At 37.0% G+C, this 144,179-nt stretch overlaps 2 protein-coding genes and 1 non-coding gene across 3 annotated transcripts; all 3 read left to right on the top strand.

Annotated features, from left to right (window-relative positions):
* Nucleotides 1-34,943: 34,943 nt before the first annotated feature.
* LOC134743369 (centrosomal protein 20-like) lies at nucleotides 34,944-38,040 on the top strand. The gene is made up of 3 exons (XM_063676761.1): nucleotides 34,944-35,115; nucleotides 36,643-36,796; nucleotides 37,823-38,040. The coding sequence occupies exons 1-3, from the start codon at nucleotides 35,020-35,022 to the stop codon at nucleotides 38,002-38,004; spliced, it is 432 nt and encodes a 143-aa protein (XP_063532831.1). The 5' UTR covers nucleotides 34,944-35,019; the 3' UTR covers nucleotides 38,005-38,040.
* A 14,167-nt stretch (nucleotides 38,041-52,207) lies between these two features.
* LOC134743757 (acid sphingomyelinase-like phosphodiesterase 3b) lies at nucleotides 52,208-135,282 on the top strand. Its single transcript, XM_063677401.1, has 10 exons — nucleotides 52,208-52,635; nucleotides 84,521-84,638; nucleotides 120,528-120,596; nucleotides 121,070-121,229; nucleotides 121,803-122,002; nucleotides 123,694-123,851; nucleotides 129,287-129,461; nucleotides 132,858-132,970; nucleotides 133,895-134,079; nucleotides 134,922-135,282. Exons 2-10 carry the CDS (start codon nucleotides 84,569-84,571, stop codon nucleotides 135,139-135,141), a joined length of 1,350 nt encoding a protein of 449 aa, XP_063533471.1. The 5' UTR covers nucleotides 52,208-52,635; nucleotides 84,521-84,568; the 3' UTR covers nucleotides 135,142-135,282.
* Nucleotides 57,738-57,809, top strand: Trnat-ggu (transfer RNA threonine (anticodon GGU)). Its single transcript has one exon. It is a non-coding gene; the product is annotated as a tRNA-Thr (tRNA).
* Nucleotides 135,283-144,179: the final 8,897 nt, after the last annotated feature.

Raw genomic sequence — 144,179 nt, 5'->3', positions numbered from 1 at the left:
TTCCCTACCTAGCCTTATTTATGGTCATAGTCATCATTATACCCGCCTAAAATTGTTATTAGGTAGGTACCGATAATTATTATGAACCAGCTGACCTTGTTCTATACATATAAAATCCACTCGACAAAGGCACTGCACAATGTAACCATCCTGTAAGAAGTTGTGTTTTTAAGTTAAGCTTGCCTGGCAGAAATAAGTGACTAAATAATTAAATGCGTCCATAAAAAGACCCACCTGCCTGCTGTGTTCCCTTACGGCTACGTAGCGTTAAGCATTACTGTAATTACAATTTGTTGTAAATTTTCTGCTCCAAATATAAACAACGTATTATTGTCGCAAACACACTGGAATTATTCGCAAATTGCTAAAAGCTTTTATTACTTGATGCTTCACGCGTTAATGTTTTGTCATTTACTTCGCGTTTGAATTGGAATATTTTCATATTTTATTTGAGAACTTCTCGTGTTGAGATGAGGACTGCGAAAACGTTTTAGGATGATATAACTTCGGAATTTAGATAAAACTGTCCACTGGCGCTGTTTTAAATTGTTTTGTTTACAAAAGTTTGTCCCGGGAAAAGATAGTTTTTCTTTAAAAAATCATCCCTTAAGGGTGTGGAAGGGGAAAAAGGGGGTGGAAGTTTGTATGGGGAATCAATGGTTATTGATTCTCTGAACCGATTTAGATGACATTTGGTATAGTCTACATCTTTCATATAAGACACACCATAAAACGTTAATTAGAGCGCTAGAATTCACAAAACCCCTTATTTCCTTATATTTCGTATTCTGTGAAACATTTACACTGCTGCAATGAAACGATTGTTCTCCTCACCCACTGCAGTAACGGACGGTGCTAAATAAATAACAAGCACAAAAGAACCGCTCAAAGCGAGTTCTTAGCCAGCCATTACGAATTCGCTGCGTCCAGTGAACGAGCGACATTAAAAGCATACCTTTCCATATCGTGTAAACCTCTTGCAAATGTATTCAGGACACTCATTCGCAACTCGTCAAAATAATATCTCGGGATACCTGCAGCGTGGTAATTGGAATTAATACCTTACTCCACCGCATTAAGGTCTTCCTTGCTGTTATCCGCGAAACATTTCAATTTAAGTATTATTCACTTAATTTGCATTGCAGTGGTCGTTGTAGTGGGGTACTAGACTGACTGGTGTGTCCTCTGGATTTGGAATAATCAAGTATTTTGCATCAAGCCTCCCGCTTGCATTTAGATGGCTACGTAAAATGTTTTCTCGGCTTAGTGGTATTATTTTTAAAGCCATGGCATTGGCAACTCAGATGCGAATACATTAGTAGTTAAATATTGTTTAAGCTGTGGTAAAACTTTTGCGAAAAATGCTTTCGAAATGTATAGGCATGCCCAATGAAACAGATCATCGGAGATTTCGTTTGTTTTTTGTTCTGTTTAATTGGTGTTGTACCTATTGTTCCATTAAATTATGGGTTTGCGGTTGGGTTTGTGACACAATTAGGACTCTGTTGCCAGATATTTAAGAGCGTTTGCAGCTATTTTGATGAAAATTGCGTTCTGATGTAAATTTACTGGACTGTGCTAATATTATGTAACACTAATTGCAAATCCCGCCAAAGATCATTTACAAACAACGCCAAACGCATTTTTCGGTCAGACTGGACACCTCGTATAAATTGTATGTAGGGGAGGTAGGGGAGCATTGGGCAGTCGGGAGGCTCGGGCACCACCTTGTAAATCGGTACGTATAGAAGATACTTAAAATTGTGTACTGGTATTCAAGACTAGTTACTTGCATGAAAGTTCAGGATAATCTCATTCGTGATATTGTTTAGTCGTCAGTGTCATATGGTGTCGACGGTTTTGTGAGTGCAAAATGAAGTATTATGTTGTGATTTCGAAGGAAATAACAACATGATCTGTAAAAAAAAGGAAGTTTCTGTATTTATATCTAGTTAACTGCTTCCGAAAGTTAGGTTAACGTATAAATTAAGGTAATTAATTTGACTGTAAAAAAACATATTTGAATTTATTAGTGAAGTGAGCGTGTAGGGAGCATTCAGCACTATTTTATAGAGAGGTTTGGGCATGCCCAATGCTCCCGCCCGTTCTGTTTGTTTTGGCAATCGGTGAAAATCGGCAATTGTCTGGCTATTACTTTGTTGGCCAAATTGAAGAAGTTCGTTACTATTAAACATGGCTACTATTAAATTCATGCGTATGAGTAAGATATTTAGATAGATTAGAATAGATTTAGTCGCTGAAATTGTACACCTTTTGATACGTTATAGAAATAACCAGTACTGGTTTCTGTTAGCACGTCTTCTCATCTTGCCGTTTTACAAATCAATTGTTTGAAATCATACTCACTAAATTAGTAATCATTTTTTTTCTGATGGACGTTTAGAGAAACGCGCGTAAAGTACTGATTTTGTCGGTCTTATTTGTAAATTTCGTAAAGTTTGGACGGCTAAAAATAGTAATTTTTTATTACACATATCGTGTACTCGACCTTTTACAGACTACATTTTCATTATTATGACTTTGAAGTAGTGTAAATGAAAGTTAGGCGAAATCAATTTTCTCCAGAAATTAATTCAAAACAAGTGACAATTTCTCTGAGAATCGACTTAATTTAACGTAATTTTGATAAAACAATCTACAACATGTGCTGAAACTGTTCTTATACATCATTTTGTATAATTAACCACTATAATTTTTTGATGAATTTTTAAAAACTGCCCCTTCTCTTCATATATTACCGGTGACGCACGCTCACGACCTCATTATTAAAAGGCAAGATGAGAATAAGTGCTAATAGAAACCAATTCTTGTTATTTAGATATTACGTAATAAAACGTGTATAATTTCAACGACTAAATCTATCAATTTTACATTTTTGCTCCAAAATCGTTAACGGGCTCTTAATAAATTTACGTTTCCCGAGCTTAAAGATAGATCAAGGTATCCAATTGACAGAAATTTAAACCAAATTGACAAACCCAAAGATATGGAGCAAACGGGGAAGATCTTAGTATACTTTAGATACGCCTATCTGGGTGACATCGAATCTTAGATCCATTTTCATCATCATTAACTTAAGAGTTATTCTCTTGTCGGTGGAGTATCTTCCAGCTTTCCCTATCCCGCGCCAGCTCTTTGACTTTTTGATACGACACGATTTTATTACTTAAAAAATATTACTTAGTGTCGAGTACTAAATCTTTAGTATCTGTTCTTTTCCGTACTTATAGTTTAAAACAGTTAATTGCTGGTCGATTTTATTGCAAGTTTTATAGTTATAGTACATTACTTAATATTTAAGTAATTTAATACAAAAACGCATTTAACACAGTGCCCAAGCCTCCCATTGGTGAGCCCAGACCACCCGACCACAGGGCGGTTTGGGCACTTTTGACATGGATTAAAAAATCTCTTGCAATTTTAGGACAGCTTATAGATACGTATAAGTGTTCTTAGTAGTAATTGAAGCCAAATAGATGTGCTACTAATATATTCAATAAAAAGTGGATTATGTTAAAATGTTACGTTTTTATCACGACTTTAGTAAAAAAGTGTCCATTCCTCCCCTACCTCCCCTAAACGCCAAAAATCCTGTCACCGTCAGAGTAATATTATTCAGTTTACCAATTTGCGAAATTATGTAAAACAAGGTATCCGTCGAATAACGAAGCGAAGGGCGGTCGTTTCCGGTCACCGCATCGGGCACGGACAAAGGGACTTCACCTCTATTAAGTTACTACCTTAATCTTCTTACTCAGGTAAAAACCTTACAGTAATAAGGCTAGAAGAGCCTTAGTGCGGTATAGAGACTTCATCCCGTTTTCTATTGGATCCTGAAAATTTTCTTTTTGGATTGGAGGTCCGATTAGGGATTAGGATCGAGCTCGCAGGAGTTATTGATTATTTAATGGCGGATAAGAATATCAAAAAAGACAAAAACGTGGATCTGTCCAATCCCCACTAAGCCCAATATGCTAATGTGGTAGATTTGGTAGAAAATGCTCAGGGATATTGTTGTTCAATTAATAATCATAGCTCCCTTTCACGTATTATTATGTATAATAAATAGGTAGGTACGAACAAACCTATAATGGACGGTACCCACCGGATAACATACTTACAAAATGTATCATCATAGCATCATTTGATTACATTTACATACATAACCTAGTTGTTGTAAGCCATCACGGAACAATATATGGTGTTCTGGACTTTTGGGAGGCGTACGCGGAGCGAAAGCCAACACGTAGTGTCCCTTTTGACATTATTAGTACGGTATTATGATCTATAAAATGCCACAATTTTTCAAAAACTGCTGCCTAAACCCATTATGCCTTATTTTCTTTTATGCTTCATTCAGTGTGTAATTGCTGCGATAAAATAGCTCTGCTTTTAATTTGAGCACTGAAACAAAGCTGCCAAAATAACACGCTTTACTTTTATCCATCATAAAATTACAGTCGTGTTTGCTGATGGCGCGAATGTTCATAAAGTCATTGTTACCGTACAATCGTGCTCGGTCCAATAGGGTAACCAGATACCAAAAAATTCTGACAAAACACCAAATTTTGAAACAAATTCCTAACATGTCATACCTGGGGGGCTACCCAAAATGACAAACGCTAATATCTCTCTACGATTCTTCCGTATTAGTGCGATAGTAAGAGAGGTGTTTCGTACGCTACGATGTCATTTTGGCTAGGCCCCCTGAGGGCCCTGAGGCACGTTGCTCGAATTTAAATCGTCCGTCCTTCTAACCTGTTTAGATAATTTGATATCCGCTCTGTGCCCTGCTGAAAAGTCTCTTGAGTGCGGGTGGTAAAATGGTTTCAGACTTTTCAGAGTTAATATTTGAGTTACTTTTGATCGATTTAGTATACCATAAAGGTTACATTCGGATGACGACTGTAACAATGCTATGGGCGCTACTCCGGCAGCGTTGTTACGCTGCGTCTTATGTAAGCGAACAACTCGCCTTTTGACAAAATTTCATAACCGATTATTGGAAACTCGAATAACCGGTTACGGATATTTTCGGTTATTTATTTATCAATTCAATTCAATTCAATTTAAGTAATTTATTTACATACAAAATAAAATAACTAATCTCAAATTTTATGAATTGATCTTCTAATGACTGAAGATCCTGCCTTTTTTAGCTGTGACGCCTCGCCTGTGACTATATTTTTTTCATTCGTGTACTTTAGTAACGAAAATATACCATTATGATATATTTTAATTGAATATTGTATCACGCCCAAGGTCATATTTTCACTTTGACTGTATTTTGTGTTTTTTTTTTTTTCAAAAACGATAACATACATCCCTAAATACTGTAACCTTTATTTTCGTATTTTTTTTAATTACTTGAATGTAAATTTGGCATTTTTTGTAGCAAATAACCGTAACCGATTATAACCGATTATCGGTTATTTTTCGGGCATAACCGTAACCGAAACAACTGGTTATGAAGTTTGGTCGGCTATTGCATTCCCTGGTTGCAGTAATGGAAATGAACATTGCCATTGACAATTTCCTTGATGAATTCACTATGATTTGTTATCAGTATTACAAAGCCAATCACAGCGTACTCGCAATAGTCCTAAGTGCCATAGTCCTATATGCCAATTTCTACCATGCTGAACATTTCAAAGAATAAATCGAAACGACAAAAATTATATTTAACTACTAACTTGCTCAAATTTTTTTATGAGAATCGGTTGAGAATTGCGACCTGTTAGAGGAGAACATCTGGACATACGAAAGGAGTTTGCCCGAGTCAAAGCGGATACCTTCGCTAACACTCCGGTCAATTAAGTCGCGAAATATTTGACTGACACTTTTTTTTAATTCGAACGAAATTTCTCGAAAAGTTTTGACAATTCCGAACAACTGACAGGCCGATATCGTCCGGCGGACTGATAGTCACGGGTCACGGTGCGGGTCGACTGTTGCTTAATATACGTCTCTCGTTATAATACGCAGAATACCTTATGAATATTATAATGTAAATATCGTCATATATATTGCCAACCGGTTTATAGTGGTACAAAGCTGATTAAAATTCGAAAGCAATTTTGATTATTTGACCAGTGCAGTGAGCAAAAGTTTACAAGTATATATCAAGTTTCGACTAATTTAGCTAACTAACTATAGGCGCATGGTTTCCTGGCATGAAAAATCTTGGATTCTGGAATCCCTAGGCGCAAATAACGAGTAATTATCATAATTGTCGTGAAGGTATAATTTACGAATATGTTCAAAATGAAGGTGATTTAACTTTAATTTTTTTGGGACACGCGATCAATTATCACTAGTGTTTATTTTAAAACTGAGGAACAAAATTGTAAAGGAGCTAAACGTTTAGACAATTTCATTTTCTATTTACGTTTTATCGTATTATCAAAAGTGTGTTTAGTTTTTCAGATATGTTCAGTTATGCTCAATATTTTTAGGGTTCCGTACCTCAAAAGGAAAAAAACGGAACCCTTATAGGATCACTCGTGCGTCTGTCTGTCTGGCTGTCTCTCTGTGTGTCCGTCTGTCACAGCCTATTTTCCCCGAAACTACTGGATCAATTAAGTGACCCAAAGACGGACATGTAACGTAAACAAATGAATTTTAAACATGGGGGCCACTTTTAGGGGGTAAATGAGAAAATTAAAAAATAAAGTTTTTTAAACTATATCGTGTTACATATCAAATGAAAGAGCTTATATTGTAATTGTGAAATAAATATTTGAGAAATTATTTAAGAAAATAGCCAAAAAATTACCATCCCCCCCTTTATCTCCGAAACTACTGGGCCAAAAATTATGTAAAAATTACACAAAATAGCTCTTTACCTATTGATCACAGGAAAACCTAACCTATTAGAAATGTGCAGTTAAGCGTTTTTGATCCGACCCCTACGGATTTTTTAAACACGTTTCACATAAAAAATAGGTACTTTATTAAAAATTGTGTAACGTACGGAACCCTTGGAACGCGAGTCCGACTTGCACTTTTTTTGATTCATATATATCAAGTACCTATACTTAGTATACTTTTTCCATAAAATAAATAATTTAATATGATAAATTTTTGCTCAATCGAAAACTAGGAAGTGCGTCAAATGGTGTAGCCGTGTCATTACACACACCAACAAATCTCAATCTCAAAACATCTCAAAACAAAGTAACCATACGTATAGTTATATGTATACGTGCCGTACTGTATATCTGTATTATGTGTGTATAATCCACGTCACTACTCAGTTACTATCTACCATACTCAATCAACACAATGGATACTAGTTTATAACCAAAGTCAGTGTTCGAAGCGAACATGCTACATGTAGATATGCAAACTGTCGGTCGTAAAATATGCATGTTCTATGACATTGCAGTTTCGTATGACAGACAAACAGCAAATTCCACTTGTTTTCTTAATTGCTAGTGACTTGACGACCTAATGACCACTTGTGCAACTACGCGATCTCATTTATAAAATCACTACGAAGGTTTTTTTATTATTGCGGTGATATACGTGAATACGTAAAACTTTTTTTTTTTTTTTAATTTATTTTCAAAAAAGTATAACACATATTAAACTTATACAAGTTTCGCCAAACTTGCGTTTAACGGCGAAATGGATGATATCATGAGTTGTCAAAAATGAAGTGGAATCGCGGTCCGGCCCTAGAGTTTTACTGGTGACAACACCTACTTTTTACCGTGTGTTTGACGTTTATGACTTAGCTAACTCTTTTTCAACGACAGACATCAAAATAGAAAGCGTGTTAGATAAGGTGTACCACGTTCGTTAAAGTTCTTATACTTTTTGTTCCCAGCAATAACAAATACGGTTTGTATTAGCTAGTATTTATATGTAAAGGTTTTTTCAATTACATCTAAAAAATTAGCTACTATTAAACTTTTGTAAATCATTTACCTTAATTTTTCTAACGTTTAGGATAAGGTAAATTAATTTTGGTATTTATTTTCGTTTGGAGAGTGAAATGTACCTATGGTAAAAAATTAGTCGTTGCGTTGTTTAATCCTGTAATTGAGATTATTTTTCCTATATAATCGGCTCTAATAATTTCCGCAATCAAACTAAATCCAATTTAGACAGATTCGACTGGGTTCCGGGCGTTTAGAAGACTTTCTTAATTTCTTTACACGGACCCATTTGACTTGCTGTAACGACTTAATAATCTGTATTTATTTATTATTAAGTATGATTCCGCTGTTAATGTACGTCCCTAATACTGACTCCGTCCCGCTGTTGATGGACATACGTCCGTAATACTGACTCCGTATGTACGTAACACTTGTAGGTAGGTATGCAATGAAAATATAGGTTCACGAAAATTTTGAGTACGCAACTCATTGCGCTTGGTGGCGACAATCTGCTTGTCAGATTTTCTCCTGGAGATCCTTACCGTTGCTCTGCGCAGCCTACTTACCGTATGATTTAAGACCTGTGCTTAATATCTACTATGGAATGTACTCCTAAAATGTATGGATTTACAAACATGCCGTACTTCGTTTCCCGGCCAAAGCTCTGTGGAACGACATGTTCGTGTTCGTGCCATTGCGCTTTTAGCGATACGCTATCTGTGCGATCTTCACCTGTAACTACCTGCGGGCGGAAATAATAGCTTTACACCCGCAACGCGACTGCACAAAACGTGTTGTAAAAAACGCACTTACTGGTTATTAAGTTCCTACTAGGTATATTGAGACTTTAAACCCGCGAGTAGCAAGAAATGTTATGAACGAGCTAGGATTTGAAGGAATCATATTTTGCAAGTTTCTTCCTAAATTGATTGAGTGCAGGTTTCTTTCTACATTTACGTTGCCATGCTGTCTTTCTACCAGTAAGGTACCGTAATGGCGGTGAAGCTCGTCTATAAGGTAAGACCGTCTACAAGCTCTTTCAAGAATTACGGAAGATCGGTAGAGCAGACGGTGCGCAGCTATTCCTTTCTGACTATGAGTCTGAACGACGTACGAGCGTCGTAAGAGCGTTAGCATCATTCATATTCTATGACTCGTAGCAAACTGTACGCTGACCGCTTCATGCAAAAGTAATTTTAACTTTTTTTTAAATCGGTTAAAATTGCCATTTTCTTTATGGTATGATATGGTATGGTATTTCTACACCTAATAAAACAAAGTCCCCCGCCCCGTCCGTCTATATGTATGTTCGCGATAAACTCAAAGACTTCTGAACGGATTTTCATGCGGTTTTCACCTATTAATAGAGTGATTCTTGAGGAAGGTTTAGGTGTATAATTTGTTAAGGGTAACCCGAGCAAAGTCGGAGCGAGTCGCTATTTAAAACCGACCAAGTGCGAGTCGGACTCGCGCACGAAGGGTTCCGTAACATTACGCAAAAAACGGCAAAAAAATCACGTTTGTTGTATGGGAGCCCCACTTAAATATTTATTTAATTGTATAACACTCGTCTTTAAAGTCTTCCGTGACCACAGCTAGTGCAACCTAGTTAAAACGTATCTATACATATAATAAAGCGGAAGAGGGTCGAAAGTCTGTACATGGAAGATATTCGAAAAAAAATTGTCTGGGGATACTTAGAATCGATAACAGAACACATTCCAACAGTTTTTAGAATTTTTGTCTGTTTATCTGTTTGTCTGTTTATCTGTTTATCTGTTTGTCTGTTTATTTGACCGCGCTACAAATGAAAACGGCTGAACGGATTTTGATGCAAACTTTACTAATCTGTCGAAAAAATCCACGGCCAGGTTATAGGCTATAAAAATTTGAGAAATTTTACCCGTAAGGGGGTTAAAAAGGGGATGAAAGTTTGTATGGAGTTCAAGATTTATTTTAAGCTAGCAATTTGAAACTTCGTAAGAAGATATATTATTGAAATACAAGAAAACTAATTTCAGCGTTTTTGAAAATTCATCCCCTAAGGAGGTGAAATAGAGGTTGAAAGTTTGTATGGAGTTCAATTTTTTTTAGTGCATTACTTGAAACTTTGTATAATGGGCATATTATTATAATACAGGAAAAGTAATTTTAGCGTTTTCAAGAATTCGTCCCCTAACAGGGTTAAAAGGGGGTTGAAAGTTTGAATCCATTACAAATGCTTTGAAACTTCTTAGAAAGGTATGATAGACGATTACAAAAAAACAAATTTTGAGGTTTTTGGAAATTTAACCCCTCAGGAGGTTGAAAAGGGGATGAAAGTTTGTCTTGGGGTGCAAATTTTATTTTAAGCCAGGAACTTAAAACTTTGCAAAACGTTAATTATATTAAAAAGCAAGAAAAAAATTTTCAGCGTTTTTAAAAATTCATCCCCTATGGTGGTGAAAAAGGGGTTAAAAACTTTATCTTGATAACTATATCATTTTAGCTACTAGGCCAAGTTAGGTATCGTTTTTGTATAAATCGGGTATGCCGAATTCATTTATGATATCAAAATGACACCATTCCCGAGTGAAAACACAAAAAATATGAAAAAAAAAATTTTTATTTCTCTTTACGCTTAAACCGCTAAACCGATTTAGATAAAATTTGGTATAGAGATAGTTTGAGTCCCGTGGAAGAACATAGGGTAGTTTTTATCCAAAAAATGGAGACTGCGTTTGCATGGAGAAGCGGCCGTGCCCTTTCTTCTTAATAATGGTCACGAAGGTGGGTACTTTAAAAAAAAAACATTTTTCAGTAAATGTCAAACGATTTGGGACTTATACGCGTTACCATGCCTTCCCGAAAAAAATCTAATCTTTCGCGAAAGTCTCGCAATGCATTGCGGCCACAAGGGGCACGGGCTCAGGAGTCTGAGAAAAACCACGGTGAGAGACTCAGTGGCGCTCTAGCCAGGCAGGTCGCTTCGCTTTTGGCTGAAACGGCAAGCCAGCGCGAGTCTCGATTGTGATCCCAAATACATCGTACGCAATACATATGTAGGCGCAGATCCTGACGGAGTGTAGCGCCGGAGAAGCCGTGTTCATCCTGCGTATCCCCCTCATTCCGAGCAACTTCCCGTTCCGCTTCAAGCGCCTACAGGTCTGCTTCGCTATGACCATCAACAAGTCGTAGGGGCAGACGCTACGCAGTTGAATTTCCCACTCCGAAAACAAAAACAAAGGGGCAGACGCTGCCCGCCGCCGGCGTCATGCTTAGACTGATTTGACTGGAGGACCGATTTGGATGACATGATTTTGATGGGAACACCCAAATATTCCGAAATACGTTTTTCCGATTTTTATAACCACGACTTTCATAATCCCGATTTATAAGTCTGAAATATTTCCGAAAACTTTAAATCCGATTGTCAATTGACAGAAAGCTTAAAGTTCCGATTTTACACTTTTCCGAAAATATTTTTTTTCCGAATTCCTAAATTCCGAAAAATCATTGTCCGATCGGAAATAAAATAATTCGATATTCAGAAATTCGGTTTTTTACAAGATCGGAAAATGAAGTCCGTGATATTCGAATGAAGACTCACGTTTTAGTAATTATTACGGGTACCTGTTGTGCCGCATCATGTTAAATTCGGCATAAAATATTTTTGGCATAAAAATTCGGCATAAATAAATAGACAGAACTGCGAACCCGAACTGTTGCTAGAAGTGGGTTAGGTTAGGTTAGAACTGCGACCCCCAAGAAAACGAACTGTTGCCAGAAGTGGGTTAGGTTAGGTTAGAATTGCGACCCCCAAGAAAACGAACTGTTGCCAGAAAAGTGGGTTAGGTTAGGTTAGAACTGCGACCCCCAAGAAAACGAACTGTTGCCAAAAAAGTGGAAATTTAAAAATTGGGATATTTAAAATAGGAATCACGTTAATTCGGAATAAGAGCAATACCGAATTCGTGATTTTGAAAATCGTAAATGTTAAATTCGGTGTTTGCCACCATCGGAATTGTTATAGTCGGAATTATGTAGTTCGGAATTTACAAAATTCGGCTTTTTGGGTTTTCGGAAATATAAATCTTCGTGATTTTCATAATTCGTAATTATGACAGTCGGAATTTTGATTTGGGTCGAGCATTTAAAAATCGGAATGATAAAATTCGACATTCTAAAATTCGGAATAAAATTTTTCGGAAATATGTAGTGTACCCGATTTGGATAGGTACAGTCAAGGACTTAAAAATACAAAAATGGTACTGTATCGTTCGATATACACCTACTACTCTATGCCGTTTAAATCACGTCAAAAAATTGAATAAGGGCAAAAAAAACATTTTGGAGTGTAATTTTATTTAGTGGTAGCAAAGAGGATATAATATTATAGAGCGGTACTGACATAGTAAATTTTGTAACCACAGTAAATTCACTGCCATCTATCGACACACTTTAAAACTAAAAATGAAGATTTATAAAAATACGATAAAATGTATTTAAATATGGATAAATGATTTTTTTTATTTGCATTAATTATTTTTATTATTTTGACCCATGTTATTTTACTGGTATGCGTTAAAATTGTTAAATAATAACAAACGAAACCGTTAACGCCCTCTATACGAGAGTAGGCAAAAGGTAGTAGCGACATCCGATCGAGAATCAAATTTTCGTGATTTTCGAGGCACGTTTTTTCCTTAGACTGTATCCATCTATTACGGAGTTATATCAATCTTTGGTGGTAGGTACATAATTGTAAAATATTTTATCTGGACTACACCTCTAGCGTGTCCATCTGTCAACTTTACTTTAAGTTCCGTTTCCAGGGGACAGGGAGATAAATTAGGGGTGAATTAGCCGCTTACTGACACAGACCGAATTCCACGCAGGCGAAGCCGCGGGCACAGCTAGTAGCGAATAAAAATAAAACAATAAAAATATATAAGTGGAAAAAGTGTTTATGTACCTAATATCTTTTCTGATTTACTTTTAAGTGGTATATTCGCTGTTTGTGTCGGTGTTCAATTAATAAAATCAAAATTAAAAAAAAAAACAGGCCGAGTGCGAGTCGGACTCGCCCACCGAGGTTTTCGTACTTTTTAGTATTTGTTGTTATAGCGGCAACAGAAATACATTATCCGTAAAAAATTTAACTGTCTCGCTATCACGGTTTATGAGATACAGCCTGGTGACAGACGGACAGACAGACGGACGGACAGCGGAGTCTTAGTAATAGGGTCCCGTTTTGCACCCTTGTTTCACAATGTCCAAGTAAACTATTTGATAGCTAATTAACAAATAACTTTACTGCCAGATAAAACTACCTTCAGTTGTAAAGGTATTTATCTACCAGTTAAGCTTATTTGAAGATTGTGAAACGCCAAAGATGACTTTATTCGTCAGATAAGTGGCAAGTAGCTTATTTAGTACTTTACTTGGAGATTGTGAAACAGGCCCTTAGTATAAGTAAGGAGGGTAAGTTCCGATTATAAAATGAATGTCTGAACTCCTAGTGGGAGTTGTGTTAGGGTTAGGATGCATTGGCAATAAGGGCAATACTGGGTTATTCCACAATTTCGGGTGAGGCTGCATGCGTGCTGGCTGGATCTCTGCCGTGGGATTTGGACGCGAGAGCCCTGGCGTCAGTTTTATTCTGGCGTGAGGAGGCGCGGGTCCGAGATTTCTGGCCAGCACCGCGAGAGATCGAGGCCAAACGCGAAGAACTCTCTCGCGAGGCGACTTATGAGTGGGTGGACCGGCTGGAGCGATCGAGTGCGGGCATTCGGACAATTGAGGCGATTCGTCCAATCATTTTCGAGTGGCTAGAACGACCACACGGCGCTCTCACCTACCGGCTCGTGCAGATTCTCTCGGGGCACGGCTGCTTCGGGAGATATCTGCACAAAATTGCCGGCAGAGAGCCAACTGAGGAGTGCCATGAATGCGGCGCGGCAGTCGACACCGCACAACATACCCTAGAGGAGTGCCCAGTGTGGGGGCCAGAGCGGGCTGATCTGATAGCCATAGTGGGGCCGGACCTGTCGCTGCCGGCCGTGGTCAAGTCCATGGTCGACAGTGACAGCTCATGGCAAGGTGTAAAGACCTTCTGCGAAGACGTCATAGAGCAGAAGGAAATGGCGGAACGCGCCAGGGAGATCGACCCAATGGCCGATCCTCGGCGCCGCAAGCGTGCTCGACGCAGACGGGTCGCACACGACCGCCGCCTGCCTCCGTAGGTTGACCTCAGGACGACAGGCACGGGGACGCCTGCCATCCTTCACTCACGTGGTCCCTGAGAGGGCGACCGTACTGGATACGGTCCATAGGAAAACGAGGCCACCAAGGGCCTTCGGAGGCGATGGTCCGCAAACACGGACTGGTGCTGGTGGTGCTGTAGAAGTAAAGCGCGAGCGTTCCTATAGCCCACCGTTACAGCACAATGGCGGCAGACGGGGGGGGTTGTTTAGTGGGTAAACTTGGGGTTCCATTAGCCCAAAACAAGGAGTCCCACATAACCACTCGGGTTCGTCCCCACGCCCGAGTGGTATGCGTAATTGCATTTTTTCCCTCCTGAAAAAAAAAGGATTAGGATGCATGCTAAATTTAACATTTTATTATCTTATCTATGTCACTGTATTGTTACTGCCCTGTACGGCTACCACCAGTTTGAAACTGACATAAACGCTATCGAGCACGACTCAACTTACTCTCTATGCATCTCGCTCGTACTCGCATATTAGTGCGAGCAAGATCTATTGAAATAAATTACGTAGACGTTAGCGTATATGTCAGTTTTGACACTGTCAATGACTCATGGTACGAGCACTGTATCTATTTTTTTCCCCAATAAAGAACATAAATGTCCGAGTCTGTAGCTACCTCATTTCGTATTCCGGCTATCGCCATTAATAAAAGAGCGTTAGCATCATTCATATTCTATTACTCGTAACAAACTGCACGCTGACCGCTTCATGCAAAAGTAATTTTAACTTATTGAATTTTTGATTTTTATATCGCAATTTTACGTAAAAATATTCGAGGCAAAAAATTGGTAGCTTGTTTTAATGACCATCATATGTTGCGAGTGCTTCATCCTCTGGACAAGACCTAGGAATGAAAATTTTACCTATGGAAAATACATTTGAAATCAACCAAATAGACCTTTTTTTTTTGTAAACACCGGATCGAAATAAAAAACTTTTTTTATTGAACCAACTATTGTCCCCATTCAGCATTCCTTAATCAGTTTTATTTTGGAAATAGGCATCGTTTGGCTATAGTTTCAAACTCCAAGCTTTGGGGGCAATTTTTTCAAGGCTATCCTGCTACAATTTTTGATCGTAGTTAATTATTGTATAACATAAGTTATCAAACAATGCTCTGAAATATCGTACGACGCGTATTGTTAAAGTTTGCAAAGGACATTTATGTTTGTAAGTACCTACAAGATACTTACAAACATAAGATATACTCACACCATCAAACACAATCACTGCAATACAATCACTGCATATCTTTACCCTATTAATCAAATAATCAAACGTCTACAGTCCAATCAGGACCTCCAATCAAATAACTCGTATTGCGACCCAAGGAAAAACGAAGGGTTTCGGACAGCTCGCAACATAAATAACTATACATTTTGTTACCTTATTCCATTGGAATAAAGTCGAAAAGTGTCTACATAATTTAGAAGTTAGTCATAGAGATATACTGTTCTTTACTCCAGTTTTAGGTGTAGTTGATTAAAATACGATCCATTTGTCTCAGTCGGGGCCAGCTAATAAGGCGGCGGTCCGCTAATGTACCGCAATCGGAGGCGATAAATAAGAAAATTGGCGACCCGGGCTAAAGAGCCGATTAATTAGACATGTGCTGGTGACACCGAGAGTTATATGAGTTCAGCTCTGCTACGGAAATATACCTTTTTACCTTTAGAAAATAATAGCAATGAAATTGGAACCCCTGAGCAGAATTCATACCTACAAAAAAAAAGATCCAAGTTGATATATGAACTTGGATCTTTTTTTAAATCTCATTTGGACATCACAGTGAATCATATGATACCTACTGGACAAGAACTCCTCCAAGGATCTCCATGTGCGCTGCTAACACCCAAAGAAACTGGTTTATTTTCACACAAAGGCACAATCGAGTAGTACAGCCTCTACGTAATAACATGACATATGGCATGAGCTCTCATCAGGGAAATTGGTATAGGTACCGCTGCGCTCCAAAGCTCAATTCGTTGGAGCGTGAATTTATGTGTCAGTTCAATAACATAGCTTAATAAGGCACTCACGCATCCTATCTAATACTCGTACTGCACAAAACTAATTATAGGGGTGTTTACATTTAGTCGAAATCAGGTAGTTTCAATGTACCTATACCAAAAGTAAATTCGTACTAGCTTGAGGATTCTCTGTAGCAGGCTAAGGAATTTGCGTTTGTCTCATAACTAGTCAAGCACACGAATCCATCATCTATCTATACCTACATATCAAGGGTCGGCAACGCTAGGCTAGAAGGTGGCTAGAAGGCTAATATGCTGGCTGTTTTCCATCAGACTTGTTAACTTGCCAACATCGTGGTACTTAACAAAAAACTACTCGCATCACTATTTCTGTTCTAATCTAATCTTTTGGCAAATACTTTTAGGTTGTTATATTATAATATTCTGTGTTATAGATAGGTATCGCACCATAATACGCATAGGTTACGGTAAAAAAATCGAATACGTGGATTTATTTATTACTCAATAGTTTATTGTGTGTGATTCCGTAAAGTGCAAACTGCATGATCAAAATTACAGCAACATAGATGTCACAAGAACAAAGAGCCAGTAACACAAATTGGCTGAGTAACAACAATAAAACAAACTCAATGCTCAACGTTAATGCACTACTCTTATTCCCATTGCGTCAAACGTTTTCCTAAACAATAAACAACAAACAATAAACTTATTCTTATTCTTATTCCTCAATTTACCAATACCTATGTTTGACCATAAGGTCCATAGGCGCATAAGCGCCGATTAGGATTATATTTTGTCGTTTTGCTTTACGCTGCTGCTGCTTATGGTCAAGGTTGAGGTTAGACGTAGTTTTTTGCCGGCAGCAGCGGTAGAATGATACAAAGTGTATTTAAACTTGCCGCGGCATGATTTGTGGAGTCATTTTCGGCAACATAGTGGCAGTATCAAGGGCATAGACATAACCCAAGTTTAACTGCGTATAAAGATCCACAACAAGTATCGGAAATCACACTAAACTGGTTTGCCTGAGACTAACGCACGCCTGCGCTGGCCAAGTATGAGAATAGCAAGCTCTAAGTATATTCGGTGTTGTGACAGCCACTAGACTTCAAAACTTGCTCGTATCGGAATTGTAGTAGAAGGAGACCGTCTGAAATATAGCCACAATATCCGGAAAGCATACCATTGAGTTAGTTCGATAGTAATGAAAAGAGAACGATAAAGTTTGACTCGTGCTACTTAGAGCCGTCCTCGCGCCAACTTACGTAAATGTAACCTGACTAAATAAACCATACCTATGTAACAGTTTCATAGGTACTACTTAACTGGATTTATCTTATGTATTTGGGAGTCACTTCATGAAACCAACTACTTTTACTATTCCTACATTCTTGGAACTTTGTGTCACTATCTAAAGCGAGGTTTAGACTAGCAAGGACTAACATGCAAACATTGACGTATCTGATCATGATCAAACTTTTGAATGCAGTTTACCGGTTAACTCCAAATTTCAACTGAATCAGATACCGGGAAGTGGTTCAAATTTTAGTTACAAGATTTGAAGCGCTATATATAGAAAGGTATATACGCAGTTAAGCTAAATAAAAGTGTGTAGAAATGCCACTCAGGTCAAAAGTCTTTTACCCCAGATAAAACATGCAAAACACGGCCATATGTTTTGCATATGCTGTCATAAAACAGTTCCTTATGAACTGCTGGAGTCATCTTTCCAGCCGTCCGCTCTAAGTAGACATAGACAACGGCGGATATTGAAACGTCCACACGCTCCGACGGCAGACAACTCCATTCAGGCCTCAACACACTAGACGCCGGTCGAGCAAACTGGGTTACACGATTGGTTAGTTCCAGTTAGAATAGTGTTATTTTATAAAATTACGTATCTAATATATGGTGGACTGGTAGAGAATGCCTTTTGGCATTAAGTCCGAAATTTGTACATTTTTCTTTGTCTGTGCAATAGTTAAAATAAATAAATAAAATATATGCTGTTAAAGTATTGTGATCACTCACCGAGCGTGCCTTTTTTTGATCGGTTTAAACAAACCATTAAAAACGTTCTTCAATTAAGCAGTTGTTTCGAAACTTTGAAGTTTAAAAACAAAACGGAAAATAAAGACTAGCCGTGTGCGTCATCCAAAACAGCCACGACCACTATGACAAGAGTGTACGACTGAGAAGAGAGAGTTACGAAACTTCATACTGGTTAGCCAAAGAACGAATCATCGTCCACTTCCGCGCTTGTGAAACTAATGGGAATATAGGGCCAGTAAGCCAGTAACCGTTTACGGGCAGCTTTCATCCTTGCAAATTGATTCGACGGGCCACGACGCTACGCATGTGACACAAGCTAGCTCGACGGACGACAAGTAGAAGAGTAGAATAGTTTGTACCAGTCAAACCAAGAAAAGCCTACAGAGATTTTGACAGCACACGCAGTGCATGTGTTATTTTAAACGTCAAACTTCTATGAAATTATGACGTATAAATAACACTGGCACTGCGTGTGCTGTCAAAATCTCTGCAGGCTTTTCTTGGTCTAACTACTCGAAGAGAAAAAAGAAAATCATCTTGTCAGTTTTTTAGACGATTTTGGTAAACGTCAACCGATAGTGTTTCACTATAACTGTAAGTAATAACTGGGTCACACTGGGGTAAATAAGGATGGCCAGATGAATGGGGATAAAAACCGAGCCAATTTTTGTGGGTAGTTTTTAAGAAATTATTCAGTAAATTGCATTCCCGGTGTTCATAATTTGATCTGGATTTGTTATGAATATAACAATAGTTGCAACGTTTCTCAGACAGGGATAGATGAAGACGCATTAAGGATGACTCACGTTACAACGGCCCGGGTCTGGGCCGGCCTGGGCCGGGGCGTCCGACACTTCGTTTTCTATAGAAAGCATCACGTAATCACCAGTCACCTAAATGAAGTGTCGGACGCCCCGGACCAGACCCGGGTCGTTCTAGTTCTAACGTTCGAGAACTGTTTTCACAACTTTGGATGACCCATATTCCTACGACCACTCGGTCAAGTGAGTCCGAGTCACCGCTTTCATAGTTACACAAACCGAGATAAATACGTTGTTCTATACGTTGAACATAAACTAGACTTTAGTGATAGGTATGCGCAACTACACCCTGTTCATCGTTAATACTAAGGGCTGATACAGACGGACTGCAAAAAAACTGCAACGTCGGCGTGCAGTTCGCATACAAGTTGCACTCCATCTGTACCGGCCCAATTAAATAGTAATCTTAATATGTATGTTATCTAATGGGGTTGGCAACTGTCAAAGGTTTGCAGAGATGGCGCCATCATAGCTTGCCCCTTTTTCTATGAGATTTGGCTTAAAGAGCTTGTATCCAGGGCAATTTGACACTATTCTAAGGATTGATAGGGCAAGCTATGCTGGCGCCATCTGCTAATTATTTCGACCGGCCAACCCCATTTTATTTCCATCCTGGTTTTACCGAAATATAAAATAATGAAATCAAATCCCTACAGAAGTGAATAATCAAATATAACTCAGATAAGTTTTTGGATCCTACAGTTTTTACAGAATTTCTTGACATTCGTATTTGATTAACAAAGAAAGCAAAAAACGGCTCTCTTATTTGTGGGTATGCGATTTTTTTTGTAAATATTAAAACATTTAAATAAATCTCGATTCCCAGATATTTAGGTAATTATTTTAACAAATGAAACTTAAGATTATTATAAATTTTGAAGCGATAAAATCAAGTGATCCATTCTTGTGCTCCGTGAATCTCCACAGTGGGCTATGAACATCCCATTGTAGAGGCCGTATTTTCGCTTCTATTACCTGTAGTAATCAGTTAAACGGGACACAATGGCTCTTTCATCCCATTCAATAGAACAGATTTTACAAGATAAATGTTCTCTTCGCAACGCGTCATTGTCAGTGATCACCTCAAGTGGCCATTTCAAAAATGGTGGAAAGGTATTAAGCTAATTCTGAACGTTCGAGACGGAAATTGAGCTTGCTGATTGAATGGCAATGTTCGGATAGATTCGACTGTAATATCAGGTTTTTAGATTGGTTTTACGTATGTGTGGGGTACGCTTATGTATGTATGTGTAGCCGTTTCACTTACAGTAATATTACTAGTAGGTATGAAAGCCGATATTTAGTACGAAATACGATTGGGTTATTATTGTTTGCGGGTCGTAGTCCGTATTTATTACTGTAAACTCTGCTGACTAGCTCGGGGGTGCTGATCCTGAAATTGGTTAGAGGTCATCCATTAAATACGTCACACGTTTAGAAGGAGGGAGGGGGTCCAGAAAATGTGACATGTTGTGACACGGGGGAGGGGGGAGTCACAAAATTTGTGACGTCACTTTAACTTGAAGCCGAACATTGTTTTGATTTTTTTTTGTACTTGCGGTACAACTAAATAGGCTAGTTATTGAAACGATATAAGTATCGTTTTTCTTCGTAAAATTCTATTCCTAATTGGTGTCGTATCATAAAATTTATAATATAACTATTATTACCAGGACAAGGAGGGGGGATCAAAAATCACTAAATCGTGGGATCGTAAATTCGTGGGATGTAATTAAATGGATGACCCCTTTGTAAACACACATATATTTCATAGATTTCATAGTAGCAACATATAAGACACTGTCAAATATATTGTACATATATAAATTAATCTTTAGATTTAAGATAATTGCCTTGCCCTAGCAGGGCCCATGTGAAACAAACTATTATATATGTAACACCTGTGTACCATGGATGCAATAAATAAATATGAAATATGAGGGTGTTTGTTGTCAGGCGATTTGTCACCTAACAACTACACCAATAGTAGTGGACCGAGTGGACGGAATTGACTGGTAAGTTGACACACACACGCGTAAGTATTGAACAAGAGAGAATAGAAAAGAGATATACAAAAGAGAATGGCTTTTACTGCGGCCTTAATCAAACTCAAAGGATAGATTTAAAAGAAATGTCTATATTTTTTATCACTAAATGAGCTAGAGCTTAAATTTTTTATCGGATTAACAGAAAGAGATCTGCACACTTAGGGTCCTTTGCACCATTCACTAACCCGGGGTTAACCGGTTAAACCTGAAGTTACATGGTAAAAATTATTAGATACTGGGTTAACAGTTCAACCGGTTAACCCCGGGTTAGTGGGATGGTGCAAGTGGCGCTTAAAGGATTAGAGTCGATCTTAAGACCTCACGCCTTTTTACTCCATTGCTACTTAATCGGATTAAAAAAAATGTTTAGAAAGTCCATAATATTGACATAGCTCTAAATGAACCTCTCTGAACTCGACGTGGCTCGCTGCAGTGGCTGTTAATTACGCTAGTTGCGTCTGCTAATGTGTTTAATGGATTAGCCATACCTACTTACTACGAGTCCCGGGGGCTGCGGGGCTGGCGTGCTAGGGCAGATCTGTCATTTACCTGTCGTTGCTACGTAGGTATAGTTATAAAATATTGACAAAATTTTCATTTTAAGGGTTCCGTACCCAAAGGGTAAAAACGGGACAATATTACTAAGACTCCGCTGTCCATCTGTCCGTCCGTCTGTCTCTGTCACCAGGCTGTATCTCATGAACCGTGATAACTAGACAGTTGAAATTTTCAAAGATGATGTATTTCTGTTGCCGCTATAACAACAAATACTAAAAAGTACGGAACCCTCGGTGCGCGAGTCCGACTCGCACTTGGCCGGTTTTTAATAGCTACCACCACCATCATTTGCTTTTGGAGAGTCAACTACATACTGCTTAAATATTACGGTATTGAGCAGAGCTAGGTATACACTACAGGCTAGGTAGGTTTAGGTCTGGTCTCTATCGTAAGATCAGTTTACGAGTAAGAGCATTTCTTAAACAAGTCACTATTTTTAAAATGTGAATTTTTCTGTGATTTTTATGTTATTTCTACTCAGAATCACGAGCTCTTTCCAACAGAGAAAAAAGTCCCATAAAGTTTTAGCGGTTCAACATAAATAGGTAATTAAATAATAGACACAGACAGACAAGGGTTGTCTTTTTTTTTCATAATTAAGACAGGTGGGACTTTTGTATTTTTAAACGATGAAATAAATATTACCATGCGTCAAAAGTTACGCAAAAGGGAGGGTTGTAATGTTTTTCGTGTGAATTCAGTACTTACTGTTTTCTAGGTGCATGAATATGTGCACCTTGTACCGAGACTGTATGTTGAGATATTTGGATGTTAGTTAATCAATTTACATGAACGGTTGAAGTAAGTTAGAAGACATTTGGCATATACCTACAGATAAGCAGCTTTGCAGCTTATAAAATAATCTGGATCAAAGTATTGTATACATAGGTACTCTTTATTCTGGAAGCATCTCTTAAGGAAGTAAAATGGGGTTAATATCAGGGTCCGGGTTGTATCATAATTCTAATAGATATCATTAGTATGAATATCCAAGCACTTATCCTTAGCGGACAGGTGATCGATGCCCAGGGAGTTATTCCAAGCCGGAATGAGTAGATTAATCTCGGGTAAATCAGTGTACCCATACCCTCCGACTATGAACTATGCCTATGGAATCCGAGGTCACCTTACACTAGTTGCGACTTGACTTCTCTATGAAATACACGGCGGCCAGACTGTTCTCTATTCAGTCGCAGTCGCACAGATTACCTCACAGACTCCGTTATGTAAGTACCTACCATTCATATGAACCAGACATCCGTAGGCACCCGACAGTGGACACGGTTCCGTGGTTACAACTGACGACACGACAGTCGAAGTCAGCAACTTGTGTCTGAAGGTATCTAATAGAAATCCATGCTTCAGTTAAATATGAAATCTAAATGTTTATCCAATTTCACTGGCATTGGCATCTAGTAAGGCTAGTGTGATTCATACATTATATCTTACTATTCAGTCGCCACACAAACTACCTCGCAGACATAATGCAGTAGTTAAGAAGACATGCAGTCATTACAGATAGCACCTTTTATTCGTAACATAGGTATTATTTCTACTCCGTAAGACGGACCACTTACTTTATTGCATCGTATACAATTTTGTAGTGCAATAACGTAATAGTACAATACAATAGTACAACATTTTACAGTACATATGGCCCTTTAAATTTTCGACATAGTTACGTAATGTGCTATCTATCGCAATAGTGCGGTAAAGTAGCACCATATGTACTGTAAAACGCGTTTTCTGTTGACATTTGTAACCTACATGGGTGTTGTAATGTACCGTATTTACCTCAGTATATCATACGATGTAATGTATTTCCAACGATTCGCCAACACCAACATCACGCGGCACGACCGGCTATGCTCGTGGTATAATATCGACTGACCGTAACTGTCAGTGACGTCGCCATGACGTAAGCGCTCGAAGCGTCAATACACTACATCCCTTCCTTTGTTTATTTTTCGAGAACTAAGTAAATCATAACAATACGTAATTACATACCCAACGTTCTATGAATGCGCTGGTACCATTGCCTTGGGTGGACATCTCCAAGACTCCGAGATCTATGACTTACCCCACTTGGGACTTTTGTAATCTTCAACTTCTCTACTGTATTGTCGATAACTCCTGTAAGTCTGATACCTGAATCCCTTTTCCTTTCCCCCTTTTTCCGTATAGTCTAGTGCTTATACTTAATCCCCTTGTTTTTATAATCGTCAAAACCGTTCCTAAAATGTTCGTGATATGAATAGTGGACTACATCATCGGGTAATGCCTAACAAAACAATCCGTAGCCAACTCAGTCTGTGATAATTAACTTATTTAGGTACTGAGTTTATTATCTGTATTAATTATGAAATGATTTAATGAAGCTCCAACTGCTCCAAGAGTTAGTAGTTTCCCTCTAGAAACCTCTCATCTAAGTCACTGCATGAGCTAATGAGCTTATCATTTGGGAGTGGTCTGTGTGGAAATACTATGATGCAAGGCCTTTAATTTTTCTTCGCCTAGTTGTCCAAAACAGTTCTACCAAATAAAACTGTGGCCCCAATTATTTATATTTGATTAGCTAGACAATAAGAGCTGAACAATCATTACAGTATTAATGACATTCTTCAATTTTGGTGACAATGACGGTTCATTTTTTTTTCTATAACCCATGACGATTGAATGCTGACATGATGATCATGTTTTAGTTTATCTCTGGTCCGTTTGTTATTTATTTACATTTCCTATTGTTAAATTTAATTTTTCTACACCTTGTGTAGCTTTCTACGACCCGAAAGTGACTTAACGAATCCTATTTGAGTACTCAATAATGGCTCACTATCTTTTCAACTTTCAATACTGTACAAGTGTACTTACAGGTTACGATGCCACTTAAGCTATAAGCTACACTGCCAACCTAAACCAAGTTGTGCTTATATACAATGCATTATTATTAATACAATATACAGAACTCCAACCAACTTTGACAAGGTAGGGTTGTGGACTAAACAGTATAATTACAAAATTCAAAAGTTCATTTTTTCAAGTGGGCCTCAAGACTTGGAAGTTTTTTATAAGAAAGGCAAGCAGGCAAGGTCACTCTTATACTTCTGTGTAAGTAAGTGGCCTTACAGGAGTCCATTTACGTTTCTAGTTTTTATATGCATTTAATTATGTTGAAATTCTCCTTTTCTAACTGCATGTTTTAACTTCTGACACAATTAACAGTCTTACAGAAGCGAATGCCACTTCTAGTTTTTACATGCATTTAATTATGTTGAAATTCTCCTTTTCTAACTGCATGTTTTAACTTCTGACACAATTAACAGTCTTACAGAAGCGAATGACAAATCATCCGAATAAAAAGATCTAATTATGCTTACACTAATAATATGAGATATTATAACCACATTACAAGATACACAGTACCCACAGTGCAGTGTAATTACCTTGCTACTTTCATCTTTATAGTGAATACAGAACGGAGCTACGGAGCTGTATCTTTTCTTTCAGTGCTACGGATTAGCTATTTAAATTCCAAATTCCTTGTCTCAGAAAATCAAGAACCCATATGTGATTGTTTGTAGCACATCTCTTTCTTTTTTTTAATACATAGAATTAATAATTAATTGACAATCATCAGTATCACATAGATCAATCTAACATTGATTCTGGTGAAATTCATGTTTACCTTTTTTATTTTGAAACGTGATTGTTTAGTTACATACGCTTTGTGCACGTACATTTTCTGTTTACTTTATTATGTGCAACATTTATACAAATTCATGAAGATAAGCTTCCTATGCAATTTGTGCTGAGTCAGTGATACAGCATGTTATACATTAAATATTGAACCAACATGAGTTTTGTTTTTATTATCACTTTCAGAAGGTCAATGATAATTGCCAGCTTGTGCAATTTTCTGTGTATGTTCAAATAACATGTATACCTACATTTTAGACCAATAAAATCTTATTTTATAATATTTATTTATTGTAATCTTATATGTTATACACAAGATGCTTTATAAATCGGTTTTCAAATGTATGAGTCCCGTCCATTAACTACGAGTTATATACATAGTATCTATAGACCTGCAAATGTGTTTATGTGGATATATATATCTACAATACAACGCAACGTCCATCAATCTAGAGCAAATTCGTTAGATACTTGTGGTAATGTGAAACCAGGCAGTTGCTTATTCATTACCCATATTACATACCTATATATGATAATGACTGCACTGTTCGCTATGTTCTTTGTACATACATATAAATATATTGTACATGGTATCGTGTGGTATCGTTCAGCACTAAAATGGACTTCATGTTTTCTCTAGAATTCTTTATTTTCCCGCATGTAGTCTAGTATGCGTGTGCAGACGGTTAAAACTACGAACCACATACATACGTAAGCTAGCTGCATAGCTTAATTATTTAGTTTTTATTTTATTTATTAGTTGGATTTATTTTTATGGCTATCTACTTAAATTTAAACATATATTCACATTTTCAACCTTTGACATACCAACTCGTAGGTAGAATATGCCTATGGAAGATATCGGACGTAGGTTTAATAAAACATTCAATGTTTATTATTTCATAATTTCTTTTTTTTTATAGTAGCCGTGTGACATGTGACGTTTGGTCTGAAGTCACAATGTTATTTTAATATCACTGGTACTTATTTACAAGTATCCATTTATGTACCGTAGTTGTGTAATGAAACATTCACAATTTAGTTTTTTGCTATATATACACTGTATTCAAAAGTTGACCGAAGCGTCAGCGAAGGTCTCCGTTTTAACTTGAGCCAAATGCTTTCGTTTCTCCTCTACAGGTCACAATTTTCGACCGATTATCATGAAATTTTGTGACCAGATTAAATATATTTTTTCCGATCCAGGTTTTGGTAATTTTCCAAACTGCGTAGATTGGCATTAAATAACTAGTGCCAATAGCGTCCATGGCGCTTAAGACCCTTGTGAGTTCACTATGATAATGACAATGACTCAACGAACCAAGTGTTTCACACAGAGCCACTAGTAACTAATTATAGTGATTATTATGAATTTGCTAAATAATCACGACTTCAAGCAGACACCTTCATCCCTTCCTTTTCAAATGAATGCAGTGTCCATGTAAGGTTCTGCGAATTTCGTTTAAATCTTCGAAGCTTATTAGCTATGTAAAATAAACGTCGTGAATGACCAGTAGGTAAGTGTTTTCCTGCAACCGTTTTTTTATATAATTATTGGATGTCGCTGACTAGCAGCCAAGTTAAAGTATTTGCAATTGATATCCACTAGATTATGGAATAAGCTTACTTAACTCATTGTTTAATTAATTTATATCTTTATATCGGCAACACTCCTTTTTTATTACATATTACTGTATTAGGTAGCTGTTTGATTAGCTAACCTCATTTAACACTTTAAACTCTCGCGTTTTGTAAACATAATTAATGTCTATACCGGGTCTAACGCGATTAAATTTCATTATTTTACCTTTTTTCCGACGTTTCAACTAGGTTGCACTAGCTGTGGTTACGGAAGACTGACGTCCCAGCAAATGTCAATTGAGATTTGAGATATTGGTAAACAACACTAAACTACCCGACATTAGTTTATATAAATGTTCGGGGTAGACAAATAAATTTTACCTCACCTCATTTATTTAAAAATTTCATCAAAAGTATACTGACTAGATTGGAGACCATCCAGTTTTTTTTTTTATCAGTATAACTGGATGGATGGTCATGCCAGTACCTCAAAATCAAATCTATAAATAAGCCAGATACATTTTACTTTATTTGCGTTCGCTGATAATTTATTATATCTGCACAGTTCACTTATTATTGTTTTTTTTAATATATATATATATAAATAATTTCGTTTGGATTATAACTTTACCCCGCTCTTAAGGTCTTCAAGCGATTTCTCGCGTCATCTTAGAAACGCTTTATTGGGTGACCTATTACAGGGTATACCCATTTGTTTTAATACAACGTGTGGCCTTGCTGTCAATTGTATGACCATATCATACAACATCGATGTATTAAACAATAGGCCGTACTATAGTACGATGCCGATTTAATGAACCTGTCGATTGACATCAATTTTGCTATACACAGCATGACTATTTAGTCCTGGCTGTAAAACCTGGTGTTTTCAGTCTATATTTATATTTTTTAATGAGCAGACAAAAGATATGCCTATTTGCATTGACCGATTTAGTAATCAGATTTTAATATACACGTGACAATTTAATGTCTAGGTTCGGGAACCTGCTAGGGTACTAAGCACCTATTTTAATTTAATGAACAAATCAATTCATCTGTATTAACCGATTTTGTAATCAGATTTGTTCTTTCCGTGACAATTTAATGCCCAGGTACGGGAACCTGCTATCTCAATTTAATGGCCAGATCAGTTTATCTGTTCTAACTGATTTTGTTGTCAGATTTGTTATTTACGTGACAATACAATGTCCAGGTACGGTAACCCGCTATCTTAATTTAATGGCCAGATCAATCTATCTGTTTTAACTGATTTTGTTATCAGATTTGTTATTTACGTGACAATTTAATGTCAGGTCTGGTAACCCGCTATGTTAATTTCATGACCAGATCAAATTATCTGTCGTGACTGATTTTGTAATCAGATTAGTTATTAACGTGACAATTTAATGTCCAAGTTCGGTAACCCGCCATGTCAATTTCATGACCAGATCAAATTATCTGTCGTAACTGATTTTGTAATCAGATTGGTTATTAACGTGACAATTTAATGTCCAGGTTCGGTAACCCGCCATGTCAATTTCATGACCAGATCAAATTATCTGTCGTAACTGATTTTATCGTAACTGTCATTTGCGTGACAATTTAATGTCCAGATTCGGTAATCTGCTAGCTGCAGCTGTTTTATGTCTATCTAATTACCAGATAAATTTATCTGCTTTGATTTCATAAATCATGACAATTTAATGTCCAGATTCGGTAATCTGCTAGCTACAGCTGTTACATGTCAATCTAATGACCAGATAAATCTATCTGCTATGTTTTCATAAATCGGTTTCATTATATCATCCATAATGTTACGTGTGACAATTTAATGTCCAGATTCGGTAATATGCTGATTCAAAATAATCAAGTCACTTGGGCTCCTGATTGGGAATCACCTTACATATTCACATTACTCGTAGCAAAGTAAATATTTTCTTCCTCTCACTACAATAATGTTTAAATAAACCAACTATGTTTTACATTTGCATCACACAATTGCGTTCTGATGGAACTAAGTTGCAATAATAAAGCTCCAGTGTGAACATGTCAACCATGAATGTAGTGTCATTGTACCTACCTACCTACGTTTAAAAGTGGAAGTCAACATGCAATTATTTGCAGTGTTGATGCCTGGCAGGCTATAAGCTTTAAACAGTGCTGTTAACACTGGCTGCCTCCGAGATGATTTTTTTATTTGTAGGTAGATCTAATTGTTGTTAGTCGCACATTCAACTTTAAAGCCTACAATTATAATTGTAACGTTCAACGCTTCAAAGATCATATTGCTAGATGGCGTTACCGAATGGAAATATTGTTTTCTTTGTTTTTTAGAAGTGAGTGTGAAAGGTGTACCACCAGTGCGTACTCTCGCTTATCACTTGTTTGAAACAGTGGATTCGATTTTAAACCAATTTTTTGCACACTGACAAAACTTGATAATTAATCGAGATCGACTAACCTGTCTTCCCTTTCCTCTTTTTTTTTTTTGTTTTCCTCGTCGCCACATGTAATGTACCGTATTTACCTCAGTATATCATACGATGTAATGTATTTCCAACGATTCGCCAACACCAACATCACGCGGCACGACCGGCTATGCTCGTGGTATAATATCGACTGACCGTAACTGTCAGTGACGTCGCCATGACGTAAGCGCTCGAAGCGTCAATACACTACAGGTGTAAAGGTCGTAATTATTGACACAACTGAAATAAAAGGGGGCGCTTTTATTCCTTGTTAGTATAGAAGCCAATGTGTGGTGATAGTGAGTCGTTTTATTTAGTTCATCTAGCAGGAAAGTGGTCTGTGAGTCATCACTAAGTATAAGTGATTTATTATCTAGGCGATTATTCACCGCGTGTATTGGTGTAATCAGTCTTCGGAAAAAATATTATTCCAGCTATTGGTGGGTGAGGAATGATACTTTAAGTATTAAGTAAAGTGCGTCTTCGATTATTTGTTATACTTTTTATCGACGTCATTACGGAATTAACCTCGCATTTAAAGCTTTGTCACTATTAGTGCGTTGTAGACCATATCAATAATTAGTTTTACCTACATTTAAAAACTTACATTCATTCTAATCTCATTGCCCCCTCATGTTAGGTACCTACCCGTTTTTATTTTAATACATTATATCCGGATATTCACGTCTCATCGCGTCTTACACCCGTACTTTTTTTTGCTGTCTACAAAATTTTCAGGTTTTTACGAAAACCGTTTTGAGTTAATGATGTCGGTGACGAAAAGTAGACAAGTGACAGTTAATAATATTTTTGATAATATTTCTGCCCCACCACACCTTAACAGCCATTGGAGAATTCATACAATTGTTTACCGTATTCACAAAATACGGCAAAGAACTAACGGGAAAGAGGCAATTGAATGTGTGGTGGCGCAGATACTTGAGTACAGTGGCTGTTTGACCATATGACCACGAATTTATTGGAGTACATATTAGGTGATCCTCCCCATATGATCAACAATTTGAATAGAAACTAATCCTGATCGAATAATGATGAATTTATCGCTTAAGTGTTAAGGCGAAGATCCATAGGAGTTTACGAGATACTACGTCATAAATACGTAAAAGAACATAATTGAGACCTTTCAAACTAAGAAGAAAATGATGACATCAAATATCTACATCGGCCCGTCGGGTATAATATTGTTAGTATTGTATTTAATAAGGTATTTTGTATCTCAATATAAACGAAATTTTACACCTGTTCCGATCTCACCGCGCTCGTTTACAACGTTAAACTAGCGGGCATATTAAAATAATGAGCTTTGACTCTTTAGCACTTGGAATCTATCGCCTTAATGTAAGCCAGATTTCTCTGAACATTTGTCCATTTGTCCTACCTGCAGAAACGCAATCATCTTTCATACAAAGCACAGAATAGTTCTACTCCAAGCAACGTCTATACATTTTCAGAGCCAAAATTCAGATGTTAATGATATAATTCATATTCAATTTACTTTTAATCTTGTCTTGCCGCTTCCTTCATCCCTCATCCCTTAAAGCTTTGCCAGTTGTATACCAACAGAGATCGGGGTCCGCTAAATACCCCAATCTCTAGATTTGGCGCGTTTACGAAAGCGATTGCCATTATGACCTTTAACGAAGAGGAAGATACTAACGACATTTTCTTTCATCGAATAAATACTAATAAATATGGAATTTTGGAATGTTTCCCATAAAGTTTTAAGTCATAATGTATTTGATTGTTTGTCCACATTTTCGTTAGTCATAATTTGGTTTTTCTTAGAAACGCGTAACTTTTCAGGATTGTTGTGTAACTTTTTGAAACGCGTAACCTAACTATGGGATAATCTTAGGAAAATCCTGAAAAGCTAACGGTTTCAGAATTATGACTAATGATAATATGACAATCATTACATTATGACTTTCAATAGTTATGTCAAACAAAGGGACCCCATTATGGGGTCTATCGACACGTATTACGTTAACTACGTCCTTGTCTGAAAGTCGCACGTCTGGAACATTTAGTTACCACATTTGTTATCGGTATAACAGCGTTTTGAGATTGTCCGATCCGATTATCGGATGTAGGATCCGACATTCGCGTAGTCAGGCCGCAAAGCCGCGCCCGGGCGCCGTCTTTAGCGGTCACGCGTACATTACAACAAACATTATGCCTACACATACGCACACATCGAATATTATCGGTCGACGAACCGATATATTTAGCTGACGAGCTGACGGGGGGCTCCGACATGGCTGAATTTATCGGAAGCGCCTTTCCGATATCGGATGTTGGAAGGCGCCTATGTAAGAACTGCTGCAGGAGAGTGCCATTGGCATTTAAGTCCGCCTTTTTTGCGTTATTTATCGTTTTTTAGTAATAATGATTTATTAAATGCATAAATAAATACAGAGAAACATATATATCTTACATTGTACTTCATTGTATCGGACAATGTGAAAACGCTCTAAAGGTTACCCGTCAACTGTTTACGCGGACGTGAGAGCGAGATGGTTGCCAAATCAGTGATTAATTCAATCCAATTCTAGCGGCGCGAGAATTTAGTCAACGGGCAAATCAAATTAACGGCATGTACACGTGCCCGCACAGTATCGTAATAAATGATGTCCCTTTGTACCTTAATGGGGCTGAGTGAGGTAAGCCACTCTGACGCTAAAGGACTTAGGAGGTCAATTCGAACGTACACTGACATCAAAATGACATCTCAATCATGTCATTTAGTTATCGTGCGTCTCGTTCGCGCCAATACATGTACGGGCAAGTACGAGCGAATTGCAGTAAAACTGAATGGCATCATTTAGATGTCAGTATGTCGGTATACGTTCGAATTGGCCTCTTAGGTTATTCGCATGCGTAATCTAAGTATATTTAGTGTACTATGTTCCAAGTAATCTATCGACTTCAGATGAAGGTAAACGACCGCTTCTTCATACAAACGGAGGTCCATTTTCCTCTGTGGATATATTGACATTACGGCCAATATTTTTTACCCCTCTATGCCCTTTCGTTTGCCTGTATTCGATTTTATTATTATTATAAGAGCCAGAGGTGAAAAAACTGGTAAACATTTTTTTGCAAAATCTTGCGTTTTCGTCTGCGTATCTGCAGATTTTACCTACTCTTTGGTTGGGATGCCTTAAATTAGCATAATATTATTTAAAGATAGGCTAGTTATTCTGAAAATTTGAGACATTTCAAAGTTATGGTGACATATATTAGGTACTCCAGACTATGCTTACGTAAGTAACGTACGTACGTAGGTAAGTAAGCATATTAGTCTGGAGTAAATATGGGCTGTTATAGTATAACACTGTGAAAGACGCATCTGAATGCTGTGACACGCAGCACAGTATTTTACAAGTAAAAAAGCGCCCGTGTGGTGGCCTCGCGGTCTTCGTAAACGCTCTTTGGACACAGCGCGGTAGTTTATGGTTTCAAAGCATGTTTAGTATAAATAAACCAACTACAAACTAAATTCTATCAGAGCGAGTTCATAGTTCTCTTTGAAATAACTGACGGTAAATTTTCATTTACGTTAGAGTCAAGGTTGCACTGGATTCAGCTATAAATGTAAATTAAGGATCGCTAGTTAGTTTCACAAACGTGAGATTAAACAAAATTTAAAAGGCTGGTATTTTTATTCATATAAAACACTAACAAACTTTTGGTGGTAGGTAACTACTACTTACTACAGTAGTCTCCAGTAAAAACTGAGAAAAAAATCCACTGGTTACCATAAATTTGTTAGTGAGTTGGTGGTAACTACTGTTTTTTTTCTCAGTTGTCCCCAAGGTAAAAACTGAGAAAAAAATCCCATTGGTAATCGTATAGTAAAGTGAATTGGGTTGGTGGCAACTACTGGGATTTTTTTCTTAGTCCTTACTACTGTAAAGAAAACTCGGTGGTAAATATTGGGAATAACCAGCAGAGTCGTTTAACCGGCAATTATATTTAGGGGTAAGTATTAATAATTTATATAAACAAACGTTTTAAAAACATTTAATTTTAGACAGGCTCAAATATAGCTCGCAATTATGTATTGTGAGCACACAGAACGTAAAAGTGGGTGTAAGAAAAGACCTGAAAAGAGAAGTCTTATATCTAATTAAGTTAGGTAAACGTGTAATGCTGACAAACCAATTCTTTGATTGTCATTACGTTGTATGAGCAGCTGCTCTACAATCGTTTGCGATATAAAAGGAAACCCATACCTACCCATCTCGCAACGCAATAACGAATTAAAAGTTTTGATGGCATAACATTAGCTATCCTTTAAAACGCCGATGGCCGCAGGCGTTAAGCACCTTGGTTCATGTAGGCCAAACGTACCACACTCGGCCTGAATGGCCGCTCGAGCCGGCTTAAGCAATCAATTTCACCCTTGTCGGTGCTTAATTTACCTTCACCCTGCAGCCTCAAAGTTGGAACATTTGCGTAATACTCTGTGTTCGATTTCAATGTGACGTGGATGAAGGGACATTTAGACGTAGGTTATATTTGTAGTTTTGTAGGTGCTAATGGAAATCTCTTGTCGATGTTAGTTGTTTTTATTTCACGTGCAGTTCAAATGGATGGGGAGCCCAAGAGGGGATTCTTGTAGTTACTCGAGCGCGTCAGATTAAGATACGAGTGATATCTTGCTACCACGTGCGAGTCTACCTTAACTTTTAGCCGTCTATGTTGATCCGTTGGTTGGTGGGTGGGTTCAACAGAACGTTAAGCAGATTGTGGATTTGGTAATTTTAGTCCAAATTAATGCTATAATTGTGCTATTACTAAATCTGACAATTATGTGTACGCATTTTCTGAATCTGACGGTAACAATGTGAAAATCTGTGTCGAAATTGAGCCGTCAGATCAAGGAAATAATTGATTGATAATTGTCAGATTAGATTACAAAAATATTTTAGCATTAACTTGGACCAAATCCACATCGACGATTTTTATATAACCCCCCACCTACCCTCGAAATTAAAAAAAAATCCATAGACGCTTTCCTGCTCCCTGGAAAAGAAAACTTTATATAACCTTCATTTTCTTCCTATCATATAATATAATCGTCCGATTCCAATAGGTCTCTACTCTACGACGCTCAAGTAACTACACATTTAGCATCGCCGGCGCCCCTGCTGAAAGGTCTACAAATTCTGACTAAATCAGCATTTTTAATCGAGTAGTGTCATATTTACCTAAACTAAGTTAAGTACCTGGGTTCCGGATTAGTTCTGTTGTAGGGTGCAGAAACAAAGCAAATATTGATATTTACTGAAGACCCTCAGATTGTGGTAGTGGCGCCCCCTGCGCAGAGTTTCGCGTAACATTTAATCTTTATTATACAAAAAAAAATACAAACGTACAAAATGCAAACTTAATGCCATAAAGCATTCTCTACCAGTCAACCTTTGGGCAAAGCAGATAATAAATATATTCCCAATTAAAAATACCGTTTTAAAAATAAAACTCCACATTCTCCAGATTGACAAACTTTTTACTTAAATAAAAATAATTAAAATTACGTCAATGTCAAATAAGACATGCCTGCCAATTTTATAAATTAATAGGACTAATGTCTGTAAAATATTTGTTTAAGAACGATTTTTCACGATGAATATAAAGCAAGATACTTCAGAGAAAGACCTTTTAGGTGCGATAAAGAAATTGTTAAAAAAGAGTGGACATCTCGAAAAAATACAAGCGGAGGTAATTTGCTTTCCTAGTACTTAATAGAATGTGACCTAAAATTTTGATACCAAGTTATATACTGTATAATTTTGATACCAAGTTATATACGGTATAATTTACGTAATGCGATAGATCCTTTTATTAATGTCTTAGTTACTTTAGCATACTTAAACATTATTCTTTGAGCATAAGCAGATAACCTGGCCACCCTATTTTAGGTGTACCACGAAAATGGTTCGCTTTTGTACCTTACATATGTAGTAAAATAATTTTGTTTTACATCTAAATTCGGCTCATTATGTATAAGAATATACATAGTATGTGGGTAAAGAAACTCATAAATCTATTATAGGCCAAGCAATAAGAAGGTATAGAGGGAAATGCAGGAACACAATTTTTAACTTCGTAGCTTTGTTTGGACTAGTTAGGAGATGAACATGTCAAATGTCCCCGACCGTAACCCTGGTGCTGAGGGGGAGAGGGGGGTTAAAAGGAGTTAAAAAAAAGTTATTTGTTTAAAGTTTATATGTTTTTACTTCGGAAAGGTGTAAATGTTGATACGATAAATGAATTCAGCACCCCCGATTTATACGAAAACGTTATAAAACCCGGCCTAGCAGCTTTACTGATGTTGATAATCAAGATAAACATGAGAGCCCTAAGTAAACCTTCAAGAGCAGATATCTCAAAAACTATACAAGATATAAAAAAAATTACCTAATAAAACTTGTAACAAATTAAATCATTTTTCATTTTGTATAAGTGGCCATGTCGCTCAGACCCATAGTTTCCGAGATATAATCGAAAAACCGAAAAATGGAACCTTCAAACCCCCCTCTCCCCCTAGCACCAGGGTTACGGCCGGGGACTTTTGATATGTTCACCTCCTAACTAGTCCAAACAAAGCTACGAAGTCAAAAATTGTGTTTCAAGCATTTCCCTCTATACCTTTTTTTGGGCATTTATTTCCTGGCCTATTAAGTGTGTAATTAATATGATTGACCCAAGAAGTTTATCAAAGCCCTTTAAGTGCCGAATACATTTCAGCCAACGAGGCTAATTCCAAGTTACATTGTGTAATTTTGATATCACAATGTAAATTTAAATTGGCCTTACAATTTAATACCATTGTCAACATTGTTAACATACTGACATGCCAATTCGAACGTACATTAAGGACGTGTAAATAATGTCATTCAGTTATCGTGCATTTCGCTCGTACTTGTCCGTAAATGTATTGGCGCGAGCGAGACGCACGATTACTAAATTCAGAATTACATCATTCAGATATCATTCTAATCTCAGTGTAATTTCGAATTGGGTACGCTACAGGAAGAGCGAAAAACGCCTACGAACAGAACCTGGCTAGCGGATCGCTCGCAGTAAACGTGTTAACTGATAATTCGAACCTTATAACATTTATAACCTTCGCGCTTTGAACACATAATAAATCAAATTTAGAATAGAATAGAATAGTTAATAACACAAGGTCCATCAATGTGTACCTGGTTAAGAGTGTTGGTGTTAGTCCGTGTAACTTTCCAGACTCGAGCCAAAGTGACCGAAATTCTGCAGGAAAGGCAAGAATACTTGGACTCTGGTACGCAGCGGCCGAGCGCGCCTGCGCCGACCGATGCTGTGCTGCTCACCAACGAACTCGTGCTTGAGTACCTACAGTGGAACGGGTACTTATATACAGGTGCCTAAAAATTTAATCATGCTTTATAATTGTAACTAACTTAATCGCGTAAAATAAGTTTTAAATTTACTTACGACGTTTAGAGGACGGCGTTGTCTCCGTGGTCTCGGAGAAGACTGGCTAAAGTTGACATCAACATCTTCTAGGCTCGCGAGTTTTTCGAACTACCCGCACTTGATCTTGTTTATTGACTTGAACGTTTTGCGCACTAGTGTTTTGGTAAGTCCCGCCGGTGTGAATCATAATGAGTAAAAATCGTGAAAGTTTAAATCTGTGTTTTATATTGTAGTCTTATTTTTCCTCGTTTCCGCATAACTGAGGATTGAGACTACATGATGGGGTCATTGCTGTATTCACCAAGGCTCGTAGTCCGCACAATTTTCCATCTAGATAGACGCCGGTTATTAACGTCCTTGGCAGGTCTTGTTTACTATATCGGCCCGTTAGGTCGGTGGAAGTTTATTACCCTTTCCTCACCACACACACCACAACCACATTGCTCTTTTCAATGCTTTTTGGCTCCTTCTTAGCTACGTGTCCGGAGGTTGGTAAGCTGTGCTAGACTTTTTTTGCTCTTTTTCTTCCACCTGGCCAAAGTCTGACCAGTAATATATGACCATTGTCAAGAGGGCGTTGTTATTCTCATTTATAGGTATATGGTGACAGTTGAGTTTAGTATGAAAAACTAAGTTCCAATTAAATTCCGCAACATATAGAGAGATCTATTACTGGTCAGACTTTTAATTGTAAACATGTGTATAATTTTATTAATTATAATAATGATTATTTTTTTCATAATATGTTTGTAATTATTTTATATAAAAGCTTAAAGTGACCTGTGAGACGGCTGGGAGAATGAGCCCCTCTGATTCTCCTAAAATTACGATTTGACTGGTCCCAAACACATGCTTTGAAATGGATCGGAGAATAAATGGTCAGAGTTCGGTTTTGTCCTACACTTACACCAAATACAATTTACTTCAACTCAAAAACACGCTATTTCTCATCTTATCTTTTTACTTTCAGCTTCAGTAATGGTATCTGAAGCTGCTATGCCAGCCGAACGTCGCAAGCGCACCGAGCTCTGCGCCGAGGTTGGAGTGAGAGACGACGAGAAGTCTCTCTCGCTCCCGCTACTGTCCAACATTGTGGCCGCGTACATAGAGCGCATCAAACGCAAGATCAGCAAGAGTAAGAGAGATGGATAGATTATTTCTTTAATAAAAGTGAAATTTACTTTGAAATATACCAGTAATTATTTTACTAAGTACTTATTAATCGATCGGAAAAGTACAAATAGGTATAATTTATTTTTTAGCCACTTATTGGTGCCCGAGCTAACATACGTTTATAGCTACTAATTTAGCGTTTAGCTACCAATTACTTACGTTACAATTTAAAACTTCTCTACTAGCCTAATGTAATAAATAAAAAACACGCACCCGACATTATCCATTATCTACCGTCGAAGGCTGACAAATCTATAATTTCCATTCAACATGGTTCACATGGGTCACGTTAAGTGATTCGATTTCAGTAATAGAAGTTTAAATTGAGAGACAATTTCGCAAAGGGCAAGGAGCTCGCGTGTCTCAAACGACTCTCTTCCAAATTCGACAAGCAACTGCCTGTATTTCCCATTTGATTTCCCTCTTGATCTGAAAAGCAAACTTTACCTTTATAGTAACAAAGTTGAAATCATAACCAAAAGTACTTTGATTAACGAGTTTGTGAAAAATAACGCGAATTGCAGTCGTAACAAGCAATATTTCAAACTCAAATCACTTCTTAAAATGGGGTGATTTAAAGGAATAAATTGGGCGATCGAAACGGCGGATGGTTTTGAGAAGAATTGAAGGTAAATTGGCCTTATGATTTACCGTAATTTGGCTACGTGCGCGTACGATAAAAACTTATTAAACATAGGTAAATAAAGTTTTTTAAACATGAAAATTATTTTGTGTGCCTCCCAATTGTATGTTGTCAGGTACTCTCTGCATACCATAGCAGCATGACTTTAAATATAATATAATAGCTAGTGGCCAAGAGATCTGACGAGCAAAACTTTGAACAGAAGTATATAAAGTATTGTCTTCGGTTACCGCGATAGTTACTCATGAAATAAAACTATGAAAACGGATTATATCGCGTATATTGAATTTATAATACATCCCGACGTTTTGAACCCTCTACAGCTTTCGTGGTCAACGGGTGACTGAGAAAAAACTACAAAGTGCAAAAATACCTACATATTAAAAATAATGAACCATCTTAGACTATAAACTTTAAGGCTGGTTGTACAGTCAGCTGCAGAGAAATGGTACCCCCCATGCATAGACATTTGTATGCAAAGGGGCTAAGCGAATAGTATTGCTGACTGTACATGCAAAATCGGTTCATAAGGCTAGATACAATACAACTATTATATATATATATATATATATATACGCGATATAAACTACGCCGGCTCCAACCCTATACCTCGGACCCGAGAAGATTTAATGCCCTCCTAAATTGTAGGAGGGTATCCCACTATGGGACCGGCAACAAACTCGGTTTGTTGTCCCATAACCTTAACTACAGTCTACAATTTAATTTGTTTACAACGTACTTGCTTCTCAAAAGATACAATTCCCCTCCTGAAGCGGAATTCGCCCCAGTTAGGTATTTTCTTATCCAAACATGGCAGAACATCCGCAATTGGAAGGAAATTCTGCGACGAATAGCGATTCAGCTCTAATCCTTAGCTTACGGAAACATCGGCTCTTTTATTACTGAGACTTACCGAACATCTATTCTTGGACTAAAAATACCCTCCAAAAATCTCGACCGAGGACGCTTCGGGAGCTGCACGTCTTTTGTTTTTGCTTAATTTATACTATGCAATTAAACGACCATTATTTTATTCGTGTTTATTTAAATGTATTTTTATTGGTTCTCTGAAACGGTCTGAAACTTTCTTAAAATTTTAGTAGTTGGATCACATACTCATACTCATACTCATTTATTAATAATATTGTTACATATTACACGTCAAAAATTTAATTTAATTACATGAGATAGATTACATTATTTTAGAAATCAGGAGTACAACTCGTATTTGCATTCCGATATAAAAATGATGTTTTTTTTTACTCGAAACTTGTTTGTGTATGGATAAACGCGAGCGAAATGCACGGGCGAATGATAACAAAGTTACATAATTTCGGTAAATTCATTCGACCCTCTCAGCAAATATCTCTATCTTATTACCTTTTCTTAATACTAAAATCGCATAATCTGGCAGATGGATTTACCCGATTTTGAAGTTAAGCGACTCAATTAGCCTCCAAGTAACATCATATTCGAATGCGACTCATAATACTTATATGCGCGTATCCTTTGTAAGTTGTAGTTTTTAACAAAGAAGGCACAGGTAGCTGTTACGACGTTAACTTTGTGCTTACCTTGCTTGAGTTAGTGAAAATTTTGTGTTACACACGGGTGCAAAGTTATTTTACTTCACGTGTGTTGAAACACTCGCGGGTAAAATAAAACTTTGCACCCTATTTTACACAATAACGAATTACTTCAGTCTTTATTCAGAAACACGCTCGCAGAACCAAATACATGATTTCGCATTTGAATAAATGTCTCAACTAATCATTTGTAATATCGGGAGCTCACAAATAATAGAAAAGGTAATCACGGTCTATATCCCGGTCAATATAAGTCTAGTGAATCATTTGTAAGTTTTTTAGTTTAAGTTATTATGTTTTAGCTCACTTTATTGTTTTAATAGAAAATAAATAATCATTGGTTTTAATTCTAATAATCAGTGGTTATTCGAGTTTAAGGTTTCCATAAATAATAAATATTTCGTTATAAAAGTAATATTGCTATAAAGATCGGGTTCTTTTTGTATAATAATGACAATTCTTGTGAAAATTTGTATGTATAAAAACTTAGTGAAAAACGCCTTTTTGGCTGCGACGCTGCCACTATGTGACTTGGTATAGACATACACCTACTGACAGACATTAAAGTTTTAAAGGAAGCTCGCAATTTTTATCTGTAAATAAAAAAACCGGCCAAGTGCGAGTCGGACTCGCGCACGAAGAGTTCCGTACCATTACGGAAAAAAACAGCAATAAAATCACGTTTGTTGTATGGGAGCCCCATTTAAATATTTATATTATTCTGTTTTTAGTATTTGTTGTTATAGCGGCAACAGAAATACATCATCCCACCAAAAACATTTCATGTAAAGTGTTGCCAAGACTAGGCGCATAAAGCTTTTACACTCAAAAGCTATCAGATCCCGTAGTAGGTACCAAGACTTTTACTCTGTAAGTGCTAACTTTATTAGCTCTAACTGTATAAAGCCAACATCTTGGTCAAACGTACAGTACGGCTTGGCCGTTTCGTTGCTGTCAAATGGACAAATTGGACAATCCCTTAATGACACTCAGAATTTGAGACTTGTGTAACTACTTTGTACAACAAATCCACCGAGTGAGTTTATGTGACTGCAACGAAACGGCCAAGCCGTACTGTACGTTTGACAAAGATGTTGGCTTTATACAGTTAGAGCTAATAAAGTTAGCACTTACAGAGTAAAAGTCTTGGTACCTACTACGGGATCTGATAGCTTTTGAGTGTAAAAGCTTTATGCGCCTAGTCTTGGCAACACTTTACATGAAATGTTTTTGGTGGGATCTCATTCATTTTTGTAAGAGTTGATATACCAGCTAGAAATGACTTATTCGTTTATAGAATCTACGATAATACAGGATCATATAAGCAGGCATAATTCTAAAATATTTTAACATTAGATTTTATAAAAGTTACGTATTGCTAGCGCCACCTATGTAGAGCCTATATAAATTATAAGTCAGGAATTTTATGTATTATAAATTGTAAGTTTTTAGAAATTTAAAGCATTATTATCATAATCGGAATTGTTTTAATGATCTTAGCGTTAGTTATGGTCTCCGATCCAGCTCACTCAACCGATTTTTGTGAATTTTGTGTTCACATGTTTTTCGACTAAGTACATATATTTGGAGAATATACAACATCACGGAGTCATTGTAGATCAGCGCCTAAAAAAGTAGCGGTTTCGATATCATTAGGCATTTTCTTTTCTTTTTGAGACATGTACTTAATGCAGAAATTTCATCTATTTAGATATTTAATTCTTAATGGAGAATAAGTAGCTAAATTTCACCTAGAGATATAGATACATTGGTGTGGGTACATACCTACGTGCTATCGCAGTGCTGTTGGAAAACCGCGGCTTTGTAGTACGACGATTCGAGTTTGATCCCCAGACATGTATTTTTTTAAATAAAATTTGAATTTAGCGAGTGCGAAGTGCGAGCTAAGCGTAGGTATTCGTTACAGTTGGGCAAAAATATTTTCTAGTCTCCGGCTGTTCTTTTGTATAAGTCGTACGTATTACTCAACTTATTTTCGGTAATTTTTGTGAGCAGAATTTATTTAAAAAATATTAAAATAGCTCACTTATCACACGCGAGTCAAGAGGTAAAGAAACCGGTATATAAATGAGCTCTCCGAATATGCATACATATTGTTACGGATCTTACGGTCGCGTTACTCTGGTGTTTCGAGATCTCTACACGCATGCGAGTTTCTAAATCGTTGGGAACTGTTTGATGGTACTGTGACATCCGAAAACAAAAAGTCGTATGTGCCTGCAAACTTCCTATTATGATATGACTACATATATTCACCTTTCGCTGAATACTGCACAAATAAATTGTGCAGCACAATACGGGAAATCTAATTTAATTAACAATATTTTGTTACGTGAGAATACGAGTCACATGAACGTCGTCAGTCGAGTATGTAATGTAATTTATAAAACAACTGATCATAGTCTGCTCACAAAATACACATATGTTCCAAAATGGCTGTCACATATGGACAGACAGACGGAAGACCGGACGGATAGACGGACTAAACAAAACTGTAAGGATTCCGTTTTTGCCATTTTGGCTACTGAAGGCCGAATGCCCGGAGCGTATGACAGGTACACGCTACCCGCAACGTCTCCAAGTATCTTCATGGCGGACGGTTTGGCCGAAGTAAGAAGTTAAATTTTGTAACCACAGTAAATTCACTGCCATCTATCGACACACTTTAAAAGTAAAAATGTAGATTTATAAAAGTACGATAAAATGTATTTAAATATAGATAAATGATTTTTTTTTACTTGCATTAATTATTATTGTATGATTTTGACCCATTTCTTTTACTGATATGCGTTAAAATAGTTAAATAATAAACGCCCAATGTCAACGCCCTCTATACGAGAGTAGGCCAAAGGTAGTGGCGTCATCTGATCGAGAATCAAATTTTCGTGATTTTCGAGGCACCGTTTTTTCCTTGGACTGTATCCATCTATTACGGAGTTATATCTATCTTTGCAAATACCTACTTACCTAATCTAGATAGATGAGCTGGCGGCTTCCTCGCACAACGTATCAGCATTGCGATACAGCGAGGAAATGCCGCCAGCATCCTTGGTACAATGCCTCAAGGGCCTATTTTAGATAGCTAGTTATTAATTTCGTTAACGTAGTACCACTGTCTATATCTTGTATGTAAATAAAGAGTTATTTAATTCTATGATATAATAATTAAACTAATTAAGGTGACATCTACCGAAACACTTGTGTACTTGCAGATGTACTCTAAGCTTAGTTTAGCTATGTCATTATATGTAATAGTTCATAACTAATCCGTAGTGTCATAGTGTGGCACTGCACTTAGCTATATAAGCTTCTACATGTATGTAGATACGATTACTTTTTCCAACCAGCCTTCTGTTAACATTAAGCCGGGCCGGGGTTTGAACCCGCGACCTCCGGATTGACAGTCCCACGCTCTTACCGCTAGGCCACCAGCGCTTGTGTTTGAAGTATGGTTTTGAAAAGTTTACGACAAGAAACAGTGCCAATATAGAGGGCGCTATTTGGCTGGTTCACTTGAACCTGGTTCAAATCTGTACTTCGAAAACTTTTTGTTCTTTTTTTATTGTTGTTTTTGTATTAGCATTCCGATCACTGCTACCACACAAAATTTCACGATTCTAGGACTTCAGGAACCAATGTTTTCAGGTTTAGAGGTATTTTTAGGTACCCCCATTTTAAGGGGTTGCAGGGCGAAAGTTACAGATTTCTGGTCACCATATGTGTCTGCATACAGACCCATCCCTACATGCCAAATTTCAGCCTTCTAAGACTTTAGGAAGTAGTCTGTATTTTCTATGACGCGAATTTCATGTGTTTCGGACAGTGAAAATTAAGGTACTATAAAATTTTAAGTATAATAGGTAGCTTAATAAAACTTGGTGTTTTTGATAAGTCTACTGAGTAAATGATATACAAAAAATTACAGCTCTCTAGCATTGTCCAAGACGAAGCTACGAGGGTTCGAAAATACGGCGAAACGTGCCGAGAAAAGATATGCACTGCCTTTTGCCCTTTGTCTCGTCTTGGCGGGGGCACGGCCGTGCCCCCAGATCTGTGAAAATTTCAACTGTCTAGCTATCACGGTTCATGAGATACAGCCTGGTGAAAGACAGACAGACAGACGGACAGACGGACAGACGGACAGCGGAGTCTTAGTAATAGGGTCCCGTTTTTACCCTTTGGGTACGGAACCCTAAACACTACCTACTTATTCGCTATGTTTTTTTTTTTCGCCAAGATGAAAAAAGAAATAACGTGTCGATATTGACATTGGAGTTAGGTCTTCAATGCACGTCTACATGTTGAAATAATACCATCGCCCACACTGTTAACTGACAGTTCATAAACCTTACTACCATACTGACTCTAAAACTGTATTAAGACCTAATTGTAACGTATTCTGGCAAATAAACATCTCTATTCTATTCTATTCTATTCCTTATTACAAAAGTCATAAGGTCCACTGATGGACAGTTAAAAGTATTGCTGTTCGTATTTAGTATTAACATAAATTACACAGATTACACTGATTTACGGCCCGATTCGAACTTTAAGATACGTCAATTATTACGTCTAGATTCTTCAAACAAAAACGTCACTTTTGACACTGACATAATTATCTCATCCATATCGTATCTAGACGTTATATTTGACGTATCTTTAAGCTCGAATCGGGCCGTAAATCCATCCGATCTTATCCCGACATATTCGTACCACAATCAAAACATTTCCAACTACCCATTGCTTACGTATCGTGCAAACTCAACCGTAAAATATAGCGAGGAATGAGTCAATATAAACATAACTGGGTTTATGTCGGCTTTATTTTCCGCCGCGCTAAATGACTCTAGCGATTTTGACAAATGACAAATGATGTGCCAAATGATTCGGCGTATCTCGGCTCGAAAATATTTTTTCTTCCGATCGATGCGTGAGTGAACAGAGTTGCGTGTATCTTAAAATATCAAAGGTCAAAGGGCAATGTCGACTGAAATATTATGATGTACATACGTTATGCATGTAGATAATTTAAACCTTCATTTAGAAAGCGTATTCGATGTGTGCGTTCATTGGAACTTGAAAAGACGTAACTCATTAAATAGTAATTTTTTTGAATGACCTAGTTGTTTATTGCTTGTGCTTATTTTTTTAATATGCTTACGAAACGTATGTTTGTGTTACGAAACGTATGTTTGTGTTACGAAACGTATAACTGAAAGCATTTTTGTAAAAAAGTGGAAAAAAGGCAGACAGGCCTCCTGGTAAGATGAGGTCATCGTTGCCAATGAACATAAATATCATAGTGTCACCAATCAATGGTATCTAATGCATTATTGACACTTGAAATAATAAAAAAACCGGCCAAGTGCGAGTCGGACTCGCGCACCGAGGGTTCCGTACTTTTTTAGTATTTGTTGTTATAGCGGCAACAGAAATACATCATCAGTGAAAATTTCAACTGTCTAGCTATCACGGTTCATGAGATACAGCCTGGTGACAGACAGACGAACAGACGGACAGACGGACAGCGGAGTCTTAGTAATAGGGTCCCGTTTTTACCCTTTGGGTTTAAAAATTAAGAAATGTTATATTTTATGTTTATGCTACATGTGCTACGCCGTAGTTCGTAGAAACATTTTTTGCTATGTAGCACCAAAAGTCTGTAGTAACTATGACAATAAGATGTTGTCAAGGCCTTGAATTGAAGATGTTGATGACCGTATGATAATAAATTTAACGCAATCTAATCTAATAGGTATGTAAAGAAATCGGGTACAGGTTGTCTGGCATTCACTAACAAATCGTACCGATTATATTGCTCTTACAATTTCTCTTATACACGTAAGATAAATTGTAAACAATTATAACTTAAATGGCTGGTAGTATCTTCAACAGAAATATAAACAAAAACAAAAAAACCTCAAACAGTCCTCAACAAAAAGTCCTCTTCATACCAAACGAAGTCAATTCAAAGTCTCCCACGGATCGATGCACCTGCCTTTGCGAGAGGTAATCGCGCGTTGTAAGCAGCGGTCCCTCTGTTCTGTAGGTTTTGTGTCCTGATAGAGCGCAGTCTCGTAATGCAGTCAGTTACAAATGTGTGGGTATTAAGCATTGCGGGCGCGTTTGGCTTTTAGATATTTATTAGTTACTTTAATCTAAATGTATCTGTTGCTGGTTACGGATTTAGTCAGTGTTACTTAGGATGAAGAAGCTTTTCTGATGTCAGTGATGTTTGTGGATTAGTTTTCTATCCAGCAGATTTTAAAAAGCTAAAATTGATTTGCATAGTCCTGATATGGCAAGATTATGATTATGATTATGTCACCCATGCATTGATTAAATTAAGTCAAATACATTTAGCTTTCGTCCTAGGAATTGTATACTGTGTTATTTCAAGCGTAACATCAGGATGCCCGTATACTAAATTCAGTTTTCTTTCAAAATACTCGCTGGAGTGTTTCCACTGCTTAATGTTGCATCATCAGTTTCAGTTCAAGTTAGACATAAAGACCGTACGAACGCAAACTGAAAAGCGCTATGGCATCGGCAGTTCTGTTGATTATAGACTATAGATAACCTAGCCTTTGTCATGTCTTTGGAGATCAACAGCATTTATAGGCTTTAAAATTGACACCAAGGAGAGGAAAATGTCCTTTTCACGCCACGAACCATCGTGGCGTGAAAAGGACATTTTCTAAGCCCTACTTTTCAGTCAAGATTTAGACCACTAAATATTGACTAGAAAGTAGGGCTTAGTTGTACACCTAACTAACAGTCCAACAATGTCTTTGTAAGTAATAGTTGTATTACACTTTTCCACTCAATTTAAAAACAAAAGAAATTCAACATTATTTTCCAAATCATTAATTATTCTTTTATGAATGGATTGTGTGGATTGGAGGTTGTTCTAAATGTATACTTAACTAGTTGAGAAACGCGCGCAAGTGATCCGCTGTTGTTTATTTATAAACTGAAGCGCTTACAAACGTCTGACTGCATTCGCTCTGTGCATGAGGCTGCCTTTCCACTGAGTTGGAGGTGGAGATGACTCATGAGACGAGACTTTCGGGAATCAACCAATAGCGTTAAATATACAATGCACATTGGTTGTAATCCAAATTATGTGTTAAAAATGACCTACGAAAATTCTCATTTTTTCGCCCTTGCGCTTTGGTCGCCCCCAAACACCCACCTCAAATGTGCCCAAAAGAACGCCTCCAGCCTCTTATAAACGAATTTATTGATGACATGTTTGTGAAAGTCACTGTCTTCTCTGATTGATTAGTTTCAGGTACCAGCGTCATACAGTAGGTAGCATCCAAAGAGTTCGGTACACAATACAAATTGCATGGCGCATCGTCATTTTTGAATACTTTGGATGCTATCTAATATATGACCCTGACTGTACGCGCGCAAGCAGTGCACCTGTGCGGTCGCTATGTCATTGTTTCGATCGCCGCCTCGAGCCTCCGTGGCGGATATTCGCGACACGGCGACGAATACAAAAATGTGTAGTAAATGTGAATCGTGCAATGTAGTAATAGATGAAATGCTAGCTTTTATTGCAGACAAAATAGATACATTGCCTGAGATTGCAATTAAGCAAATATGTGTAAGTTCCTATTCATTGGAGGATATTGACAAATCTCGTCGTGTGGCCCTATCACTGCTGGCCCCTTTAAAGAAAGTGACAAGGGTAAAAGAGGGTTCAGAAGACAAGCATGTTCAAGAGATCATCAAATTAATAAAAGAATATGACACTGACAGTCTACCCGTTTTTGTGGCAAGAAATTTAACCAACTTACCGCCGGTCTCCTTCGACCATATTGACGTAACGGGATTTCTCAAAGAAATGACGTTAATTAAAAATGAGTTAAAGGCTTTGAAAGATAGAAACACACCAATACCTTGTGCGGAGACAAATAATTATTCAGCTGATATTTTAAGTCTAAAGGCAGATGTTGAAGCTATAAAAAAAATGCTGACGGAATCACAGACACATTCGGCTCAAGAAGTAAACAGCAGTATTTGTAAATCGGACGGTCGTACGAATGACTTAGCAATGTTATCTCTCGAGCGGCAGTTAACTGAAGAGGGCATCCTCCCCGCGAGCCCGCCGCCTGGTGACTGTGACTCGGTCGACTTGCTCGATCCGCTATTGGCAGGTGCGCGTGCGCCTGTAGTTGTGCCAGTAGCATCTATAGTGAGTCCGCGCACACATAAATATGCGTTATCTAGTTCGGTAACTGAGGAAGCGGCCGGTGTGCAACACTCAATAGGTGTAAACAAACCACGATATTGTGATGTCGTACAAAAGAATGTAAATAAGAGACAGGCAAAAGTAACTCATACTCCGCGAGTAATACCGAACAAGACTGAGGATGATTACACGTTAGTCGAAAATAAGAAACGCAAAAAAAATAAAAAGATTAATATGAATGGGACAGCGCGACATGCGTGCAAAATAGCGGCGGCAGAGTTACCTACTGCCATTTATGTATCTAGAATGTCAAAATCAACTACCGTTGACCTCATAAAAGAACACATTAAGGACATGGGAGAGGAATGTATTGATATACAGCCACTTAAACAAAACTACGAGACTACTTTTAATTCTTTTAAGATTTTAGTCGCTAAGGCCAAATTAAGTAGATTCCTCACGAATGAGTTTTGGCCTGAGGGTATTAAATATCGATTATTTCGTTGGAAACATACAACGGTATCAAAAACAGTTGAAAATAATTCTAATCTTAATGGATAGTACGCCTTTACAGACAAAAATGATTACTTTTAATTGTAAGGCAATCAAAAGATCCGTTGATTGCATCAAATACCTCTGTCAAGAGTCGGATATTATTGCCCTACAAGAAACTTGGCTTATGTCACATGACTTGGATTTTGTTCACGGCATCGACGACAGGTTTGGATGCACGGCGTCGTCCTCGGTTGACTCGGCGGCAGGCGTGCTGCGTGGTCGACCCTACGGCGGTCTTGCCCTTATGTGGAGAAAGTCTAAGTTCCCCAATGTGACCGTCATTGAGACTTCAAGTGACAGAATAGGCGCTATACGTGTAAATATAGGTTTGCGTTCGTTTTTAGTATTAAATGTATACATGCCTACTGACGTACAGCACCCTGTCGATAACCTACCCGAATATACAGAGTGCTTGGCTCGGGTAAGTGCCTTAATTGAAGAAAGTGAAGTGCAAGCAGTATATGTGTTAGGGGACTTTAACGCGCACCCGCAAGCTAGATTTGGCAGTGAGTTACTAAGTTTTTGTGAAGAACAAGATTGGTTTTGCGCGGACATTAAAAAACTAGGTGCGGAGTCAGACACTTTCACGTACATCAGCGAAGCGCATGGTTCCTGTAGATGGCTAGATCATTGTGTGACGACGAAAGCTGCTTGGGACACAGTTATGAGTGTGGACGTTATACAAGACGTTACCTCCTCTGATCATTTTCCATTGCGGGTTGTGTGCAATATTGCAGGTATAAGGGAGGAGTTGATGACTGTCAAGGAATCGTTGCGCAACCGAATAAAATGGGGTGAAAGAAATTCTAGTCAAACGAACCAGTATTATATAGAATGTAACTATAGATTATTAGAAATTAATGATTATTTTCCCTGTGGTATCTGTGATAATAGTAATGATCTTAATTGTATATCAAAGTGTGTAAGACGAAAAGAACACATACAGTTTATATGTAGCCTATATACTGGTATAGTAAAGACTTTGCAATCGTGTGCTAGCGTTACCTCCGATTCTCGTCTCGGTCAGTATGGTAAAAAGAAACAGATAATAGGTTGGAACTTTCATGTTAAAGAAAGTCACCAAACTTATAAATATAACTTTAATCGCTGGTTGGTAGCTGGCAGACCGACCACTGGGGAGACTTACGCAGATTTCGTTAACAGTAAAAAGAAATTCAAGGCTAAACTTAAATGGTGTCAAAATAACGCAGAAAGGATTAAAATTGACATCCTAGCAATGCATAGGAAAGAGAAGAATTTCGCGAACTTCTGGAAACAGACCAAGAAGTTCAGCTGCAAGCAAAGTTTACCAGTGAGTGTGGACGGTCTGCAAGACCCAACACAGATAGCCAATATGTTCGGTGAGAGGTTTAAGATCGTTCCTCAACCGGTGCCCGAGTGTATGCTGCAGAGCAAGCATCTAGAACCTGGATCTGGTATTAACCCGTTACTCCAATTTACGCCGGAGGATGTCAGTAAGGTGGTACAAACCATGAAACGAGGCAGATCACCGGGACATGATGATCTTGGTCTGGAGCATGTACTCGGAGCCGGTAAGGTATTGTATGAAAAACTTTGTTCTTTGTATAATATGTGTATTAGGTTTTCATACCTGCCACCTGACCTCATGAAAACTATTGTCGTGCCTATAGCTAAAAACCGGAAGGGAGATACGAGCTCTTCGGCAAATTATCGTCCTATTTCCCTGGGTACAGTCATTGGTAAGATCCTCGAACGACTCTTGCAACTTGAACTGCATAAACATATCAATATTGACGACGCGCAGTTTGGCTTTCGTGCCGGTTTGTCAACAGATTCCGCTATCTTAAGCTTAAAACACACTGTTAACTATTACACCAGCCGTGGAACTTCGGTTTATGCGTGCTTCCTCGACCTAAGCCGTGCTTTTGACTTAGTCAATTATAAAATTCTCTGGGACAAATTGTACGGCGTAGGCACTGCGAGAGAGGTAGTGGAGCTGTTGAAGTGCTGGTACGGAGGCCAAACAAATCGTGTGAAGTGGGGCGACACGACTTCTAACAGTTACAGGTTAGAATGCGGTGTACGCCAAGGTGGGCTTACGTCTCCGGATCTCTTCAACGTTTATGTCAACGACCTAATAGTGAAATTGAGGGGCGCGCGTACTGGATGTCATCTTGGTGGTACGTGCGTCAACAGCCTCAGCTACGCTGACGACATGGTGCTGCTCAGTCCCTCAATTAAAGGCTTAAAAAAATTGCTTTTAATCTGTGAGGATTATGTAAATTGTCACGGATTAAAGTACAATGTGTCTAAAACTGAAATGCTAGTTTTCAGGGCGGGAAGGGGTCCGGATTACGTGCAGGAGGTCAGATTGAATGGAGATGCGGTAAGAGTTGTAAAACAATTCAAATATCTAGGGCACATCCTAACCGAGGATCTCAAGGACGATAAGGACATGGAGAGGGAGCGAAGGGCCTTATCGGTCCGCTGTAACATGCTGGCGCGCAAATTTGGCAAGTGTGGCAACGACGTTAAAATAACTTTATTCAATGCATATTGCCAATGTTTTTACACTTGTCAACTTTGGACAGCTTTTCGACGAAAGTCGTACAGCAGCATGAGGGTGCAATACAATAATGCATTTCGCGCCCTCATGAGGCTGCCACGCTGCTGCAGCGCGTCCGGCATGTTTGCCGATGCGCGTGTGCCGGACTTCTACGCGGTGATGAGGGCACGTGTGGCTTCCTTTTGGGAGAGGCTGGGGCGCTCACAGAATGAAATTTTAAAAACCATTTTTAGGGATCCGGATAGCCTATTTTTCCGATATTGGCTGTCTGTACACCGAGATGAGAATCGGAAATAACGTCGTATGATGTACTTGTGACATATTTGCAATTTATTTATTGTAAGCTTAGTTAAGTAGTATTTAGTGTTAAAGAGTGTGTAATATTGTAGTTGTCTTTAAATTTTTCATGGGTGATCCTTGCCTGTTATTAAACGTTTTATTATTTATTTATTTATTATGTACGAGTAAGTATCCGATCAGGGATAGTGTAAACAACATTGGATGGTTGTCAAGACTCTTCGATTTCTACTTGTAGCTAAATCAAGATAAATAATACATTTACATAAGTTCGTCTCCATTCCCACAAAAGCAAAAACATACCGAGTTTAAGTAATCTTACAGTTCAATTTCAATGAAACTTGTCTACGTGTTACGAGTTGGCGAAAGATACTGCTTAGGTACTGTTTTACATGTACATATATCCTAAGACAGTTGCACCAGTCTTATTTATTCCCCGCCAGTGAAGTGAAGGATGATTTTCTTCAGATTTACGAGTGCTTTCACCCATCGCCGGTCCTGCAAATACTTGAGTTGCAACACCAAATACATAATAACGCTGCACCCGATCTTCAACGGAAACTGCCGAACGGTTTTTAAACTTGGAACATTAGCTGAAGTCGGGCTCAGTTTGCCGCGATCTGTCGAGGAGGACGCACGTCGCTCGCCCTCGCACCTTCGCTTTCGCGATATTTACGTTAAGTGACAGTGATATTTTTAAGTGTTACTTGACGTGATGACACATTAGTGACTTAAATACACTGTAGGACGTTGTAAGGTCAGTATAAAATATATTCGGTTTTTGAATATCTATATTGAATTGGCAACCCTTTGTCTGATTCAATAAATCAACGTTTTGTTTATTTAACTTTTTGCATTCGGCTCAGATTAATTTGGGGCCCTTGTTTACATTATTTTACCCTGGTTTTGCTAACACCTGTTCGCAGGGATATTTTACCTCGTAGCCGTCCCAGAGTTTTTTCTGTATAATTAGATGAATCTGATTTAGGGGCATCGTTAGTACGACTAAGCTCGGACGCTTCGAACCTAAAAGTTTTGATTGGTCAAACGGCTGATCTGATTTTAGAGGGATTGGAAAATTGGCTTTATTAATCCTATTAATCGGTTCGGACGACTAAACGTAAACGTTTTCCGGTAGTGTTTTCTAAAAAAGAGAAATAGAACCAACAAAGTACTAAAGTGATTTGCTACGCTTAGACTGCTTTTACTTTCATGCACCCGCGCTACGAGCTACGGCGTAGCAGCCTAGCCTCGTACGTAGCACGTAGAAACGTAGCACGCTTGCAGTTTTTATGACTGATTGAGCACTTTGATTTCATAATTATCAGTTTAGATTTTCCATACATACTCGTACGCTTGAATTGTCAGTTTTTGTGTAAGTTGTCCTTGGTAAAGCTTGTCCCGGAAAAAAAATCGTTTGTATTCACAACGATTGCACATCAGGCTTAAGGAAACTGTTATGTGTAAAAAAATACCTGTTTTATTATTCTTTATAAAAATAAATCTCTTTCGTCTACATTTTTGAAGATATCGCCATCACAGAAAACACTACATGAAAAAATATTGTACAAACACATACAAAATCGAGGCATTGCCACGAAAAACTAGCAGTGAAGTTAATCTAGTCAGTAAGACCTGTTCAAATGGTGTTAAAACAATTCTAAGAAACTGATGGTGGACGATGGCGGACTGGAAATGGTCATAAGCGCCCGGGTTTTCTAATAAGAATATAGAGATGAAAATTATAGCTGCGTTGCAAAAAACGCCTATTACCCTGTCTGTCTCTACCAGTCAAACATCGGGCCTAACAGACATGTATTAATGGTGCCAGGAGAATAGTAAAAAGGTATTTATTAGAAATTCATAAACAACTGAAAATTTAATCAACTACATATTGTAGAATACACAAATAAAAATACTAAAATTATACCATTTCCACACTTTCTTTTAGCAAATGTCATGCTGACTCCGACTCTAAGCTTATTCTACTATACAGATGTAGTGCATAATTATTTTTCATCATATTTTCACGAAAACGTGCTAACGTGTCTTGCTATTTCAGTCAGTCTCGGTACAAAAAGTATTCACATTGATTGAACTAGCATGACATATACGAACGTTACCGAGAAAATACGATCCCAACAAAAACATAAATGTAAAATGAGAGCCAAGTTCAATATTAAGAATATGGTGTCGTTGCTGACTCGCCGACAAAAGAATTGAGATCTATATGGGTGCCAAGTTCTGTGCTGTGTAGAAAATCATGAAATTATAAAGGATTTGACTTGGCTAGTTTTTACCAACAAACCAAGTTTTAGAAAAGTAATATAGACAAATATAATAGCCTAACAAATTAATCTAATAATTATCGATATATGTTTTTTTTTTCATCGAATTATGAATAATTTTCAGTTTTCCGATTTTTTTCTCTATACATATACCTAATAGTCTAATGCCAAATTTCAAGTTTCTAGGCCATCTGGAAGTGGGTTAGGTTTTTGATAGGTTTTTAAACTATAAGTCAAGTCAGTCACAAAAATGCCGGTTTTTAAACGATAATTTATCAATAACTGTTTGAGCTACTTTTATTAATTGTTAGACAAGCTCAGGGGTTTGAGTAAATGTGCCAATTTTCATGTGTGTAGGTTAAATAGTTTTGAAGGGGTCAAAAGTAGCTCGAAATGGTTCGTGTGATAATAAACACGGTTGCTGCGTCCCCTTTTTCTTTGAACTTGGCTGGACACGCTGCCGATTGTCTAGATGGAAAACAATTGGGGCATTTTGAAAAGGGACCTTATTGTCGATGGCGCTTATGCCGTACAGCGTCGCGCGGCATTGTATTTATATCGGAGCATCGTTTATAATGGCGTAAGCGCCATCGACAATAAGGTCCCTTTTATTAAATAATTTCACGGTTTAGACTCACTTGTTTTAGTCACTCGCGCGACATGAAGGTCCATTTTTATAGAAAATACCACAATTATGCACTACATCTGTAAGTACATTGTGAAAAACTGCTCCTTTGACAATAACGGTGCTGTACAACAACAATGTGATGTTATATTTTAATAACAAAACTTCCGTGAGACTTCCGTTTTAATATAATTATGTATGTAATATGTGATGTAACTGACACATTGACATAATGTTATATCGCTTTAGAGGTTATTTGAGTTGGAGAATTTTGTGAGTTTCTGCATTATGTATATTATTAATATCTGGGAGCACGAGCTTTGTTCAGAAAACATATAAAAACTCAAAAAAGCGCGTTTTCCCCTTAGTTAAGACCTAGCTAGATCGATTTTTCGTCTCCGAAAACCCCCATATAGCAAATTTCATCGAAATCGTTAGGGATATACAAGAATTGCTCATGTAAAGGTATAATACACGTAGCTCCGCTTTTATTTAATACATTATAACGTTACTCGTAGAGGCTAGTTTTAAAATTATTACGCAAAGTGATTTGATACAAACTACACAATACCCGCGTGCACCGATTTATTAAAATTACAGGTTATTTAAATACGCGTATTATTAAAAGTTGTAAGGTTCATGTTTGCGTGACCGAGAAAGTAAACACGACTTGGTATTGCCCTAATGGTAGTCGGGGCCGTTATAATTTGCGTCTGCGATTAAAATGATTAATCGCACGATTGTCTTTGTTTGTCGGATATTCAATTGTTTATTTATGTAGATCAATATGTATCGCTTTTTGAAGTTCTCAATTGCCAAGCTATTAGGTGGACATTAAATAAATAAAGTATAATGAATTAATAATATGTAGCAGTCAAGCCGGTACAAGCAATGAATTATCCATACAATATTATTAACTAGTGATTATAAGTGATTATACTAGTAGCTCTGTGAGCTGTAGAAATCGCGCACTGCCATGGCTCCGTTAAAAAAAGAAAAAACTTTGTCGACAAAAAAAGTATAAATTATCTATCCTGCTTACAAAATTTCACGAAAATCGGTTGAGAAATGCAATCTGTAGAAAACAGCCGGATGGGAGCATTATTGCTCAAGCTGAAATGGAGTCACATCGCTCACGCTTCGCGCTCGCCCAGAAGAAACTAATCTTCGTGTCTATCTAATATCTCATTGTCCTTACCACGATTTGATTCCAGGTCTAAACTACAACAAATACATCAGACATCTTAACAATTCTTACATAGATCAACCTAACCCCAAACTAAGTAAAGCTAGTACTATGGCTGCTAGGCGACGATATACATACTTAATATAGACATAGAGTAACTTATACTAGAGCGGTACTGTCATAGTAAATTTTGTAACCCCAGTAAATTCACTGCCATCTGTCGACACACTTTAAAACTAAAAATGAAGATTTATAAAAATACGATAGAATGTATTTAAATATGGATAAATGATTTTTTTTATTTGCATTAATTATTTTTATGATTTTGACCCATGTTCTTTCACTAATATGCGTTAAAATTGTTAAATAACAAACGAAACCGTCAACGCCATACGACAGTAGGCCAAAGCTAGTAGCGCCCTCTGAACGAGAATCAAATTTTCTTGATTTTCGAGGCACGTTTTTTCCTTAGACTGTATCCATCTATTACGGAGTTATATCTATCTTTGATATAGATAAGTACCTACATACTTATATATAATTAATATCATTACCGGGTCTAACGTAATTAAATTTCATTATTTTACCTTATTTCCGACGTTTAATAACGAAGTTTAGTTTATTTTAGATCCTGTAATGACATTAATTATGTGTACAAAACGCGAGAGTTTAAAGTGTTACATACATACTTATATATTTACATAGGAAACACCCATGACTCGGGAACAAATATTTGTGTTATTCTTCTTCTTCCTCGCGTTATCCCGGCATTTGTGCCACGGCTCATGGGAGCCTGGGGTCCGTTTTGACAACTAATCCCAAGAATTGACGTAGGCACTAGTTTTTACGAAAGCGACTGCCATCTGACCTTCCAACCCAGAGAGGAAACTAGGCCTTATTGGGATTAGTCCGGTTTCCTCACGATGTTTTCCTTTACCGAAAAGCAACTGGTAAATATCAAATGATATTTCGTACATAAGTTTCGAAAAACTCATTTGTACGAGCCGGGGTTTGAAACCGCGACCTGCGATTGAAATTTCTTTACAAATTATCCAAAAATTAAAACAATAATAATACGCTTAAAAGTACGTTAATACTGTAAATATTTATACAAACGTGGTTTAGAAAATGGTTTATTTTCATAGCTTTATATTTTTAACTTTCAAGTAAGATAATTTTCGAATGCTTATGAGTAAGGATGGTTAAAGAAACGATCTCTTGATTAATATCGTATTAAGAAACGATCTCTTGATTAATATCGCATTAGAAAACGATCTCTTGATTAATATCGTATTAAGAAACGATCTCTTGATTAATTTCGTATTAAGTAGAAACGTTTGCAAACGATACCACAATGCTTAGAAATACACAAAAAGTGGAAAACTCACCCGACCCAAAAACCCGAGAGGGTTCTCGGGTCAGACTCGAACTCGAGACTGGGATATCAGCCCATCGCTCTGCAAACTGAGCTACCGATACTCGAAGACAGCGAATATCGCCACCATATCCTTCATATGCGCCTTACGTAGGCGAACAACACGCGAACGCGAAGCGAAGCGATGCGACGCGGGGTGAATCAATCCCTTGATACCCATAGAAGTGTCCTACGTGGACGATCTCCTTGCGAACGCGAACGCCGTGGGCCCGCCGCGCCGCTTCGCTTCGCGTTCGCGAGTTGTTCGCTTACGTAAGACGCAGCGTTAGGGAGGTGCCTAGCGACATGATAGGATATGGTGGAGCTATTCGCTGTCTTCGGGTTAGTCTCGGAAGCTTAGTTGGTAGAGCAATGGGCTGGTATCTCAGAGTCGCGAGTTCGAGACTCGCCTGAGACGGTGAGTTTTTCCACTTTTCCTTTACTTCTAAGCATGTATTACATTTACTATTTCGGTTTCTCGGAATCCTTTCCGCCGGTGTAGCTTTATTTGACGTTCTTAAGCGCATTGTAACATGCCTAGTTGAATAATAAACTATCTTTATCTTATTTTAAGCTATTTTAGTAATTTTCTAGCTATTTTAATTTCTAGAGAGGTTGTTTCTACAAGGCATTTCCTAATTTGTAAAAACACGTTAGCCGCGTAAGCTGAAGACGCGGGTTCGATTCCCGCCTCGGCCACCCGTCGATTTGGTCACTTTTTGTGTTAGTGTATGATATATTATCTATTTCAGTTTACGATTTTAATTTGATACAAATAAAGACTAAGGTAAATAAAATTAAGGTTTCGCTGCAACCTACCTATACTTTATAATTGAATATAACTTCAACAATGTGAAATTCACACATTCTAATTAAAGATTTCCCTTGACTGTTTAAGTGGTTGCAAATGAACAAGCAAAACTTTTTTCTATAACAGGCGAAACATCATAAATATTAACCGTATACCTTCTAATTCATGTATTATTACCGAAACTCCCATAACCGATTCAATAACCAACTATTATCATTAAGAAAAAGTTTTACCTATTATTATAAGAAATATCGATAAATACCGGTTACACTCAACTGTGCCCAAAAGTTCTAATGGAAACCCAGGATAAGCGTGAAACAAGTAGGTGTTAGAGGGAAAGTTTCCTACATTGTTTAATACACGCAGTTACGCAAACTTTTTCGGTAATACTGGCCCCATATTCTTTACTACCTTTTGCCCACGACTTCGTCTGCGTAGAATGATGATGATGATTACTTACTGCTGTGGCGCAACGACCTGAAGTGGATCTTGGCCTCCGACGCCAATGACCGCCATGCTACTCAGTCCAAAGCCGCTTATGATGATTGATAAAAACTATTATATATTCTTTCCCGGGCCACAAACTATCTCCATACCTTATTTCATCTAAATCGGTTCAGCGGATTAAGCCTGAAGAGGTAACTGACAGGCAGACAGAGTTACTTTCGTATTTATAATATACTAGCTTTTACCTGCGACTTCATCTGCATGGTATGATGCTGATGATTGATACATATAAGTAATATCCCATGTCCTTCCCCGAGCCTAAAACTGTCTCCATACCAAATTTTATCTAAATCACTTTCAGCGGTTTAAACATGAAGAGGTAACAGACAGAGTTACTATCGTATTTTTATTATTAGTAGTTGATTAGTAGGGATGGGGATTTTTCATTATTGGTTGATAAATGTCATCATTATTGATATTAAAGTTACAAAGATGAAATAAGTCACAGTAACCTTACATCATAAATTATTTTCTGGTACCATACCATAGATCGTACGATAGATGCTAGGACAAAATATCAGTCAAACGGAAAATATTCGGTCAAAGATGGCAGCTGAACCGTGAAACCTTACCCTCATCGTGTCCTTTTTTGTTTGATCTTTAGGGAGAGTGCAAATGTCGTTGCGTTTCTCGAGATTAAGGACTAGTTTATTTTATAGTTACGTTCCAGAAGCTTGTTTAGCGTTACCTAATTAAACTTTTTTATTGTATTTTGGACAATTCTTTATATGAAATGTATCGTCATATATTTATCGTTATAGGTTTTGGTCTGTTTAAAGTTTAGTGTCTTCTTTTCAGGCACAGGACGTTTCACACACGAGGGATTTTATTTAATATTATTTGATATAAATCTATGTCCAGAGGTTTCAATCATATGGACCTTGCATTCGCATCATAAAACGCAGTTGCAGCAGAACAGAAAGTTACTGCTAGCTAACTAGCTAGTTACTGATAATACCCAAAAACTTGTTGCAGGAAATGCGGAAGTCTCAGACTCTTATGTATCATATTACTAATTTTTAAAGTGAAACTTTTATTCTATCTCGTCAAAGTTTTTGGTCAGTCTTTAGCATGTCGCATTACAGAATTACAGCATTAGTAAAATTCTACTTTATGTCTAGTATTTAGAGTTAAAATAAGCTTCATTGTCGGACTAAGGTTACAATACTTAATTCACGAAGGCTTTTATTTGCTTGTAATTTCATACAAAATTTTAAGAGCAGTAGACCTTAAAGTACGGTAGTTTAATACGTCAAACTCTATCTATCTGTCAAATTCTACGTTGAACGTCAAATAGTCATAACGTAATACATACGTAATAGGAAGTTTACTGTCTCATACGACTTTTTGTTTTCGAACGTCACGGACGTCACGATTCCGTCAAACAATTCAATTCCCAACGGTTGGCTGACGCAAGCGTGTAGACATCTCGAAAACCCCAGTGTAACGAGACCGGGAGATCCTTAACAACCTATGCGTAATCCGAAAGCTTACTTGTACCGGTTTCTTTAGCCTTTGACTCGCGTATGATAAGTAAGCGATATTAATGTTTAATGACATCGCCATTCTGTGCTGAGTAGCTGAATAACATTGGCATTGGGCGAGCTTTTGAGTCGCTTAACTTCAGATTATGCGATTTTGGTATTAAGAAAAGGTAGGTAGATATTTGCTGAGAGGGTCGAATGGATTTACCCGAGTTTGAAGTTAAGCGACGTATTTTGTAAGATAATTAAAGAGGATATGTATTAAGTTAAGATTTAAAACGCGATTTTAATACAATATTCCGAAAATCTTCAGTTAAATGCCTACAATCCGAAAAAAAGTTTCGCTTGCATCGTGGTTTCATAAAACCACACAACCACACGCCCTACTTTTTTTGTTTAAGCATTTTTTCCGCGACCAATTAGTAATTATTGCAATGTAAAATATTATAACGAGTTTTAAAACCTGAATTATATGGGCATTATCCTCAATTGGAATACCTATTACCGTTGTGGCGAACGAACATTTTGGTCGGAATTTTGTCGAAATTGAATCATGCGGTCGCGGCTCGCTTCAATGATCTGGAATAAAAATACGATACCGATAATGACAATTTTTCGGTTAACGTTCTGAGCGATAAATTAAATCTTTAATAAATTAATTGATTTTTTACACGGTTTACCAAAATAATATAATGCTTTTTGCTACACTATAATCCACTCACAAATTACTTTAAAATTGAAATATAATTATTTTATGTTATTTTTTAATTACTTCTCACGTAGGATACTTAGGTATGATATTGGGAACCGGGCTGGCAATACCTATTGTACGAATAAATGAGTATCTCATCTCTGAGCAAAAGAAAGTTGTGCATGTTGTGGACATTTTTAAGTGTAAAATATTATAAACCCAGTAGCCTAATATTTTTAAAATATTTTTAAATTTATTTAAATATTTCAACACATGAGTAAAAGCAGTCTTAATTTTAAATAAACTGAAAAAAGGCTTCACTGGTAAATTTGCTACGTGATTTTAAGGAAACATCGTTCTATCTGCGAAGATCTTTCAAGTGCTAAAACAATAAAATTCTATCCATAGGTACACATGCATATAAGAACGGATCTCGTCCCAAGGATTTCTCGTCTGATGAATTATTTTGTTTATTAAAATAGTTAAGCACGTTATTTTCATATAAACAAAAAAAAATACTACAACACAGAATTTTAAATGCCAAAATAGTTATTTTTTGGGGAGTAAATGCGTAAATATCCTGCCCGACTAATTGGGAAACTCCTACGAAATTGTAAAGTCCGCAAAAATAGGATAGTTTAAAAGAGAATATTTACGTAGAACGCCTGCCGTCTAGCTTTTTTTGTGTAGTAAAATTTATATTCGAAATTAAACTATCGTGACAGATCAAAATATAGATCAGTACGGTTTTACTCACTCCGATGATGATGGTTTCGATGAATCCGAAACATGTCGCCAAAAGCGACTAAAAATAACAGTGAGTTAAACCGTACTGCTCTAAATATTTTGGAATATTTATATTGTAAGTACCTATTATGTAACATGCCAGTGTGTGTGTTTGTATGAATCAACAATAAACAAAAGCAAGCCTAAGCCCTTAGCCTTAGCCCTAGCAGTAAATTATAAAAACAATCTCTACTATCTCCATAAACCTAAAGATGCATTAAAATGACTGACAGCTTGGCATTAAAAAAGCCTGCTTCCATTAAAAGTTTAAAAATGTCGTCGGACGATCGCTTTATTAAATTACGCGTCATTACGCGGGCGGGGCGCCCTGATCGGCAAACTTTGATGTTTTCCTAATGCACCCGCATTTGTCAGCTCACGAAAATCGGAGAATCCAGAGATTACTGTTTCGTGAAATTTAGAATAGAGGTTAGTTCTATATTAAACTATCTATAACAGTAGCACTTCACCATACAACGCTTTTCTAAATTAGATACTTATGTTTTATTAGCGCGTGATGAGTATTGCGTACTTACCTACATAATATTAATTTTCTCAAACATGCAATGAAATATTGATATTATGTTCTTCATATTAAGCCCGTCACAGACGGAGCGATAATATATCGGCAGATACCGCAAGATACGGCATCTTACGATATCTTTTACGTACTATTTGACAGAGTCCACACACGAAGCTGTAATTTATATTTTGGTATCTTACGATATTTTATCGCAAGTCATCTTAAGATAGTTAAAGATACCTTAAGATGTTATAGCTCGGCATATTCAGATATATTTTGGTAGGTATATTTCGTCTCTCTCACAATGTAGGTGCTAGACAGAGAGCGATATATATTTTGGTATCGTTGGCGTGTGTAGTGGTTAGCCGTACTCTAAGGTATCTGTCGGTATCTTACGGTATCTGCCGATATATTATCGGTCCGTCTGTGACGAGCTTTAGGCTGGGAAGAATCACGTCTAGGGCGCGGCTAGCCGAGCGGTATTTAATGAATTTTCATACAAATCAATCGGCCTAGGCCGAAAAGTGGCTCTTTTTTAATTTCCATTTGACATATATAATTTGTGACACAGCATCATGGCATACAGCCATAAAAAAAAACTATAAGCAATATTTTTAATTCGTTACGACATTTTGCCATTACGCTTTTTTCTTTTAATATTATGAAATAGGGGTATTAGAGAGGAACGAAAATTGGATTACTTTTGCGCTACGATGCACAGCTTAGGAGGTACATCCCAAAAAAGATTTTTTTTTTCAACGTTATTCAGTCAGGTAGAAATCTTTATAGGGCTGTATCAAAATCAAATGTAAAATAATCAAATTTTCGTTCTCCTTTAGTACCCCTATTTAATAATAAAAATCACAAAAAAGAGAAAAAAAAAACCTATTACATTACATTAGGACATGAAACAATCATCATCATCACTGTTGTTTTATTATTATTTCGTGGCATGTTTAAGAAAAGCGCTATACATACCTCGGCGTAAAAAGGGGTTGTCGGCCTCATAACTATCCGTCTATGTGTATTCGGCCGGCAACCCCTTACTTCCCGGCCTCTGTAGTAATGTACTATTTCACTCGCAAGGGTATAAGGAAAGGTGTAATAATAATTAACGATGAGCTTGGGCATAGACAATATAATACCTCCTTATAAGTAATTATGTACTCGTAAGTAGCTATATATGGAAATAACTTCTGTTAGAAATTAGTTATGGTACCTATTTCTACGAGTGAAATAAGGTTAGGTATTGTTTCCGTATATATTATGTTACGACTTACGAGTATATCACCAAAGATATATAACTCCGTAATAGATGGATACAGTCTAAGGAAAAAACGTGCCTCAAAAATCACGAAAATTTGATTCTCGATCAGATGGCGCCACTAGTTTCGGCCTACTCTCGTATAGAGGGCGTTGACGGTTTCGTTTGTTATTCAACAATTTTGACGCATATGAGTGAAAGAACATGGGTCAAAATCATATAAAATAATTAATGTAAATGAAAAAATCATTTATCCATATTTAAATACATTTTAACGTATTTTTATAAATCTTAATTTTTAGTTTTAAAGCATGTCGATAGATGGCAGTGAATTTACAGTGGTTACAAAATTTACTATGACAGTACCGCTCTATCTTATTATATCCTCATTGATATCAGTAATAATTAAAGCATCATAACCATCCGAAGCTATGCCGCCAAGTCCAACTCGTATTTGTAGATTTTTAGGGTTCCGCACCCAAAGGGTAAAAACGGGACCCTATTACTAAGACTCCGTTGTCCGTCTGTCTGTCTGTCCGTCTGTTTGTCTGTCTGTCACCAGGCTGTCATGAACCGTGATAGCTAGACAGATGAATTTTTCACAGATGATGTATAGAAATACATTTCTGTTTCCGCTATCAGAAAAAGTACTAAAAACAGAATAAAATAAATATTTAGGTGGTCCCATACAAAAAACGTGATTTTTTGCAGTTTTTTTGCGTAACGGTACGGAAACCTTCGTGCGCGAGTCCGACTCGCACTTGGCTGTTTTTTACACTAAAGTTCTAATTGAGTCCGAGATGCAGCATTCATAATAAAGTTTGGCATTCAGCCAAAGAAACAAAAACAAGAAAAAACCTAGCAGCTGAACCATTAGACTGAAAAATAAATATGGACGACTTAATTGCGAACTATATTCCATCAGTTTTTAGTGCAAAAGTTTGGAAGCATTGTTGATATTATCTACGTGTTGGCTAACGAGCCAACACGCAGATAATGATAATGATCTGGTGGCTGAGTACATATATTACAAGGTTTGTGAGTAAGTGATTTATATTTACACTCGTACTTTTGGAGTAATGAGAGCAATGAGTGAAGGTTACAAAATAAAAAAGTCATTTAATATCTGACTTTGTGCGGACATCATGATTGATTCATAGTTGCAAAATACCTCGGATAGGTGGTAAAAGAGTGTGTACATGCACCGTGCTTATGTTTTTCACTACGAAAATACACGTTGGTATAACACGATACCTTCAAAATACACGCGGCAATAAATTTGAGCTATAAGATTTTTAACAGGTTCGCACAGCTTTTATATAAATTACTAGCTATTGCCCGCGAATTCGTCTGCGTGTACTTAGTAACCGCAGCTAGAGTGAGAATGTATAATGTATGTATATATGTAGATATTTATGTAAGTATATCATATAAAGTATATGTTTAAGTTTATGAATTCATAGTATATTAATTAGTTTTTACTTTGTAAATACTTATTTTGTAAATAATTATTTTGTAAATAGTAGGTAGCGATTATCGTTTTAATTTTTCGAGTATTAATCCTGCACCTAACAACCATCTCTTTTTAGCCCAGTGGTTGACTGGTAGAGAATGCCTTATGGCATTAAGTCCGCCATTTCTACTTATAATTTTATGTGCAATAAAGTTTAAATAAAAAAAATAGCGCCTGGATAAGGTGATAATTCAATAATAATAAAATAATAATAACATAATAATACGGGACAATTTAGGCATATGCTTAATTGCTTTTATGTACACAAATTATCAGGTACTTCATTAATTATTTCAATTCCATCCCGCTTTTGACCCTCTTAAGGGATCATTATCGGGATAAAAACTATCCTATGTCCTTCTCCGGGACTCAAACTATCTCTATGCCAAATTTCTAAATCGGTATAGCGGTTTAATCGTGAAGAGGTAACACACAGACAGACAGACAGACTTTTGCATTTATAATATTAATATATAAGTATGCATTATTCTGGTGTGTAGTCCGCATCAAAACTAGCGAATCAGACTCGCCACAAGTATACCTACCATTGCTTAATAGCTTAACAAACAAGTAACTGTCAAATTTTTTTTTTGTGACATACTTTTATTGCTGACTGTACTTCTTCTCATTTGAATGTCTATCGAGTACTTCTTGAGACCTTTCTAATGAGCCTAAACTTGATGTGTTTGTGTTTTTCCATCGAGAAGTTCCTTTGGCTACCTACCGACTGTATCATCAAAACACCTCCATGTTAGCATATTATTGTATTGTCACCGGAATTACGACAGTACTCCAAATTTCAACTGAATCAGATACCGGGAAGTGGTTCAAATTTTAGTTACATTTGAGGCACTATAGATATATAAAAAGGTATATACGCAGTGAAGCTAAATAAAAGTGTGTAAAAAGTGTGTAATAATAAAAATATACATAATTATGTGTCTATGTATAGAATAATTAGATTTTAATGAACACGTTATTTCATCCACTAATTTCGATGCTGAATGTACTTACTGTTCGTGCTGTTTTTGCTACTTATATAAGTACCCTTTTAATTAAAATATGAACTGTAGGATAGCAAAAACGTCCATAGAAAAGCATAGCAGTGGTAATCAGGTTCTCCTGTCGCTTCTCTACAGAAACTCCTATAACTATTAATTTATATGTAAACCGAACCAGGTAAGGCTTTAATTAAAAACCTGGGACCGTGCCGCCGAATCGCACGAGGCACAAGTTTTGGCCATTCCGATTAATTTCCAATGAAATTTCACTTCAACCTGCAATCGCTCGCTCGGCTCGGGTAATGAGGAAATTCTTCTTAGCAGGTGCTGTTTGTCTTTACTGTCGGATTAGTCAAATTATCGAACATTATTATGCCTGCGACGAAATCATGCTATTAGTGGTAAGGGTGTAAGTAGGTACAGTCGCGTACCTGGGAAGGCCAAAATTAAAATTATAAGTATTGTTTTTTATATACTGATTTAAACTCACGATTTTTACTCATTATTATTCACAGCGACGGCAAAAATATATATATTCGCGTAAAATAAGTTTTAAATTAACCTCCGACGTTTGAACTGTTCGAAGAGTCTTCAACGAGACCAGGGGGACAATGCCGTTCTTTTTATATGTTATCCAGTGACATATGTACGAGTATATATATATGCCATACGATCAATAATTAGGCACAGATTACTGCTAGTATTAAGCAACACTTGAATATGTGACTAAATAGCACAATGTTTCTAACATTGCATTAGTAAAAATTAAACCTTGAAAAATGTAATAAAACTATGAAAACGGATTATATCGCGTATATTGAATTTATAATACATCCCGACGTTTCGAACTCTTTACAGCGTTCGTGGTCAACGGGTGACTGAGGAAAAATTACAAAATGCAAAAATACCCACATACTAAAATAATGAACAATCATAGACTACAAACTTTAAGGCTGGTTGTACATGCAAAATCGGTTCATAAGGCTAGTTATACACTATAATTATTTTTCAAGTAAAGATATATATATATATACGCGATAAAAAACTATGCCGGCTCCAACCCTACACCACGGACCCGAGAAGATTTAATTCCCTCCTAAATTGTAGGAGGGTATCCCAATATGGGACCGGCAACAAACTCGGCGGGACACATCTTTTCAAAACATCAGAATGTCCAGCATCATCCAACACTACGGTCTCACAGTCTATGTCTCGCTTGCTCCTTTATCAGGTGGACTACAGGATCCCAAGCTGGTGGTAGAGAAAAGCCATCTTCCCTATTAAAGTTTGGATATTTCTTAATCTCAATGGCCTCGCGCAGCATTCTGGGTATGTAACGCTTCTCCTTGGCAAGAACCAGAGGCTTATCAAACTTGATTGAGTGATTGGCTTTATCCATGACATGCTCACAGACAGCAGACCTAGGTCGACGGTGCTTGACATCAGCTATGTGTTCCTTCACCCGAGTGGAAATGCTCCGTTTCGTCTGCCCGACATATGATAGGCCACACTCACAGTCCAGCCTGTACACTCCTGCAGTCTGTAGAGGGGTATTGCATTTTACAGGCCTCAGGAATTGTGACATCTTCTTCATTGGCTTGAAATATGTTTTTATAGAAGCACGCTTCAAGATGTGGCTGATCCTGTCCGTGACCCCCCTGACAAAAGGCAGAATGGCAGGCCTGCGCTCAACTGTGGGGATCTTAATGTGGGACCTCTGGTTGACCCGCGGTATCCTGAGCTCGTTTGCCTGGAGCGCGCGCCTGGCATGCTGGAGCTCCGCGGCCAGATGCTGGTCATCACATATCCTCTGGGCTCTCTGAAACAAAGATTTGCCTACTGTAACAAGTTGACTGGGATGGTGATGCGATTTGCCATTTAAGTACCTATCAGTATGAGTAGGTTTCCTATACACAGTGCGACCTAGGGTGTTATCAGGATTTCTTTTTACCAATACATCTAAGAAGGGGAGAGAACAGTCTTTTTCCAACTTTACCGTAATTAGTAGATAACATTTGTGCGACTGAATACTGTACACAATTTAATAAACAACACCTATGTATTTATCAGTACGGTTTTTACTCACTATTATTTTTAGTCGCTTTTAGTCAAAATTATTTTTTACAAACCGTACTGATAAATATTTTGAAATATGTCTCACGATAGTTTAAGTGCGAACACCTATGTATTTTAGAATTAAGATTCTTGCAAATAAAAAATCTTTATCTTATCTTTATTCTGCATAAAGCGTCTATTTAAAATCATATGAAACGCAGGCTTTAATTATAAAATTAGTATTAAAATTTATGCCTTAATTTTTACTGCGTTTTTTCAATTTTAGCGAATGTTTTGCTTAATCTAGTTTTATGAAACTGTTTTTGCTTAGTCTAAATTATTTTTTACAAAGTTATTAACTAAAATAGCTTGTAGGGTCGCCTCCACTAAAGTTGCAAGCGGCCAAAGCTGTGATGCCTGCTTATTAATTACTGCTTAACATCATATGGTCCGCACGCTTATTTGCCACCGTCGTGGTATAAAAAATATATATTTTCAGTTAAAACTAGTTCTAACCAAGCGAAACATTAAAAATAATTCTCGCGATGTTCCGTAACATTCCCACTTCTGCCTACCTATGCCGTGTTACAACGTCGTTTAAATGAAGCACTGAAACCGAAGGTGACGTAAATAAGACTATCCGACACACACTAAACCTTGCGCCATTCCTTTCTAACTTTGGTAATGCAGGACAAACACAAAAATAAACCTGACAATAAAAATAGGACATCCGTAATATCCTTTTAAATTCAGTATAGAATCTGAATTAACGAGGTAAATCTCTGCCCGAGATCTAATCCTGGAATAGATGGCCCCTTCACTTTTTGCATACAAATGTTAGGAGGAATTTGTGCCTTATCGCGGCCCGTGCATAAAAAGTAGACATTATTAAATACAGGGAACGGCAAGCGGTAAATGCTTCCTTAGAGGTTGGCTGCTTTAAAATGTGTAGCTTGCTTTTATACGAATACCTGCCTACCTGAGTTAGGTGTTTGACAGAAAATGTAACCTAAAAATGATTGAATCTGATTTCAAATACCAATATGTAACGAGAAATCGTTGTTGAAAATATTATGTGAATATGCATTTTCCATTCCTAAAACAGAACAAACAACTAGAGCCCTCTATTTAAGAACGGATGAATCCAATTTCCCGTGTAAAAATCCAGGCCGGCTTGGGCGAATCGAATAACCCACGTATTGACCGGCGTTTTACATAATTTACCGTATAAAGGAAACGATTGTTAGGGTCCCTTCGCAGGAAGCAGAAACCGCTTTAAGATTTTTTTTATAAACTGGTCAGTAAACGCAAAGGAAATGTTGTTGCCCATTCTGAGAGGTTATGACAGACTAATCAAAATAGACGTTTTAGCTGTCCAGCAGGCTTATTATGGATGGCTTTATCCACGTGATAAAATTGATAATTTATAATAACTGCCACTTTTTAACACCACAGGATTGAAAGTGACGGACACCGTTTTATCACGCTGTCACGTAGACAAGAACGACCATCATAGCTACAAACGAAAATATTACATTAGGACGATCCGCTTCGTCTTAAAACTAGGTTGCAGACGTTATAGGGCGCCAGGTTGGTCAGTCACCCTTCGATATAATATGTTACCTGGATATGTTACGACGTCGTCCACTGTCGTCTTAAGTAAATACATTTCTTATATTCCTAGAATAACTGAGTTGGGGCACACGCCTCCTTTTGGTTTTAACTAACAGTCATCGAGTCGCTCTTAGTGGTAGGTATGGGGAGTTGGGTACAATTTATAGTTATGACTGCGAAATTATGTTACGAATTGACGGAACCATTTACCAGAACCCCACTCTTTCCTGCAGTCCATGTTTGCACGCCGGCATGAAGCACCGATAAACATTGTGTGCATGTAGCTACCCGTGTTTGCGTTAGAACACTGTTGTGCCCAGTATTTGAATATCTTGCTGGATTGCATTGCTTTGCCGCTACACTTTTATGAGGTTACGCGCGAATGGTTTTGCTAAAGCCTTGTTTGGTGCAGTCTATCTACATGTTATAAGATAAGTTATTACAAAGATAGATATAACTCCGTAATAGATGGATACAGTCTAAGGAAAAAACGTGCCTCGAAAATCACGAAAAATTGATTCTCGATCAGATGGCGCCACTAGTTTTGCCCTATACTCGTATAGAGCGCGTTGACTGTTTCTTTTGTTATTTATAATTTTAACGCATACCAGTGAAAGAACATGGGTCAAAATCATATAAAAATAATTAATGCAAATAAAAAAATCATTTATCCATATTTAAATACATTTTATCGTATTTTTATAAATCTTCATTTTTAGTTTTAAAGTGTGTCGACAGATGGCAGTTTTTTTTTTATAAGTTCTTTATTTAACAATATATTACAAGGTAATTACTTAATCTAGTGTACATTTGGCATCCTAGACAGTAATAACAATAATTTAATACAGTTTAGTGAGCTGTAGGCGCTCATTATAAACTTTTTAACAACTCAGTGTTTATTACATTGGCATGGGTAATATCATAATACCACTAATGCTTATTACAAGTAAGCAACATCACAGATGACAGTGAATTTACTGGGGTTACAAAATTTACTATGACAGTACCGCTCTAGTATAAGTTACTCTATGGTTATTAGAATAGTTTAATGTTAAAATAGTTACGGGTCTGTTCTAGCTTGAGACTTGAATGTACCTAACGGAATCCGCGCGGCGCGTTGGTAACGCGAGTATATGAGCGTCGCATCCGCTTGCGATAATATACGCAGCAGGTATGGTAAATATGGTATGTTGCGGTGATGGTAGAAAATGCTTTAAGTCTGCCTTTTGTACTTATTACTTCATGTTGCGGTATACTGTTTAAAATTATTAAATAAATATACGAACGGAATGCAGCACTGATAGGTAATTTAATTCAGTCCCGAATAACATGAAATTCATCATAACTCTTAAGAGCCTGGCTCTTGTCGGTGGAGTAACCGCCACTCCGTTCTTCTTTCTGCCGCTGTTTTGAGCTCCTGATACGTCACTACGTTGATTTTCTCCTTAGCTTGGTCCAAAAACGCACGTCTCGGTCTTCCTCTGCCTCTCCTTTTTTCTATTCTTCCTTCTATTATAGACTTTATGTAAGTATCGTGCCGTATCAGGTGCCCCAACATGTTTCGCCTTCTGTTTTCAATCATTCTCAGCAGACATTACAAAAAAAAAAAAAAAAACTATGCCGGCTCCAACCCTACACCACGGACCCGAGAAGATTTAATTCCCTCCTAAATTGTAGGAGGGTATCCCAATATGGGACCGGCAACAAACTCGGCGGGACACATCTTTTCAAAACATCGGAATGTCCAGCATCATCCAACACTACGGTCTCACAGTCTATGTCTCGCTTGCTCCTTTATCAGGTGGACTACAGGATCCCAAGCTGGTGGTAGAGAAAAGCCATCTTCCCTATTAAAGTTTGGATATTTCTTAATCTCAATGGCCTCGCGCAGCATTCTGGGTATGTAACGCTTCTCCTTGGCAAGAACCAGAGGCTTATCAAACTTGATTGAGTGATTGGCTTTATCCATGACATGCTCACAGACAGCAGACCTAGGTCGACGGTGCTTGACATCAGCTATGTGTTCCTTCACCCGAGTGGAAATGCTCCGTTTCGTCTGCCCGACATATGATAGGCCACACTCACAGTCCAGCCTGTACACTCCTGCAGTCTGTAGAGGGGTATTGCATTTTACAGGCCTCAGGAATTGTGACATCTTCTTCATTGGCTTGAAATATGTTTTTATAGAAGCATGCTTCAAGATGTGGCTGATCCTGTCCGTGACCCCCCTGACAAAAGGCAGAATGGCAGGCCTGCGCTCAACTGTGGGGATCTTAATGTGGGACCTCTGGTTGACCCGCGGTATCCTGAGCTCGTTTGCCTGGAGCGCGCGCCTGGCATGCTGGAGCTCCGCGGCCAGATGCTGGTCATCACATATCCTCTGGGCTCTCTGAAACAAAGATTTGCCTACTGTAACAAGTTGACTGGGATGGTGATGCGATTTGCCATTTAAGTACCTATCAGTATGAGTAGGTTTCCTATACACAGTGCGACCTAGGGTGTTATCAGGATTTCTTAACGTCGTTAACGGTTACGGTAACGTTAAACGTCGGGATGTATTATAAATTCAATATACGCGATATAATCCGTTTTCATAGTTTTATTTCATTAATTTAAAACTTTTAAAACAAGTTAATAAAACAATTAAATTCCAATTTATAAATGTATTTAAGTAAAATCTTCGCTGTCAATCGAAAAATTATTTTGTTTTAATTAAGTTTAAATTAATTGCTAGACTTAATACAATTTATTAAACGGTTATTAACAAATTCTACTAATATTTTTTTCTTATTTAATATGCAGTGTTTTCGATGATATAACGTTATTTTATTTTATTTCTCAATATTTTTTTCTGACATGTAGTACCTAGTAGTAGTAGTAAAACTCTTTATTGTACAAAAAAAACTATTGTAGGTTAAATAAAACAGGAAAACACACATCATTTGTACAAAGGCGAACTTATCCCTTTCAGAAATCTCTTCCAGTTAACCTTTGAGCAATTGCGGGAGAATAGGAGAACGGTAGACATCAAACATGTTTCCCATAAGTTAATGAATTTTTAGTAATATTTTAAATAAATTTTTAGTTAATATTTTTAAGTAAATCCTAGGTTTTACCACGGCGACCGGTAAATGTTGAGTCACTGGTTCTTGAGACTATTAGATGAAAATCCTGTACGTGTAAGGACCGTTATATGTAGCTCCATTTAGAGTGATGCTTCATATTGTTTCGGATATTTTACCAGTCAGTCATGTATATTTCGATCTCCCGCTTCTGCTGAAAGAGAGTGAACTCAACTTACGCAGGTACGTTTGTACTGCAAATTCGAATGCCATGAGCCCTGTAGAAGTTAGGAGCAGAGCAATGTACAGTGTGTCATATACCCTCTGTATGTAGGCAATATGCCCAGTCCAGTCGGTTCGAATTTTTGGGGAAATTCTATCCCTGTAGCTGGCCACTGTAATGGGTAATAGAAACGCGTTCCGTATGTGTTTCGCTTTCCAGATAACCAGGGTGTCTAGCCAAGATGCCAATCGTTTACGCCTCGTAGCGAACGAGATACCGTATCCGTGTACGTAATAGTTGTGTAAATACGACATTATAAGTGATTTGTTTTTAGAAGTTAATAATGGCTATAGTAAGTTACCCTTAAAGACATATACCATCGTGGACTTTTTTGTAGACCATTAAAAGTGAGACAATCCCACCATACATTGTGTTGTTATATCTCAAACGGATCAGGCAGCGATCTCGTTTAAAGCTCCTAGACAAGGTGTTTTTTCCGACATCATTAACAAACATCATAATTATCGTCATATTATTTCAACAAATTGACAAAAAACCTTAACAAATTATACACCTAAACCTTCCTCAAGAATCACTCTATTCGAAAGGTGAAAACCGCATTAAAATCCGTTCAGTAGTTTTTGAGTTTATCGCGAACATACAAACACACAAACAAACAGACGCGGCGGGGACTTGGTTTTGATAAGGTGTAGTGATGTATAAATGTATTAATAACAAAACTATATATAATGTGTATTAATAAATTAGGGTTTTAAGATTCGTTTAGCATTTAATTCAATATAAAACAATCTAAATACAAGGCAGCCTAGCGAAGCTCTAACTTTAAGTGTCTGGATATGCATGATGGAAGCCACTTGTGATAATATAAGCCAGAATAAGCCTTCGTAAACTGTACGCCGCATTTCTCCAGAGCGTATTAAGTTATATCTCGAATAAAGCTTTATTAGGAACATATTGGGTAACTTTTAAGGATTTGCCACACTGGATGTGTTCTGCGGGCAGCGGTCAGGTCAAATTTCAACTTCAAAGGTTGTTGTCAATGTTGTTCATATATAATGCGGGTTTGACCTGACCGCTGACCGCAGAACGCATCCAGTGTGGCAAATCCTTAAAACCCCAAAACCATTAGATACAATTAATTTAATTATTTGCTGTAAGGCTTTAATCAATTCTTGTACTGCCATCGACTACTTATCAAGATCAACTTGCCAGAGCTCAACGAGGGTGCGGACTTGCGGAGTGTTAGGGTCGGCAACGCGCATGTAACACCTCTGGAGTGGCACGCGTCCATAGGCTACGGAGACTGCTTACCATCAGGCGGGCCGTATGCTTGTTTGCCACTAACGTAGTATAAAAAGAAGACGATTGTAACGAGCCCACGCTCACTTGTCGAGGTCTTACAGAGTTATGCGTACATATGTGGACTACAGGATCAAAATGCTCAAAATAATAATGGCCTGATGTTCCGAACGTGACGTTATGTTCGTGGTTATACGTACGGAGTTTTAAAATTATGAGTGAAAATAGTGTTAGTTTAAATCAACATAATTATAAGTAAAATCTATTGATTAGTTTCAAACTGTTACAAAGCGGGCACATTTATTTGTCTGGCAGTCACATCAAAGTCGAGGGACCACTTAGCTCGTTATTGAACTTTAAACGCCATTTAAAAGATCTAAGAAAATCTAATTGACAAAGTGATTATTAAAATTGATATAGGTATGTATTTCATATTTAATTCTAGCATAGGTGTGCGTTTTAAAATATGACAGCCAACCTTCTTTGATATTTAATCTTCATTACTTTTTAAAGGTTAAAATATTTATTTAGTCGTTATTTATTAAACCAAGAAAAAATCGTTTTGTCAGAAAATCTGGTAAATGTACCTCACAAAGGTTATATACATAACATTAATACTAGAAATAAGCATAAGCTTGCAGTACCCTTCACTCGGCTCCATAAAATTAAAAAATCATTCATGGGTAACTGTGTAAGATTTTATAACCTATTTTTTTTAGAAACCTAGTAATATTAAGGCTATTGTTAAAAAAGCGCTGATAAACATAAATGTATAAATGTGTAAAATATTTAATTAAAATTTAATAATGTAAGCAGGGGTTGCATCCCCATATCCCTTAGCCCATATAATCGTAAAAATATAAGATTGGAGCTAGGAATGTTGTAATTCTTGTTCTTTATAAAAAATAAACAGTTAAAATTTTTTTTTTTTTTTTATAATAAACTTCCAAATATCATCACTGAATTATCTGTTAATAAATTTAATAAATATGTAAAACGTAAACTTATCTCTAAAGCCCATTATAGCACACAAGACTACATGAATGATGAAACACCGTGGGATTGTGATTGAAAATAATTAATTATTTATTATTGTGTTAATAATGATGAAATTGATAATTAATACCTAATCCGTATTTTTTGACATTAGATTTTTTTTCTAGAAAGTTTCTAGACTTGTATTTTTTATACAATTTTGGTGTTTGACGATCCTTTTGTGAATTCTTATTATTAAGTTTGACATATCTATACACACAGTCTCCTGGCCGTCGTGGCAGGGAGATGGGACAGTGCACTTATTAGGCACTGGACCTCCCAACATCTTAGTTTAGGTTAGTACCTAAACTATGTTACGTATGTACTATGTATATTATGTACTATGTTGGTACATAGTCATTTAAGTATATTTGTAACTAACAAAATATGGATTGTATTATCGTCCGAAATAAATGATTTTTATTTTTTATTTATTTATAATAATTCAATGTTTTTAAGAATAATAATAACTGCATCAATAAATTGCTCTGATATTTAGATTAAGGTAATATTTAAAACTTGACAATTTATAATTTTTAAGAAAAAAAAACCGACTTCAATGGGGGATGCCGCTGAAAGTTTACTTATTGTTGATGGTGCACTCTTAGATTCCAGACAATGAAATGAAAAAGACAGCATCTTTTGCCTAATTATCCTAGTCCATCTTTTGCCTAATTGCCTAATTATTAATAATATTGCATAATAATATAGAAAAGGAGGTATAACCATCCACTTTTCTAGTAGCATTTCGTTTTAGTAAGGGTCGCAGTTCTAACCTAACCTAACCTACTTTTCTGATAGCATTTCGTTTCTGTAAGGGTCACAGTTCTAACCTAACCTAACCCACTTTTCTAGTAGCATTTCCGGGTCCGAGTCTGGGTCCGGATCCGAGTCCGGGTCCGTGTCCGGCTGTCCGGGTCCAAGTTTGGGTCAGAGTTCGGTCCGGATCCGGATCCGAGTTGGGGTCCATGTCCAGACCCGGGTCCGGGTCCGAGTCCAGGTCCAAGTTCGGGTCTGGGTCCATAAGGAAGAGAACAAATCGCTAAACGTGAACTATGTGTCATTGAAGAGTTCCATTCTGATCATCATCAGCAGTTCCACTTCATCAAATGTCACTTTTTTAAATGTAAATGCTGGATTTGTTGATGAAAATACAAAAATCACAATATGATGTATGCCTTTCACATTTAAGGAGTTCCCTCGGTTCCTCATGGGTCTCATAATCAGAACTCGAGCTTGACAAAAATATGTCTTAAAAACTTAACTTGCTTAACAGACATAAAGAAGAGGACAAATCGCCAAACGTAAACTATGCGTCATTAAAGAGTTCCATTCTGATCATCATCAGCAGTTCCACTTCATCAAATTTCACTTTTTAAAATGGAAATGCTGGATTTGTTGATAAAAATACAAAAATCACTATATGTATGCCTTTCACATTTGAGGAGTTCCCTCGATTCCACATGGATCCCATCATCAGAACTCGAGCTTGACAAAAATGTTTCTTGAAAACCTAACTTGCTTAACAAACATAACGAAGAGGACAAATCGCCAAACGTGAACGATGCGTCATTAAAGAGTTTCGTTCTGATCATCATCAGCAGTTCCACTTCATCAAATGTCACTTTTTTGAATGTAAGTGCTTGATTTATTGATGCAAATACTAAAATCACTATATGTATGCCTTTAACATTTGAGGAGTTCCCACGATTCATCATGGATCCCATCATCAGAACTGCGTTTTGACAAAAACGGGACCAATCTGTAGGTATATAGTTACAATCAAAAAAAATAATTCAAAATCGGTCCAGAAACGACGGAGTTATGGAGTAACAAACATTAAAAAAAAAACATACAACCGAATTGAAAACCTCCTCCTTTTGAAATCTTGAAGTCGGTTAAAAAGTGCTTGTTGCTAGGCCTATTTGAATAAAGAATATATTGAATTGAATTGAAAGAGTGTTCAGTAAGCCGGACCGCTCTAATAAATTCTGTCTCGGAAATCCAATAAAGATAGTTCGGTGCCGAATTCCGGTAAACCGATTATTCTTCGGTTACCTATTTTTGCCGCTTTCAGCCCGTATCCGGGATGAGACTAGTACTGTACCTTTCGAGATACTTAATTTGATTGATTTCGCGATTCAGTATTTATTAGTGAAACTTTTATTCTATCGCCCCAAATTTTTGGGCTGTCTTTAGCATGTCGAATGATGCATTACAGCATTAGTAAAATTCTACTTTATTCCTAGTACTTAGAGTTCAGTCTTTGAAATAAGCATACCACTTTTTGTTGTGAGCTTCTGTCAAATTCAAATAGAATCAGTCAAAATATAACAAGAATAATGGGTATTTACGTTAGTAAAATTCTACTTTAATTATAGTCTAGTAGTTAGAGTTCATTGTCATTATTTTTTATGTTTATCTAGAATATTCGATATTCTAAATGTGACAGAACATTCGCTACTTATATTCTATTGTAATGTGAATGGTAAATAGTCACCCTGGCAGTTGTAACTTAGCAACTGTTGTTTACTGTCAGACAAAAGTAAATGTCGTAAACAGATATAATATAACCTTTTTTTTTCTCTATTAATTTTAAAGTGTAACCGAATAAAAAAATGGAGGAAGCATTAAATACGAGAATTATCCAAATAGGGAAATTAGCCTCCCAATATTAGAACACGGAGTCAATTAACTATAAATAAACGCGATCGTAACAGTAACAGTCGTGCATATTAGGTGTGCCACTGACGTTTAATAGTACATTATTATCGAGGCTCGGAAGTAGCTACTTGCTGGCTGAGGATTCGTTTTAAACGGACGACCTTGGGAGTCCGTTTAATTGAATCCGAAGCCAGCAAGTAGCCTTCCAGCCGAGTCATATATAGTGCTTTTTTCAAAAATGGCGCAATAAATGCAAATATAATAGAAATATTTTACAGAAGCAACGTTCTTATGTATATATTTTCACAGAAAAAACTAAAAAGATTTGCTTTGCCGCCGTTTTATTTTTTAAATTAAAAATGGAAGTGTATTTTTCTGCTGAAAATACGCCAACCTATTTGAGACACCTAAATAGTCGCGGTACCAACATTATAATAATAAGTACTGATCATCTGTTTGGCTGTTTAATGGACCTATGCCTTCATTTGATATGGCCACTTCAACTTTTAAAAAGTTTGGAACTCGACAAATAATGGAATTTGGATGCATCATTGCAGTCCCGAAATCGAGACTGCAATGTTTTTAACTTTTTAATTTTTTGACTGACCATAAACTACGCACTTCGCGACCTACTTTTTAACCGGCAACGTCGACTTTGCCATCCATTTTTGAGAAAAATAATTTACACTCTTATTCACAAATATCAAGTCACTGCGCGTAACATTATTATTTATTATGATAGTTGATTATTATATGTAGTGTAGTCTGCAGTTACCATTTATCGTCATTACGGGCGCGGCCCTCATTTCCGTGGCATATATCACTGACGCGGTGATTCCCTTAAAGGAAATAAAAGGGGTCGCTAAAAATAACCTCGTATGTCTTGAATAAATATTTTAAGCAAATAAAGAATATTTATTATTTTTTATTATAAATATTTTTTATTATATTATTATTAAAAAAATGTATGTCAGGCTTGTGTTTTATTGTGTACTTTATTTGACATGCTTGTTTTGTTCCGAGTATATTTTTGAGATCGCTGTTAATAATTGTAATGATTTTTAAAGCAAAGTATGTTTAATAAATAGTAAAATATTGTTTTCATTTGAAATTTACTTTAACCTGGTACCTATACCTAATCATGTACTTATTATATCGCATTGTTTTACATGTTGTTTCGTGTTCTAGTTTAAGTGACGGTGCAAAACCCAGTGCGCTTCAATGCATCAAATTGTAACTCTAGCACGATAGACATATTTATTGACTTATATTGACTTATAGTGTAACTAACCGGGAATCATTGAAAACTCTAACACGATACTCTAACGTGTATTAAATTTTTACAATGTAAATTGCTAGAACAGTGCCTTAGAAAAATGTATAGGATAGATTTTTTTATATTATTAGGTACATGCTATATTACTATTATAGATATAAAAACTTGTTACATGCCTGCATACATTTTATCAATGATTGCATTAAAGTAGTCAAGTTTTGGCAGTAACTCGATGACATGACCAACTTTTAATTGGTTGCCAAGGCAGGCAAGACAGGGCAAGGCAGTATGTAATTGGCTGTATTAAAGTTCAAATCCTCCGGGTTTGAAATTCAAATATCAAAATAGTATAACTACATTAACTACTCGTTATTACATATCACTTGTTGGTAACTTCAAAGCTGGGTCATGTGAATTAAACTGAGTTGCGAACTCGGTACATTCCCAGTCCAGCCCAGTTTTAGAAGCGCCTGTCACCTGGCCCCGCATTCATATTTACCGAGCACAGGCAAGCATTGGACTCGAATCGACGAGTGGTTATGTTCGAATGTCAACTGCAAGCAGCTGCATTACTATTGTGGCGTCGTTGTGGCCGCCGCTGTATCTATCGATTTCCTTGATAAAATGAGTTAAGGTCACTGCCTTATTACTGCCGCGATTATCTAGACGAATGTAATTTCTCACAGTAGTCATGAAAAGCACTTTGTAAACAATATATGGACTCGTATCTTCAACGATCGGCCCTCAAACTAACTCGTCCATCTAGTGGCCCTATCTAGCCCCTTCAACAACGTACTATTACTTCAAATTCCAGCATAGCCTACACCGGGGAATGTGTTAGGTTCTCCGAGTTCAAACTTTAACTGGTTTGTCTGACGAACGCTGGCCCGCAATAGGTAAGCGATATACAACAAGCCTGCTAAGTGTCATTTTATTTCCGTCGCTCCGCGTAGTTTGCATTCAATCTGGGAGTGACGACTGTTTGCTTCATTCACTACGTGGTGGGTGGCTTCCATATAACCTGTCACATGGCAGGTAAAGGATGAGTAACGCTACTGTGAAATATAGGTGACTGAATTAAGTGTTGGTTGTAGTGGCATATTTCGCTTGCAATTAATTTTTTTGGTAATTTCACTCTAATGTATCTAAAACAGTATCAACCGCTGCTCTAAAAGGGCCCACTGTTTACCAGTCCGCCGAACGATATCAGCCTGTCAGTTAATCGCAAAAGGCCACACACTAACAGTTTTCGTTCTGGTTTCGGCCTGAGGGCTAACACGAACCGATATGTGTGGCCGCTTAAAGGATGACTCACATTAGACCGGGCCGTGTCCGGGCCGGAGCTTCCGGCGCTTCGTTTTCTATGGAAAGCATCACGTGATCACCTGTCATGTCACAGAAAAGTAAGCGCCGGAAGCTCCGGCCCGGACACGGCCCGGTCTAACGTGAGTCATCCTTAATGATTCCGGTCAGCGCCGACAGATATTGGCGGGACAGTTCGTGGTCTGAAATAGAACATTTAATGTGTGGCCTGTTGCGATTAACTGACAGGCTGATAGGTATCGTCCGGCGAACTGATAATCAGTGGGCTCCTTAATATCAGACCGTTGCCGGCGGGTGACCGTACGGCGGAAAACTGACGACTCTCAACTGCTACACAGCTAGTCTGTAGTAGCAGAGGTAGCAGCAGGCCATTGCCGGCAGGCAATAATCGCTTATGTGTGTGGACGTTATTGGCCTAGAACGGCAGGCCGCCCGATAAGGCCAGAGACTGCAGGCGGACTGGTAATCAGTGGGCTTCTTTAGGTAAAGGTATGTATGATTTTGGTATGTGGCAATGTGGGTAACTAGATATGTTTGAATTGGTGGTGGTCGATAATACATCCATAGGTACACTCGACGTCAAAAATATGTTTAAGTACACTTTTACACTTTACTCCTTTGTAATAAGACAAAAAGTGTAAACAAACATATATTTGACCACGACTGTACGTTCTTCCTCTTCTTCTTATCATTATACAGCTTTCCCGATGGCATCTTAAACGAGTCCGTGGATCGGCGCAACTTGGGGTAACAAAGCAAATACCATAGATATGCGAAAGTAACTGCAATTTTACCATTTTACTTTAGCAAGTTCACTCTTGCCTTAAAATCCTAGATTGTCCAATTTTCACTTTTTACAACAAGTTACATCCGTACCAGTGGCGTTGAGTAAAAAATCGTCGTAGGCAAGCTGGACCTAATTTTCTTTTCTTTCTGGGAAATGTGTTTTAACGTCTGAAAATAAGGAAAACCAGTGGAAATCGAGTTTCTATGGAAGTTGGTGCGTACAACTGATTTATAAATACGAATACATTTCACGACAGAGCACACAAAGCCAAAAACAGATAATAAGCCGAGTTGCAGCTTTCCAGTGTTTGAAAATATTATACGTACCGCATGTACGTGCTGCGCATAATGTTATAATTGAGATTTGTGCTGCCAGCTACATAATGGCTCGTTAGTGTAATAAGCAGAGGCCGGAATTCTCGTGGCAGTTTTAATTGACATTAGGGACTTCTCGACTTTCGATTTCCCGATATCGATACAATGTATACCTACATCATATTAAAAAAGATTAAAAGTAGAGGTAATAACAAGCGATCGCTAAATAGCGATCTAATAATTAAAAATGCTAAATAGAGATTTGCGATAAAAACTTTGAAACCTTAATAGTTAATAGTTTCACAACTAATTACTTCAGTTCCGTGTTTTTTTTTAAATTTCACGTTCAAACTCTGTTTTAGTAGTACTAACAAATATTCCATATTTTTTTTATAAAATATCTTATCTGCTTAAAGCTTGCTACTTCTTTTACAGTCAAATATCCATGAACTATTATAACTTTTTAATATTTTGTGTTCTACGTTGTCTCGATATATGTGTATCGGAAGTCGATAAATCAGAACTCCCTATGATAGTTAAAAAATGCCACAATAATTTCGGACTCTGGTAATAAGGTTTACATTTGTATGAAGTTTGTTTAGGACTGATAATAATGGCAGCTGGATGGGAGAAATAAATAAAATATACAGCGTTAACCTCCACAGACATTTCTCGGAAGCAGTAAAACTTAAATCCGCCTAAGTATATCAAAACTATATTTAATTCAAACCGTTTAAAACGTTTTGTTTTGTGATTTATCGCGGTCTGTACCAATTTCTAAATATATAATTTATTTAATATTTCATATAATCGACGGATGTCAGTATCGAAGTTTTGTATTAATAATTGTACATTCGATAGAATCGCTTTTGAGCCGGTTAATATTATGAATAATTAATATATATAAATCATTAATGTTCTCCAAAGTGAATACGTATTCACGGCAAATCAAGGAAATCATAACGCTATGCTTTATCAATAACGAACATGTTAAATTTAAATAAAATTATAAACTATTATTAATCGTGCCTTATTTACGAGTACAAACTCTTCCGGTACGTCTGTGAAAAGAAGTACAAACTGTGATCTGCTGCCGTAACCGACAGGAAATTGCTGCCAAGTCCAGCAAAAATAATAGACTACATATATCTTAAAATACCTAATGATTTCAAACAGTTATTTTTTTCCACCACATTGTAGCAAAGCAAGCAAGCAAATTAATCACAAGATAAGGAGGATTCTTAAGGGGCCCACTAATTACTAGTCCGCCGGACGATAACAGCCTGTCAGTTGTTCGGAGTTCGGACCTGTCAACTTTTTGTTCAATCAGGACTTATTGGACCACTTAACTTATTTTGAATTGGTACTTATTTTTAAATTATAGCTCGAAGTTCAAAACCTTGATATTTATACAGCTTTCATAGGTAAAGAAAGCCCATCCGTTCCTTGAAAATCATAGCTTATAACGGCTAATTCTGGCGTCGGTTGTTTTTGCCAGTGATTGGCTATTTTTAGGATATAAGTTAAACAATTCATTGTAAAAGGGCGTGTTCTGTCTTTACTTTGAACATGAACAAGAGATATTTTTTAAAGGAGGCTCATTTGTAGGTATTTTAATCACAAACGGTTAGACGAATTTCATAGTGTGTGCCATGACAATTTTGTTACATTAATCTCTATTGTGAATTTATCCCAATGAACTCTTTCCTATACGTGAGTCAATAACTGACAATTATTCGCTGAAGTTTAACTTTTGGCGAGTCTGAAATACTAAATCTCTCTATTAATGACTTTCTTCTTCTTAAAGGGCAGTTGTTTGCTCTCTTCCAAATGAGTTTACCTCGGACAAGTGCTAGTATAATTTATTTAATTTTATTGCCGCGTTGAGTTTCAAGCGAGCCGTATTTTCTGGGGCACATTCTTTCAACTAAAGCCAGTAAAATATCGTTTTAGAACTTTTACGTTACGAGTTTTCAGAATACTCATTGTATAAACATGCACTCATGCTTGAAAGTTTAACGTGGTATAAGTTTGCAAACAACTTTTTACCTTTGTTGATTGTTATACTGCACGTGTAAGCTATCGGAGGTTTATTTAATTGTTTATACAAAATTTAAAATACTCTTGAGTATATTTGAGAATTAGGTAATCAAGTAGGCATGTCATTTTAAACGAGGCACGCATACCTAATAATATAAAACTAATATGCGTTTTCTGAATACCTATGCTATGTCTTGTTGTATTATAATTATGGACTATATCACAAGCATTATTAATATTAATACGATGCCACTAACTAACACACAGACTAACTCAGGGGTTCCCAATCTTTTTCAGTCCGCGGCGCACTTGCAAGTTTAAAATTTCGGCGGCGGTGCCCTAAGGGCCGACACAGACCGAATGCAACCCGACTGCAACTTGTATGGGAGCTGCATATCGACGTCGGCTATTCGAAATAGATAGGTAGGCCCCTCTCTAATGTCTACGGCGCCCCAGGGTGACGCGGCGCACAGTTTGGGAACCCCTGCTTAACTTACTAATTGTATGTTATTTTTAATTTGTCTTTTTGTATAAAGAGTTTACTACTCCTACTAACAGGCGTAGGTATTCTAATTTTATTGATAGGATATGAATTCGACCTGGATTAGATATGAATCGAATTCATATCCTATAATTAACATTAGAATACGCCTGTAATATTAAGTAAAGCAATGATTTACTGTGATTTGTGTCACACTACATATTCTTTGGTGAGCAGCATACATATGATGTATTTATTTATTTGAAATTTATTGTACAGTAAAAAATATACAGTGACAAAAGGCGGACTTAATGCCACACGGCATTCTCTACCATGTATTTTCTCAACTCCCCAGGTACTAATTGACGTGGCAGTGAAAATGCGAGTGACTTAGTGTCTCACCATGAAGACCGCGCACCTCGTGCTGACACTGACGTGCGTCATCTCCTTTACTTGCACGCATGCCAAAATAGGTGAGTGATCTTGCTTTTATCTAAAATATCACTATAATATTTTTCAAACTGGAAGATGTACGATGATAGATGTCAATGAGGGCCATTGAGGGCTATCGTTTTTTTGCTCACCACCCTCTGTTGATGGTGGTCCAAAAGACTAAAGAACAGCTGTCAGTCATTGAAGTGATGTGACATTTCACATTTCGAACTATGGAAAAGACCACCATCTACCCTAGCGCCCCTAGCAGCGAATTCATACGCGTTAGCCCTCATTCAATACAATTTTGCGACATTTGGCATTTCTAGGTTATAAATTGTATGGAGATGACATCTATCATCGTACCCTTCCAGTTTGAGTGGCTCTGTGAGAGAGAGTTAATATTATATTTAACTACCAAATCCGCTCACAAAATTTTACGAGAATCGGTTGAGAAATGCGACCTGGGGCCCGTTTATCAAAAGCTTGTAGCTTGTAATACAAGTGGAAGTCCCTTTTTGACAACTTATGTTAGAAAGGGACTTCGACTTGTATTACAAGCTACAAGCTTTTGATAAACGGGCCTCTGGAGTGGAGAACATCCGGACAAACGAAAGCATTTTTGCCAAAGCTAAAACGGAGGAATTCGCTGACGCTCGGTCAGTACACACGAGGCGATATTGCGCAATAAGAAAGCCGATGTGTGTAATGACCAATGCACACGCGTTTCATACGACGTTTTTCAACATACTTGCGAGGAAAAAAAAAGAAACTTTCATATTAATCAAATTTTAATTGTTAAAACAGTTAGTAAAAGTCTTAAATGGTCATACTCATACTGCCGATGCCGGCCGCCCCTTGTATTGCCCCGGCCGCGGGCGGGCCGGCCAGGGCGCGGCAGGCAGTCGGGAGGCGCCGGCGCCCGCCAGTCCCGGTGGTAAAATCTACTCGACCAATTAAAGACGGCTCCGTTTCCATGCATATTATTAGCAATCAGTTACCTTCTTAACTCAGTCGGACAATATAATGAAAAAGCACGAGTGTTATAATATACTGAAAAAGCACGCGTGTTTAATATCTAGGATTATGAGCCAAAAATCGGTGGAATAAAAACGTCGTTTTGAGCAAGTGTGTTGAAAAAAATATTACTAGTACGATTAATGGCATAACATACATTTTGATATGAAATTTTGTAATTTCTCTTTTTACCGAAGTTAAATTGACGCATGTCAAGCTTCATCAGAAGAGTCCTTAAGGTAGCAACCATTCACTTTATATGACACGTGTTTTTCTGTAATACATGAAACTTTGGAATATTGAACAGAGGGAACTCGGGAGAAAAATAGTAACTACATACATACTATACAAGTACCGTTTAATTACTAGTATTCATAAGGCAAGCCAAACTCAATGTCTAATTATCTTGCTTTAGACAGTAAATATAAATAATATAATACATTGTTTGATCAATCTATCAAAGTCAATGTTATTGACTTAGCTAATCACTAAGATAAATATTGGCAGTAAGGTGTACAATTATTTTGTGAATCAATAGGTAAGTACCTACATGTTTTATGCCATCAAAAACCAACATAAAAATACATAGATATTATGTTGTGAACTTAAAACTTATAAGTACCTAGGCAGGCATTTGCAGTAAAAAAAAAAATTGTGTGGTTTTATGAAACCACGATTCAAGTGAAACTTTATTTCGGATTGTAGGCATTTAACTCGGCTATTTCGGAAAATTATTCGAGTTAGGTTATTTAATTAAAATCGCATTTATATTATTAATAGATATCCTCTTAATTGTCTTACAAAATCTCGCCCAACGCCAATGTAATTCAGCTACTCAACACGGAATGGCGCTGTAATTAATTATTAATCGCTTAGTTATCATACGCGAGTCAAGGACTAAAGAAACCGGTATAAGTAAGCTCTCCGATTACGCATAGGTTGTTAAGGATCTCACGGTCACGTTACACTGGGGTTTTCGAGATGTCTACACGCTTGCGAGTAGCCAACCGTTGGGATTTGTTTGACGGAATCATGACGTCCGTGACGTTCGAAGACAAAAAGTATGTGTATGTAAACTTCCCTTTATGATATGACTATTTGCCATTCACCGTTGAATTAGACAGATTTTAATTTAATGTTAATAAGGTCTACTGCCCTTAAAAACTTGTATGAAATTACAAGCAAATATCAGCTTTCGTGAATTAAGTATCAATACTTAGTCTGATAGTGAAGCTTATTTTAAAGTCTGTGTTCTGTAATACGACATGCTAAAGACGGACCAACAAATTTGAGGCGATAGAACAAAGTTGCACTTTAATAACAAAATGCTTGAAGTAAAACTAAAACTTCTTTGTGAAAAAAGTTATTGGAGCGGAAAAAAACCCACTGTATTATGTAGGTAGCATTAATTTTTGTTGAGATAATGGTGCTATTAGCTGGTAGATGGAATGGTGCTGATGGTGGATGTATTTATCATTATTTATTTATGTATGAAGGTTGTTCTTGATTTCGTTCATTTATTCAGTTTTTACATATTCAAAGAACACATTTTTTGGAATTTCAAAAACTAAGTATATGAATTAGGCAAATATTCTTTACGATCGAACGAATTTGAAACACATTACATTGAAATATAATTATGTACAAAGCTCACGAGGAGTATTCAAGGGATTGTCAGAATTTGGATGGTCGTTTTCGCCTATTGAGTTGTTAATTTTGCATAACTGAACTCGTTAATCCTAATACTCACGTCACGCCAGTTTAGTGCAGCCTACTTTATTATGCAAAATACTGCTCTTGACTAGCGTAAACAATTATTTACCTAATCAAGCGGCACTAAAGCTCAAATTAGCATAACACCTATTTATTATTGTATTACCAATATTACCATACGTACTGCCTGTAAGTAAACATGGGAGATTTGAAGTGGTCTCGTGAAATTAAGCCAACAGTTTGAAGGGTTCCGTGTTTGTGGTTTAAGTTACAGGTACTTGATGGCGGAGTAAATGTGAAATTGGACATACTGACAAGTATGTACCAAATGTTTTTGTTGGGAGTAGGTATATTGGAGAGGAAAAGCACGCTCTTCGTTTTCATTGCTAAGTATATGCAGAATAAAAACCTATATTTTGTATGTTGCATTTATAAGAAGCCACTAAAAATCGGAAAATGGTAAACACAATTATTATTGTTATAATTATGATGGTTATCATGAGTAAGTTTTAGTTTTTAGTTTAAACGTACATAAAACCGTAGGAATATCTCGTTTCAAAGTTAGTTTACGTAATGGAGTTCTCCTTGTGTGTGAATGATTTGTTAGAATCGTTCTACCTTTGCCCTTTGTGGGTCGGGTATCTGACATATTTATCATTCTGACTGAGGGCTGGGGTGATGCCTATTGTACTCTCTAGGGCGCTGCTACATGGTTGCGTGTAGTGTTGTAACCTATCTAGTTATGTTCTTTAGATAGGAATGTTCTGTTATATTTCCTGAAATAAGAAAATATTGGAGAATATTATCGTTACATGACCAATGAGCACCTTTAAAAATATTTGCAAAAGACAAACTTTATTTTTTCCTTTTAATTGTTTGTATCACCATGAGCCATGACTGTATGTTGTGATTGAATAGTGTCTTTAATTCTTTGTATCTGAGCTCTGTATTGAATGTTTACTTGTTTATATAATGTTTATAGAAATTTTCATGGAAAGTGGATTATTAACTCTAATGCCCACCTCTAGCTGCGAGCCCATACCACACAATATAAGATAGTCGCAAGTCCTCCTATCTACATCCTCGTTCACATGCGCTGTCCCTTGGATTAATCAGATCCAGCGGTTGATAGTCGGGTTAGATAAACAGACATTCGATATTCAAATTAAGATGGAGAGATCAATTGCTTGGTCCAATATCCGGGTAGACAATGGTATTTGTCGTTTGTTCCGACAAACGGAGCTCCTTGTCGGATAGCTTGTGCTTGATAGCTATCACGATCTTAGGGTGGGTATAGTTGCAAAGAATTCCTGACCAATCTTTGATGCATGGGTTGTTTTTTTCAGCGAGAATAAAAGTATATGACGCTGTCCACTCCACCTCTTGATATGCGTCATGGCAATAAGCCGAGCTTCTTGACCATTTTATAACCTCTTCAACTATCATAGGCACAAATATAGTGGTTTGTGTATTATTAGTGTGTATTATTCTCTCGGAGAGCGACATATTTGGTGAATTGGAACTGTTAGTGAAAACCATAAAATGATGGCGTATTGTTACGACAAGTCATCATCATCATAGGCTTTATCCATCACTATGTATTTAAGGGTTAAGTCTAAGAAGGCTCCCTCTCCATACGTACGATATTCTAATAAAAAACCACGCGTGCGTAATATGAGCCTAAAAGCGGTTCAATAAGTTCCACTTTACGTTACGTTTAATTTTACACAAATCGAACTGTTATGGGTAAGGTAAGATCTGTAAACGTTATTTTTAATATAAATCGTTGATGGTATTTACTGACTACGCGTAAAATATTCATAGTCAAAACAACGCATAAAGTGGAGAAAATTAACCATTCTGCTCTATCACATTAATCATTATGCTTTCGCCTGTCATAAAAAGCGACAACATTAATATGGAATATATAGTTATACCTAATTATACTTCGTCATTGAGGGACAAGCATTGACAGACTTTATAGGGGATTAATTGTATCTAACCTTAAATAGGTTTTTGATATACTTATGAACCAAAATGGTCATAGGAGCAAATAACAAGCTAACCTAAGTTTACCTTATCTTTTCTAGGCAATGTTCAAGTAGGTATCATAATTTAGGAGTCTGTGAGAATCGAGTTACGTTCTTGGCGGTAGAAAGACTGACGAAAATGGGTAAATATCAACATCCTATAGCTAATCAGATTTCTCGACCAACCCGCACTTGGCCTTGATTAAGGTCTCACTCGGATGACACATAAAAGGAACTCGGGATGTAGTATATTCAATATTCTTGATATTCAATATTCGCACTTGCGTTAACAGGTTCATTCACCAACTCACTCTCTTCCGTCATATCGGTTTACCTATAAACGTGTAGTAGCTATAATTTAATAGAAATCAAATATACCCAAGTGTTTGGAAGTGTTTGGATGTGTATTAATTAATTACCGTCCTCCTCCGGCACCCACATATATAACAATTTGGCGACGAGGAAACCGGACTGTTGAGAAAATAGTTTACCAAAAGTGCGTGTTAATGTCATTGCGAAGAAAATTACAGCCATTTTGAATTCTTCGGATGATTGTTCTGGTTGGACCACAGATTAGATGACAAATTCAGTATAAATGTACTAAAACGTGACGTTACTTCATTCAGGGGACATATCATTCATTCATTCTGTTCGTCTGATCGCCATTGTTGACGCCATCTTTACGTATTTATTAAGTACAAGGAATATTACGAAAAACTTCAAATGGTGTTTCAGCAATTTATAGAGGAAATTAAAGTTAATAAAACAAGTTGGATACAACAATTAAAAAGGGAAGAGCTGATTAATATATTTCAGGAAATTGGAATATCGGAAATTGACCAACAAAACGTGGAATCTCTTAGACAATCACTGAGAGAGTTGACCAAAAGTGGTGAATTATGGAAAATTTTGGATTCGAAAGAAGACATTGAGAAGTTTGAATCGCCACGAGAAAGTCCAATCCCGGTCAAAATGAATAATTTTATTGGAAGAATAGAATTATTCAATGGAGATAACTTCGAATTGTTTGAACAACAATTGGAATGTATTATTACATTAAATAACATAGATGAGTCAAAACAGACGCCATTACTAATTACAAACTTAACCCCAAAGGTTTTACAAACCCTAAATCATTTATGTGCGCCGGATAAGCCCATTAAAAAGACTTACAAGGATCTAATAAACCTATTAGAGAACAGATATGCCAAGTCAACATGCAAAGTTTTAGACAGAACAGCATTTCGCTCAAGGAACCAAACGAAAGATGAAACTATAGAAGACTATGTCATTGAGTTAAAGAAATTAGCTAAACGCTGTGAGTTCAAGGACATAGACGACCAAGTTAAAGAAAAGTTTATTGATGGGGTCAACAAACCCTTAATCAAATTCGAGCTAATGAAGAATGGTGATGTTTCCTTAGACAAATTAATTGTTATGGCTAGAACAGTTGAAGCTGCCTTAAAACAGTCAAAGGTGGAGCAGGAACTGGGTGAATCATCACAGGGAGAGAAAGATATGTTTTATGCTAGCCGGCAGAATGCGTCTGCACCAAAAGTTCAGTCAAAGAAACAAAGGCAGGGTGGGAGTAGACCTATACAACCAGCAGCAGCTATGAAAAATGGTGTGAGATGTTTCGTTTGTGGTAAAGACAATCATGTGAAGTCGGAGTGTTCGTTAAAAAATAAGTACTGCTCTGAGTGCGGCAAACAGGGCCATATTTTTAGCGTGTGTCGGGTGCGGCAAACAAAGACTGTGGATGTGGTTAGTGAGGACAACATAGCGGAAGATATACATAATTTGTTTAACAATGAGGATGACAAGGAGATGTACTGTATGTATTCTTTTAATGCTTTTCTTGAAAAAAAAGTGCCTCCGCAGCAAGTTAGCTTATTTGTTGAGGGACAACCAATCAAACTAGAATTAGATACAGGGTCAGAGGTTAGCACAATAACATTGGAGGATTATAATAAATTATTTCCAGAAAAAAATATTGAGAAAACTAATGTTACATTCAAAAATTTTGACCAAAGCTTATCACAGCCAGTCGGTATGATTAAAAATGTAAATGTTTGTTGGAATGAAATGACAAAGCAAGTTGATATATACATTGTGGGAAATGATAAACCTACAATTTTAGGTAGGAGCTGGTTAAAGGCTTTTGGTCGGTGGCCTCTTGAGTTAGATAACAAGATTTGTGATCAGAGGGTAAATGAAACTTGTGATCCAGTGCAAGGTATTAAAAATAAGTTTATGGAAGTATTCACACCAGGGTGGGGTGATTTCAAAGGAGAATGCATTACATTAAAATTAAAAGACAATGCGAAACCAAAATTTTTGCCGGTTAGGCAGGTACCGTTTGCTCTTAAGGAAAAAGTAAAAAATGAAATTAATAGACTGTTAGAAAATAAAAGGATCGAGCCTGTTAAATATAGTGAGTGGGGTACACCAGTTGTGCCTGTTTTAAAACCTGACGGTTCAGTGAGATTGTGCGGTGACTATAAGGTGACAATTAATCCATGCTTAGAAACTGATCATTACCCGCTCCCTCATATGGACAGCATATTTCAGACACTTAAAGGTGGGGAATATTACTGTGAGCTTGACCTTAAAGAAGCTTACTTACAAGCACCATTGGATCCAGTTTCACAGACCCTGACTGTCATAAACACCGAATTTGGAATTTATAAATATCTGTACTTACCGTTTGGAGTGTGTACGGGGCCAGGCTCGTTCCAGAGGCTGATGAGCATGAAATTAAGTCATGTACCTAACATTGTTGTTTTCATTGATAACATTTATATGTGTGGTAAAAATTTAAAGGACATGTACAATACCTTAGAGGCTGTACTTTCAGTTTTAAAAGATTCAGGATTAAGACTCAAACCTCAAAAATGCAAATTTTTCCAAAAAAGTATTGAGGTTTTCGGATATAAAATACATAAAGATGGAATCTCCATTATCAAGGAAAACATACAGCCTATATTGGAGCTTTCATCACCTAATAGTATGACAATGCTCAGATCATTTCTTGGAAAAATTAATTATTACTCCAGATTTTTGAAAGATATGGCAGCTATTCTGGCTCCATTATATGACTGCACAAAAAAGGCAAAATTTATATGGTCATTAGAATGTCAGCATTCCTTTGATGTAATAAAAAAGAAACTTGCAACTGCACAGGGTGTAAACCACTATGATCCAACATTGCCAATAATACTTACCTGTGACGCTTCATCTGAGGGCATTTCTGCTGTATTATCAAACAGAGGGTCTGACAATGTAATTAAACCTATTGCATTTGCAAGCAAAAAGCTTAATGATAGAGAGAAAAAATATTGTACTTTGGATAAAGAAGCAATGGCAGTTGTTTTCGGAATAACCAAGTTTTATAATTTTCTGTATGGCAGGCAATTTGAACTGGAGACTGATAATGCGGCCCTAGTGAGAATATTTGGCCCGAACAAGGGTATTCCGAAAATGGCAGCTAAACGCTTACAACATTATGCTATATTCTTGTCCGCATTTTCTTATACAATCAGGCACATTCCTACTAACAAGAATCCAGCAGATTATTTATCGAGGATGCCATCAGAAAAAAAATAATATAGGTTCGGAGTTTGATGAAAAGTTTCGGGTTTGTGTCAATTACATTGACAGTTCTGAGGTTAATTGGGAAGTAATTCAAAGGGAGACTATAAAAGATAGTTTATTAACCAAAATTATTAGATATAGTTATGATGGCTGGCCTGATGTTAAATTGATAGAACAAGATCTAAAGCCATTCTTCATGAAAAGAAATGAGATCACTATTGATAGAAATTGTCTCTTTTGGGGTCATAGGATTATAATACCACAGTCTATCCGAAATTATGTGTTAAATGAACTCCATAAGAGCCATTTTGGAAGTAGCAGGATGATTGACATGGAAAAATCCTATTTTTGGTGGCCTAAGCTTAATGAAGATATTATAAATCTTACCCAAAATTGTGTCAGCTGCCTATCTTACCGAAACACCCCACCAAAAACAAACTTAAAACCTTGGCCTATTCCGCCTTCTGCTTGGTATCGTATTCACGCTGATTACCTAGGGCCTTTTTATGGCAAGATGTTTCTAATTGTGATGGATAGTTTCAGTAAGTGGCCAGAGGTATTTCAAATGGCAAACATAGGGAGTTCCCTAACCATGCAAAAATTTAATGATGTTTTCCTTAGATTTGGATATCCTATTCATCTTGTGACAGATAATGGTACTTCGTTCACTTGTAAAGATTTTAAAGATTTTTGTGATAAACGGGGAATTAATCATACATTTACTCCCCCTCACCACCCCGCGACGAACGGGGCTGCTGAGCGATTTGTTGAGACCTTCAAGTCTAATATTACTAAAATTGTGGATAGTGGAAAACCACTCAATTATGCTATCAGCATATTTTTATCAGATTATCGGTGTACACCTCATAAAGCTACTGGTGTGTCACCAGCCAAACTTATGTTGGGGAGAGAAATCAGGGGTCGTTTATCACTGTTGAGACCAACTCCAGTATTTCAAGACTTACTTTTAAAACAAAACAAGGTGGTAGATTCATTGGGTGGCTCTAGAAAAACCATATTCCAAGTTGGTCAAAAAGTTATGACTCGTGATTTCAGGAAGGGTCAAAGACCTTGGACTAAAGGTACTATTATTGAAGAATCTATTCCGGGAACAACCTATTATATTGATGTTGATGGATTGAGATGGAAAAGACATGTAAACCAGATATTAGAATGTAGTCAAAAAGATTAAGGTTGTAGTTGTGTTTCTTTTAGGTTCAAACAATATTTGTTCATTAGATATAAAACTTTATAATTTTATTTGCTATGCGGGGAAGAGTGTAGTATATTCAATATTCTTGATATTCAATATTCGCACTTGCGTTAACAGGTTCATTCACCAACTCACTCTCTTCCGTCATATCGGTTTACCTATAAACGTGTAGTAGCTATAATTTAATAGAAATCAAATATACCCAAGTGTTTGGAAGTGTTTGGATGTGTATTAATTAATTACCGTCCTCCTCCGGCACCCACATATATAACACCTGGTCACCTTCAAGTCTAATATTACTAAAATTGTGGATAGTGGAAAACCACTCAATTATGCTATCAGCATATTTTTATCAGATTATCGGTGTACACCTCATAAAGCTACTGGTGTGTCACCAGCCAAACTTATGTTGGGGAGAGAAATCAGGGGTCGTTTATCACTGTTGAGACCAACTCCAGTATTTCAAGACTTACTTTTAAAACAAAACAAGGTGGTAGATTCATTGGGTGGCTCTAGAAAAACCATATTCCAAGTTGGTCAAAAAGTTATGACTCGTGATTTCAGGAAGGGTCAAAGACCTTGGACTAAAGGTACTATTATTGAAGAATCTATTCCGGGAACAACCTATTATATTGATGTTGATGGATTGAGATGGAAAAGACATGTAAACCAGATATTAGAATGTAGTCAAAAAGATTAAGGTTGTAGTTGTGTTTCTTTTAGGTTCAAACAATATTTGTTCATTAGATATAAAACTTTATAATTTTATTTGCTATGCGGGGAAGAGTGTAGTATATTCAATATTCTTGATATTCAATATTCGCACTTGCGTTAACAGGTTCATTCACCAACTCACTCTCTTCCGTCATATCGGTTTACCTATAAACGTGTAGTAGCTATAATTTAATAGAAATCAAATATACCCAAGTGTTTGGAAGTGTTTGGATGTGTATTAATTAATTACCGTCCTCCTCCGGCACCCACATATATGGTTTTCTGTGGGTTGACGGTCGATATTTCTTTACGTTTTCAATACCTAAAATTCTAATTAAAGTCCATCTACTTGTTGCCATTTTGATATGAAGTATATGTATATGTTTCACTCAAGTATTTCAGATAGTTTCATATAATAAAATATCAAACTAGGATTGTCTACCGGAATAAACAAAATTTATTACACTGATAATCATTCAGTTTATAACAGTGAATTGCAAAAATAACATGTGACTGGGGCCACTTTAAATTTTATATAAATCAAAATGATGTCAGTGTTACGTTGATTTACGTAAAATTTAAGGTGGCCCCAGTCACATGTTATTTTTGCGATTCACTATTATAAATTGAATGATTATCCGTGTAATAAATTTTTAAATCCGTTTAAAAAATATAAAATTAGACAATCATAGTTTGATATTTTATTATATGAAACTATTTGAAATACTTAAGTGAACTATGAGGCCGGATAGTTATGAGGCCGCTAACCCCTTTTCACGCCGAAGTATGTACCTATAGTACTTTTCACAAACATGCAATGAAATCAATAATAATAAAAACTCTACGAAATCAAAATTTTACTTATAGAAATACCTACACTACACACAAAATATAACTAACATAACATTAAGTATATCTTCATCACACGTGTATTTTATACGTGTCGTGTATTTTTATTACCCGTATATCTTATGTAAATATCTTTGTTTTTTTCGCCTTGTATCCGTCTGACTGTCGTTTTCGCCACGTAATTAAGTTTACGTAGTCTTTCATGCTGATATATTATTATGTTTCATATACGTAGTTGCCTTAAGCATGGAGTATAATTCCCACAGTGTTGAGGATTATATACTTAGTTACCTACTTTTAGTTCACAACTTTGGGATAAATCAAGTTATTTTATTAAATATTTTGATTTGTGTTATTTAAGAGGCCGGTGTCGATTTTGGAGCAAAAATTGTAAAATTGATAGATTTAGTCGTTGAAATTATACACGTTTTGTTACGTAATATCTAAATAACAATTATTGGTTTCTATTAGCACGTCTTCTCATCTTGCCTTTTAATAATGAGGTCGCGAGCGTGCGTCACCGGTAATATATGAAGAGAAGGGGCAGTTTTTAAAAATTCATCAAAAAAATATGGTGGTAAATTAAACAAATTGATGTATAAGAATAGTTTCAGCAAATGGTGTAGATTGTTCACGTATCAAAATTACGTTGAAATTAAGTCGATTTTCAGAGAAATTGTCACTTGTTTTGAAGTAATTTCTGGAGAAAATTTCATTTCCTCGAACTCTAAGTCATATAACAAAAATGTAATCTGATAAAGGTCAAGAACAGAATATGTGTATTACAAATTTACCATTTTTAGCAGTCCAAACTTTACGAAATTTACAAATAAGAGCGACAAAATCAGTGCTTTACGCGCGTTTACCTAAACGTTCATCATGAAAAAAAATAATAACTAATTTAGTGAGTCTGTACCAAAAAATTGATCTGATAAAAGGCAACATAAGAAGACGTGCTAATAGAAACCAGTACTTGTTATTTCAATTATTTAACAAAAGGTGTACAATTTCACCGACTAAATATATCAATTTTACTTTTTTGCGACTAAAATCGACACCGGCCTCTTAAGTAGTCACACTACTATAATATAGCGTCACGTGGCGGGGTGTGGCCTAGGGGTTCAAGACGTTAACCCGGATTGCTAAAGACGCCGGTTCTAATCCGGCCTTCACCACTGGTCTGGAGGGCTTCGTCACTTTTTCTTTAATAGATGACATCTAATTCAGTTTACTTTCAGTTCTTTAAAATATGCCACAAAATCTGTTTGTGATAAACTGTGGGCATTTTCCTCAGTTTTTCAAATAATAAAACTGCCATACTATTGCATTATACTTCGCCTTTGACTTGGAGGCAGCAAGTTAGTTAAAGTCAATTCTGCTAACGCTTTCGTCGAAACGCTCGTACCAGTCGTACCCCACCCTCAGCCCTCACCCCATTCGACGAAGCCGTCTAAACAGGGCAATCGTGCGGGGTGCGAGGGGGAGGGGTGTACCGCGCGCACCCGAGCTGCATACATTCGCCATTGTTAGTAGCTCGGTACACGTCAAAGTAGTCGGTCCACTGCATACTTTTTACATTGTGACACGGCACAGAAAAAACATTAAAGCTCGTGCGTAGACTATAAGTAGTAAGCCTCAATAGCCGTGGTTGATAATGACACGAGTTTCCCAAAAGTTACTGTTCAGTTTAAGCTGTTTTATTATTACACGAACAGAATCGGCTTTCGCTCAGCAGCATCTGTTTGCTTTGTTTATGTTAACGGCAAAGGTACCTGTGACTTGATTTCCTAACGGTACCCCCATAAACAATCAGCTTTATGTTACACATGCGACAAGTTTATCCGTCCGTTGATACAAAGCAAAATAACACCTAACGTAAACTGAGAAAGACTAATGGAGCAGCAACCTTAATCAGGTTGTGTACAACGTTATGTATGCACGTGGACAAATTTGGATGCCACGTTGTTTCATGTTAACTGCTCCAATTTGTGCGTAGGTCGGGCCGTATTTAACCGCAAATATAACTTGGTGGCATATAACTCGATGAAATGTGAAGGTCAGCGGTCGGCAACATTTTTCCCGCAGTTGTATTACCGAACCGTATTATGGGGCAAATTCCTGTCGCGTACGCTGTGGCTTCAGACCAAGGAATACTAAACAATAAGCGAAAATCAGGGTTGCCTATACGAGGCCGTGACCGCATCAATATTTCATGGCAATAGTTTACGAAAATATTTACGGTGAGAGTATCAGCTGACGAGAATAAGAATGGGACATTAACTGCTCACCAGCGTACTTTTTTACCGTGGAATATTGGTATAGTTTTAACTATCTTAACTGAGTTACGGCGATTAATAAGGAATTTAATATGCTACACATATTCTAATAGTTTATATAATTTTTATTATAATACAGAATAAAAGCTTATTGCGTTATTTTAACATTTATCTGTCGTAACGTAGCGCCTACTCCGTGCTTTGTAACGAACCATTTTACTCACATACTAATTTTATTCCACGTGGAAAAAAGTTCCAATTTTAAAGTTTATTAAACTAATTATATTTTGAAATAAGCTCAACAAGTAAACAAGACTCAATCAAGAAAACATAATATTATATTTAGAGGCTGTCAATACCTAAAACGCGCACACTGTCTATTTGTATCGGAGTAAATGAGAGCACTGTCGCATGTTACTGGGGTACAGGCCAGGAATAATAAGAAAACTATTGTAACAATTTTTTTTTGGATTATTTGAGTAATATTACTCGTTAGCAGTTTGGGTATAAATGTTTTGAAATTGTGATTTTAATTGCAGATCCATAAGTCAAAAAAACAAAGACATAGAACAGTTTAATGGTGATTTTAAGACCAATCTTTGCAATCATTTTATATTTTCTATACGGCCACGGTCTTTGAAATATAATCAGTATTAACGTATATATTTTTTGCTTTACAAAAAAATTGTATTTCTTAAATTAAATGCTTAAGTAACATCAATTTCAAGGACATTGGGTGTTGACAGCCCCTTAACCGTAACCGACTCTAAAAGGTAACTTTATGAGTTGTCTATAAAGTCTGAGAAACGTATGTAATTCATAACGTAGGAAAAGGTTTCTTTTTACCTCTTATAATGAATAATTTCTTTTTTAAAAGATATGATAATAAAGTACCTACTATTTAGAAATTTTATTCTATGTAGGTATGTATATACTTTTAGATGAAGTGAACATTATTTATTATTCGTTTTTTTTTATTAAAAGTTTATGGTATATTCACAGTGGTGAAGAAGTTACAAAATACATTTTTATAAGAACACATAGGTAACGTACCCATCAGCATGTCATATAATATCATCGCCACCGTATAAATTACAAATAATTTATAGTACTTTATTAATAGAGTCTGACATTTTTACATATACGGCGACTTTAATGTAATGGACACTATACGAAGTCTACAAACCACATTTGGGCTGTATTATGTAGATACCCGCCGTTAAACGAGGGCGGGACTGAACTCGAGACCCGTAACGTAACAAAATGCGAAATGACACCTATACTTGGCATGATAGGCCTATTCGAACACTGAGATCAGAGTGATATAAGAATGATGTCATTTAGTTATTGTGCGTCTCGCTCGCGCCAATACATGTATTTAAATTATGACAAAAAGTCAAATCGCAATCCGAATATTAAGCATAATGTCATTAAATTAAGGCTTATTTTACATTGAGACAATAGGTATCCTTAACTTTTTACGGTAAGTTTAAAACTTTTTGTGAGTTAATAAGAAAGCAGAACAGCAGTATAATATATATACCACCTTCGCGTGTTACCACCGATACCCGATGTATCTTTCTAAAATCCGAAGGTCATTCTCAGAGTTAACGGACTGTACGGACTAGTGTTATTTGGCTGCGGTTTTCTGTAAGGTGTGTACCTCCCCAGTTGGGCTCTGCTCTAGATCTGGAATGACATCCGCTGTCCTGTGCCCTACCACACAAAGCGAGATGTCATTCACAGTGCCCATACCTCTCTTTTGGAAGTAGTTTATGGACATACCCTCGTCCAACACTAGAGGTTCTGCTCTTGGTGAGCGATGGTAATCACATCAGCTTTAAATTAGTCCACCGAGAAGGTTTGAATTTTAATTTTAATCATACTAATAATTCATTCAGTGAATAGGGCACTGGGGCACCATGAATGACGAAGGACGAGATTCCCTTTTCTCCGTATAGTTAACAGGATAATGTATGCCATATGCGTTTTATATGAAGGTATAAGTACCTGGGGCCTCCGCGAAACACGAAACTCGAAATTATCTGTCTCTCTATTACTCTAGCTTATTCGAGCGATAGAGAGAAAGATTTTCACAATTTCGTGTTCTGCGGTAGGACCTCTGTAGTATAAATTCCACAATCTTTTAGGATGGTTACTGATATACATAGGTAGGTAGTAAAACTTTGATATCGCGAAGTTTGCTGTATAATCTTTAAAAAATTCAACCTTTTTTTGTTATAAAACTTGATTTGTAAGTTACCTAATCATTTTCCGAATAAATAAATGTTGCCGGGATATTATTTTTTGAGATCAATTCGAAAGTAAAATAATTTCAGCACAATTCAATGTAGAAGACAATGTAATATTACCGCAAAACGAACAAAATCTTATCTAAACCACATAATCTAAAAAATTAAAACAAAATCTGCCGACCAAACTAAACAAGTTCGGAGCCAAAATTGCAATCTTCGTGAAATACCTCACTTGCAATATTCCGTGCTGATAACACCCTTTGAAAGTGGGGCAACGGAGAAGGAGAACACATAAATCAGGCCATGGCGGGTGATTTTAAATAAATGCTCTAAACTACATTAAATTTTATCGCACGCTTAACACATTTACATTTATGCACGTTTACATTTATAATGGCAATGAGAGTGAATTGGATTGTATAAAGTTATTGATTGCAGTTATTTATGGACATGTTTATTTGGCTTCATTTTTAGGAAAAATATGGATCTACGGTTTTACCGGCTAATGGAAAACTGGAATGGAAGGGTTGTGATTTTATCAGTTTATATAATTATGTAAGTAAATAGTGGGCATGTTTGGGCTGTGTGTTTACCGGTCCACCGTCGATTTCGATGAACGAGGTATTAGGTAATCGATTATTTATTGCTGATCTAGTGACCGGCCGGTTTCCTGATATGTAGGAAAAATGCCTCGTAGATACGAAACGACAATTCAACGCAGTTTTTCAGCGCCTTTTTATAAAACCTTGTGTTTTATAAAGAAAGCCGTAGTTTTTCGAGTTATAGCTTTGCTGTACTTATATCTATTATTATAAGTAGATACCACCAAAATACGAACACATTTATACGATAATGATGTTGAAACATTTGTACATATATAAATTTACTTTGAAATATCAGATTACCCTACCCTGCCGTTTCTGCTATCAAATTTACGATCTAATTTCGGATTACATTGTGTTAAAAATATCGTCTTGTTCACACACAACACAGCACACGCTAGATAATTTAGGCTGCTAATCACAGGCTACCTCTTTGTTGAGGGCGCGAGTTGATTGATGATCTACTCGCGCCTACACAATTACAATGTATACGTGCGTGCGTCAAGCTGGGTATACACGTGCCGGCGAAACCACTTCGTTATGCGAATACTTGTGAAATTAGTTCATACTTATTTGAACAAACGTGTCAGTCTCACGTACTCGTAACTTCTCAAATTCTTAAAAAAATAGCTTTTATTAATTATTATTCATTTATTATGAAAAATGATTTTGACTCAGTTGCCAGGTAACCATATTTTCGGTTGCCGATAAGGGTGAGTCCTATATTCCTATTACAGTTAACATCTGACATAAGTTACGTTTTGTTTAAAAATTACATATGTGTCTACTTATAATTATATAATACTTATTTTGTGGTGATTGTACATATATACATACTTATATAACTAAAAAACAAAACTATGATATACCAGCTAAACCCCTTTTATCTCAATCCAATGCATACTAGGAAATGGGGCAAATATGACACTTACAAGATTTGATACAGAGTTACAGATACAGACGAGATTTGAAACACACATACACACAAACACATAGAGCGCATTCGAACTTTAAAATATGACCTCGAATTGATATAGATTTGAGCTAATTTTGGAGTCGAAAGGTCGCAACAGAAGTTCTTACCAATTAACATTTGCGCTGTAACAATTTACCTTGACGTGAAGTTGATGCTTGTACAAAAAAAAGTACTTACAGTCGTTAATAAACACTTCTAGTTACATATATAAGGTTTAAAATATGCACCACATCCACATCCACTTAAATTCCTTTAAACACGTGTATGCGCGTAGCTTTACATCGCTCTGGTTGTTACGTATATCAGACTGGCTGGCTTTGGACGTTTAAATTAGGGATATGAATGGTTAGAATGTGCTTCTATGGAATAGTCAAGCTTTGTAATATCACTGTCTGTGTGTTTCTAATCGACAGTTACATACAGATGTAGTACATAATTATTTTCCTTCGTATTTACGGAAACGTACGAACGTGTCTTGATATTTCAGTCAGTCTCGGTACAAAAAGTACTGAAGTTGACTGAAGTAGCATGACAAGAACGTTTCCGAGAAAATACGACGGAAAAGAATTATGCAATACATCTTGTACCCCACCGTATTTAGTTTTGATATTGTTGTTCTATTCGGTCCAAGCCAGCAACTCTGATTTACGTGACTGTTGGTAAAGTAAGTGTACACACATTGCACAAATTATTCGACTTACTATTTATTTCGACGTTATTGAATTACATAAATATTTCGTAGACCGCTAAAATCATAATCCTTCCTTTTGACTTTACCAGAGGCGGGTACCTAAATTCAAAATAAGTCATTTGTTCCATAGTTAGGTATAATTATGCGTTAAATAAACTTAAACTTATTGAAAATCTTTGATTATAAAAAGCTGCAAACACGTACCTACTAAAATATTACTTAAAAGGTCCCCTGTAAATGTACTTTCACTGAGTACCTAATCTATGTTTCATGTATTTAAATTATTCTATATCTGTTTAACTTATACTATATCTATATATGTCTATACGATATCTGTTAGTTAGTCTAGCTTTCTGACTAGTGATCTGTTCAAGATTCATTGTTTGTCTTACGCATTTTCAAAACGTTACTTTTTTTTTTAAATTATTGCAGGCAGGAATTCAAAATTTGCTAATAATTTTCTTTATTGGTCCTTCAATCCCTCATAAACGACAATAGATCCCATTGATTGGAATAGGAAAACAAAACTGGAATTTGCTAACAAAAGACAGATTAGGTTTAAGTACTGACATGGAATGACAAAACTCTGTTTCTCAGTTCACTGTTTTTCTCTACCTAAATGTAGGTACCTGTTAAAAAGCATACTTTTAAACCTGTCAGTCTACAGCAATTGTAATGTCTGTGCGTTTTCTCCGTCCCGTTGTTGACTTGGAATGTGATGCTGGTTTGGGGCCAATGCCATTCATCTATGTCACCTCGTGGGCCAGCCATCTTGAATAATGTATGTTTGCTGCGAAGTGTCATATTCGGGAGAAAACGACTATATTTATACAGGTTACGGGACACATTTTGTGATTTTAAGTTTCATACTGAGTATTGGTGCCTAACTCTATATGTACTTTTAGTATATGCCCGGGATTCGCACGGGTTACACAAAACCTTTAGAAAACACTAAAATCATCCTCAAGAATTACTCTATTGATAGGTGAAAACCGCATCAAAATCCGTTGCGTAGTTTTAAAAATCTAAGCATACATTTTTATTGTACGCTCTTCTAAATACCTACACAAATTGTGTTTATCCAAAATGTTAGTTTGGTTGACGATTATATATTATAATGGATATATTATATCGATGGGTATATTGATTGTCCGAGTTAACAAAGCTATTGAGAACAGATTGAACTTCACACACGTTTAAAATATCATTTTGCGAATTAATTTAATAACACAATCGCAGGTAAACTCTCGTATAATAATTGTGACTATTACAAGACAAAACCATGATTTTTCTATAAAAAAATATTTAGTGAAAGCTGCTATAGTATTCTCGCGCGTATATTTATTGAACGTGTTAATATAATTAATTAACGTTACGCGTATGTGCTGCGCATAAAATTCCATAACCTATATGATTCTGATTGACGCGTATTAATTATCTAAAGTAGATTAAAAATATCCTGCCTTTTTACCATAAATATGCTTATGGAATTATAAGGACCGCAGGGAACTGACAAGAAAACTTAAATGTTTTGCTTGGACTGGAGTACCTAATACTAAAAATATCTAGAGTTTATTTACTTACATATTTGTCTCAAAGTAGTAACAAGAGAGTTTAATTAACTTTTAACACCTTATGTGTAATATATGTTTTTAACTTTGTGTATACAGTGAATAGCGCACAAACTAATTTAGCACGAGCGTGGAATAAACCGAACAATAAGTGTAATTGGAAAACTTGGAGTTGGATATGTTCATCAATCAAGTGGTTATTATGGTGCACGCACGCCCTCAGTGGCTCGCAGGGAAAGGGTTATAGTATTTGGTGTAGTCTGTAATAGTTATTTGTGCAACAAGAGAGGAAAGTTGGTTTTTCTTAAGAGTGTTTCTTGAGCGTATCGAGGGACTTAAAAACACGAAATGTAAAATAACTTTGTTCTCGTGTTGCACATATAATTTTTCACCTCAGTAGTGGTAACTCAGTAACATATTAAAGGTTAAAATGTACTTCGAATTACGCAGAATAATACAGAGAAATAAAAAAAAAGTAATAGAAGTACGAAGTGGCAGTTCACGACCTAAATTAAAAAGCTACTTTGTTTCACTCCCTGGAGTGAGGAAAGTCGCACTCTCATCACTCTCTGGAGTGAGGAAAGTCGCACTCTCATCACTCTCTGGAGTGAGGAAAGTCGCACTCTCATCACTCTCTGGAGTGAGGAAAGTCGAACTCTCATCACTCCCTGGAGTGAGGAAAGTCGCACTCTCATCACTCCCTGGAGTCGCACTTTCCTCACTCCAGGGAGTGACGAAAGTAGGCTTTTTCGAGCTGCTGAGGTGAAAAAGGTATTCCAAAAACCAGCACGAATATCGAAAGATCTTTCTGGGATGCATTTTAATCACGGCCTTGAAATGACATATGCGAGAGGCCTCGACCGGTCTCAACCATTAAAAAAAATAGTAAGTACTGTCGATTTGCGTTTTGCGCCGTATTGGAGCTTTACAACTTGTTCTCTAGGAGTCGGACATCACCGTTTTCATGCCAACTGCTACGTTAAGAATGGCGATCTTATGATAATATGTAAGTATGCATTGTCACTACCAAGCAAACTTAGCGGGGTCGGAGTACATTTGATTTTAATATCATCGCGTCGCATCTTGCTTTTTCTTATATTTCCGCGCTCGCTCGCGCGAGTACATGTACAGGTACAAGTACAATCAAAATGCACGATAACTGAATGACATTATTTAGATGTCATTTTTATGTCAGCGTACGTTCGAATTAGCCTGTTAGGTACCTATTTAACTTTATGTGTGCTATGCCGCAGCCCGGATTAATCTTACCGCTACGCAATGGCTACGCATTGAACCATGAAAACGTAATACAATATTAACAATATGATGCGAGCTAAATAATAATATTTTAACTAATGTCAATTATAATTTTTCTCTTTACATGGCTTGGGTACGGTGATAGCTGCCATCCCACTACATGTTTTGCGTTTTAAGTGCTGTTGTGACCACTTGCTCCGCTAACCCAGTGTCAAATTGTATTGATAACCATGGTAACTCCAGGTTTAACCGGTTAATGCTGCGTCCTATTATTATATATATTCGTGGTCTCAAGTAAGCGAACAGTCGCGAACGCGAAGCGAAGCGGTGCGGCGCGGCGGGCCCACGGCGTTCGCGTTCGCAAAGAGATCGCCCACGTAGGATACTTCTAAAGGTATCAAAGGATTGGTTCACCCCGCGTCGCGCCGCGCCTCGTCGCGCCGCTTCGCGTTCGCGTGTTGTTCGCCTACGTAGTACGCTGCGTAACCCCGGGTTAGTGGGATGGTACAAGTGGCGCTAAGATTATTAATTGTATGGAGATGACAGCTGTCATTGTACCCAAGCAATAATATCATCACATTGACTCACAACGCGACATAATTAATACATAGAATAGGTTACCCTTATGTGTTAAATAATTAAAACTAAAAAGTTCCTTATTCATATCAACTGTATGCACAACCCTTAAGCCGCAAAGTGCTGCATTTCGCGCTGGTAAGATAATTGGCAACCATTTTGTGTATACGTGCACGCATGCCGCAGAACTAATACCTACGCCAAGGCTGAACAAGAATAGGTACGTGCCATCATGAAGACAACTTTACTTGATGGCGATGGCAGTTACCTTGCGTTGTGTAGATTATTTGAGAATAGCACATTTTTGTGAATAAAGTGCGTGCCAAGAGTGTGAAACTAGTGGCCTATTAATGTAATACTTAGAATACCCAACGCACACATTTACTGAAAACCACATACGATTCATTCGCTTTTTATACCGCGCATATTAATGATGACTACGCTATTATTACTTAAGTTTTGAATGACCCATATCAGACAGCAATTGAACTGGCTAGCTTGTAGTTGTGAGAGTTGTAAAAGTGCGAGAGGATTTAAAAAACGTTGAAATTCATAATGAGATTAACGTAACGATTATTTAGAATTTAAAGTTTGCAGTTTTGCTATTTAACACATAATTATATCCCTAGCGTTAAAACTGCCATATGGTTACATTTAGATCGCCCAGTAAAATTAAAAATGCATTCAAAATCATGTTTTTGATTTTCGTTAGCTTTATAAATAGGCCTACTCATCTCTTTCGATGACAGCGATCCTAAATGAACATTATAAATGTTCTCTAACAGTTTTCATTCCTAAATACTAGAGGAACAGACGGTGGCAATAAAAACTGAACACCGCCGTTCCAACTGAAGAACTCATTTATTTCGCTAGACAAAAAGCGATTCCGCCTAACAAATCACCTAACCGTTTCTAACCACCATTAATACTATCCGGAGGTGAAACAAAGACTGATTGATTAACTATGTTACCGCTACGAGAACTTTCTGGGTGTGCTTTGGGCAACTTTAGCACAACACATGTACGCATATTAAGGGGTGACTCTCGCTACACCGAACCCGGACCGTTTCCCTAAAATTGAGATTGTAATATTTAGCTATAGCAGATTTAGGAGCTTTTTTTTGATAAAGCTTAGAAATAAATGAAAAGTGGAAAAATTCACTATCTCGGGCAAGACTCGAACTCGCGACTCTGAATCACTAAACCCATCGCTGTGCCAACTGGGCTACCGAGACTTCACTCGATGACAGCGAATATTTCCACCATATCACTCAAGTGTGCCTTAGGGAGGCGCCTAGCGACATCAACCGTAAGAGCAAGCATGAAACTTCTTAAACGGCTACCGGTTGTTCCAAGTCATATTGATAAATCAGGGCCCGTACATTTCATGCCGTTGACGCAAAAATTACGTATTTTAACATACAGGGAGGTTTTTTTACAACACTACAAATTGGGATAACTATAATCTATTGACGCGTAGAAAAATAAATTTAATACTTGTTACCTAAAATACACCTATTAAAGATCAAAAATATGTATTATTTAATAAACTAACAACCTATTTAGTTGAGTGACAGTAAGATAAAAGTCAGACGTTCTTTACTTATTATTTTCAAGTAACAATATTGGTTAGCTAAAGAGGTTGACAAATGATTAACTAAATTACCTATTACGAAAAGACTAATTGGAATCATGCTCTATGCAGCGTGACGTCAGTTTTCGTCAACGGCATGACATGTACGGGTCCTGTTGATAATTCAGCAGTAACGATGAGCCACCCCATACTAAATTAATTTTTGTATTAAGCAGAAACGTCTGCAAGCCAGGGACCGGCCCGCTATCCCTTATAACGGGTTTTGTATGGGTTTTGATAAGGCTTAACTCGCCATACCCTTTTCCCGATAAAACCCTTTTATTTTACTTTTAAAGCCCTTGTCTAAGCGCTAACCCATATGGTTAAGCGGTATCCAAATACCCTTACAAAACTTTTATCATCCGCTCACCAATACAAGCATGTTGCTTATAATTATAACGGTTAGCCTTATAAACGGATACGCTTTTAGCATATAAGCGTGCTAATTTAAACCATTTACCTTGATTATAAAGCACACATTACTTTGCATCCGATAGCGAACGATCGTCTACTATATGATGTAGTCGTAATTATCAGTGTTTAATTTACTGGAAATTGTAAAAGGTTTCGTATGTGTTCAATCCGTACTGGCCACATACAAAAATTGGCTAAAATAATAAGAGATTTTTTTATCAAAAGCGCTTAATTAATATTGTCTACGGTTACCGCGATAGTTACTCGTGAAATAAAACTATGAAAACGGATTATATCGCGCAAGCGCTTAATTGTTGGGGCAGCCCTTATAAAGGGCCAGCTTTATTGTTTGGTAAGTTTTTTGGTCAGGGATAGTCAAATGAATGGGCTGGCAGTCTGGGCGGGCTGGGCGAACTGGTAAGTCTTTTTCTGGGTTAGCAATCTTAAAGGGACGCCCATTGAAAGGCTTTTATCGAGGAAACGGTTGTCCGGTTAGAAATATACTTAGAAATAAATTAAAAGTGGATAAATTCATTAGAGAGGCCATATAAGAGTGAAAAACGTTGTAGTGGCTTTTAGCGTTTGGCACGGCACACTGGAAAATTTCTTATGACAGACTAAGAAAGAATAACAATTATTATTATGATCTTCTGAATATCAGAATAAAATAAATTATGAAGGTTATTATATCGGTAGGTACTTTAGCAAAATAAGAACCGACTTTATACAACAGTTTTATTTATAGTTTCCGTCAGTAGTTCCACTTCACGATTCTATGGTGTTTTCATAAAATTTAAAATATTTTTGTACCTACGAGTATGTAGGTATAGGTAAGGTAAGTATATGAGTCATTACGTGTGTTTGCAATACATATTAAATATTTCGCTTGATATCTGAATAAAAGTAATGTTTTTAATATTGTAACAGATAAAAACCGGACGGAAGTGAGAGTCGGACTCGCCCACCGAGGGTTCCGTACTTTTTTGTATTTGTTGTTATAGCGCCAATAGAAATACATCATCTGTGAAAATTTCAACTGATATCACGGTTCATGAGATACAGCCTGGTGACAGACAGACAGACGGACAGTGGTCCCGTTTTTACCTTTTGGGTACGGAACCTTAAAAAAACGAGTATCAAAAGGTGTAAGAGTAAGTACTTAAATGAAATAAATTGAACCAATTCAATTACGATAAAATATTAAAATTTTGTGATTATATTATATGCTTCCAAATTTACCCCATGGCGAGTGACACGTATGTAGATCGGTGCTTTCGCTCTATAATTATGCTCGTTAAAATAAATGAGTTTCGTATAGAATCCTGAATGTTTATCATGTATCATGTCTATCGAATCGCGTCAAATAGGACATGTGCCTTATTATTTACATTCAATTTGCCACGGACTACTCGTAGCTTCAACAATTTTACAACCCGTTGTCATTTATCACAATCATTGTCTTTTTATTCATTCACTGAACCAAAATAATGCGATTGTGTGATAACAGCGTAATAATTTCCAACACAAAGCTACGGGCTAGAAATCATATTTATGTCAGATTCCTTTGTAAGAAAATCACTTTCCTCGCAAGGACGAGAAACGAGTCTTTTCTCCCGCGCATTAAAAAAACCGCGGTGATTTATTTTTAGTATTCAACCGGGTCTCGCCATTATTTCTACTGACAGGAGATACATATTTCATTGAAATTTATTAAAACGAGATGTGCCACTCTAATCAGTTCAATGACCTAGCTTGCCTTTGCTCGAGGTTTTTAATAAAATTACACTGAAATGAAATTAAAGGTTACATTGTGCTCCGGTAGTCCGGCACTTGCCGCAGTACTTCTGGAGGTCATTATAACTTTTAGTCGTGACGCCTTTATTTCTTGCACAATTAATTAAGAACTTCATCCTTAGAAGTCGATTTAAAAGGAAATGAATTATTATTTACCCATAAACCCATACCTACTGTTGAATTATCAATTCAAACCTAAGATTTACTATTAATCAACATTCATGTTTGCAATTTAAATCTGGCATAAACTGTAGTGTGGTGTAATTTAAATGGTCATATTATCTAACATAATTGTAAATCGGCTTAATGTATGTTTTTACCTTTCCAGTCATTTAAATAATTCAATTATTTTCCCATTTTTAAGGTTATTGTTCTTCTAAACCACAATAATTAACGTTAGTACATTAATTATTGTGGTTTAGAAGTAGTAGTAGTAGGTAGTCCTGGAATCATTGTAATGGACAATGGCCCACATCATAGTATACAATTATGGACCAGGCCTATGCTAGCATGAGTTACGTTCTCGCGCGCGACTTCATACATCTAGCGCGACTTCAAGTACGGACTCGCGCGCGAGAACGCAACTCATGCTAGCCGGATAGGTGGATATTTGTGATAACATTGGTGGATATTTGTCATAACCATAACATGGAGCTACATGAATTCACGAAACTGCAGAAATTTGTAACAGCTTCATTTTAAATCGTACTTGTCTTTAAATAACAACTTATGACAACTTTTTTAAAGTAAATTCTTTGGACTTGATTAGATTCATAGAAAAGCATAATTTGGTAAAGAATGGTGCTTGTTAGGGTTCCGTACCCAAAGGGTAAAAACGGGACCCTATTACTAAGACTCCGCTGTCCGTCTGTCCGTCTATCTGTCTGTCACCAGGCTGTATCTTATGAACCGTGATAGCTTGACAGTTAACATTTTCACAGATGTATTTCTATGGCCGCTATAACAACAAATACTAAAAAGTATGGAACCCTAGGTACGCGAGTCCGACTCGCACTTGGCCGGTTTTTTTTATTCACTTGTCACGCGAACTTTTACTCCAATAAAATCGAATGTAGTCGTACCTGTAATCAAATGTAAACGTAACTTAAATAATAAAAAAAAAAACACTTCAACCACATCACACGTACAAAGGTCCTTGCTCTTTGGTACAATATAAGTCTCAAACGTAATTTTATTCAAATCACATTTTATTCTAAATGAAACATAATTATACATCAGATAGACTTGGATTTCATACTTGGTTGAATATCAAACTAGTATTGTAAGAGGCAATCTTGCAGTTTTATTCCTAAAATAACACATTATTATCTGGGGGTCTAATCCAAATTAATCGACAAAGGCCAAACAAAAAGTAAAAATGTATCAAGATAATAGATGTAACGAAAAAATCACGTCATTATTATTTTTAGATCCAATAGGCGTTTTCTGTAAACGATTGTCACTTGGGCCCTTGTTATTTTTTACGATATTTTAAATGTTACATTATCCGTTCTTAAGTGAAATTATATTATTGTAACAGTGTGTCAAGTTTTCTGTTAAGATTTTCCAAAAGTAAAGTACCCAGCTCGCACTCTCTTTATTTTTTCTCATTAAAATAATATCCGTTCCTATAAACTGAAATAAATGTATATAAATAAATGTATGTGTGATGTGAGTAGTGTGTCTACTTGAAAAAACACAAATTGAAATATTTTCATAGAAACTAATTTAATTTGTTCTTAGAGTAATATCCGTTCCTATTCCTATCTACTATAGTTTTAGATTTTCTTCCACCGCCCTATTTGGATTAAAAACCTTGTAAGTATACGCTAGTGAGAATAATGTTACAATTGAATGTATCCGGTTCAGGTTCACTTCATTTGTTTAGCAGTCAACCGGTGGAGTGCATTCAGCCAAGAAGAGTTTTTGACAAATATGGTATTTCTTATTAGTCAAATCAGTTTCTTTTTTCGAACTATCAAAACGTCACGTCGAAGGCACCTACTTGTTTTTCCTGGTTCTAATCGATTTATTAAATAGGTAGAAATTGTGTCAACAAATAACCGCTGTTACAAGTTTATACGTGCGTTATGCGTGTAATACGTTTTTCTAATAATTATCTGGTGGTTTCGTGAATAGTGTGAAATAATTTATTTTAAATACAGAGAACATCTCGTAGCGTTTTTTTAGATCGTAACATAATGCGGTTGACTATTATAAACATGAATAGCAATTTTCATTGATTCGAAACCTGATTAATCAACAGGTCTAAAATGCATCATTAAATTCGTAACTATATTTGTACAAAAGTTATTAGCATTTAAGGTTGCTTCTAAAAATGCGTAATTTTATTGTTGATCAAACTGATATCCACGATCCCGGGCACGCACGGCCGTCCGGTCAGTTCTCAGAGAGCTGCGTTCAAAGAAGGACCTGGCCCCGTAGACAACATACCAATCGCTAACGCTCCGTGGCGAACGAAACGCAACTGTCACTGTCACACTAATATGGAAGAGTGATAGAGAGACACAAAGCGATTCGATGGCGAAGCGATAGCGATTGTCACCTTGGCTAGGCCGCCTGAACTCACTACACCTTAATTTGAAGAACATATGTAGGTCTACTCACAAACCATCAAAATGACTCGTGAGCTTTTCGGTATGTATCGCAGCTGACACTTAGACCAATAAAGTATTTATAGTCCTTACTTATTCACAGGACGACAATTTATTTTCCTTCAGTTCTTAGCTACTGGAGATTACGAATTCGGTGCGTGTGTTGTTCCTTAATGTCTTTTTAGGATCATCCTTAATATTCAATTAAGTCACATAGACTTCAGCTTGGAGATGAACTTTCGGCTGAAGGCTTTCGAAAGTTGAAATCAAATTTTCTGGATTTTTTATATGATTTCAAGCTATCATAGTCACACTTACACTACGAATACTGTTGAATACGAATCAAAACAATAGTACATTGTAGGAGAGGCCGGAAAACCGCTCAAAGATGGACGAGTGAGTTTGAGAGCCGACACATTAGTGGAGGCCCTCAAATAATACGAGTCCATCTTTAGCGTTTCCGGCTGAGGCATTACATAGTGCTTTTCACGACTACTGCGAGGAAATAAGAAAACATTTGCATAAATATAAGTACTTTAATAGAGATTAATATTTATATTGGCGTGAGGACATTTGTTGAAAGAAAGCGATGTATTTTTGCCAGGATCATTTATATTAGTATTTTCTTCACTAGAAGGCCTCATTTTTATAGCGTAGATACGTGTTTCTTGTGTTTTTTAGTCAAACACAATTTACATTATCCAATTCGGTATGTAAGTATTTTTTATCACTTTTAAGAGGCGTTTTTTTCTGTTGTTAGTTTAATACAATGCATGGTCGCTTTACAAATGTACAAATTAATATCCAGATTCTTCAACCAATGGGCTGCGTTTTCGATTAGCTTGAGTAAGTCCAGAGGATCTTCTGTGTACTTTCTTTTTTGGCACTAGTGGATAATGTGGTAAATGGACTGTACAGGTGTTCCACAGTCGCACTTCGGTGTATCTCGCCACCCACACTAAAACATAAATTCTCCGGATCGCCCGCTTTCAGTGCGGAGTCTATGTATTTGGTTGGCACCATTCCCGTCTCGGAGCCGAAAAACTTTGCGGTTTGTGGGTCGGATCGTAGCTGGCATAGGATGCCCTGGGCAAGTACGCAGTCCAGTCCTCTCTCCATTTATCCTTGATATCAAAGCTGCTCTCTTTATGTTCCTGTGCCGTATTATATAGCGGATGTCGGGATTTTAAGCGTAGCCTAGGCGGACAGAAAAATTCTGAGAAGCTTTGGATTTGAAGCAATTTTGTTTGCTTCCTTTAGCAGGGCTTGTTGTTTCTAAGACGAGGCGGAGCAATGTGACTCAGAGCTGGCAGCCATTGTGGCGGAGTGGACTGGATACCGTGATACCGGTTATGCACTGCATGGTTTTTCGCAGCTGGACATCGACCTTCTCCACATGCGCACTATTGAGCCATACGAGTGCGCAATATTCGCCAGCGGAAAAAACTAGTCCCGTCGTAAGAAGCGCGTCAGCGCTGACTCCCCAAGTAGTTCCAATCAGCTTGTGCGAATATTATTACGAGTTCCTAGTTTTTTGCTTGCTTTTCTAATATACTCGTATATGGTAAAAACTCCGTATTCCGTATTTATACCAAGTGTACTAGCTTCTGTCCGCGACTTCATCTGCGTGGGATGATGATGATAATGATTAATAAAAATTATCCCTTGGCCTCAAACTCTCTCCATACTAAATAAGCCATGTTAAGCGGTTTAAGCGTGAAGAGGTAACACAGACAGACAGAGATACTTTCGCATTTATAATATTAGTAGGGGCTAGTAAGGATTCTGCATTCTGGATTTATTGAATTAGTTGAACTTAGATTTTATAGATTCATAGGATTCATCGCTGTAGATACAGCTGTTACTCAAAAAATAATAATTAAATAATTAATCAGCGGTAATTACTCGTAACAACGTGATCAGAAATAATAAAAGCTCTGAAATGCGCTGTACATTTTGAAATATCTGTTCAAATAATTATAAAATTTATGCAATTACCCTAAATGAGTAACCTGCATAACGTTGAACGTATCTTTTTAACCTCAAAATAACATCATACTTTGCATGCATACGATATTTTTACAAGCTGAATTTTCGAGTAAACTAGACGAATATATTATATGACTTCAAAGCGAATATTTCGAGTCGATCAAAAATTCAATCACATATTCCATCGATCCCTCCAAAAATAAATTTGTCACTCATGTGCGTTATGTTTTTGCAACGCTACGTAACCGGAGTCGTGGTACAGTATAAGGAGTACAGACAGTAACCTACCTCCAAACATTTAGAAGATCACAATTGATGTTCAAATGATAGTGGAATAAGAGCTTGTCCATCCTAATTCATGCTTACCCAGGCGAGCTATGCCCTCTTGAGTCGCCATTTGTTTTATGCGCACGGCTCTCCCGAAAGCTTTGCTTGCGGATGCACTACTTTATGTAAGCTTACTCTGGTCGTAGTAATTCGTCGGGATTTATCACAGTTTGCGTTTGCCTGAGACGGAGCAAAAACGTGTGATTAATGAGAGAGCAGGCGGCTGATGAACACGTTACGTATTCAAACACTGCGGGGACGTAAAGACAAAATACTGGAAAAGACAGACCTTAGATTTCAACCAAATAAACTGCGCATATCCAAGTTGTCGATATTAATGGTTCGAATAGACAACGAAAAAGCATTCGATAGAGTGCAACATAACCGTCTAATAGAGCTGATACCCTGCAATGTTGGATTAGACGAGAAGGATATCAATATCATACGAAACTTATACTGAAACCACTGTGCCACTGTCAGGATTGAAAGAGAGGAATCGAAAATGGTTGAGATCCGAAGGGGAGTGCGTGCATTTTATCGCCGACACTTTTTAATTTGTACTCTGAGGCAATCATGACAGAATAGAAGACTTGGACTGTGGCGTTAAAGTAAATGGTCATCTTATCAATAACCTGAGATATAGCTGATGACACGGTCCTTATAGCATCTTCAGGGGCTGAGTTACAGAAAATTGTCGACCGAGTTAATGTGTATAGTGTCAAAGCTGGTCTCAAAATGAATGTATTCAAGACAAAGTTTATCAAATAAGCCCAATAGCTATCCAAGCATATCTGTTGAAGGTCAAATACTTGAACAGGTGAATATTTTTTTTTACTGATCGGCGATTGGCCCTAGTCACACCTGATGGAAAGTAAACACAGGGCCTAAGATGGAGCTGACCGGTTCAAATATAAATATCTTGGGACCTGGTTAACTCAGAACTGGGATAGTGAGGTGGAGATAAGAACACGCATAGAAATAGCCCGCAGTGCCTTTGTTAAAATGGAAAATGTACTTGGAAACGTATAGAAGCATTCGAGATGTGGGCGAGGCGCATGAGTTGCTTATATAGGGCATGTTCTCAGACATGAAAGATATAAACTCTTGCAGTTGATTATGATGGGAAAGGTCACTGAAAAAAGGAAAGGTGGCGGCCGAAGGAAATCGTGGTTGCGTAACATCCGAGAATAGACCGGGAGTAAAAGGGTGGCCAAACTCTTTCGCCTCGCCAAGGACAAACAAAAATATGCGGAGCTGACTGCTAACCTTCACTCGTTGGAGAGGCACCTGAGGAAGAAGAAGATTAATCGTTCACTAATACAAAACAATACATTAGTACGTACGTAGACTGGCTCAAAATACAATATTATCATCAATTAATGTTGGTTCTCATTACCATATTGAATTTTCGTAAATGCAATCTCTCCTCATCTGAATCAATTCATGAAAAAAGCATGTATAATGTTAAGATGGATACAGATCCTCGTGACTCCGTTCCTACGACAATGTTTGGCGAATTTTTCGTAACTTGCTCGTTATTTCTAACATTGCCAACATTGCCAAAACAGCGCGTTGGCCTCTCGCGCATCTTATCTTGGCACTAACCCTTTACCGTTGTTATGTTAAAGTACTTAATATCCATGCATGCTGAACGTAGCTTTAGTATATATATAAAAGAAACAAATTTCTAAAATTAAAACTTCAGCTCAACGCTTTCTCAGTTGCATTCCTAAAGTAGCCCATTATTCACTAAGAAAACTAAGCCCTAGAACTGGCGCAGTATTCTAACTATTTTAACCTATTTAAGTTGCAATACTAGGAGGCTGATTCTGACTTAATAATTTGAGGTTTGTAACTTTTCATTTTATTTTGATACGACTTTGATGTGAGCACCAGTTAGCGTTAGCGCTTCACGCTGATTAGTGCTGATGATATGCAATCGGGAGTAATCTCATAAAGAAGGTCGTATCAAAATGCGATGAAAACCATATTAAATTATTGAAATAGTATCGCTCAGCTTGTGGATCATATTGGATTGAGTCCGGCTTCTTCTTCAAGTAAATAAAAAACTTTACCGTAAAATATTCTGTGGTACAACCAAACTAAAAAAAACATACATTTGTTTATTTGATTTTTATATTATACTAATCAACATCAAACATTTATTCAGCAAATAGACCACAGGGGCACTTTTACATGTCAAATTTTTACAAGCAATAAAAATAACCAAAAAAAGTAAGTAAGTACCTAGCGTAAGTTAATACCCTGACTGGGTTTAAACACATGGTCTTTGGTTTGAAAGTCACACGTGCCAATTGACTAGTACCGTTTTAAAAATGCATTAGTTATTATTGCAATAAAGGCATTACAAGTTGTGCAGCTGTTAATTTTAGAGGGCTCGCTTGTGACACGTAGGTTTGAATTGGACCCACGCCAGCGGCAAAATTTGTGTGTTTAATTTGCGTTTCCATGGCGCTAATTTTGGTTTTCTAATTATTTTGTTGTCACTGCGTTAAAATTAACGTAGCGGATATTTCTGTCGGCTGACGCAACAGCGGTAAAAATGATCGCTTTCCGGTGTCAGGCCCTAAGGCAACAAGAGGGCAAGTATTTCAATGTTTTCGGCGTTCTCGGTCGCTTAAACCGCTGAACCGATTTAGTTGAAATTTGATATAGAGATAGTTTGAGTCCCAGGGAAGGACATAGGGTAATTTTTATCCTAGAAGTCATCCTTCAAGGGGGTGAAAAGGGAGGGTGAAAGTTTGTATGGGGACTATATAAAAAATAAGCTACCCAAATTACTAACTCCACCCAGATGAAGTCGCGGGCAAAAGCTAGTAACCCATAATCTTAAAATTGATAATAATAAGGTATCATATTTAAGTAACCTAATTAAATTAAAACAATATTATTATTTTGATTCTAAATACAGTTATAAAATAATCATTTTTTTTGTGTCTCGTGTAAAGTTGGGTTTTTAAAATAGCGGATTTTACAAGTGCAGCGACGCTATAGATACATCTCGCTCGCACTAATATGCGAGTACGAGCGAGATGCATAGAAAGCAAGTTACGTTATAGATTTTGTTTTGTAACGCCGATCTTTCATGCTGTACAGAATACAGATTTTTATTGGTAAAATAAAAGTACATTCTGCAACTCAAAATAAAATACAAATTTTACAAATAATAATTGTAGTTCAATAAAAACCAAACAAAAATAATTTTCGTTTCACACAGCGGTGTTGAGTCAATGATCTTTAGTTAAGGCCAGTGCCAGTGTCACGGTTAGGATCTCAGCTACTAACTAAAAAGAGAAAAATGAGTAGTCTTGATTCGTGCAAAAAAAAGAAATTTAATTTATGGTTAAAAAAGTAAAACTTAAAGTTTAGTATACGCGAATTTTTATTGCCAGTAGGGTCGCAGGTTTTTAATTTTATAAAATTCCACAAATGGATCCTATTCACTACCATCATCATGTGACTGTTTTACGATGTGCCTGTTATCTAGATAGGAATATCGGCGAATACGGCGTTGCTCTTATCGATCTGCCGTATCATTCATAAGGCACATCGTGATGTGCCTGGGCCAAATATGAAATGGCGGCGTTTCATGATATGCCTAGGAATATCATGATCTAGCTGGGGGATCTGAATAAGATTTTACGATCGATTTATTTTTAAATTACATTGCGTTGTTTTGGATACAAGTATACTATAATTACATTAATTACGTAGTACCTACTTACAAGTATTCTTAAATTGAAAAATAGTTTATTGCCATTGAACGTTCCTTTCTAAAAACGGCTCCTGAAGATAAATTGAATTTGGACTCAATCGCTTATATCAATATGCGGAGCCGTCTCTTCCAGATTCCCGACATCGACGCATTCGAGTACGAAAAGTTATATCCCGCAGAATTCGACTTGCGAAATAAATTAGACAAGAGATTTGTATTTCGCCGGATTAAATTGTCTTAATTTATTATACGGCGACCCGAGTGCGTCTTAATGGGTAATGTAGGCGTCAGAAAAGTGGGATTGCTCAGGGAGTTTTGTATTTTTATATTTGTGAAATAGGATGGATCTAAGTATAGTGCTTTCTTTAACAATGGATAGGAGACAATAGGAATTGATGTAGGGGTGCTCGCTGTTCTGTAATTAAGTGCTATTTGGAAAGGCAGGTTACAAATTAAAGTTATATTTGGCCTTTATTATAGCTTATAAAAAAATCAAAAATAGTTAATGAGTTGATGAACTGAAATAGATGTCATATAACAAAACTTCCGTGAGACACAGACATATTAAACATATTAATAATAACGGGTCACTCACGTATTTTAAGTCGGAAACGCTCGACATGTTTCACTCCGTACCGAGGAGCGTCATCAGGAGCTTGCGTCGACTGTGACGGACCGGCGCAGACTACCGGCGGAGCTCCTGATGACGCTCCTCGGTACGGAGTGAAACATGTCGAGCGTTTTCGACTTAAAATACGTGAGTGACCCGTTATTATTAATATGTTTAAGATGTCGTACATTAAAGAAAAAAGTGACATAGCCCTTCAGTGGTGAAGGCCGGATTCGACCCGGCGTCTAGCAATCCGGGCTAACGCCTTGAACCCCTAGGCCACCCCGCCACGACGGAACCCGTCCCAATTTCTCGACTATATGCCATCTTACTAAGACTAGGCGTCTTTGACAACTCTAAGGGCAAGCAGTACGCGCTTGCACCTCATATACGAATTCCTTGCAGAATTACGATATAGCGAGAGAGACTGGTGCTGCCATGTATACACAATTAACTTTGGGAACAAATCAAACTGGAAGCCACTAATCTAATGACGAGAAGAATTTGCATAGTTATAACTGTTATAAGGTAAACGATTCAGTATTTAATTGACAACACGATTGAAGATGCCAGCTTATGGGCTAGTGTCAACTATATTAATACATAAATTAAGCTCTAGTGTGATTTAATAGTAGTTTATGTGACTGCTTAATAACGGTAATTCTAATTATGTACAGTTAAATACATACGCTGCTTCATCTACACATAGGTATTATAATATCTTCTCTATAATTCGTTCAGAAACAGCATGTTACACAATTTGATCAGCCTTGAATAAAACATCATCTCGACTGATAGTAGTGATAGTAGAAATGAGGTCAAATCAAATTCCGTTGTTTTTTGATAATACTACGAGTATATTCGAAATTTGGATCACTGTTAAATCGATATCGATGATGTTATAACGCAATAATAACATTTTCGCAGATAATACATTTGTTGTAACAAAACAGTTTATTTTTATGTTGGTCATAATTTTCTGTTTTTGAACGCATCATATAGGGTGTATGTTATAAATGTATATAAGAGCACTTTTTAAACAAACATTTATAAATACTTTACTATCACTTGGGTATATTTCACATAGTAAGGCGAGTATTATAGACATGTCATGTACACGTGGAGTGAGAACATCATAGGATCTGATTGTAATTAGTAATTGCTATTAGTTACTCAGCAGCTATTTTATTCTAAAATCAATGTATTAATTTGATTGTTCTCCAACGATCTATCACATTTTAATGTACACACGACGACGTACGTACCTAATAGCTATATACTCGTAGCTTAGAGTAAAAGAGCATCGGGTCAAAGCCTTTCGAGGTTGCATATAGGTGCAAGGCGAGGCGAGGCAGCCTCGCGAGGCAAATCCTCGGTCAGTAGCCACGTACTGACTAAGCGAGGCTGCCTCGCCGAGGCAAACTTATATAGGCAGTATTATATAGTAAATAGGTAACCGGTATGTTTGTTTGTTTCAGGTTATTTTTGGCACATCACGGACTTCCATTATGACCCGCTATACACATCACAAGGCGACACTAGAAGACGTAGGTACAAAGTATATTGAGATGACGTATCTCAATACAATTTTGCGATATTTTGCCTTTAAAGGCCCATTTATTTAATAAAACTACCAATACTACTAAATATTCAGTCAGGTTTTTTATTATGGATCGCTCAAGTAGGAAAAAAAAAACATGTTGTTAATTATTTTTGATTTGTGTTAAGTAGGTAGCTAAGTCTTAAACTAAAGGAAAGGTGAGGCCGAAGCCGAGCCGTATTCGAACCAGGCTACGGTTTTTACTTTCACGGCTTACGGCACAACCATAAGATCATCTTCCACATAAACACCGCATCTGCTGGTCTGTATGTTCGCAATAAACTCAAAAATTATTGAACGGGGTTTCATCTATCAATAGAGTAAATGTTGGGGATGGTTTATTGTATAAGATGTGCTAAGGTTTTGTGTAAACCGTGCGAAGCCGGGGCGGGTCGCTGGTAACATACATTTATTATTTAGATTGCCGTCGAGCAGATGAGCGCGGTAGTTCGGGGCACCACCGCGCGCTGGGCCGCTTCGGGGACTACTCGTGTGACAGCTCGCTGGAGCTGATCGAGTCGGCCGCGCGCCACATGCGCACGCGACACTCCGAGAACGTCGAGTTCGTGCTATGGACTGGGTATGTATTTGGAATCACAATAGTGTTTCAATTATTTTTACGTCATTTTATGCTAACCAAAATCATCAAGCAACATGAGCATTCATTTTTTAAACTACTTTGACTACATTGCGCTCTAGAGCTCGATTCAGATCTTGATTTCATGTAATCAGCTCTCTACTCTTCCCTCTTTAAATCATAAATAGCGTTCAATAAAGTGTTTGCCATCTCATTGTTAACTGAGACTAAAACCGTTTATGGAAAGTCCAAAAAATTCACCCCTAAAAATTATGCACATGCATTTAGCGTAAATAGCTATTCCAAGAGACCATCATTCAGGTTTCGCTCACATAAATTTAATGAAAGCTATGTACGTTACTGTAAGCGTACTTTACTAATTAGGTTCCTAATAAGTTTTGAATAGAATTTCGTAACGAGTTTATAGTTTATGTGAGCATAATATTACTTGACTTGACAACTATTTATTTATTTTATCTTAAAACTTGATTAAATTGATATTTGGTAGAGAATCGCTGTTTTTGAGATAGTTACGGTAAGCCAAAACGGAATTTTGAGTTAATATCATTCCCACAGTGACATCATAGCGTCCCGGTATGGCAGCGACGAAGAGCGATACCAAGCCATCAGGAACATGACGGACCTGATGGGCAGGACGTTCAGCTCGCACTTCGTGTTCCCAGTGCTGGGTCACCTGGACCCGGCGCCGTCGGAGAACCTGACCAATCTCTGGGGGCATTGGTTGCCGCTGGAAGCTTTGCAGACTTTTAAGATTGGTACGCTGATTGAGACTGGTTAAAAATTTCATTAATGTACATTGCGATTAAGGAAAATGAACAGGCTCAGAACTCGTATTAGTAATTCATAAAAACCGGCCAAGTGCGAGTCGGAAAAAATCACGTTTGTTGTATGGGAGCCCCATTTAAATATTTATATTATTCTGTTTTCAGTATTTGTTGTTATAGCGGCAACAGAAATACATCATCTGTGAAAATTTCAACTGTCTAGCTATTACGGTTCATGAGATAAAGCCTGGTGACAGACAGACAGACAGACAGACGGACAGACGGACAGACGGACGGACAGACGGACAGCGGAGTCTTAGTAATAGGGTCCCGTTTTTACCCTTTGGGTACGGAACCCTAAAAAGCGTTGATAGCCTAGCGTTAAGAATGTGTGACTTTCAATCTGGAGTTCGCGGATTCAAACTCCGGGATATTTTTTCGGGACTTAAGTAACTTAAGACTTACTTAAGTAAGGGACGTACCTAATGTACGACATATCATCTGATATTTACAGTTTCCTCACCTCTGCGGGCGTATAATGCTTGCAGTGATAGCGTGATCAAATAACAGTTACCTACTGGTTCTATCAATCGCGTGGTATTAAAAAACGTTTGCTCTATCACGTCGATATTCACATACGATTTGACTTACTTAACGTAACTTCCTTCGTTACTTTTCTCCAACTTTTTGATGGTGTAAGTAATAGACAGAAGTCTACGGCTGGAGTCAAATTGCATATAAATGGACTCACTTTATCAACATTTCAACACAATGATTATGCTAACTTCTATCTACGCTTGCGCGAACCGAAGACGCAAAAAGTAGAATCCATTAAAGTCGGCTTGAATCGATTCAGTTATATCTGAATCTTGCCTGCCTGAGTTTTATCCAATTAACCTCTATTCATCTGGCTATTTGGCATGAGCGTTTAACTTTTAAGTGATTTTGGAACTTTAATATAATTCTTTTTTTTTGCTTGCGGGAAGGGTTTCCGGCTAATCTGAATGGAGGTATTAGATAACCCGTATCTCGACATCGTTAAAAGACCTGGGATGATAAAGTTTTTAATTAGCAATGATTCTACAGTTTATATTTAATTTTGTCCATTCAAAATTAGCGAGGTATATTTTTCAGCCACTTGCTGGCGTGTCATTAAGCTGATACTTGAGTGCCTATGATAAAGATGACGTGATCGTCTCCAAATAAACTCCGTAAAACAACATTATGAGGATCGATAGAATACGAAGATATGAAACCTGTTTCTAAAATAAACTTCTGTACATTAATTGGACCTCAATTATATAAAATGTTGAAAATGTATCGGGCGGATCTTTTGCCTATACATAAGTAGGGGCAAGCGTTGTACCCGTGGACGGTTTTACGCGTTTTCTGTAAAATAAAATCCTAAACACAACAGATTAAATATATACGCGTGTTGCCACACATAATAAAAAAACACGGATAAGTAGTACATTTTATTTGTTTCGTTCAGGATTTTATTTTACAAAATATAAATGGTGTCCTTAGGTAAAACTCTCCACAGGTACAGCACTTGCCCCTAATATTTTAATTTAAAAGGTTTTGCCTTTGTATTTTTTTGAATCGTGTAATATTTTTGATATGGTTAGTATTTACCTTATTGAACTTACTTGGTTTGTTAACTGTGTGATATTTGTCAACAGGTGGCTACTATACAATAGAACAGTCACATAGCAAGCTTAGGATAGTTGCACTGAACACCAACCTGTTCAGTGTTCGGGAATCAAACGGCGGACCCGCCCAGGCGCAGTGGGACTGGCTCAACGCTGTACTCGAGAAGGCTGCGTCTCATAGTGAAATGGTGAGTAATATATGCGTAAAACCATTGTTTTTACCAAAATTGATTAACGAATAATTCTAGTCTTATCTATATAGAATGTAAAAAATAATAAAATGAATGTATAAGGTTAGGTGAAAATAATAAAACGAAAGTTTCGGCGAAATGTTATGTTTGTATTTTTATTGATAATCTAATTTAAGTAGGTTGTCGTGTTAGTGATCCAAATTCTTATCTATTATTATCTCTGGACCAGCTAATTTTTTTAGCGCTTTCGGGGTTGGTCACATAGTAATAATGGTTCTGTATGACATACATGTTCAATTGTTTACCTCTCAGAGTATGGTCAGTCACACATAACAAAACAAACTCACTCTGTATTAGGTAGATTAGTATCATGTTTTACAATCTTTCAAATTTATCTGCTCCAAGCTACCGCACACAAAACATTTATACGGATAAACACATTCTGTGTCCACGGACTTATCTGTACAATCCTCGGCTGGCAGGCGGCGACATACGGCTTTGAGTCCGTGGACACGTGTTCTAAACGTGTTCCGCCGATAGTTCCGCTTTCTTTTACTATTTTGAAGGACAAAGGATTTCGAATTTGCTGGGTGCGGAAGGTGCGAAATTTTTTGGACTAAAACCGAGAGCTAGATAGGGGAAGTTCGAGGACTTACCCGATGGGACCATCTTTCAAAAATTAAACTTTGTGCTAATAATACGACCAAGTTTTGTGTCGCTTAATAGCGTGATGACTGTTCTATCTTATCTAGAGGAGGACTGTGCCTATGTATACAGCAGTAGTGGGACATAAATCTCGTGGTGGTCATGTCGGTCATGTCTATCCTTTACATAATTTTTTTTAAAGACGTAGGTGACCACACAGTCATAATACTAATAAACTTAATAAAAATGCGTTTGCTGTCTTACTTTACAGAAGTCTGACTTAACCTTCATATTGCTCAAAACTTTAATATTGAATTAGCAAACTCGTAGTTCTTAGTTCTCTTCTACCAACGACGTCAGAAAAATCCACAGTAAACACGGACCTTCATTTGTCATGCTACGAACCTAATAAACCTCAAGTCGTGCTTCTTATTTGAACGTAAATAGGAATACTACTAATAAGATTTCCTAATGGAAACACGCAGCACTTGCCGTGAGCGTCACTAGTTAGTTACGACCCCGGCGCAAAAGGCATATTTCTAAAGCCGGAGTCATAACTACCAGCCAGGACGGCGGAGGAAATCCGGCGTCGGCCTCTCTAATAAATTACAGATTAGAAACTCGTTAATCTAATCGCCTTTCAAATATGCAAGGGAAAACGTAATTTTACAAAGAGTAAAGAGGGCTTACTTTTATTTTGAAATTTATAACCCTGTTAATTTTCAGGGTGGTTATTTTTTATGGCGTGATTTTAAATTGGGCATGGATAAAATAAATTATCGTTGTAACAAAAAAAGAGTGATGGTTAGATAAAACAAACTCTTAATTTTTTTTGCGAAATATCTGGTTTCTTTCGAAATCAGGATAGTTTTTAAGGGTCTGATACGTATCACCATATTGTTTTGAAAAGGTTACTTACAATACAATAACTCTTTATTACACATCTCAATAAAAACAAAACAGAAAGAAAACAGCAACAGAGGTAGAGGTAAACAACAGGCGGTCTTATCGCTAAAAAGCGTCTCTTCTAGACAACCTTTACGTAGCGGAAATCGATAAATTTACACAATGTTAGTATATAGGTGTTGCAAATCTATCACTAGAGATACACAAAAAACAAACAATCTGTCATGCTTTTCATCAATCATGCTGAATTATGGCTATCATGTTTTTTTACAAACATGGTTTGCATGGTTTTGGTGAAGATACAGGTTATCTGCATCGTGTGTTAACTCGGGGCATGTTCTAGGCCCTAGAATCTAGGGGTTTGATATTGATACATAAGACATGTCGATAATATATTTTTTCTTCTCCAGCACTCTTATTTGTAGGTTAAATGACTGCCAGTGAGATTGAAATCAACTTCATAAGAAGCGCGGCGCGCGGGGCCGCATTAGGAATATTGTATGAATATTCCTAAGTGTTCTTACGAATATTTATACAAAATTATGCAACTGTTGTTGTTTTTTTTTATTCCGACTGCTAGGCAAATATCTACAAACAATTATTTACTTTGATTATATTTATAAATTTAGGTGTTTGCTGCGTGTCTTATCAAAAATATTGTGTGAAACGGTACATAATTAGTCTTAAAATTCTCCGGCCTGTCTTTACAAAACTCAACTCCTTTCGTTTTGTAACTTCGGCCCTTGAATTTTAAGAACCCTTATTATGTACCTGTTACACATAATACTATATACATACATGTGCTCGTTGATAATCCTTTATTACTTTAAATTGATTCGAAATTAAGTCTGACATCGAGCTACTTAAGACAATTAAATTATAGTTTGCTACATCACTTAGCATTCGTGCTCCGATTTACACACATATGGATATCTGACAGTACATCATGTTAAGTAAATTGTTATTTGCTGTTATGTACACATAAGTAATTATGAATAATATAATAAGACAAGGAACCTGTCATCACTTTCCTTTCATTTTTGCATGTCAAATGTTTCGGTGTCCAAATAAAACCTATTTACAAATAGGATGGATGGTATTGGTAAGTGTTAAATTATAATATAAAATATGTTTTTATGAATGGTTTATATACGAATTGCATGAAGAATGTAATGCTACGTGTTGTAACATATTTTAATATAACTATTGTAGCTACATTTATACCATACACTAACTCTTGAACTGGAGGAAAACACGAAGCCAGTTTCTAGTAACAATTATAAACCATTAACAGTCTATAATTTTCGTTCATTAGTTCGTAGTCACTTCCAGTTATGAAACAACGTGAAAAGTGAGCCTAATTGCGATATCGTTTCCACAACGTACAATATTAATCATTATGTCCCGTTTTATTATGGTAAAGATAGTAATTTAGCCAAACTTGATACCTCCGAAGCTACTTCGTCTGTAATATCCAATAATTACCCGGCAATTGACAACCTATCATATTTAATCCAATGAGGCAGTGAAGCAATATCGGAAATTATTAAATTTCCAGAGGCAAGGTAAATTTTATTTTTAGAATAGGCCGATGTTAGAGAAAAATAGACAGATAGACGGACTCACACCACAAGGGTTCCTTTTTTTGGTACGGAACTTTAAAAACTATTTAGTAAATCCAATGCCTAAACCTAAGAAGATTCTACATGTATCTATTTTTTTGTTAAAATGTGATTTTAATTTAGCATTTCAGGCTAAGATGATAAATGGCTACAAGAAAGCCCTTGCATATATCTCGCGCGCACTTGAAACCTGTTAGTGTGTTTCTAAAATTACGAACTAATGAAATCAATTAAAAATCTTATTAAGAACTAGTTTTTAATGTCTTTATTATTATTATTGCCAGGTGAAAATTTCATCAGTCATCGCCACCCGGTTGATACTACGTCACATGATAGTTTAGATGCAATTATAAATTAAAAAAATTGTCAGCCGGTTGTATCGCGGTGGAAAGTCCGTGAGCTGGAGCATGAACATGTATAAAACACGCAGCTTACCATTTTATGTTCTCAAGTATGCGTGGAAACGCAGGCGTTTTACAAAAAAAAAAACCTAACCCAATGACTACCTAAGTAAGTGCGCTATGATAACGCGCCTTCGTTTCGCATCTCGTCTCGATGACACATTTTAGATCGCCGGCACTCAGTAACCGTAAAGGGACCACAACACAAGAAATCGCAAATTATTTTTCCATTTGTTCATTTTGAATCTTATTGCAATTTCCATAGGACTTGTAATGCAATAAAGTGACCGAATACATTTTTATGGAGGTAAGTAGGTAGCACGTGCGGTATTACTTAGTTTTTTTTTCTTTTTTTAATGATGAATAGGCAGGCGTTTGACCACGATCCCACCTGATGGTAAGTGATGATGCGGTCTACGGTGGAGCACGCTTACCTATGAGATACCTATTAACTCTTGCCTTGAAGTTTACGAGTACGATAGACAATGAGTTAGCCATAAGGACCAGCTTGAAAACTAAAGACTATACGTAGCTTAAGCCTGACTTTATCTCTACGGTAGGCTTTGAATTATTGTTATAATAATGAATTATTTATCCGTCGACATACTGTAAGCAAATTCCATACCATTTCCTTAGTCCGGGCAGTCATAAAATAGTGGATGCAAATAACTGCGATACAGTACTGCGGATGTGGCGTAATTTGATACAGCGGGTGATGTATGAGAGTGGCTTCCTACGCATAGAAGTGGGTCAGCCTTCATTAGGCGGCATGCGCCTTGATTAGATGAAAATCGCATTGTTGTTTTTGCCTATAAAAGATTAGCAGCTACGTGCCGTGTTCTAAAAAATTAATCACCATTTTGATATAAAATCTGTCGAAATTAAATTTGAGCCTAAGTGGTACATTGGAATGGTGACTGTGGCAGATTTACTGGTGTAACGTTATTGTTGCAGCAGCGTTGACGCAACGCAGGCGATATCAACTGTCAATTTCCTTGACAAAACTATTGTCGCTACCGTTGTTGTCGTGTTTAAAACGTTCAATTCACCGCTCATTTTATCACAGAGATTGACAGTGACATCGCCCGTCTCAGTTAGAAAGTTCAATCCGTCACTTTAATTTTATGAAGGAAATTGACAGTTATAGAGCGCCCGTGTTAACACCGCAGCAGAATGTTGCAACAGTAGTCATCCGAATATTAACCTTTTCGACGCCGTGTCAAACACAAAAGCTCTCATCCAGACGCCACGTCAACGAGGTGTCAAAACTGAAATTGAACTTTATGCATATGCACGTAGGTCTATGTTACTCTGTGGTCTATGACCGATTAATCGGTAATTGGCGTTGAACCTACGGTGTGTATATATCGGTTATTGGCGTCCTAAAGGTTAAATTTACGCTGTAACAGTAAAGGTGACGTGGATTGCAACTGCAGCTGCATTACTGTGGCGGCATTATTGCTGCGATTTTGACGCGGGCGCTGGCACTGATAAAATGAGTGATGGATTGGATGTTCTAACGAACGGAGCTGTATAGTTGCATTCCAAATGTCACCTTTACGCTGTTGCGGTCGGTATCCGAATATCATCCTTAAACCATACCCCGGGGTTTTGGGTGCGGGATTTATTTTCTGTTTATATAATAGCTTTGTGTATATTATTGTAAATTTGTTACCAAATTATGAATTAAAAATAGGTAGTAAGCTCCAAATGTGCCAAGAAATCTTAAAATAATTTCTGTTTTTACAACTAGCATTTAATTTTACCTATTTATTGGCTAGTGTAAAACATTCCCGCACCGCACCCAAAACCCCGGGGTATGCGTTTAACGCAATTAAATACAAATTGTCTCCCACAGGTGTACATAGTGGGTCACGCGGCGCCCGGGTCAGACTCGCGGCACGCGTACGACGCGCACGCCACAGGAGCCAACGCGCAATACCTGCGCACCGTCCGCCGACACGCGCGCATCATCGCTGGACAGTTCTTCGGGCATCTTCATGCTGACACCTTTCGCGTCATCTATGATAACGGTCAGTGCTTGCAGATATTTCTGGCAGTAAAACCAGCTGCCGCGAGATCAGTCACGTCGCGGCACGGTCCACCAGGAGCTAGTGCACGACGACGCTGAACTGTCTGACGAGTGACGACCGTCCGTTAACATGCACGTTTGTCAGACAGTTCGGAGGATATCTCCATGTTTATAAGTTCTTCTTGGGACATGCATGTATGAAAACAAAAAGTTGTGTCATTACCTCAATATTTCTACCTTCCGATACGCAAGTAGATTGCATTTTGTTTACCCAATCCAATCAAACTATCAGTTAAATATGATCCGTATGACTCGGGTAAAAATTGTACCATCAATTTCCAATATTTACGTAGGTATGTGTATTTAGAGCTTGGACTCCGGATAGTTTTTGTTAAATGCATGAGGCCGTTTTCCGAGAATGGTTCGTAGGCATCACATAGAAAAAGAGTCAGCCAGGTGCGAGTCGGACTCGCCCACTGAGGGTTCAGTACAAATTTCACTTATTTTTTTACGAATTTACAGTTTTTAGATTTTTCCCTGTATTTGTAATGTAAGATGATATTCGTTGCCAAATTTTATAGTTCTAGGTCAACGGTAAGGGCCCTATCAATTTTGATTCCCTTGAGTGTTTTTTTGCGGCATAAACGGCCGTATCTTTTTTTTACGTTAACTTAGAAGTTTAATTTTTTCACAGATTCAAGGGCTGTAGACCTGAGTATATGGTTTAAATTTCAACTCAATACCCGCGTTCCCGAGATAAAGAGTCTTGACAGACAAACGGACGAACAACAAAGTGATCTTATAAGGGTTCCGTTTTTTCCTTTTGAGGTGCCTACGAAACCCTAAAACAGAAATTTTTGAAACAAGAACCTGATATGTTTTAACTGAGATTATCTTTATATAATATATTATTTATTTATTTTGTTTGATTCGGGCAACATGTCCTATAGGTATTACTTACAACGAGCCTTTGGCTATCCTCTTCATTACTCACCTCTTTTCTGTATTCATGGTATTTAGTTAATACTCAAACTACCTACAAAAAAAAAACATATAGCGATGAGACTCAAAATTTAAGACTCGAACGAATTTAGTTTTCTTACTGTATGGTATCTTTAGCTTTCGTGGCAAGGATACGTAAAGCTGCACCATTATTTGGTCCAGTGGTTGCAGTACCGCCAGTTCCGCACTGATTCCTGGCGGTCTAGCAAGAGTTGCGTTCTCGCGCGCGCGAGTCCATATTTGAGAATGCAACTAATGCTAGCAGGTCTGGAAGCTGTTTACTTCTTAGTCTGCACTTTGATGAAGCCCTCCTTACCACATCAAGATCCCTTTAAGTCAAATTTGGCAAGCCCACTGGAACACCGTCTTCAATAGCTGATTCAGTTTTGATAGTAATTATTGTAAAGCGGCAGTGTATTAATAATATTTTGTATTATCACGGCGTATGATATTTAAGAGGTCAATTCGAACGTACACTTACATCAAAATATCTAAATGACGTTATTTTGTTATGATGCGTCTCGCTCGCACCAATACATATACAGACAAGTACGAGCGAAATGCACGATAACTAAGTTACATAATTTAGACATCATTTTAATGTCAGTGTACGTTCGAATTGGCCTGTATGTGGTTGTGTAGCCTTGTTTGCGAAACTATAGGACGCGTGACTTCGTGGCTTTAGGCACATAGCTAGGCCGACGAGACATAACGTGTTAATTGGAAAAGTTTGATAATTGTGTCCGCTAGTAACATTTGAATCGGGGCGTCTGCTTCTAACATCATATACCTACTTCCTACTATAAACACGCATGACATGACTTTTTTCTTGGCAACGACACCTTATATGATACTTACCTATAATTTGACACCCCCTTTATGTACTTTTTACGTAGAGATTTTGCTCTTATTAAGCAAGCGAGGCTTGAACTCACGAATTTTCATTTGTCAAGAGAAGGTATAGTTTATATATATATATATTTTTATTTGGGGCATCAATTGCAATACAAAAATTATATAGTTATGTTGGGTTGTAATTTCTATAATTACATAATTAGTGCATCGCCTCAGTCAATCTGTTGAAAGTAATGTCAGTCCGCATCGAAATCATCGCTTGACGTTCAAATTTCGGACGCAGTGATTACTCGCCTCTACTAAGGTTTCATCCAGACTCAGATCATACCAGTGATCAGATATCAGTATATCAGTGATCAGATATTACGTATCGAATCTAATTTGATCCATTGATCATGATCACGTTTAATTATATAATCCGTAAACTGATTATTGTGTCTGACAGCCTGTCGGCTTCGTTAGCATAAGCACTGCTTAATGTATCCGTGACTTCCCATGCCTAGAAGGTTCTTATGGACATGAAGCATGAGGACTCTTTAGGCATGGAACGCCACATTTATTTTTGCTCGAATTAATCAGCTATAAAATAAATACAAAAAGCCGATAGTGAAGTTGCGAGTGTCTGTCTGGATGCAATTAGCTCCTGTAGGCCTATTTAGCACATGATTGGTGCGACAGTATCTCGCGGCGAGATAGACTACCCTTCCTTTTCTGACTATGATAATAAAAGAGTAGGCTATCTCGCCGCGCGATACTGTCGCGCCAATCTTTTGCTAAATAGGCCTACAGGAGCTAATTGCATCCAGACGAACACTCGCAACGGCGGTAGAGGGCAATAAAAGGCTGAAATGACGATGACAAAAAAGTTTATACCTTTTTTTAAATTTAAGAGTGACGTACGATACACGTCACGTTTAAAAAAGGACAAATTAGATTTTCGATTTCTTTCTAGAATTAGGATCAATATGTAGTGCTAAAGATGACGAATAAGAAAATAACTTAGATATTCCGGGAAAAAAGATTTTCAAAGGTTTAGCGCTAATCGCGACACATTACCATTTCACGTACCGGGAAATCCAGCGGCTATGAGCAACGAAGTAGCGTTAGAGTCAGACTAAGCTAATTTGGCAGCCATTTTGATACCACAGACTGTGCAAGTGTTATTTTAAACGTCAAACTTCTATTAAACTATGACGTTTTAAAATAACACTTTCACAATCTCTGTGCTATCAAAATCGCTGCCAACTTAGCTTGGTCTGACTCTACGACTGTACAGAGCAGTGATTTTGTTGTAGATCTATCAGTGCACAGTGTGGCATGTGTGTTTGGTAGTAAGGGACAATCCATATTCTAATCTAAAGACGACGCTTATAAGTTTTATAAATAGGGAGGCAAACCAATTTTGTTAGTAACAGTAAAATAAAAAGAACTATATTCATCCCTGTTTTTGGGGTTGCAATAAGAAAAATACAGTATAATATTCTGTCTATTTTTCACTGACAAGCAACTCTTGCCAAACTTATGAACTCATTTGTTTCAGATCGGCCAGTGTCGTGGGCACTGCTGGCGCCGTCGGTGAGTCCGCACCGCGAGCCAGCTGGTGCCTCTAATCCCGGCCTTAGGCTTTATAAGTTCGACACCAACACTGGCAAGGTACGTAGTCGGACCACGCTAGGTTTTCATGCCTAGTTCTACATCAAGTATAGAGCTTTTAGGGATATAGAATAGAATAGGGATATGTATGCGTTATTGCTGTTAAGTTTGTGCAGTGCAGAGTGACCAGAGTTTAAGATTTGCTGTACAACGTCTAAGAAACCCTTAAGAGTCGCATTCTAAGCAGATGTCCTCATGATAATTAATTAAATATGTTTTTTTTTTCCTGAATGGAATTTCAATATTATAATGGGGTACTGAAGGCAGGTACCAGAGATCCCGTGCTGCTACGCGAAAATGGTTTTAAGAGACCTTTCCTAACTTAAAAAAACCGGCCAAGTGCAAGTCGGACTCGCGCACAAAGGGTTCCGTACCATTACGGAAAAAAACAGCAAAAAAATCACGTTTGTTGTATGGGAGCCCCATTTAAATATTTATAATTATTATTCTGTTTTTAGTATTTGTTGTTATAGCGGAAACAGAAATACATCATCTGTGAAAATTTCAACTGTCTAGCTATCACGGTTCATGAGATACAGCCTGGTGACAGACAGACAGACAGACAGACAGACAGACAGACGGACAGACGGACAGACGGACAGACGGACGGACAGACGGACAGCGGAGTCTTAGTAATAGGGTCTCGTTTTTACCCTAAAAAAAGATTATTACCATTTACAAAATTTGAAAAAAAAAAAACGTTTAATTTTAACATTTCTTTTACTGCCATGTTTAGTTTAGGGCACTAGAAAAGCTAGAAATGAAAGAAATAGTTCTTCATACATGTAGTTAGTATGAAAATCCCACCCTGTATACTCGTAATTTATTATATCATGGTTACCTAATTGGTTACTTGGCTACTGCGTAAAGCTATACTTAGAGGCATGGTGCTTAAATTATTAGATTAAAGGATTTTTTTAATAGGTGTTGGACTACACTCAGTACTACCTGGACTTGGCAGCCGCCAACCGCGCCGGAGCAGCCGAGTGGATCACAGAATACAACCTTACTCAATACTACGGCCTGCACGAAGTGTCGGCTGACGCGCTTCATAATCTGGCCGACAAGCTGCGGATAGGCTCGCCACATGAGACCATGGCCTTCAACAAGTAAGCCTAAAACACCACAGAATACAACCTCGCTTATGGTCTGCACGAAGTGTCGGCTGACGCGCTTCATAACCTGGCCGACAAGCTGCGGACAGTCTCGCCACATGAGACCATGGCCTTCAACAAGTAAGCCTAGAACACCACAGAATACAACTTCACTCAATACTACGGCCTGCACGAAGTGTCGGCCGACGAGCTCCACAACTTGGCCCACAAGCTGCGGATAGGCTTGCCACATCAGACCATGGCCTTCAACAAGTAACTCTAGAATACCACAGAACAGAACACCACATACAATAGCAATAAAACCTGCCTAAAATATCGGGCGACGCGCTCTAATAACTGGCTGATAAACTAAGGATATGCTTGCCATATGTGACCATGGCCTTTCACAAGTATAAGTAAGTCTATAATAACACAGAATACCCCCTACATCAGTACGAGAGCCTGCCTAAAGTATCGGCCGACACGCTCTATGACCTGGCTAATAACCTAAGAATGTACTTGCCACATGAAACCATGCTGCATGGACTTGTTGGTAAGTCTAGAATACTACAGAACACAATTTACATCTGCTCTAAATCCTGCTTAAAGTATCGGGCGACTCGCTATAAGTCTTATCAACTAAGGATATGCTTGCTACATGAGACCATGACCTTTAACAAGTAAGTCTAGAATAGGTACCACAGATATAATCTGACTTAGTGGAACCGCTAAAAAGCAAAAAAGCCATCGTAATTAATGCAAGTAATCCTCATACCGATCACCACCCTCCGCTGCTTAAAAATTGTGCTGAGATCACTCTTGTCTATTAGGTTTTCATAATTGTGTTTTTTCTACAGGTACATCCGCGCCTACAGTGTGAAGCACGATAGCTCAGAGTGCGACGGGGCGTGCGCTCACCAGCATTTCTGCGCCATCACCTGCCTCGAGTTAGCCGCGTATCGCCAGTGCGTAGAAGCTGCAGCCAGTGCCCTGGCCGCCGCCAAGCGGGCCGCTTCGCTCGAGACTCCCATCGCTGTTCTGCTGGTCATGTTCATTTCTGTACTTACGTTGCTATAGGACCATTGTGATCTCAATCGATTTCGAATTTTGTAGGGAGGATCAAATGTTATGGCATCTCTACTGAAAAGAGCCAAGCTAAAGTTTGACAGTCACTATTAAGTTACAAATTCCGTGTCTTAATATGCCAGATTGAAACTGACCGTTATGTTACTGTGGTCTATCGGAATTTGTAGTTAGGAGGATCAAACGTTGGCATCTCTAACAATAAGCGCCAAATTCAAGTTTGTTCAGGCAACAGTATTAATTAAGCCATAATCATGACAAAAAACCTCATGAGTATTGTTTACCCACATAAAATGGATGCAGCTTATGCATTGTATTAGGCGTGTGCTAGAAATGGAAGCAATATCGAATTTAACAACTAAAAGCATTCGTCTCTCTCGAAGTTTATTTGCTCAGAGAGTTCTACTGCTAATAACTGCGTCCATTTCTCAGCTAACTTTGATATAGATTTCAGGTGAGTGGCTTTACTACAGATAAAGAGGTTTATTCTGATTATAATAACAGGTTAAAAATTGGATTTAGATTTGTTACGGATATCTCAGCTATCAAGAGTGACATTGACAATTCTTTGACACACAGCGGTCAATAGTGACATTTGAAGAACCAGAAATATCACTTTTAACAGCTGACAGATCAAGCCCATAACTAATCCAGATCCATGTCATAACCTGTTATTAGAATCAGAATAAGCCTTAAGGAGAGCAGGTAAAAACCACGGTTCGAGAGACTATATTAGAACAGGTCAGGAGATTAACTTAACATTTGCTACAAGTACAAGGGAGGCCCCTATCGGATAATTTATATGAATCTCTGATGATATATTTATAACATTCAAACATATATCAAATTAAATCTAATCGGAGCCGGACAGGTGGGTACCTTTCCTTGTAAATAATATACTCGGTTTACTAAACTTTACTGTAGTAACCACTGGTCGAGAGACACGAGTGTAAAATACTCGACTCATACGAGTGAATTATCTTTTTCAGTAACTAGTAGAGAGCCAAGTAAACACGCTCAGATGGCAATTTGTGATATTGCTAAATATTGAAATAAGCTAAAATATGTCTAAGCGTACTTATTTTGTACATTAGTATAATTAATAAACAATTTTACCTAGTTACTGAATGTAAAAATGTACGCAGTACTTCGATATTTAAAATGTTAATAGGTACCTATTATGTTATTGTTGTATGAGACCCTTAAAATTAAATTTGATATTTAATTATCTATATTTAGGCGACGAAGGAATAAATTCTAAATGTAATTATTGTTAATAAAATGTGCCATTTTCAACCAAAAGGGTACTTATTGACGCTTGTCAATAAGGCGCTATTTCCATATAGCTTCAATTAGAAATCAACCTTATCAACAAGCGACCTTTTGGTTGAAAACGTCACAAATGATCATTTGAAATAACGGTTTGTATATTTACTGTCCAGTAAATTGGTATGATCAATGATCAGTACTGTGTTACCAGAACCTTTACTATTTTTAGAGTAAACAATGGTTATTAAAGTGTGATTTTCGTTTGTTTACAAAGTAAATAAAATTGTTAGACAGCTGTAATTACAGAGTATTCACGAAAGTGTTTGGTTTAATAAATGGATTGCCTTTAATCCCCGCATGCGTGTGCTTGACACGATTTATATAATTAACTACATAGTATAAAGCAGAAACGCTTTCCATATAGATTTGTGTACATTTACCCGCTTGTTGCTATCTCTATTGTGCGCGCATAATTATATTGCTGTTTCGCTCGCACAGTGGCATTGACAACCGGCATCATAGGCATAGGCTAGATGACAAATTTTCATTAATGGTATCATTCGATCGGGTTTGTTTTTAGGATCAAATGTCTATATGGGACCCATTGCATTAAGGCGACGGGATAGGTGGGTAAATTTTCAGATTCTGTCAATATACCCCATTTCACACACAAGCGCACTTCACGCACACTACCTCACTTTACAGGGATAGGTCAGTGACCCCATCATGTTTTTTTAAGTTAGTACTTTTAGTTTAGTATTAACCACTGGCCTCCTTTGAGGAACAGAAACTCTTAAAGCGTGAAAGAAGAAAGAGAAACAATACATTTAATCTTGCTTTCCTTGGCTGTTCATGTCATGTAGGTCATTTGATTGTTGACTGTTTTCTGCTTAATATTGCTTTGTCAAGATACGCGTTTTGTAAAATTATACCGAATAAAACCAAATGTCATTAAGTCAGATGTAAGATTGTATTTACTACTTTATACGGTTTTTCATAAGGCTCAAAATTAATTCAACGGGAATTTAAACATATAGTTTCGGCAGGGCGGAAATTTAATTTTGGAGAATAAAAATAAAACAACAAATCTGTCTCTGCTTTAGCACCGAAACATACATTTCGGATACTTAATTATTTTATTTAGCTTTCTACTTACTGTTGTTCTGATCAGTATGAAAATACTTTTTCACATCACCAATTCGAAAAAGGGGTTTTTCTTCCCTGCTAGGAGGGATCAAAGTGGCACTTTTCTTCCCTGCTAGAAGGGATCAAAGTAACACTTTTCTGTTCTAGGACACTATTAAAAAAAAACTTGCACATTTTTTTTTAGCTTAAATAATATTTTTAAACATCATAATTACCTCATAGGTGATGTGAAAAGCAGTATGTGTCACAAGGTATCAAAATTATTTCCATCTTGGGCGTAACACACTTGAATCCCTCACTACGCTCAGGATTCTACTTTAGAATCCCTCGTTACTCTCGGGATTCTATTATAGAATCCTTCGCTTCGTTAAATATTATTTACGGCGAAGGCGTACATTGAATCCTAGCAGCAAAATTACATATTATGTCATTTTGCTCCCTTGTAACACAATCTACTATAGATACCTATGCACAAAATGTCATTGAAATAAAACATTGTTTTGTTAGATAGTAAAAATGTATATAACACTCGATATATAAACATAACACAAACCAGGCCTCAGCGATAGGTGCTTATTATATACTTATATTGATCTGCTTCATCTCTGTCTCCAAAGCCGCAAAAACTCGCTAGTAGGTATTAAGTGCTGGTCTTGTCTGGCGATATAGTCACGTAGACAAAAATTATGTACAGTATTTTTATAAGGCAACATCCAAGTTTTGCAACCATAGCACAGCATCGGACGTCAAGTCTAATAGATCATTCGGGCTACCCGAGTATGTGCGGAGTGGGCACCGCTGGATAATGTGCTCCATGGTCTGGTCCTCGATGCCGCAGTCGCATAGCGCGGAGTCACTCCAACCCCATTTATGCCGGAAGAAGTTGCATTGCATCGCCCGAAGAAGAAGTTGTATTGCCGTTAAACTGTTTCTTGATTCTTGCAGATTTTCAGAAAAGCACGTAGGTATCCGCATATAGACGGAACGAACGGCAACAAACTAGGTGTAGAGACTGCGACTTTCACGTATTAAACGGGTTGCATAACGCTACGTATTATTAATTGGTAATAATTATTTTAAGATAAAATTTCTCTAACAAATAAAACATTGTTTTGTTGGATAGTAAAAATTTATATAACACTCGATATATAAACTGCCTGCGTGTTGGGAACCCTGCCCAAGGGTCCCGGTTTAGTGATAAGTTTTTAGTATTTATTTTTAAGTTAGGTTTTATTAGTTTTAGTTAGTTTATTTTATTAGTTATTAAATCGTCGCTGCATTGATATTTAAAAATATTATGAATAAATGTCAATAAAAGACTACAATTGTCATCAAAATTCATTGACGTAGAAATGTCATATACGTTTTTATAATGACAAAAATTCATGGAGACTATATATATATGTATATATATATATATATATATATATATATATATATATATATATATATATATATATATATATATATATATATATATATATATATATACCATCCATACACAAATTATTAATACCAGCATAATGAAAATAATCCCAATCAGTAAAAACGGCTCTTTAAACTTTTTTTCATTTCAAGCGGGTTTTGAAGGAACAAATTAATTAAATTTGATTGTAATGGTATTAATTTAGGATAGTTTACTGCGGATTTCGACCGGTATGACCCGTAAATAACAACGAATCAAATATAAAATGAGACTAGAGTTCCACGTGATGCATTTTATTTACCCTATTTTTTGAAATTCTAATTACCTACTGGTATACTTTTTCGTATGCGTATATGATTTAATGTCAATATAATTGTCAAATGCAGCTGTCATTTTCATACGCGCAGCTACACGTCTGCTTTTGTCAGGCCCCAGCGGGCATCTAAGTCAAAGAAGAATTTTGAGTAATGTCGCGAACATGTCGCCAAAAGCGACTAAAAATAATAGTGAGTAAAAACCGTACTGATAAATATTTTGAAATATGTCTCACGATAGTTTAAGTGCGATGTCGTCAATGTATGGAAATTGTTCGAAAGTTTACATTTAAGATTGAATTTCTGTGTTGTCTTTATGAGTAAAAATATAAATCGATAATAATTTGATAGTTTGGTTATTTAGCTTCCAAAATCACACAACAATTCAATTACTGTCAAAGTCAAAATTATATTCCGTCTTGTTCAAACGGATTCCATATTTTGATTTTTTGATACTTTTAGTGTCGATTTGTAGAGAATAACAGCAAATAAAAAATATAATGGCGTGGGAAGTCGGTACACGGCTTCTTTGTAAACAAATTAACGTGTCATTTAATGCAATTATTAAACATTCATTGAACAAATTATGTGCGCAAAGTAAGGTCTAAATCGAAAATGCCATATCCCGTCGCCTTAAAGCGACACAAAAGTCAGAAATGATAGCCAAAGTCCGACTTCGCTCCCGAAACGCTCCTAACTAAACGATAAGTGAACGTGACGTCAAGGTCACTGACAGCCCATCTTGAAGTGTGGACAAAACAAGAAAATTGCATTTTTGTCGGTAAAATATTGCGTTTATGTATATAGTCGCTGTACAATCATTTTTGAATAAAATGTAAGGAATCGAGAGGTACCCTTACTTTTTTTCCTTTTTGGAAGTTAAAAAAAAGTTAAATCTTGAAACTTTCACGTCCTGAATTTTTGTATTATTTCCATATATTACTTTAATATCTACGTTATTGTAATAAATTGCTCATTTGCTACCTATTTTACTAGATTTTGTTATAAAATTCAACATGTGTCATCATCCCTATTATGAAATGAAATGAATGAATTGAAATGAAATTCTTTATTTTCAGAGAACTATTGGCCTATAGATAAATACCTTTAAACTAGCATACATATTATTATAAAATATATCTTAAAACTCAATCAATTACAGCAATTCGCAACCCCGCGTGTCAGGGAGCCGGCCGCGGAACCGCCGGAATTTGACACTCTTCGGCCAGAACTTCTCCTTGGTGAAGGTCGCTAGATGTTCAGTCGGAACGCTCACCACAAAAGAATTAAAATTCACACTGTGTCGAGATTCCAACTTCACGACCCTCAGGATGAATCCAGACTTGACTCGTACATACTTTACGATCTCCTCGACCTTCGTAAGATAGTGTAATCGGGATACATACAGCAGCGTCGTTGGTGTTGCAGGACGCAGCAAATGGTTGAGTCCAGTCGGTGCTTCTGAGGGGCTAGCTTCTTTCTCTTCTCCATCTTTTTGAAACCACCTCTATCGCATCCCGACTCTTTTAGAGTCGGCTGTGATCGGTCCTTGTGAACAGGTTCACAAAGGCTCTGCACCCCTTTCTTCGGACGCTGCTTAGACTTGGACACAGCAGGCGGCTTAGCGGCAGTGGCAGCGTAGGAACGTTGTGAGGTCAACGTACTCTCACGTGACGTGCGCGTCTCCGGTTATTATGCGCGTGCAATAACTAAAGATAGCAACAGGCGGGTCAATGTACAACAATCTATATGGAAAGCGTCTCTGCTTTATCAAATGTCATGTCACAAGTCTGTTAATTAATCAAGTGACCCTAAATTGGTGTCCATGTTTGTAGAAATGAAAAATTTGATGTAAGTAGTCATAATACTAATAATTCTTGATACCCTACGATTAATGTCGGAGATTTTTATACGCCAGTACTAAAATAAGTATCATACTTACCTAATTCTAGTTTTGATTCCAACTGTAGGTAATTGATGCCGTAAAAATATTGTTTCATAAGCTATTCAACTCATGTTTCCATGTTCAAAAGTGATTTTAAAGGGTCTCTATTGTTTCCCATAAAGTTTTAAATCATAATGTATTGTTTGTCTACATTTTCGTAAGTCATAATTTGTTTTTTCTCAGAAACGCGTAACTTTTCAGGATTGCCATAAAACAAACCTTTTTTTTTGTTGCCCAGGAAAAATCTTCGAAAGCCATAAAAAAACCTAACCTAACCTATCTATAGGATAACCTTAGGAAATCCTGAAAATGATAATCTGACAATTATTACATTATGACTTTCAATAATAATGTCAAACAAGGGGACCCGGATTTTGAAACTACATAAATATTTGAAGTGAACTTTTATTAAATGTACTAGGTAGTGGAAGTAATTTACCATAAATAAGACTTAAGGGACCCACTGACTATCAGTCCGCCGGACGATATCGGCCTGTCAGTTGTTCGGAACTGTCAAATTTTTGTGCTAACTGACAGGCCGATATCGTCCGGCGGACTGATAGTCAGTGGGCCTCTTAAGGTTCATTTGGCATGCGATGCTTGGAGGCAAATGTGATTTTATCATAAGTATTTGTACGTTAAATTAATATGAAACTGTCGGAAAAGTGTGACCCTAATATGAGCCGTGTACATAGATAGTTATCTAAATTAGAATTGTAGGTCTACAACTGTAAATGAGGAACAATTAGTTCTAAGTAAACTAAGGCTTTTTGCGTTATATTTATTACTTAATTACTTTTAACATTTACATATTGAATGATCTGTTAGTTTTTTCTTTGCAAATATTGTATTATTACTTGTATTTTGTGTCAAAAAAGTAAATTTAACATTATAACATTTTGTAGCAGACAATTGTCAAGTATATATCTGACAACCGGTCTGGCCTAGAGGGTAGTGACCTAGTGACCCTGCCTGTGAAGCCGATAGCCTGGCTTCGAATCCCGATAAGGGCATTTATTTGTTCCTGAATTTTAGTTTCTGAGTCATGGGTATTTTCTATGTATATAAGTATGTATTTATCTATATAAGTATGTATATCGACGCCTAGCACCCATAGGGCTTTGTTTAGTTTCGGGCTAGGTTGATTTGTGTAAGATGCCCCCTAATATTTATTCATTTATTTATTATTTATGTCTATGAAAAAATACATTTAAGTAATCAACTTATATCGTTACCCGTTTTAAACATTCATAGGCTACACTAACTGTTTACCACCAGGCGGCCTGAGTTGTTGTTTATCACTGATGTAAATATCTAGTAAATTTATGTTTTTAAAATAATGCTAAATCCCTCTTTCACCGTAAGCCGAAACTTCGCATTTTAACGAAAATGCGTATGAAAACCTAATCTCACCAACGCAACGTTTTATATATAAGTACAGTGCAGAGTAAAATAACTTGGAAAACGCAGATGGAAGTTAAAAGTTTCCGAAATGTTATTAAAATTTTGTGATTTATGCTTTGTAAACGGAAGAGAAATAAAATTTTGAAGTGATTTACATCTTTCTCGTGCGAGAGGAGGATTCATAACTTTCCGCACTCGACTGTGCCGGTGTTCGTAGTAGATTTGGTTTTGCTTTATCGTAATCAATAAACATTATGGATGTTCCCGTATCTATTCTGCTGGGTGTCTTGATAATTAATTTTTTAATAAACGACTGTAATCAAAATTTGGCGTTTTAATAAATACTCGTAATTATAAAGTTACCTACGTATCTGATTTAACCTCCTGCCTACTCGTATTTTTAAGTTGAATTATATACCACATACATAACGGTGGTCTATGTCCTTTGGGTAGGACAAATGTATGTAGGCACAAGGTTAATTCAGGTACCTACGTTTACTTAATTTGGATTAACTGAGACTCACCAATAAAAAGTAAGATAATTTACCTAAGCTCCGACTTGGTCTAGACGAATTAGATGCTCCGCTATTGCTTTTGTAAATATATATTTTTTTCAATGAATAAGTAGTGCTTTGTGTAGGCGAAAGCGTGATCGCATATATTATAAACATGCCCCATTGATCGGCCAGTGTACCTAGCTACCGATTTACCTATAACAGTTGCCAGCTTTTGGAAAGGCACACGCAACTGCCGACCTTTGATCTTATCCATTATTAATATAAATACTATATTCATTTTAGTGAGGTGAAAACGACAGAATTAAGGTGGTTATCGTTGGCAACATCTGCTCATTTTGTACGAAATTACTGCCAGTTCCTGCGCAGAAAATGGTAATCATCGAGTAAAAATGGCCACCGCTCGAGTAATGCTTGAGTGGTGAAAAATAGAGTATTTGATTGATATGTTTATTGCGAGTAGGTGAGGTAAGTTTGTCGTTGTATTTGTTATGGATCACGTGTAATGGTTGTTGAATAATGACTCGATGATTTAAGAATAATCTGAAAATAGCCATGGCAAATTACTTGTAAGTATAGCTAGTTTGGTACCTACCCAAAAAGTAGTTCAACTATGTATATTCTTTTTTTTATTCCGTAGACTAAAATGACATTTCATGTGGTACTAAGAAATGTCATGTCTTACACATGAAACGTCATTTTAGTCTACTTATGCACCTTTTGATCCAGTTTCTAAGAATTAAATGCTTCAGCAAATCGAAATTTTGTAATCAAAGTTTATAATTATAATCGAAGCCTTATAAACTTATAATCTCTTAAACCATATTTCTGAGTAGACGTAGTGACATGACAAGCAGAAAATAATCCGTAGCCAAGGTAACACCGAATGAATATTCAGACGCCGAAAACACGTTAACTCAGTTAATACTTGAGGCATTCATAACAACAAGATCACAAACAAGGCCCAAAATCAGAACCAACTTTCTGATGTGGTGAACCAACGGGAACCAAAT

The sequence above is a fragment of the Cydia strobilella genome, chromosome 8 (assembly GCF_947568885.1).
Source record: "Cydia strobilella chromosome 8, ilCydStro3.1, whole genome shotgun sequence".
In the NCBI taxonomy this organism is placed as follows: Eukaryota; Metazoa; Arthropoda; class Insecta; order Lepidoptera; family Tortricidae; genus Cydia; species Cydia strobilella.
Note: the sequence above shows the minus strand (reverse complement) of the source record. Positions and strands in the feature narration are given on the sequence as shown.

Coding starts and splice junctions, on each gene's coding strand:
- LOC134743369 (XM_063676761.1), top strand. CDS start 35,020: ATGAATATAAAGCAAGATACTTCAGAGAAAGACCTTTTAGGTGCGATA. Junction 35,116..36,642: donor TCGAAAAAATACAAGCGGAG/GTAATTTGCTTT, acceptor GTAACTTTCCAG/ACTCGAGCCAAAGTGACCGA. Junction 36,797..37,822: donor GAACGGGTACTTATATACAG/GTGCCTAAAAAT, acceptor TTTTACTTTCAG/CTTCAGTAATGGTATCTGAA.
- LOC134743757 (XM_063677401.1), top strand. CDS start 84,569: ATGAAGACCGCGCACCTCGTGCTGACACTGACGTGCGTCATCTCCTTT. Junction 121,230..121,802: donor GAGTTCGTGCTATGGACTGG/GTATGTATTTGG, acceptor TCATTCCCACAG/TGACATCATAGCGTCCCGGT. Junction 132,971..133,894: donor TCGACACCAACACTGGCAAG/GTACGTAGTCGG, acceptor TTTTTTTAATAG/GTGTTGGACTACACTCAGTA.